Raw genomic sequence first — 144,179 nt, forward strand, 5'->3', positions numbered from 1 at the left:
CAATAAAAACAGCCAAAGACAGGCACCCGGAAGAACCCAGAGATAAGGTGCCGGCTCTGGTGAGGGATCTCACAGGCTTTGGACCTTTAATATAGGGAAGTATTTGCACCTTTAACTTCTCTGTAAGACACTAGGGGCAACCACTCATGCAGTCAAGATCTGCTTGTCACAAATATAGATCAGGTGAATGGAGGAGGGGGGAAGGGGTGGCAAGCGCCTTTTAGACATCCCTTGCACCTTCAGAAAAAAAAAAAACTTGGACCTGAAATGTCTAGAAAGGCTTTGAAAAGCAGACAACGCAGTCATTGTTTTCCAGAGCAGCAGAAGTGGTTTTCTTTCAGACTCTTTCCCTGAATAAACCTAAATGAGCTATACAAAGCATAGACCAAGGCATATTTTACTCATAGTTGTGCATGCAACCCAGGGGCGGACTGACAACTCATGGGGCCCCCAGGCCAGGCGGTCAGCGGGCCCCTGTGTCCTTGCCCAAACTCAAAGCACACCCGAAAAAGCCTATAAAAAGGTACCAGGGGCATTTCATGGGGCCCCCTACTGACCGCGGGCCATTGGGCAGTGCCCGAGTGTTCGAATGGTCAGTCCGCCCCTGATGCAATCTGAGCTTCAGCTATTGAGCTCTGTGTGTTTTTTCAACAAAGCAGCTAGGTTTAGCTGGGAAAATGTGGACAACTGGCTACAGCTCCACGGGGAGGAGAATTCTAAATATGAAATATTGATACACGATGTTTCATATTTACCTTTATAATTATTGTATTGTATTATTCCTGGACATAAATAAGAAACAGAACTATATTGTATACAAAAACACAACATATTCCCTTTAAAGCTAACGTCAGCACTCCGATAAGGATCTCCATTCAGGATCTTCCTGTCAGTGGATTAAGGAGGATTTAAACTGTGAGAGCTATGCCCAAGCAGAGGACAAAGGAAAGGAGATCAGCATTGCCTCCTCCTTGTGGTTGATATTTTTCCCAGGACTGAATTATCATTTCAGTATTGCTGTGTAGTGTCAACCATCTTCGTAGAGGCAGGACTTTGCTAATTTATGTCAAAGCTGCCCCCCTGATGACTGGTGATCTGATCACTGATGGAAGAAAAAGCAGCAGCACTGGGAGAGGTTCACAAAGCCCAGATCCAGAAGCAGGGAGATCCTTCCACTGCAGCTTTCTCTCCACCAAGGAGAACAGTGAGCAGCACAGTAGTGACTTCACCAAATCTCATTTCAAATATCCTAAGACATCTGTAGAATCTCACACTGCAGATATACAGCTAAAGGCACATGAGTGACTAGCACCCTCACATACCAGTAAGCTCACTTCTATTTTTAGGAGGAATTCAAGCCAAAGGGACATTTTTTTCTGGGTAATGCTTAAGCACAAATAACATTTCTAGTTTTTCCAAAGAAACGTCCATTTTTTAATTCACGTCCACTTTTAAGGGCTTTATAAAAACTGCCTGATGCTTGCCAACTACCTTGTAAGTACTTACTGAAACAGGTACTTTTGAGAATAGTGTTCAAGTATATGAAAATCTCAATGTTGAAGTTTTCTCCCCCTTCTGTTGGCAGAAGGGTGACAAAGCTAACCACAGGCTCCTTGTGCTGTATTAACATCATGACCATCCATTGGGACCACAGGACGCCATGTGAATGCCCAGATTGCCTATGACAGGACTGTCAAACTGGCGGCCCTCCAGTTATTGCGAAACTACAAGTCGCATCATGCCTCTGCCTTTGGGAGTCATGCTTATAACTGTCAATCTTGCAATGCCTCATGGGACTTGTAGTTTGGCAACAGCTGGAGGGCCACCAGTTTGACACCTGTGGTCTATGAGGTCTCATTTCAGTCTCTTTTATAATAGCCATGTAGGCAGCTGGATGTTCCCCAGATTGCCTATGACAGGACTGTCAAACTGGCGGCCCTCCAGCTGTTGCGAAACTACAAGTCCCATCATGCCTCTGCCTTTGGGAGTCATGCCTTTAACTGTCAATCTTGCAATGCCTCATGGGACTTGTAGTTTGGCAACAGCTGGAGGGCCACCAGTTTGACACCTGTGGTCTATGAGGTCTCATTTCAGTCTCTTTTATAATAGCCATGTAGGCAGGTGGAAGGTTCCCCTTTAATGGTTGCTCCTCTTGTGGTAGATAGGTGATGTGGGGTGTCCCTTTATAAGGTGGGAGAAGTCTTAGCCTGGAGAGACTGTTCTGGAGCTACGGAAAGAGGAGAAGACACCTGATTGAGTTCTGTGTTCTCTCCCCTTCTGGGCAACGCGTTTCTGTCAGGAATCCCCCACCTGGCAGGGAGAGAAAGTCCCTCATGTAACACGTGTCAGGTGGCTCAGGCACCCATATCTCATGGGCCTGGGGCGTCATTTGGACTGCTGAAGCTTCTAACTGAACCATGGTGGGTAAAGGTGGAGCCCAGATGTTGGCCACATGGAAATAAGCTGGGCTGCCCTTTGCAGGCAACCACCCATCCCAAAGTCTGAGTTGATCCTGTGGCTGCCAGCCATGTTACTTGAAGTGCTGCTTCCACCCTGCCACATGGAAATAAGCTGGGCTGCCCATTGCAGGCAACCACCTATCCCAAAGTCTGAGTTGATCCTGTGGCTGCCAGCCATGTTACTTGAAGTGCTGCTTCCACTCTGCCACATGGAAATAAGCTGGGCTGCCCATTGCAGCAACCACCCATCCCAAAGTCTGAGTTGATCCTGTGGCTGCCAGCCATGTTACTTGAAGTGCTGCTTCCGCCCTGCCTACTTCCCAAGCCATATGCATCAGATGCTGGCAGTATAGCCATCATATGATCACTAAAAAAATTTATACTAAATATTTAACCTATCCAGAAATTTTTAGTACTGAAAACAGCAGTGTTTTTCTATGAAACACCTGTCCTACTGTGAAGCACTACTTTTTGAGAACACACTGCACCACACTGCATGGTACTGCAGTGCTATGTAGTTTGGTGCTTGCAAACGCACTGTATTTGTGAGATGCGTTTGGGGTGCCATCAACAATTCACTGGCACCTGCATGCCTACACGTTCTTGCATACATGCAATGCATGTTCACCTGTGGTGCAGGAAACACTCTCAGAATGTGCCTTTCCATCACCACGTTTTGGTGCAAACCAGCCCTCTAACCTGTGTAGCACTAGCCCTTTAGGAGTTGCTGAGTTTTGGATCCCCCTATAGCCCTCCACAGCCAGGCAACACACATTTTGTTTAGACCTTGCACACTGGAGACAGTAACCAGTCCATGAGCTTGTTTTTTTTTTTTTTTAAGGGGTATTGAACTTGGATAGGGTTTAGGGGTGTATGGGATGCCCAAGGAACTGTGAATGTGAGGACAAACTCCATAGCAACTATGTAGAAGTCCAAAGACACAAAGGTTTCTTCTTGGAAAGCTTTCCAGCCCTCCTGGTGTACCACCTCAGACACCAGATGAATTCTCCTCTTCACTCAGCTATCTGAGGGAATCCCTGAGCAAGGGGACCCAGAAACTGCCACTTTAGCAGAGCAACTCTAGATGAGGAGCTAGTTGGATTGGCCACCTGACTGCCCTCTCCTGGTGCCATCATTGAGTTTGAAATTTGACCAACTAAGCCTTTAATTTCACCTCATGTTGCTACAGAAAAGAATGGGAATCCCTGAGCAAGGGGACCCAAAAACTGCCACTTTAGCAGAGCAACTCTAGATGAGGAGCTAGTTGGGTTGGCCACCTGACTGCCCTCTCCTGGTGCCCTCACTGATTTTGAAATTGGACCAACCAAGCCTTTAATTTCACCTCATGTTGCTACAGAAAAGAATGGGAATCCCTGAGCAAGGGGACCCAGAAACTGCCACTTTAGCAGAGCAGCTCTAGATGAGGAGCTAGTTGGGTTGGCCACCTGACTGCCCTCTCCTGGTGCCATCAGTGATTTTGAAATTGAACCAACCAAGCCTTTGATTTCACCTCATGTTGCTACAGAAAAGAATGGGAATCCCTGAGCAAGGGGACCCAAAAACTGCCACTTTAGCAGAGCAGCTCTAGATGAGGAGCTAGTTGGGTTGGCCACCTGACTGCCCTCTCCTGGTGCCATCACTGATTTCGAAATTGGATCAACCAAGCCTTTAATTTCACCTAATGTTGCTACAGAAAAGAATAGGAATCCCTGAGCAAGGGGACCCAAAAACTTCCACTTTAGCAGAGCAGCTCTAGATGAGGAGATAGTTGGGTTGGCCACCTGATTGCCCTCTCCTGGTGCCATCATTGATTTTGAAATTGGACCAACCAAAATTTAAATTCACCCGATGTTGCTACAGAAAAGAATTTTCGTGGCCAAAAATGTTCTGTTCTTTCCAGGTCACAGCTCATGCTCATTTCTTTTTCAATTACATTTCTCGCACAATTCTCCCATCATTGTTCAGAAATTCTTTCATTTTTCAAAAAATTTCCAACATGCCCAATCACTCAAATTCGATGGTTGCTCGAAAATCGGCCATTGCTGTGGTCCGCTCATAGTGTGAAATTCAAATGAAAATTTTTAGAAGAGATTTTCAAAAGAAAATTCTTTCGGAATTCAGCCCATGTATGGCTGGCTTTAGGAATCCGCTACAAAGGTTGTTAAAGGGTAACTCCACCTTTGTAGGAAAAAATAACACATGAAAAAATAATAATAGTGAATTCAAATGCGACACAAGTCATATTGTAATTGAATGTTATTAAAAATGGCCTTTCCTTTTCAATCTACGGAGCTGTAATGTAATTAAAATACCATACAAGGCAACCTGGAGGTGTTCTGTACATCATTGGGGTATGGAATGCCCCTAGAATTTTCATTCTTGCTGGCTGATTGGCCCACTGATATTCCCAGAGGTCTGCACTAATATACAAATCAGATTTCAGGCACCCCTAAAAGAGAAATGTCATTTTTGGCGAGATACTTCCCAAGGGTTTAATACTTTCAAAGAGATGCTGACACTGCAGCTTTTCCCATCAGAACACTGAGAGTGCACCAGGGGATTACAGTAAGCCAGACCCTCCCATTCAGAATCAGCCTGCACCAGGGGCGGACTGATCATTTGGAAACTTGGGCTCTGCCCGAGGGCCCGGGGTCAGTAGGGGGCCCCATGAGATGCCCCTGGTACCTTTTTCATAGGCTTTTTTGAGTTTGGGCAAGGACACAGGGGCCCCATGATCCCCTATTGCCCGGGGGCCCAATGAGTTGTCAGTCCGCCCCTGGCCTGCACAGGACATGGTGAAACAAACAGCTTCCTTCAGAGCAGAAAAAGGACAGAATCTTCTACAAAGTTTCTTAAAATCCCTGAAATATACATTAACCAACCAGCGAGGATTGTTTATCCCTTTGAGGACCATAAGATTACGGACGCCAAAAGAATCAATTTTTTGTTTTTAAAGTTCGTACACTTCAGTTGCTGTAACTAAGCCATTTCATGAAATAATTGGCAAAAAGCTAGATCCATTTGTTGATAAGAACTAATATTTTGACTCAAACCAAAAAAAAAAAAGTATTTTAAGTTCTTAATCAGATGATACAGGCAATTAAAAACATGGGATAAATACGTCCCTTGGTCCTCAAAGGGATATTATTCCATTAAAAGTGTTTTTTTTATTTCAATAATAGTAGCATTACTCTTTAACCGCTTATGTGCCGCCCTATAGCAGAAATACTGCTACAGGGCGGCACGGGCGTGCAAAATCACGTATTCACGGCCTCGGCTGTCAATCATTGGGTCCCGGCCGGTGATTCCCCGCCAGCACCAGCGATCTCCGAGTATTACTGAGAGACCTGTATGTAAACAATACAGACCTCTCCCATGCCAGCTCCTGCACACTGATTTGGATGGCTCTGCACAACACAGCCATACAAAGCAGTGTGCTTACAGTGAAACACACACACAGCCCACATAGTATAGCAGAAATACAGATACAGGGCAGCACGGGTGTGCAAAATCATGTATATATACGTGATTTTGCATTCCCTACCTGCGCCGTTATTCGCGGCTCCGGCAGTCAGTCACCAGGTCCCGACTGGTGATTACCCGCTGATGCCCCGGTGATTACTGAGCATCTCCGATGGTGAGGAAGACTGTTTTGTTTACAGTCTTCCTCCTTGTTAGCACGGGCACACTGCTCGGGATGGCTGTGCACAGCACAGCCATCCCGATCAGTGTGCTTACAGTGAAGCACACACCCCAAGCCCCCTAGTAAAACACTCCCTACATATAGTTAACCCTTTGATCGCCCCACATGTTAACCCCTTCCTACCCAGTGCCATTAGTACAGTGTCAGTGCTTTTTATTACCACTGATCACTGTATTGGTGTCACTGGGGATGTCAGCGACACCAAGTCTGTTCCCCCCAGTGTCAGAATGCCCGCCGCAGTCCTGCTATAAGTTGCTGATCACCGCCATGACTAGTAAAAAAAAATTCCAGTAAATATACCGCCATTTGTAAACTATAACTTTCATGTAAATTACAAGTTATTTACACGTATTGGGATTTTTTTCAGCAGACATTTAGCATGAATACATTTTGGCCTAAATTTATAAAGAAATTATATTTTTTTTATTTTTTTAGCTGATCATGTTTAATAGCAAAAAGTCAACAATATAGTTTTTTTTTTCAAACTTGTCAGACTTTTTTGTTTATAAAAACCACACAGGCAATCAAATACCACCGAAAGAAAGTTCCATTCGCATGACCGCGCAATTGTCAGTTAAAGTAACGCAGCAAAAAATGGCCTGGTCAGGAGGGGGGGATCCTCTGGAGGGCAAGTTTCGATGTGATTATTGATGCAGTGTGACATTCTGCTCATTCTGTGTACAGGTGGAGGATGGAGGAGGCCAGGCTTGTACGGGAAATGGTGTGAGTGAATATCTGGGCAGCCAGTCAACAGATTAGAGAAACCGCCCTTGTGCCAGTGAATCTACATTCACCCAGAGACCGATCAGCCCGCTCTGTGTAAGTACCGTGTGTCTCTCTCTCTCTCTCTCTCTCTCTCTCTCTCTCTCTCTCTCTCTCTCTCTCTCTCTCTCTCTCTCTCTCTCTCTCTCTCTCTCTCTCTCTCTCTCTCTCTCTCTCTCTCTCTCTCTCTCTCTCTCTCTCTCTCTCCTGTAATGGATTTCAGATCATTTCTGTTGTTTCTGTAAAGTTTCTGTATTGTTACCGATCCCATTTCCTATTATCGACTTTCTGAAAATAAGAAGAAAAAAAAACAACTCCTGGTTCATCCCAACTTAGACCACAAAATTTGTGATTTAGAAGTCTTATTTAACCAAATGAACTATGTGTTACTTTTTTGGAATATTTTATACTCAGCATCTCCCCTCTCTCATCCATTAAAATACAAATAAAGGCAGGGCTTTTTTTCTCAGGGAATAGGTGCAGGTACCCTCCAACCCCGCTCCTTCGAGTCACACCTTGTCTGCACCTCTTACTCACCTGTCCCTTGGTTCCACCCCCTACCCACCTCCCAGCACTGTCCCTTGGTTCCACCCCCTACCCACCTCCCAGCACTGTCCCTTGGTTCCACCCCCTACCCACCTCCCAGCACTGTCCCTTGGTTCCATCCCCTACCCACCTCCCAGCACTGTCCCTTGGTTCCACCCCCTACCCACCTCCCAGCACTGTCCCTTGGTTCCACCCCCTACCCACCTGCCAGCACTGTCCCTTGGCTCCACCCCCTACCCACCTCCCAGCACTGTTCCTTGGTTCCACCCCCTACCCACCTCCCAGCACTGTTCCTTGGTTCCACCCCCTACCCACCTCCCAGCACTGTTCCTTGGCTCCACCCCCTACCCACCTCCCAGCACTGTTCCTTGGCTCCACCCCCTACCCACCTCCCAGTACTGCCACTTTTAGAGAATACAGAACTATTCATTTGGAAGTGCTAGTATGTATAGTAATTTGTATCCCCTCTAATAGACCCCCCAGGAACAGTAGATCCCCCAGCTACAATAGACCCCCTAGTAACAACAGACTTTCAGCAGCAACAAAAGATTTCCCAGGAACCAGCATTAGTAGACCTTCCAGCAGCCAGCAACAATAGACCTCTCCCTCAACAGTAGGTCCCTCTCAGCAACAATAGATCCCCCAGCAACAGTAGATCCTCTTATAACAACAGACTTTCAGCAGCAACAAAAGATGTCCCAGCAGCCAACATCAGTAGACCTTCCAGCAGCCAGCAACAAGAGACCTCCCCCTCAACAGTAGGTCCCTCCCAGCAACATGAGACCCCCCAGCAACAATAGATCCCCCCGGCAACAATAGACCCCCTAATAACAACAGACTTTAAGCAGCAACAAAAGATCTCCCAGCAGCCAGCATCAATAGACCTTCCAGCAGCCAGCAACAATAGACCTCTTCCTCAACAGTAGGTCCCTCCCAGCAACATAAGACCCCCAGCAACAATAGATCCCCTGGCAACAATAGACCCCCTAATAACAACAGACTTTCAGCAGCAACAAAAGATCTCCCAGCAGCCAGCATCAATAGACCTTCCAGTAGCCAAGAACAATAGATCTCTCTCTCAACAGTAGGTCCCTCCTAGCAACATAAGACCCTGTCCAGCAACAATAGATCCCCAGCAACAATAGATCCTCTAGTAACAACAGACTTTCAGCAGCAACAAAATATCTCCCAGCACCCAGCATCAGCAGACCTTCCAGCAGCCAGCAACAATAGATCTCTCCCTCAACAGTAGGTCAATCCTAGCAACATGAGACCCCCCAGAAACAATAGACCCTCTTATAACAACAGACTTTCAGCAGCAACAAAAGATCTACCAACAGCCAGCATCAGTAGACCTTCCAACAGCCAGCAACAATAGACCTCTTCCTCAACAGTAGGTCCCTCCCAGCAACATAAGACCACACCAGCAACAATACACGTCCCCAGGAACAATAGACCCTGCTGCAACAATAGATCCCCCAGCAGAAATCAACAATAGACCCTCAGCACATAGCAGCACCCCGTGCCATCACATGCATTCAGTACTGGAGGCACTGGAACTGCGTCCCCCCACGTTTTCACTGTAAAAAGGCCCTGACCCAAAACTTTTTTCTAGATAGAGGGTGGAAGGATTAGAAAACGTCAGGTTTTTTTTTTTTGCTGTCTGTGTCCCCGTTAGGGAGATTCACCCTCTCTATTTGTCCTTACCGTTATCACCAAAAGCAAAGGAAAATCCCAAAGTTTTGCTTGTCTCTAGTGTAGCACTACCCCCTTGGGAGATGCTGAGCTTTGGGTCCCCCTATAGTCCTGCACAGCCAGGCAATATGCATTTCCTTCCAGTCTTGCACTCCAGAGACAGTAAACAGTCCTTGAACTTGTTTTTTTGGATTTTATTAGGGGGTTTAAACTCGGATGGGGATGAGGGCTACATGGGATGCCCAAGGAACTGTTAAACTGAGGACAACTTCCTGCAACTATATACAAATGCTCAAAAGGGTTTCCCTTCTCTGGGGAGCTCTCTAGCCTCTTCTGATGTACCACCTCAGACCCCAGATGAAATCTCCTCTTCGCCCAGCTGCTTGAGGGAATCCTTGGGCAAGGGGACCCAGAATCTGCCACTTTAAGATCAGCAGTTCCTGATGGGGGCTAGTCAGGTCTCCCACCCGAATGCCCTCTCCCTTTATCCACCCCAGGTGGTGTGGAGTTGCTCACTCAGTCCTCTCCTGCAAGCTTGTCGGTTGGTGGCCGCCTTCAGGCCTTACGCTGGGCTGGCTCCATCCCTGCTTCCCAGGCTGTCCTCTCTCAGGGGATGATGAGACTGAGAGATCCTCCTTTCCAGCACCTCTGCCTGTAGGTATGTCCCTTTCCTGGACACCCTCCAAGGCTCCACACTCCATTCTGCTCACTCCATCTTCCATCCGAACTCTTCCGCTGCTGAGCAGGCTCAATCACTCTTAAAGGCTGTCTTGACCCCATGTCAAGCCTCCTGCTTGGGGATTGGTCAAGATCCCTTAAGAGTGCAGACCAGCTCCTCCTCAAGATCCCTTAAGAGTGCAGACCAGCTCCTCCTCAACCGCCCCCCCCCCCCCCTGCCCACTGAGTTCTAGAGACTTTTCCAAGTCTCTAGGTCAGGAGGAGGTATCAGGGAACTGATCTTCAGAGCCTCTCAGCCCTGATCCAAATTTGACCCCTCTGACTATCCTTCCGGCTCCTACTCAGCCTCCTACTGAAAAGATAATTGGCTAGCTCCCCCTGGCTAACTAGAGGGGTGCTACGCTAGAACAGGAGTAGAGGGGATATCTTCCCTTTGGGGACTACAAGGAATTCCCTAACTTTGGAAGGAATTCCTCTGACCTCGTGTTTGGCCATGGGACAGGAAGTGAAAGGAAATCTTCCCAATGGGATACAGATTGCAAATAAAAATTGACAGAGGTTATAATCCTCCATTATTCTATCCAAAAATGAAAAGAAAAAAAAGGTTTTGCCTTCAGTTCTATTTTAACATATGTAACACCCTCCCAGCCTGCGAGTGAGGTACAGAAGTCACCTCAGGACAGCCTTGGAGGCTCTAACAGGTCAAGGCTTCTGGACCCCTTCCACCTTTCCAGAAACTTAGAGAACATTCTGGAATAGGAGTGGAGGAAGTCTAGATCTGCATGTTTGAGGGACCTTGGCCAATCCCCTGGCAGGAAGCTAGGCATGGAGTCCAGGGCAACCCTCAAAAGTGTCTGAGTCTGAGCAGAGTCAGGTCAGTGTCGGGTGGTAGATGGAGTGATAGGTTGGAGTGTGGAGTCTGAAAGAGGCCCAGGGAAGGGTTGGAATAGAGGATCTCCACTGTACCACCATCTCAAAGGGAGGACACCCTGGCAGCAGGGAAGGAGCCAGCCCAGCGCAAGGCTGAAGAAAGAAAGCATTGTTTTTGGTTCCAGTTCATCTCATAGGAGGTGACAAGGGCATTTCTAGCAGGCAGGATCATTGGATATTTTCTGCACTGTAATCTAAGGATTGGTAAACTGCAATATATGGATGGATGTGGATGGTTTAGGAAAGAGACACTTGACCATCACCTGTATCTCTGGGGGTCACCTCCATCATCATCACCTCCTAGGGGTACCTTAAAGACTAACTTCAGCCTTCCCTACCCCATGTATAGTTCCCCAACCCTATCAGTGCCATTGTCTGCATCATGATATTGTGACTGCAGAGCACTGTGCTGTCATTCCACTAGGGGGCAGACTCTTGACGCCCTGAATTCATAGTAAGTGGGTTGATCATGCTGGGAGTCATTCAACCCGGAAGACTGCTGACATCTTGTGGTGGAAATGAGCTACTGCGGGGGGACAGCTCTAGGGAGGAGAAAAGTATTGCAGACTAATGCAGATATCACTGTCAGCTATCAGACCCGGCAGTTTATGGCCAGTGTTATGATCTGACATCCCACATTCCGTTTTAATAATTACAAAACGTTTTATCTTTCGAATGAATAAAAGAAAAAAGCAGTAAGTGTGTTCATGATATCAACTAAAAATGAATGCATGACAGATGCAACTAATATAACATGAGCTACAACAGTAATATTAATTAAAATAATACATGAAAAGGTCAGTAGTCCATTGAATACATGAAAAGGTCAGTAGTCCATTGAATACATGAAAAGGTCAGTAGTCCATTGAATGGCTTTGCTTTAGGCTGCTGTGTAGTCAGGCGCCTTCCCGATCCCCATCAGTCATCACAACAATCACATTCGTTCCAGCTAACTGCAAACCCAGCACTAGGCCTACCTCCACTCTGCATAATTCAATGCCGGGTTGGGGCACCGCTGAGGAACCTGGACTCACTAGACTGCAATTGGTAATAGCAAATCCAATTTCTAATTAGGGTGCCAGGATATTTGCAAGCAGGTGAGTTATTTTCTTGCTTCATAAAAGGAACAGTGAAACCCCAGGTGCAAAACAAAATTTGTAAAGTTTGTTTTTCCTTATGACATATATGCAATCCTCTTGTGAACCTCAGTTACACGGAACTCCAGAAATATACATTGATCAAAATAATTAAAGGAAGACTTTTTAATCAGTAAAGCATCAAGACAATGAAACTCCTGGGATATTGATCTGGTCAGGTAAGTAGCAGAGGGGGTTGTTCATCAGTTTCAGCTGCTTTGGTGTTAATGAAATTAACAACAGGTGCACTATATGGGCAACAATGAGACGACCCCCAAAACAGGAATGATTTTACAGGTGGAGGTCACTGATTTTCTTTTCCCTACTCATCTTTTCTGACTTTTTTTGACTTGTTTTGCATTTGGCTAGGGTCAGTGTCACTATTGGTAGCATGAGGCGATACCTGGACCCTACAGAGGTTGCACAGGCAGCCCAACTCCTCCAGGATGGCACATCAATAGGTACCATTGCCAGAAGGTTTGCTGTGTCTCCCAGCACAGTCTCAAGAGTATGGAGGAGATTCCAGGAGACAGGCAGTTACTCTAGGAGAGCTGGACAGGGCCATAGAAGGTACTTAACCCATCAGCAGGACTGGTAACTGCTCCTTTGTGCAAGGAGGAACAGGAGGAGCCCTGCCAGAGCCCTACAAAATGAGCTCCAGCAGGCCACTGGTGTGAATGTCTCTGATCAAACAATCAGAAACAGACTTCATGACGGTGGCCTGAGGGCCCGATGTCCTCTAGTGGGCCCTGTGCTCACTGCCTGGCACCATAGAGCTGGATTGGCATTTGCCATTGAACACCAGAATTGGCAGGTCCACCACTGGCACCCTGTGCTTTTCACAGATGAGAGCAGGTTCACCCTGAGCACATGTGACAGACATGAAAGGGTCTGGAGAAGCCGTGGAGAACGTTCTGCTGCCTGTAACATGGTTCAGCATGACCGTTTTGGTGGTGGGTCAGTGATGGTCTGGGGAGGCATATCCATGGAGGGACGCACAGACCTCTACAGGCTAGACAATGGCACCCTGACTGCCATTAGGTATCAGGATGAAATCCTTGGACCCATTGTCAGACCCTACACTGGTGCAGTGGGTCCTGGGCTCCTCCTGGTGCAGGACAATGCCTAGCCCCATGTGGCGAGAGTATGAAGGCAGTTCCTGGAGGATGAAGGAATTGATACCACCTCACCTGACCTAAATCCAATAGAACCCCTTTGGGATGTCATATTTAGGTCCAACCGACGCCACCAGGTTGCACCTCAGACTGTCCAGGAGCTCAGTGATGCCCTGGTCCAGATCTGGGAGGAAATGCCCCAGGACACCATCCGTGGTCTCATTAGGAGCCTCCCCCGACGTTGTCAGGCATGCATAAAAGCACGTGGGGGCCACACAAACTACTGAGGACCATTTTGAGTTGCTGCAATTACATTTCAGACAAATGGACTTGCCTGCTGCATCATTTTTTCAGTTTTATTTTCGGGGTGTCTTTGAATTCAGTCCTCTGTATATTGATAATTTTCATTTCCATCAAACGATGGGACATCCTTACATTCCTAACACATTACCCAGTTCATATCAGTACAGATATCCAGCATATTTTTCCCCATTGAGATCTGATGTGTTTTCAAAGTGTTCCTTTCATTTTTTTGAGCCGTGTATAAAGGCACAAATTAATGAAGCTTAGTAACAGGGGCGGACTGACAACTCATGGGGCTCCCGGGCAATAGGGGATCATGGGGCCCCTGTGTCCTTGCCCAAACTCAAAAAAGCCTATGAAAAAGGTGCCAGGGCCATCTCATGGGGCCCCCTACTGACCCAGGGCCCTCGGCCAGTGCCCAAGTTTCCAAATGGTCAGTCCGCCCCTGCTTTGTAAGCATTAATACGTTAAAAAAAACCCTTCTGCTGCCAGAGCCGTTTTTGTTAAAATGCTAATTTTAGGCCTGAAAATTAGTTAAAACCCCCAAAACATTCTATATGTTCTAAGAAGAGACCCTGGAGAATAAAATAGTGGCAGCCGCAATTTTAAGTGACACCATATTGGCACAAACATTTAGCAAACCCAAATTTTCAGTATAAAATATACCAAAGTTAATTTTAGCGCACACAAATATGATATATTACCCATTTTTGGTAACCTATATTATACTGTATATGAGGTTGTGTCAAGTAAATAGATATCCAACATGTCAAGCCTTGAAATTGTACGTGCCTCAAAGTATTAAAGGACGATGGTGAGCATGACAGCCAGGAAACTAGCATTTCCAGACTAATAATTGTGACCTTAAAGGTCAAATGCAGATAGAAAAGCGTGCATCAACTGCATGTAAAATGCATGTCAACTTCATGTAAAATATGTATCAAATGCATGCATAGGTACATGGAAAAAACATGCAGTTAGGTGCAGGGAATGGGCCTTTAGACCAGGGGTCTCCAAACTTTACAACAAATAGCCAGTTTACTGTCCTTCAGACATTAGATTAGATTGTGGCCAGTGGGGGTAGAAACTGTCCCGGGCCCAACATCCGTGAGAATAAACATTGCCACAGGGTTGGTAGTCAGTTACATAACACCTGTAGTCAGTAGCAGGAGGAATTGTGGCCCACCATTGGTATTACTGGGAGGAACAGTACCCCATCATTGGTATCCGTGGAAGAAATAGCACCTTGTTGTTTGTGTCAGTGGGAAGAATAGTGCCCCACCATTGATATCAGTGGGAGGAATAGTGCCCCATCATTGGTGTCAGTTGGAGGAATGGTTCCCCATTGTTGGTATCAGTGGGAGGAATAGTACCTCATCATTGGTATCAGTGGGAGGAATAGTGCCCCATCATTGGTATCAGTAGAAGGAATAGTGCCCCATCATTGGTATCAGTGGGAGGAATAGTGTCCCATCATTGGTATCAGTGGGAGGAATAGTGCCCCATCATTGATATCAGTGGGAGGAATAGTGCCCCATCATTGATGTCAGTAGAAGGAATAGTGCCCCATCATTGATATCAGTGGGAGGCATAATGCCCCATCATTGGTATCAGTGGGAGGAATAGTGCCCCATCATTGGTATTAGTGGGAGGAATAGTGCCCCATCATTGATATCAGTGGGAGGAATAGTGCCCCATCATTGATATCAGTGGGAGGAATAATGCCCCATCATTGGTATTAGTGGGAGGAATAGTGCCCCATCATTGATATCAGTGGGAGGAATAGTGCCCCATCATTGGTATTAGTGGGAGGAATAGTGCCCCATCATTGATATCAGTGGGAGGAATAATGCCCCATCATTGATATCAGTGGGAGGAATAATGCCCCATCATTAGTATTAGTGGGAGGAATAGTGTCCCATCATTGATATCAGTGGGAGGAATAGTGCCCCATCATTGATTACAGTGGGAGGAATAGTGCCCCATCATTGGTGTCAGTGGGAGGAATAGTGCCCCATCATTAGTATCAGTGGGAGGAATAGTGCCCCATCATTGGTATTAGTGGGAGGAATAGTGCCCCATCATTGGTGTCAGTGGGAGGAATAGTGCCCCATCATTGATATCAGTGGGAGGAATAGTGCCCCATCATTGGTATCAGTAGGAGGAATAGTGCCCCATCATTGGTGTCAGTGGGAGGAATAGTGCCCCATCATTGATATCAGTGGGAGGAATAGCGCCCCATCATTGATAGTATTGGAAGGAATAGTGCCCCATCATTGGTGTCAGTGGGAAGAATAGTGCCCCATCATTGATATCAGTGGGAGGAATAGCCCCCCATCATTGATAGTATTGGAAGGAATAGTGCCCCATGATTGGTGTCAGTGGGAGGAATAGTGTCCCATCATTGATATCAGTGGGAGGAATAGTGCCCCATCATTGATATCAGTGGGAGGAATAGTGCCCCGTCATTGATATCAGTGGGAGGAATAGTGCCCCACTATTAGTATCAGTGGCAGGAATTATGCCCCACTGTTGGTGTTGGAAGGAATAGTGTCTCATATTGGTGGGAGAACTATTACCCCAAGAGCCGGTTAAAGGCTAGCAAAGGGCCACATCCGGCCCTCAGGCCGCAGTTTGGAGACCACTGCTTTAGACTACCAATTGCCTCTCCTCTATTCAACAATAGCGCCCTCTCTGGCCACTGAGGGAATCTCATTGAACAGTGGCATTGTCAAAATATTTTAATTGTCAGTGATTCTTAGTCCCCTTTCACATGGGCGTTCCATATGTCTGTGTGTTCTGTATTTCTGTAGACTAGCGGATGTAAACGGATGATTGTTAACATCAGTTTTTTTGAACAGAAGAAAACCCTATTTTTCTTCCGTTAAAAAAACCCAGAATGGACGAAAAACAGATGTAAAGGGACAAAAAACGGATGTAAAGGGATGAAAAACAGATGTAAAGGGATGAAAACGGATGCAAAACTGATGAAAAATGGATGTAAACTGATCCGTTTTTTCTTGGAAAAAAAGTGACTGAACTGCTGAAAAAAAACGGAACGCCCGTCTGAAAGGGGCCCTACAGGCAGCAATTTGTCAGTAGAGCTTTATCATTGAACCTCTCTAAGGCTGCTGGCATCAGCCCACTGATACGTGTCACAACACATTGAAACTGCATTAAAAACTCAACTTTTATTAAAACTGCATCTCCACTCCTCTGAAACACAAACGCTAATGAGCACATTCTTTTTTCTGTCCATGACCCCTGAATAGTAGGTTTCCCTGTTGGACTGGTCTGGCCCGTCATCTGCTCTAGCATACCTTGGTGATCATTATAGACATTCCTTGTATGCTTACTACATGCCAAGTTCTATTGTAGCTCAACCACGGTGAACAACTGGGGGCTGCCAAGACTTGTTCTCACGGTCTGACAAACATTTCAGCCCATGCATTAGTCACACCCCTGACGGTTTTCCAGGATCCCATTTGGCTTGTGTTCAGCCATTGAAAAAATACACAAATCAGCCATAATATTATGACCACCCATCACACCCATCAAGGCATGGACTCCACTAGACCTCTGAAGGTATGCTGTGGTGTCTGGCATTAAGCTGTCAAAAGCAGATCCTTTACGTCTTGTACATTATGAGGTGGGACCTCCATAGATTGGACTTGTTTCTCCAGCACGTTCCGCAGATGCTTGATCGGATTGAGATCTGGAGGCCAAGTCAACACCTTGAACTCATTGTTGTGTTCCTCAAACCATTCTTGAATTCTTCAGACCAGGCCACCTTCCTCCATTGCTCTGCGGTCCAGTTTTGATGGTCACATGCCCATTCAGGTGCTTTTGGCTGTGGACATGGATGATCATGGGCACCCTGACCAGTCTGCAGCTACACAGCCCCATACACAACAAACTGTGATGCTCTGTGTGATCTGCAACCTTTCTATCAGAACCGTCATTAATATTTTCAGCAATTTGAGCTCCAGTATTTCTTCTGTTGGATAGGACTACACAAGCTAGCCTTCGATGTGCATCAATGAGCTCTGGCTACCAATGAGTCTGTCCCCGGTTCGCCAGTTCTCCTGCCTTGGACCACTTTTGTTCGGTCCTGACTACTGCAGACCGGGAACATCCCACAAGAGCTGCAGTTTTGGAGTTGCTCTCACCCAGTTGTCAAGCCATTACAATTTGGCCCTTCTCAATTGCAGAGTTTTTGGGGGGGATTTTCTTTTCTATTTTTTTTTATTTTTAGCCCCGTTCTCCACCGCCATTCCTGCTTAGGCCAGAGTGACTTGTATCTGGTTCTGCAGCCTCCTGGGATACTTACATGACATCTCCCAGGAGGCTGCAGGATTGGCAGCCAGAGTGTGGGTGGGGGGACAGTTCAGGGGGAGGGTCCAACGCATCATCCAAGCTGGCAGTCTACACCCGGAAGAGGCAACCAACTGAAGAGGACCAAGATGGCAGTGCGGAACCCACTACGTGGCACCCAAACCATGCAATGCTCGATACACTGTGCAGGCGAGTATGTGCATTCAAGAGAACTATAGCACTGCAGGTAAGTAGGCGACAACATGGGGGAGAGGGGCTAATCCCGCATGGTAGAAAAATATATTTGAAATATATTTAAAAAAAATTCTTCCCAAATATATTCACACATATTTGAAATGCTACAAATTTGTCCATATTCAATATATTTACAAATATATTTCAATAAATAAATATATATATATATATATATATATACATATATTAAAAAAAAAAAAAAATATATATATATATATATATATATATACTGCATGTTGAAATGGGTTTTTATTGCAAAATATATGAAAACTATTTTTAAAAATACATTTAAAATATACTGTATGTCTTTAAAAATACAAATCTACATTTTGTAATGCATTTACAAATATATGTGAAAATATACAGTCAGGTCCATAAATATTGGGACATCGACACAATTCTAACATTTCTGGCTCTATACACCACCACAATAGATTTGAAATGAAATGAACAAGATGTGCTTTAACTGCAGACTGTCAGCTTTAATTTGAGGGTATTTACATCCAAATCAGGTGAACGGTGTAGGAATTACAACAGTTTGCATATGTGCCTCCCACTTGTTAAGGGACCAAAAGTAATGGGACAGAATAATAATCATAAATCAAACTTTCACTTTTTAATACTTGGTTGCAAATTCTTTGCAGTCAATTACAGCCTGAAGTCTGGAACGTATAGACATCACCAGACGCTGGGTTTCATCCCTGGTGATGCTCTGCCAGGCCTCTACTGCAACTGTCTTCAGTTCCTGCTTGTTCTTGGGGCATTTTCCCTTCAGTTTTGTCTTCAGCAAGTGAAATGCATGCTCAATCGGATTCAGGTCAGGTGATTGACTTGGCCATTGCATAACATTCCACTTCTTTCCCTTTAAAAAAACTCTTTGGTTGCTTTTGCAGTATGCTTTGGGTCATTGTCCATCTGCACTGTGAAGCGGCGTCCAATGAGTTCTGAAGCATTTGGCTGAATATGAGCAGATAATATTCCCGAAACACTTCAGAATTCATCCTGCTGCTTTTGTCAGCAGTCACATCATCAATAAATACAAGAGAAGCAGTTCCATTGGCAGCCATACATGCCCACGCCATGACACTACCACCACCATGCTTCACTGATGAGCTGGTATGCTTAGGATCATGAGCAGTTCCTTTCCTTCTCCATACTCTTCTCTTCCCATCACTCTGGTACAAGTTGATCTTGGTCTCATCTGTCCATAGGATGTTGTTCCAGAACTGTGAAGGCTTTTTTAGATGTCATTTGGCAAACTCTAATCTGGCCTTCCTGTTTTTGAGGCTCACCATTGGTTTACATCTTGTGGTGAACCCTCTGTATTCACTCTGGTGAAGTCTTCTCTTGATTGGTGACTTTGACACACATACACCTACCTCCTGGAGAGTGTTCTTGATCTGGCCAACTGTTGTGAAGGGTGTTTTCTTCACCAGGGAAAGAATTCTTCGGTCATCCACCACAGTTGTATTCTGTGGTCTTCCGGGTCTTTTGGTGTTGCTGAGCTCACCGGTGCGTTCCTTCTTTTTAAGAATGTTCCAAACAGTTGTTTTGGCCACGCCTAATGTTTTTGCTATCTCTCTGATAGTTTGTTTTGTTTTTTCAGCCTAATGATGGCTTGCTTCACTGATAGTGACAGCTCTTTGGATCTCATCTTGAGAGTTGACAGAAACAGATTCCAAATGCAAATAGCACACTTGAATGAACTCTGGACCTGTTATCTGCTCATTGTAATTGGGATAATGAGGGAATAACACACACCTGGCCGTGGAACAGCTGAGAAGCCAATTGTCCCATTACTTTTGGTCCCTTAACAAGTGGGAGGCACATATGCAAACTGTTGTAATTCCTATACCATTCACCTGATTTGGATGTAAATACCCTCAAATTAAAGCTGACAGTCTGCAGTTAAAGCACATCTTGTTCGTTTCATTTCAAATCCATTGTGGTGGTGTATAGAGCCAAAAATGTTAGAATTGTGTCGATGTCCCAATATTTATGGACCTGACTGTATGTTAAAATGACTTTTTTATATGTTAAAAAAATCTGAAAAATATATTTAAAAAATATATTTTTTAAAATATTTTTCATATATTTTGTAATATATAAAAAACGCTCCGTGTACATGAACCCTAACTTTATATATTAGAATCCTACAGAAATAAACTTTTTAAAGCTTTATTAAATTGAAGCTTTATCATTCCGATGCAAGATTGCATAGGAAATAGGGCCACGGACCAATTAGCATGCAAGAAAAGTTACAAAATAGCAGAATGAGCTTGGGTACTGATTAAAAAAAAACAAAAAGAGGTCCACTTTGGTAGGGCAGCCCAATGAAATAAATGGCCTGCCTCACCTGCATAAAACGTGTGACACAAGCGTGAAGCAAGCCTAAGGGTTCTTTCAGGCATGCAGTAAGCTACAGCCTTCTGAAAATTGATCCGATAACAAGTGAAGCCTGTTTTTTTGGTCCCCCCCCCTTTTTTTTTTTTACATTTTGGAACAGCCACACACATCTGTGAGCCAAGCATAAATAGATTGTTTAGGCCAGTTCTTCTCAAGGTTCCTCCAGAGATTTGCTAGGGATTCCTTGAGCTGTGGCTGACTGATCTCCCATTTGATGGTCCCTGAATAATCCTGGGGCCACTTGGAAGAGCCAACTGCATGAAAACAATGAACTTTTTAGCCTCTGTAGAGGGTGCATTCTGACCACTACTGTAAGGGAGCATTCTTCCCACTGACCACCAATGTAAGAAGGCATTCTTCCTACTGCTCACCAATGTAAGGGGAATTTTTCTCAATAATCACCAAAGTAAGGGGAATTCTTCTGGGGTCAACGCCACTTGGAAGAGCCAACTGCATGAAATCAATGAACTTTTTAGCCTCTGTAGAGGGTGCATTCTAACCACTACTGTAGGGGGGCATTATTCCCACTGACCACCAATGTAAGAAGGCATTCTTCCTACTGCTCACCAATGTAAGGGGAATTATTCTCAATAATCACCAAAGTAAGGGGAATTCTTCTGGGGTCAACGCCGCTCGAAAGAGCCAACTTCATGAAGCCAATTAACTTTTTAGCTGTCTGTAGAGGTTGCGGTGTGGCCCCATTGATTCCAATGAGTGATCTTGACAGACCGTGCTAGCTATCAAACTCTGCAGCTGGAGCTAACATTGACAGGGCCATAAAGCAAAGCATTATGGGTTGCATGTGTACAGCCTTGTAATGTCAGGTGGGCAACCTGTTTTTACTGCCCCCTGACTAAACGTGTAAAAAAAGCATTTAGAGCCCGGTGCATCCCAGTTCAATGGTCTCAGAGCAGATCTGGGATGTTCCTCCTGCTTCTGTTCTCCATCCCGACACCATGGTTTCGGGCTCTTCGGAGGAATGGAACAGCCCTGGGACCATAGCAGGCAGGGGGGGAGGGTGGCAGGTTTGCATTTATAGACTCTAGCTGGCTGAAGATAAATGATACCAAGCTCACAGCTACTGCTCCAACCACGAGTTTGTTTTAACCACCATAACTGCCCTATAGATGGTAATTGGATAAAGAAAGACTATGTGAATTAGTAACCAATTTTTCAGGGTCAACATACACTTGAAAATAAAGAATGCAAGGGCATGCGAAGGTGTTGTCCATAACAGCCAACCAACCAGATATCGTGCTTCACTTTCTAAACTACAGTAGCAAGGTGAGATCTGAATTTGATTGGTTACTAAGGGCAACACCTACTTCCCCTTCACTGGTTTTATAGGAGAACTTTGTCGCCTGACCGTGGAAGGTCGTAACATTCCATTGTGTTTGTATTGGGTTGTGGGGCTTGCGTACTGTAGAATGTTTCTGTGTCATTGCAGAGCTGCTCAGTTACTTCCACATTCCTTGACACCATTCCATCTGAGAGCAAAGTATTGTCCACTCCCCCCTCCCTGCCATAGGACAGGCGCGTTGCTTGTTTTAGAACAGCCAAAACCAGTTATTCACTTTCAATAAACTCTCCATCCAGAGCTTCTGCAACCTTTGTGGCTAATTCCCCCACCCCCCCCAAGTCTACATTAACTGCAAACATATACCTTCTATCTTCTAGAGTGACCAGTGAGGAAACATGACTTTGACCGATGAGATTTTGGGTTTCCTACACCTGTCAGATAAGGTGAGTTCGTCTTATCTCTCTTTTTTTGTAATAACGTTTGTCATAGAACTGTGAACACGACGTGTCTTCTCAAATGTTAAGTGCTGAGCAGGAGAAGTCAATGACTGCCTGCTGATCGTATACAGTAGTTCTTAATTTGCCTTTATCTTGTAAAAAAAAATCATTGTATGGTTTACCTTTTCATTTGATGAGGTCCTCATTGGGCAGAGATGAAGATACAAAGTCACCAGCATTCCAAATAAATGTGTTTATTGTAAAGACAGCATCACATAAGGCTTAAGACAAACATTTCATGGCCTTGCAGGGTCCCATTGACCTATCACTACATTGCCTTGAGAAAGGGACCTTGTGAGGACCCGAAATGTTGGTTTCTTATGCATTATGTGACGCTGTCTTCACAATAAACTTGTGGAACACATTCCTTTGAAGTGCTGGTGGCTTTGCATCTTCATGCCTGGTTTTGACACTGCACCATCCATGGCATCCACTTTAAGAACCCAACAGTAAAAGCTTCAGTACTGTGAGGAGTGCTGCTTCTAACCTGACTTTACCATCTGGCAGGGGATACTTCTTTTGACCTACACTTTACCCTAGACTTTCTCAGCCTTTTCGACACAGAGGAACCCTTGAAATAGCTTTCCAGTCTCAGGGAACCCCTGGTAAAGAGGACAATATCTACAATTCATGATATATTAGGGTGATGGTCATTAGGAAAAGTGTTCCTTACACTTGTGGTCATTGGGAGGAATTACACCTTACAGAAAGCTAAAAAGATTAATGGTGTTAGTAGGAACTTATCTGAGAGGCAGAAATTGCTCAAGGAAGCCTTAGCAACCTCTGGAGGAACCCTGTTTGAGAAACCCCGCCCTAGTGACGTAAGAGTGAGTCTGCAAACTACAACCCCATGTGTGCAATCTGCAGGAAACTGCATGGTATGGTCTATGGGACCCTTTTTTTGACAGTTTCTTTTACAGTGTCAGCATAAGGGTAAATGTTAGACTGTTCAGTCATTGCCTTAGCAAACTGTGGAGTTGCTGAGTGCCAATGACAGAAGCCAACACTGCCAGAAGACCGATGTTCTTTAAAGCTGAACTCTGAGAAGATACATGACCAGACAGAAGCCTTCACTGCCAGAAGACTGATGTTCTTTAAAGCTAAACTCTGAGAAGATCATGATCAGACAGAAGCAACAACTGCCAGAAGAACAATGTTCTTTAAAGCTGAACTCTGGGAAGATACATGACCAGACAGAAGCCTTCACTGCCAGAAGACTGATGTTCTTTAAAGCTCAACTCTGAGAAGATACATGATCAGACAGAAGCAACAACTGCCAGAAGAACAATGTTCTTTAAAGCTGAACTCTGGGAAGATACATGACCAGACAGAAGCCTTCACTGCCAGAGGACTGATGTTCTTTAAAGCTGAACTCTGAGAAGATACATGACCAGGCAGAAGCCACAACTGGCAGAAGAACAATGTTCTTTAAAGCTGAACTCTGAGAAGATACATGACTTGGCAGAAGACAAGTTTACCAACAATCAGGGCTGTCTAATTGAAAACTAAGTAAATAGACTGTTTAAGCCAGTTCTTCTCAACAAAGGTTCCTCCAGAGGTTTGCTAGGGATTCCTTGAGTTGTGGCTGGTTAACCTCCCATTGGATGGTCACTGCATAATTCTGGGGTCAACGCCACTTGGAAGAGCCAACTGCATGAAGCCAATTAACTTTTTAGCTGTCTGTAGAGGTTGAATTCTAACTACTACTGTAAAGGGCATTCTTCCCATTGACCACCAATGTAAGAAGGCATTCTTCCCACCCACTGATGTAAGGGACATTCTTCTCAATGAGCACCAAAGTAAGGGGCATTCTTCCTACTGATCACCAATGTAAGGGGAATTCTTCTCAATGATCACCAAAGTAAGGGGAATTCTTCACACTGACCACCAATGTAAGGAACATTCTTCCCACTGACCACCAATGTAAGGAACATTCTTCCCACTGACCACCAATGTGAGAAGGTATTCTTTCCACTGATCACCAATGTAAAGGGAATTTTTCTCAATGATCAACAAAGTAAGGGGCATTCTTCTCACTGACCACCAATGTAAGGAACATTCTTCCCACTGACCATCAATGTAAGGGGACGTTCTTCCCACTGACCACCAATGCAAGGAACATTCTTCCCACTGACCACCAATGTACGGAACATTCTTCCCACTGACCACCAATGCAAGGAACATTCTTCCCACTGACCATCAATGTAAGGGGGCATTCTTCCCACTGACCACCAATGTAAGATACACTCATTCCACTAAACACCAATGTAAGGGGGGCATTCGTCTCCCTGACCACCAATGTACTGTATGGGGCATGCTTCTCAATGACCACCAATGTAAGGGGCATTTTGCCCACTGACCACCAATAAATTGGTTTTAGCAGGGGTCCCCCAACCTGCACGTTCAATTTTAAGAATGTGATGAATGGAGGAAGATTCATTATAGGTCACATTTTACTATGCTCTCTTCCTCATGTTTCTTTCTCTTTGAACTCCCTTAAGCAATTACGCACAAAATGTTGAGGCTGCAAAATACATTCATACTAGAAAATACACCTGGAATAGTAAAGTAAAACAACACCTCGCCCCATCAGAGTCCTATTCACATTTCCTGGCTTTGGTAAAAACCTGCAATGTTATTGCCCATCAATTCATGGCTCTATGTGTGCTGCCTCATGATATCATTGGTTATCAATGGCACCCAGGGGCAGACTGACCATTTGGAAACTCAGGCACTGCCCGAGGGCCCGGGGTCAGTAGGGGGCCCCATGAGGTGCCCCTGGTACCTTTTTCATAGGCTTTTTTGAGTTTGGGCAAGGACACAGGGGCCCCATGATCCCCTATTGCCCGGGGGCCCCATGAATTGTCAGTCCGCCCCTGATGGCACCCCATCAATGGCAGCATCTGCCAACGCACCACGCCTGGCATTGCACCATTCAGGGCCACGTCCATGAATTGCTCCATTGAGCCGCCCTGTACTTTTTCTACTTTACAGCTTCTCTCTCTCTCCAAGCCTGTCCATCAGTTCTAGACTTCCAATGGTATTTATAGGGAAATCTCCCAAATTGTTTTGTAGCAACATTGACTTATTGCCACTATGGATACCCAACACCCAACTACAACAATATTTAAAATAAGGGAACAGTAAAAAAAGCAACAATTTAACCATTAAAATGAAAATTATTGTCAGATCAATGTTGAGTATTAGAACTATATAGGTTACGGTGAGAAGGAACTAAATCAGTCAAAATGCTGTAGAACCGAATCAGTGTGTAGCCTTCTAAAAGTGGTTGTAAACCTCAGACAGGAACAAAGCATATCCCTCTATAGTGTGTACTTGTCTCAATCCAGAGCACTAGGTGTCATTTCTGTCTGCTGCTTCATTCCTCTGCTATCAGCATAAGTCTCTTCGGACAAGTTGTCCTGACACCAAAAGAAAAATGGTGACAAGGAAGGGAGCTCCACACACTGCCTGTGATTGACAGCCTCTGCTATGTTATTGTTCGTGCTGTGTGAAGGGGGAGGGTGTCCATTCCCTTCAATCAGCTCTCAGGCCCCATTCATACCTGTGCGTTTTGTAGCATTTTGTTTGACGTTCGAAGCTCCAAAATGCTTAAGGAGAAAAAAAATCAAGAGAAAGTTCTGTAGCTCCAATCGGGCAGACTGATGCGCTTTTGTCGCGTTTTCATTCCCATAGAAATACATGGAAATGCACAAATCGCACGTTTTCATGTGCTTTAGCACGTTTTGTCGTGTTACCAAGAGCATTTTTCTGGCATGGCAAAACAATGACATTTCAACAATTGATGTCACAGATGAAATGTTTCTCTATTCTCTAATACAAAAACACCAGAAGTCCGAAAACGTCTGAACAAATTGCGCATAAATGTTCACAAACGCGCATAAAACATGCAAAAAAACGCTATGCTGAACCCATTGATTGGGCTGCTGTGCTCAAGTTTTTTTGGCGCGGGGATGACTGTAACTCAGGGCTTCACCCATGCTGATAGAGGAAATTTCCACCCAGGAGCTCCACCAAGGAGCTTGTGGGAGTTCACAGAGCTTGGCAAGTCCTGGTCTTGGTCCTAGATCCCAGAGGAGGGTGAATGGGGCCTCAGAGCTCTCCTCCCTGACCTCTGTAGTGTGTAATTTCAGCTCCCTGTCCCCTATTTTCTGACAGCTCAGCAAAGCTGTATAAATTCTGCACTTTGAATGTCTGTAGAGAAGAGATCGCTTCAGGTAAACAGGTACAACTTATGCAGGAAGATTTGTTTAATTTCTGGGTATCACCAGGGGCCAGTCACTTCAATGGACATGTGTAAGGATTTACCAGCACTTTAAGACCCCGTTCACATAAGGCAATTTGAAAGTGCGCGCAGAATTGCTGCAATTCTGCCTGCGATTCTAAATCACAGCAGAACACGAAACATGCCCTTGGGTGCCATTGTTCTTTAATTGCTCCCTAAACGTGGTGCATTTCTGTGACGACTGTCATGTGACGGAATTGCACACCGCGCGTTTAAAAATCATGCTAAGCTGGTCTCCCATAAAGGAGCAGGAGCTTCTTCCACACAGCAGCCTATCGGAGTGATTTCTGCACGCAAATCGCACTTTAACCACTTCCCGACTGTGGTACAGCCAAAAGATGGCTACAGCGCGGTCGGCTAGTTCTGGAAGGGCGTCCATGGGCATCCTCCCAGAACCACACAACCCTCGTGCGCGATCATCACATGTCACAGCTGGTCATGTGTCCAAGTAAAGGGCCAATCAGAGCCGCCTTTTACCATGTGACCGGCTGTGTCCAATCACAGCTGATCGGAAATGCCAGTTATCGGCAGTCTTCAACTCACTCTTACAGCCGGTAAGTGGACATCAGTGCCCATCAGTGCTGCCAATAGTGCTCATTAGTGCCTATCTGTGTTGGCTTTCAGTGCCGCCTATCAGTGCCCATCAGTGCCACCTATCAGTGCCACCTATCAGTGGAGCCACATCAGTGCTCATCTGTGCTGGCTTTTGGTGCCCATTAGTGCTGCCTATCAGTGTCCATCAGTGCCACCTATCAGTGATGCCCATCAGTGCTGCCTATCAGTGCCCATCAGTGCTGGCTATCAGTGCCCATCAGTGCTGGCTATCAGTGCCACATATCAGTGAAGCCTCATCAGTGCCCATCAGTGCAGCCTATCAATGCCCATCTATGCTGGCTTTCAGTGCCCATCTGTGCTGGCTGTCAATGCCCATCAGTGCTGCCTATCAGTGCCCATCAGTGTTGCATATCATTGCAGTGTCATCAGTGCCTCTTCATCAATGCCCACCAGTGCAGCGTCATCAGTGCTGCCTCATCAATGAAGCCTATCATTGCTGCCTATCAGTGCCCCCTCATCAGTACTGCCTATCAATGCCCATGAGTGTTGCCTATCAGTGCCCATCAGTGCTGCCTATCAGTGTCCATCAGTGTCGCAAATCAGTGTAACATCATCAGTGCCTCTTCATCAGTGCTGCTTCATCAATGCAGCCTATCAGTGCCCATCAGGGCTGCCTATCAGTGCCCATCAGTGTTGCATATCAGTGCAGCATCATCAGTGCCTCCTCATCAGTGCTGCCTCATCAATGCAGCCTATCAGTGCCCAGCAGTGCTGCCTATCAGTGCCCCCTCATCAGTGTCCATCAGTGCTGCCTATCAGTGCCCATCAGTGTCGCATATCAGTGCAGCATCATCAGTGCCTCCTCATCAGTGCTGCCTCAGCAGTGCAGCCTATCAGTGTCCATCAGTGCTGCCTATTGCTGCTGTTAGAAACCACGGGGGCCCTATACAGCCAACCTGACAGCCCCTCCCTCTCCCCAAAAAAACCACAATTTACTATGCTTCTTTTGTGAATGAACACAGTGAATGATCGGTACTGATCACTCGTGTTCATTCAGGTAAGGAAAGGGCTGGTAAATGTGACATATTTACTACACCCTTCTCCCACTGTCCATACTGAAGGACCCGGGGGGGGGGGGGGGGGGGGTCTGAGCAACAGGGAGAAAAGTATTGTGCATGGGGAGAGTGATGGGTGCGGAGGGGAAATTACTGGAACCAATCCCCTGTATGGCTCCCTGCAGCAGCTGAAAGCCAGCAGGAGGAAGAGGACAGCTGCTGCAGAGAGAGCCATGCAGGGGATTGGTTCCAGTAATTCCCCCCCACCCAGGGGCGTCCCTAGGGATGGTGTCACCCGGTGTGATAACACTTGGTGACACCCCCTCCGACGATCCCCGCAGAATGGATCGGATCTGCGGATTGAGCATAATGGATCGGAGTCCGATCCATTATGCTCCCCAATCCGCATATCCGATCCATCCCACGGGGATCATCGGCTTTCTTTACAACTTACCTTTTCTTGGGAGCGGGTCCGGTGTCACCCCATATAGGTTGCATGCCGACGATCCCCGCAGGATGGTTCGGATCTGCGGACTGAGCGCAATGGATCCGAGTGCGATCCATTATGCTCCCCAATCCGCAGATCCGATCCATCCTGCGGGGATTATCAGCTTGCTTTACAACTTACCTTTTCGTGGAGCGGGTCCAGTGTCACACTGTATAGGTTGCATGCCGACGATCCCCGCAGGATGGTTCGGATCTGCGGACTGAGCGCAATGGATCCGAGTCCGATCCATTATGCTCTTCAATCCGCAGATCCAATCCATCCTGCGGGGATCGTCGGCTTTCTTTCCAACTTACCTTTTCGTGGAGCGGGTCCGGTGTCACCCTGTGCGGTAGGTGTCACCCAGTACGGAACCCACTCTCCGCACCTGCCACTGCCCCCACTGTTATGCTGATTACCTTCCCTGCCACCACCCGCTTCACCCACTGTCTGGGCCCCCCAGTTTAAAAAAAAAAGGTGTTAACGGATGCGGACATTAACGGATGTTAAAAGATGTTCATCCGTTTACATCCGCAAGTCCATAGAAATACATGGGGGTCCGTTTTTCATCCGTTTATCATCCGTTTACATCCATTTTTTCATCCGTTTTTCATCCGTTTACATCCGTTTTCACTGGTTTACATCTCTTTTTCATCCATTTTCATCTGTATACATCCATTTTTTTTTCCGTTTACATTCATTGACATCCATTGTTAGTCTGTTCTAGGTTTTTTTGCAGAAGAAAAATAGGGGTTTCTTCTGTTAAAAAAAATGGATGTTAACGGATGCGGACATTAACGGATGTAAAAAGATGTTCATCCGTTTACGTCCGCAAGCCCATAGAAATACACGGGGGTCCGTTTTTCATCTGTTTACATCCATTTTTTCATCCGTTTACATCTGTTTTTTTCATCCATTATTTTCATCCGTTTACATCTGTTTCTCATCCATTTTCATCGGTTTACATCCGTTTTTAATCCGTTTAGATCTGTTTTCATCTGTCTACATCCGTTTTTTGTCTGTTTACATCCGTTGACATCTATTTTTCATCCGTTCCGTGTTTTTTTTTGTGGAAAAATAGGGAGTTCTTCCGGTCAAAAAATGTTAACGGATGCGGACATTAACAGATGTAAAAAGATGTCCATCCATTTACGGACAGATGAAAAACAGACATACGGAAAGTATATAAATACACACACACAAACACTTTTTTTTATATATATATATATATATATATACTTTTAAAGTATTACATAAAAAATATATAAAATATAGATATAAATATAATTTTAAAGTATCACATAAAAAAATATCTAAAACATATATGCAAATTTTATATTTTTGAACAATTTTTATTTTTCATATAATATTTTCAAATTCTCATGTCTTTTCAGTGACATTTGATGTCTCCAATTTCCAAAATATTTTTGATTTTTTACATTTTAATTTAAATATATATATATATATATTTAATATTAATAAATCAACAGTATTGGAAACATTAAATGTAAAAGTTAATGAAACCTTCTAATCACTGAAATGATATTAGAATTTGCTTCTTAACAACACCTGTTCCAGTGCTGGTGTCTCATCCACTATAAATTCTCATTGTCCTGGACAAAGCTGTCCTTCTGACTCTGGCATTTCACCAGAACATAAAGCCATTATTCCACGGATGTATGGACACAGATATCATTGTACAGACGTGGTGGGATGGTGGGCCCCGCACCATATATGTACAGTTACAGTAGGTGGAGTCATGTACAATACTCATCTGTGTACTGGTCATTGTCTGTTATATGGAGAAATGGAAATCAGACAGCGCTGTGTCCTTCAAAGAGAACCTGTTATACAAAAAGAAACAATATGTAGTTCACTTGAAGGACAAAGTAACTTCTTTTGGCCAGTTATTTGAGTGTTCACAATAAAGTGTATCTCTAGGTTAGTCTTTCTCAGCCTTTTTACTGCAGGGGACCCCCTAAAATCATTTTCCTGTCTTGGGGAACTCTTACTAAAACCAATTCATTTGGGGTCGGTGGGAAAAATGCCCCTTACAATGGTGGTCAGTAGGAAGAATGCCCCCCCCCCCCCTTATAGTGGTGGTCAGAATGCCAACCTTAGAGACAGCCAAAAAGATCACTGATGGCTTTGCCAAGTGGCACCCAGAACTCTGCAGGCGCCATCAGATGGGAGGTCAATCAGCCACAGCTCAAGGAACCCTTCCCAACCTCTGGAGGGACCCTTGTTGAGAAAGGCTCCTCTAGGCAAACCCATTTTTTGGATAGAGTAGGATGGCGGGAGAGACCAGCAGGAAGCTGTATATAGCTGAAAACATCGTAGCACCCTACTACAGAACTCCTCTTAAAAGCTATGGCTCTTGGAGGAGTTCTGAAAATGTCCAAAAATGCCTTCATAGATGGGTGAAAGTCTGGAGTAGTGGCCATTCCTAGGCACCCTGCATTTTCATAGACTACCCACGTGTGATACTGAACCTCCATGATTGAAAGACTAAAATCCGATGAATGAAAGGTGGGGGCTTGGTCTGAAGAGTAAAAAATGATACAATTGGTATTGGCAGAATGTAATGGGCCTTGTAGTTCAAGTAAACCTTCCATTACAAAAATATGTAGTGTTCCATCGCTGGCCACCTCCTGAAAGTGCCCGGTACCTCAATCCGTACTTGGATGTGTGCGGAGGAGCGCCTGGTACAAAAGTTTATCCCACTTGAAGGACCGTTGGATAGATCTGATGCTTTTATCCATTAAATGTTTCAAACATGTTTCAGGGGAAGCAAGCCCCTTCCCCACATGGAAGAAAATTATATTTGAAATATATTTTGAAAATATTCTTCTCAAATATATTATATACATATATACACATATTTGAAAATACTACTATTTTGGCCCTATTCAATATATTTCAAAATATATTTCAATATATACAGTGGGGATCGAAAGTTTGGGCACCCCAGCTAAAAATTTGTATTAATGTGCATAAAGAACCAAGGAAAGATGGAAAAATCTCCAAAAGGCATCAAATTACAGATTAGACATTCTTATAATATGTCAACAAAAGTTAGATTTTATTTCCATCATTTACACTTTCAAAATAACAGAAAACAAAAAAATGGCATCTGCAAAAGTTTGGGCACCCTGCAGAATTTATAGCATGCACTGCCCCCTTTGCAAAGCTGAGACCTGCCAGTGTCATGGATTGTTCTCAATCATCGTCTGGGAAGACCAGGTGATGTCAATCTCAAAGGTTTTAAATGCCCAGACTCATCTGACCTTGCCCCAACAATCAGCACCATGGGTTCTTCTAAGCAGTTGTCTAGAAAACTGAAACTGAAAATAGTTGACGCTCACAAAGCTGGAGAAGGCTATAAGAAGATAGCAAAGCGTTTTCAGATGTCAATATCCTCTGTTCGGAATGTAATTAAGAAATGGCAGTCATCAGGAACAGTGGAAGTTAAAGCAAGATCTGGAAGACCAAGAAAAATATCAGACAGAACAGCTCGCAGGATTGTGAGAAAAACAATTCAAAACCCACGTTTGACTGCACGATCCCTCCAGAAAGATCTGGCAGACACTGGAGTTGTGGTACACTATTCCACTATAAAGAGATACTTGTACAAATATGGTCTTCATGGAAGAGTCATGAGAAGAAAACCTCTTCTACGTCCTCACCACAAAAATCATCGTTTGAACTTTGCAAATGAACATATAGACAAGCCTGATGCATTTTGGAAACAAGTTCTGTGGACCAATGAGGTTAAAATTGAACTTTTTGTCCGGAATGAGCAAAGGTACGTTTGGAGAAGAAGGGGCACAGAATTTAATGAAAAGAACCTCTGTCCAACTGTTAAGCATGGGGTTGGATCAATCATGCTTTGGGGTTGTGTTGCAGCCAGTGGCACAGGGAACATCTCACGAGTAGAAGGAAAAATGGATTCAATAAAATTTCAGCAAATTTTGGATGGTAACTTGATGCCATCTGTGAAAAAGCTGAAGTTAAAGAGAGGATGGCTTCTACAAATGGATAATGATCCTAAACACACCTCGAAATCCACGGGGGATTACATCAAGAGGCGTAAACTAAAGGTTTTGCCATGGCCTTCACAATCTCCTGACCTCAACATAATTGAAAATCTATGGATAGACCGTAAAAGAGCCGTGCGTGACAGACAGCCCAGAAATCTCAAAGAACTGGAAGACTTTTGTAAGGAAGAATGGGCAAAGATACCTCAAACAAGAATTGAAAGACTCTTGGCTGGCTACAAAAAGTGTTTACAAGCTGTGATACTTGCCAAAGGGGGCAGTACAAGATATTAACTCTGCAGGGTGCCCAAACTTTTGCAGACGCCATTTTTTTGTTTTCTGTTATTTTGAAAGTGTAAATGATGGAAATAAAATCTAACTTTTGTTGACATATTATAAGAATGTCTAATCTGTAATTTGATGCCTTTTGGAGATTTTTCCATCTTTCCTTGGCTTCTTTATGCACATTAATACAAATTTTTAGCTGGGGTGCCCAAACTTTCGATCCCCACTGTATATATGCTGTATGTTGAAATGCGTTTTTTATTATAAAATATATGAAAAATATTTTTAAAAGTACATTTTTAAATACACTGTATGTCTTTGTACATATTTCAACTCCCTTATGGCTCCCCATATGGAAGGAAATATACTGAAATATATTTTAAAAATATTCTTACCAAATATATTGACATATATTTGAAAATACTACAATTTTAGCCATATTCAATATATTCAATATATTTCCAAATATATATATATATATATACCGTATTTGCCGGCGTATAAGACGACTGGGCGAATAAGACGACCCCCTACTTTTCCTGTTAAAATATAGGGTTTGAGCTATACTCGCCGTATAAGACTACCCCTCTTCCAACGCACACCAAATAAAAATGAAAAAACATCAGATTTGATTTCAATATGGTATGGTATTTCAGTATGGTATTCCAATGATGGGGTGCTATTCCTCCCACTGACACCAATGATGGGGCACTACTCCTCCCACTGACACTAATGGTGCCCCATCAGTAGTGTCAGTGTGTGAGGAATAGTGTCCCATCATTAGTGTCAGTGGGAGGAATAGTACCCCATCATTGGTGTCAGTGGATGAAATAGTGCCCCATCATTAGTGTCAGTGGGAGGAGTAGTGCCTCATCATTGGTATCAGTGGGAGGAATAGTGCCCCATCATTGGTGTCAGTGGGAGGAATAGCACCCCATCATTGGTATCAGTGGGAGGAATAGTGCCCCATCATTAGTCAGTGGGAGGAATAGTGCCCCATCGTTGGTGTCAGTGGGGAGGAGGAATAGTGCCCCATCGTTGGTGTCAGTGGGGAGGAGGAATAGTGCCCCATGGTTGGTGTCAGTGGGGGAGGAATAGTGCCCCATCATTGGTGTCAGTGGGGAGAATAGTGCCCCATCATTGGTATCAGTGGGGAGAAAAGTGCCCTATCATTGGAGTCAGTGGGGGAGGAATGGTGCCCCATCATTGGTGTCAGTGGGGGAGGAATAGTGCCCCATCATTGGTGTCAGTGGGGGAGGAATAGTGCCCCATCATTGGTGTCAGTGGGGGAGGAATAGTGCCCCATCATTGGTGTCAGTGGGGAGGAGGAATAGTGCCCCATCGTTAGTGTCAGTGGGGGAGAGGAGTGGCTGCTCCTTCTTTCAGTTCGGCAGCTTGATTTTCGCGGGGCCGTTCGGCTCCGCCTCCTCGCCGGTGATTGGTCGCCTGTGTGCGCTGGTGCCCAATCACCGGTGAGGAGGCGGAGCCGAGCGGCCGCGCGACCATCGAGCGGCCGAACTGAAAGAAGGAGCAGCCGCGCTTCCTGGACCGGATCATCGTGGGACCGGGACCGGGACCGGAGCCAGGTAAGGTACAGCAGCCCCTCTGCCCACCCCTGTACTTAGGACACCGCCCCTGGAAAAAGTGCCGCCCTGACACCGGCTCGCCGTATACCGGCGTATAAGACGACCCCCGACTTTTCAGAAGATTTTCAGGGGTTGAAAAGTCGTCTTATACGCCGGCAAATACGGTATATATATATATATACTGTATGTTGAAATGCGTTTTTGTTACAAGATATATGAAAAAATATTCTTAAAAATAAGTTTTTAAATATACTGTATATCTGCATTTACAAATATATGTTAAAATGACTTTTTTATATGTTAAAAAAAAATCTGAAGAATATATTTAAAAAATATATATTTTTAAAAATATTTTTCATATATTTTATGATATATAAAAAAACGCATTTCAACATACAGTGTGTATATATATATATATATATATATATATATATATATATATATATATATATATCTTTTTTTTTTATTTTATTTTTTTTAATTTATTGAATATGTCTAAAATTGTAGTATTTTCAAATATATGTCAATATATTTGGGAAGAATATTTTTAAAATATATTTCAATATATTTTTCTTCCATATGGGGAGCCATGAGAAAGTTGAAATGCGTTTTTTTATATATTACAAAATATTTGAAAAATATTTTTCATATATTTTGTAATAAAAATGCATTTCAACATACAATACATATATATATATATATATATATATATATACTGTATGTTGAAATGCGTTTTTATTACAAAATATATGAAAAATATTTTTAAAAATAAATGTTTAAATATACTGTATGTCTTTAAAAATACAAATCTACATTTTTGGATTGCATTTACAAATATATGTAAAAATATATGTTAACATGACCTGTTTATATGTTAAAAAAAATCTGAAGAATATATTTAAAAAATACATATTTTTTAAAATATTTTTCATATATTTTGTACTATACAAAAATGCTTTTCAACATGCAGTGTATATATATTTATAGTTATTGATAATAGCTTTTGAAATATATTGAATATGGCCAAAATTGTAGTATTTCAAATATATGGCAATATATTTGGGAAGAATATTTTTAAAATATATTTCAAATATATTTTTCTTCCATGTGGGGGACGTGAGCAGCCAATGTTATTAAAATACTTTGTGAGCCATTGAATTGGAAAAAATATGATGAAAGGCAACTAAAATTATTTGAAAGTCACCAGTGACTTCTTACATACTGTATTCCTTCAATGACGGGTTTTCTTTTTTTAAAGTGTAAGAAAATATTTATTATATTAAATAGATGAATGTATAGCGTTCCCGTGAACACTGGCCTCATACATGACCACTCTGCTAGACATGCATGTCATGCATTGAATATTTAAAGGGATTTTAAATGTTTGTTGTAGAATGTATGCACCAAGACAGTTGTAATTTATTATTATTATTATTTATTACAGGTACTTATATATCGCCATCAATTTACACAGCACTTTACATATATATTGTACATTCACATCAGTCCCTAACCCTCAAGGGGCGTACAATCTAAGGTCACTAATTCACATTCATACATACACATACTAGGGCCAATTTAGACAGGATCCAATTAACCTACCAGCATGTCTTTGGAGTGTGGGAGGAAACACACGCAGGCACAGGGAGAACATGCAAACTCCAGGCAGGAGGTGCCGTGGCTGGGATTTGAACCAACGACCCTAGTACTGCCAGGCGGAAGTGCTAACAATTTAGCCACTGTTAAAATTTGGAATATATTTTGGTATATAGAGGTCTTTGTCTTACAAATTGACAAAGTCAATATTGTCTATACATATTTATTGTATATTATAGTATTGTATTTATTGTATAGTTTCATCTCTTAGATTGTAAGCTCCCAGGATCAGGCCCTCCTAACCCTCTTGTATTGAACTGTATTGTTGCTGTATCGTCTCCCGTTGTAAAACACTGAGCAAACTGTTGGTGCTATATAAATCCTGTATAATAATAATATAATAATAATTTTTGGATGTTTTTGATATAGGACTTCAATTAGATCTAGGCAAAATAAATATACAAACATAAGGAAAGGGTTCTTTGTCCTGTCCATTGGGGCTTTAATCAAAGGTCCAATGTTATCAGCTGTAAGCTAACTTCCATTGTTTCTGATTTCCTTTAGACAAGTGCTTGGGGAACTTTGGGCACAGTTAAGCCGTTGAAGAATTTTGAACCCGAGCTCAATGTAGACCGACTCAATGACACACTTACAAACAAAGGTAACTTTATTTATCTGTAAGCTACTAGTGAATATTGGAACAGAATATACATTTTGCACCACTGTTTTCTAACCTGTGAGCTCACCTTTCCTGGTCCAGTTGGCCAAATGTTCTTGGGGTAGACTCAAAATTACTTCCAATGATCAATGGGATCCCCAAAACCCAACAGGCCTGGCCTGCCCCCTCCCACCACTCCTGCCTTCCTATTCGTCCCCAGATTTGAAGAGAGGCCTCGCTTCATTGTTTTTCTCTAAACAAGTTGGGTATCATAACTCATGGGAAAGTTGCCGAATCAATAAATCCATCCCACATGGAAGAAAAATATATTTTAAAAATACATTCTTAAAATATTCTTCCCAAATATATTGACATATATTTCAAATACTACAATCTTGGCCATATTCAATATATTTAAAAAATATATTTCAATATATTTGGGAATATATAATGAAAAATATATTCAGAACACATGCTGCAATGTATATCAAAGTTTAAAAATACATTCTTAATATATTCTTCCCAAATATATTGACATATATTTCAAATACTACAATCTTGGCCATATTCAATATATTTAAAAAATATATTTCAATATATTTGGGAATATATAATGAAAAATATATTCAGAACACATGCTGCAATGTATATCAAAGTTTAAAAATACATTCTTAATATATTCTTTCCAAATATATTGACATATATTTAAAAAAAATACTACAATTTTGGCCATATTCAATATATTTAAAAAATATATTTCAATATATTTGGGAATATATTATGAAAAATATATTCAGAACACATGCTGCAATGTATATCAAAGTTTAAAAATACATTCTAAATATATTCTTTCCAAATATATTGACATATATTTCAAAAAATACTACAATTTTGGCCATATTCAATATATTTCAAAAATATATTTCAATATATTTGTGAAGATATTATTAAAAATATATTCAGAACACATGCTGCAATGTATATCAAAGTTTAAAAATACATTCTTAATATATTCTTCCCAAATATATTGACATATATTTCAACTACTACAATTTTGGCCATATTCAATATATTTCAAAAATATATTTCAGTATATTTGTGAATATATTATTAAAAATATATTCAGAACACATGCTGCAATATATATCAATTTGGAATGCATTTACAAGTATATTTAAAAATCTATGTTTGAATGCATTTTTTTACATGTTCAAAAATATCTGGAAAATATATTTTGAAAAATATATATTTAAATATATGCCTTTTGGAAAATATATTTTAATTTACATTTTTGGAATACATGTTAAATATATTCGCGTAGGCCAATATATTGTAAATATATGTCGCATGTATAATTTTTTTTTCTAAATATATTGAAAATATATTTCTCTTCCATATGGGATGACTGATATGTAAAAACGACTAGGAGGGGTAAAGAGGTACAAGAGCTTAAGTGGTTAATTGATAAGATAAAGTAAAAAAATTAAATACAATTTAAAGTGTAATCTTGGGTTGACCAAAAAAGAAGAAAAACTACCTGCTTACCCCCCCCCCCCCCCATATACAGTATACATGATAAAATGCATGTTTAGTCTCAGGGGGCTATAGTAGACAGTTATACTCAGGGCTATGGATAAGGCGGTACCACCAGTCTTCTTATACGGGGTCCAGTCCACCAGAGGGGCCCAGGCAGCTGGGTGAATCAGAAGTGGGCAGAGGGGGTGATTGGCATGGTGGTGGCTTGAAGGGCAATTTCTAGAACTGATCCCCTGTATGGTTCTCCCTGAAGCACCTGAAAGGTGGCTTCTTCTCCTCTCCCTCACGCTATGTTCAGCTGCTGCAGAGACAGACATACAAGGGATTGGCTCCAGTAATTCCCCCCCCCCACCCCCCGTGCACCCAACACCCTTCATGTGCACCATGCGTTTCCCCCTGCTGCCCAGGCACCCCTGTGTGCTCCCACCCCCGCAGTGTTCCGTTTTCCATTCTCTCCTTCCCACCAGCAGCTGCTAGCACACAATAGGATTCTTCAGGATGGAGAGTGGGGGAAGGGTTGGTAAATATATCACAATTACCAGCCCCTTCCTTTCCGGAATGAACACAATGAGTGATCGGTACCAATCATTCATTGTGTTCATTCATAACTGAAGCATAGTATACTGTGTTTTTTTTTTGGAGGGTGGGGACTGTCAGGTTGCGTGGTTTCTAACAGAAGCCCTGGTTATACTTATGTCACCCCCATGGTCCCACATGTTTTCTGCCTTGCCTGTTCCTACAGTGTTTCCCAAAGCCACCCAAGTTCACTGATGTGTCACCTACCCTTTCTCCAGTTACATCACATATACTGCATAGACAGTGATCACTATTGGTCTTGCATTGTGTGTGAGGACATTGGCTAAGATCAAGTGTAGTATCTGTTCCTCTTATCGGTGTCCAGTAGGGTGCTCCACCGTCACTCTGTATAGTATGTATAGTATGTATAGTATCCCTGCTGTATGATGGGGGCCCTGAGGGACCTTCATCGTTCAAAAGAAACTCAATTAAGTGCTCTCTGGGTAAGGAGGGGATTGGTAGTTCTTCAGCAGTGTGGAGGGACCCGAAGGAATTTGAGAGGTGCTACCTTGTCTGGCTGAGGCCTGAAAAGGCAGAGAGCCCACGGGGTCAAATGCACCCCTAGACTGGCAACCTACGAGTGCTCCTAATATCACTATGGGTTTGTGACCCCACTGAGAGAATAAGTACTAGGCCAAAACACCACCCACTTTTCTCTGCACCTCATCTAATGGGCTAGGTCTTTTGGCTAAGACCTGGGCATTTTTTGGTACCAGGCCACAAGGCCTAGGCATTGTACTGCACATTGGTCCCTTTATTTATTTTTTCGCCACCTGTTTGTCAAGAAACTTTTCTGTGTGTTTTTTTCAGTCATAAGGAATGGTAGAGTGTGGGTCTTCTGGCCTTTCCTGAAGTCTAGAAGGTGGTTGGGTGGCTCTTAGGTTCCTTCCTCCACTGTCTGGGAGTTTCTCTTTTGGAGAGCTTCTTGCCTAGTGCTTGGTGGTTGGCTTTGGCAAGCTACGAGAAGAAGGGCCCACCAGACCTTTTGACTAGGTGGACCAAAGTGCCTTGACCCCATCAGGAGTCTTCTGTCCTGGGGGCCAGGGAGGTCCTTCTTCTTCAGGATTCTCTATAAATTGAGTCGGTGCATTCACAGTTCTGAAGCAAGAGTCCACATGGTGAACTCCTTTTATGATGTTTTATCCCCACGCGTTTATCTTTTTTATCTGTCTAACTTTCATGTTGACAATGAGATGTAAATTTGCACTAATTCTGTCTGTACATTGACAGGTAGTCAGCAAACAATCATTGACATTGTCACAGGGCTTGACAATGAACAAAGGCAAGAGGTCATTCGCGTGTACAAGGAAGAACTACAGCAGGTATGGCTAGTAATAAATCTAGAATACATATATTACTTCAGTGGTGGCCTACAAACCAATTGGGTGGCCATAGATTTGTGGATATCTCCATGAAGTGAGAGATCTGACTGGCCTGGGTAAATGTGGTGGCTCTGATCCTCCCCTGAGGAATATTTTTTTTTTATTGGATATGGTCTATAGCAGAAAGTAAAAAATTATTTAAAAAAGAAATTCTGTCTTTACATATATTACTGCAGTGGTGGCCTACAAACCGATTGAGTGGCCATAGATTTGTGGATATCTCCATGTAGTGAGAGATCTGACTGGCCTGGTTGAATATGGTGGCTCTGATCCTCCCCTGAGGAATATTTTTTTTATTGGATATGTTTTACAGTAGTAAAAAATAATTAAAAACAAAATTCTGTCTTTTCTTTCTTTACATATATTACTTCAATGGTGGCCTACAAACCGATTGAGTGGCCATAGATTTGTGGATATCTCCATCTAGTGAGAGATCTGACTGGCCTGGTTAAATATGGTGGCTCTGATCCTCCCCTGAGGAATACTTTGATCCTTTCCCTCGGCTTCATCTTCTAGTATGATGGGCACCTTTAACTATCTGAGCTGCCTGTTGCCCCATCCCTCATGATCAGGCTGAGCATTGTAACTTTGCATTTGACCCCCCCATAGCAGATATACTGCTACATGGCAGCCACACTGTGCAGAATCACGTATATAAATGTGGTTCTGCACTTCCTGGTCATGGGTGCGAAAGCGTGCCGCCGGCGCACCACTTCTGCTGCGATTGCTCACAGAAGAAGCTGATCAGCGGGTGCCGGCCAATAGATCACCGCTGACACCCACCATCTAGAAGACTGACAGAACACAGCCTTGCCTTTGAAAACAAGCAAGCAGGGAATATAATCCAGCACAGGGGCAGACTGACAACTCATGGGGCCCACGGGCAATAGGGGATCATGGGGCCCCTGTGTCCTTGCCCAAACTCAAAAAAGCTTATGAAAAAGATACCAGGGGCATCTCATGGGGCCCGCTACTGACCCCGGGCCCTTGGGCAGTGCCCGAGTTTCCAAATGGTCAGTCCGCCCCTGATCCAGCACGTTATCTAGTGAAAACAGCACACACAGTACACATTACAGATAGCTAGGAACAATTAACCCCTTGATCACCCTAGATGTTTAACCCCTCCCCAGCCAGTGTCATTAGTAAAGTGTCTGTGCATATTTTTAGCACTGTTCACTGTATTAGTGTCACAGGTTCCCACAAAGTGTCAGTTAGTGTCAGATTGTCCATTGCAATATCGCAGTCCCACTATAAGTCACTGATCTCCGCCATTACTAGTATAAAAATAAAATAAAATAAAAATTCCAGTATATATACCATAGTTTGCAGACGCTATAACTTTTTTACAAACCAATTAATATACGGTTATTGGGATTTTTTTCACCAAAAATATGTAGCAGAATGCATATTGGCCTAAATGTTTTAACCAATCTGACTTTTTAATTTTTTTTTATTGGATAGGTTTTAAAGCAGAAAGTAAAAAATCATTTAAAAAAAAATTCGGTCTTTTTTGTTTATAGCGCAAAAAACTAAAAAACCCAAAGATGATCAAATACCACCATGAGAAAGCTCTATTTGTGGGGAAACAAACAATTTATGTATAGCGTTGCATGATCGTGTAATTGTCAGTTAAAATAAAGCAGTGTCGTATCGCAAAAAATGGCCTGGTCAGGAAGGGGGGGGGGGGGGTAAATCTTCCAGGAGGTCAAGTGGTTAAGTTACAAATTGAGGAGATGCCGATCTGTGTCAGACATTTGTGAACACAGCCAAGAACTGCACAGGTACCAGTCTTTTACATGATTGTGTTATAGAATTATTGGTAATAAGCCTTCCATCCCATATGGAAGAAAAATATATTTGAAATACATTTAAAAAATATTCTTCCCAAATATATTGACATATATTTGAAATGCTACAATTTGGCCGTATTCAATATTATTATTAATATTATTATTATACAGGATTTATATAACAGTTTGCTCAGCGCTTTACAATATATATATTAAAAAAAATAAAATAAAAAAAAAATATATATATATATATATATATACACACATATACTGCATGTTGAAATGCATTTTTTTTACAAATATATATTTTTTTAATATATTCTTCAGATTTTGTTTTTGACATATAAAAGTCATTTTAACATATTTTTTTACATATTTTTGTAAATGCATTCCAAAAATGTACATTTGTATTTTTAAAGACATACAGTATATTTAAAAGGTATTTTTAAAAATATTTTTCATATATTTTGTAATAAAAATGCATTTCAACATGCAGTATATATATATATTTATATTGAAATATATTGAATATGTAATATATTTAAATATATTTTTAAATATATTGAATATGAATAAAATTGTAACATTTCAAATATATGTCAATATATTTGGGAGGAATATTTTTAAAATATATTTCAAATATATTTTTCTTCCATGTGGGATCTTTGGTAATATACTGGTCATGTATCCTGCATATCTAAAGGCATGCCAGGGTGTAGGCAGGTGTGGTCCATTTCCCCCAATGTAGGTGTCGCTAAGCTAAAGCTGCAACACAGAAGGGAAAGGAGGTCATGGGGAATTTAATTCCTCTATGATTTCCTACGGGCACTTGGAAGCAGCTGTCTGATTGGACGCTCGTGACCCCCTGGCCATCTTGGGTGAGGGCAGAGCCAGGCTGTACTTCCAATCCTCAATTCAGAAGCTGTCAGCATCGTTTTATCCACCGGATAGCTGTTTGGCATTTTGTAAGTGGTTTCCGGACGGCTGTGTGCTCCCACCAGGCCTAGTTGCACCTTGTTGGAACGTGTTCCCTTGGCCTCTTAACACTCTTTTTTAGCGAGGAATGCCCCATCTCAACTTTTACAGAACAGAAACTGGTAAGGATCTCCAATAAATTGGCTACAATTCTTGCAACATATAGAGCTGACCCAGAAGGGAATACTAAATGAGAGTTTTCCTAAATGTATATTGAAATAACAGTATATATTTCTGTATTGGCAGGACTTGGTGGAGAACATTAAGAAAGCTCTCTCGGGAGATCTAGAGAGGGTAATTGTTGGTTTGCTGAAAACCCCAGCTGCATATGATGCTCAGGAACTGAAATCAGCAATGAAGGTAAGATGTTCTTCAGAATCAAAAAGGTCTTCTAAGGAAATGATAAAAACCTCAGTTGAGTCAACTTTTCCATTTTAGATAGATTTAGACGCCCTCATTAGGCGTCTACTGCTCCCCGTTGGGAGATTTTCCTTCACATCCTGTGTTGTTACCAGGGATGGGCAGGGAGAAAAACATTCCAACCAGCCATATAGAAAGAAATTAAAGAACTCTTCAATAAGAGTGAGGAAGATCTCTGACCTCTTGTGAGCTTTGTGTTGCCATCAGTGTGTCCATTACTGAGATTGGGACAGGAAGTGAAGACAAATCAACTCTATACTTTTAACCCTTTCTCCCCTCTTTACATTTTTGAATGGAACTGGGTTTTTTATTTGATACTAATTGTTCTAATACCAACCTATCCGATGGGGTCAGATAGTATCCACGCTATTTTCATGTATATGTGTAAAGTTACTATGTACTAATCAGGGCTTAAAATTTCAAGCCTAGACCTACTAGCCAGGCAAAAACCTTACTCTCCACCAGTTGCCCCACCCAACCTTGCCCAGGACCGCTTCCAACCCCACCCCAGGTCCGTCCCCCAGCCCCGCCCCCAACCATGCCACTTTAAAGCTTATGAAATTACATTTTTCTTTAGAATATAGAGTCCAAAATATAAAAAAACAGCAATTATAACATAGCTTTATTATGTCAATTTAAACATAACAGCAATAGCTTAATAGAGTCTAGAGGCCAAGAAGTGGTTAACATAAAACAATGTAAACATAAAATGAAAATAAGTGTCCCCATCAGAGTCCCCCTTTACATCAGGAGTCCCCATCAGAGTCCCCCTTTACATCAAGTGTCCCCATCAGAGTCCCCCTTTACATCAAGTGTCCCCATCAGAGTCCCCCTTTACATCAGGTGTCCCCATCAGAATCCCCCTTTACATCAGGTGTCCCCATCAGAATCCCCCTTTACATCAGGTGTCCCCATCAGAGTCCCCCTTTACATCAGGTGTCCCCATCAGAGTCCCCCTTTATATAAGGTGTCCCTATCAGAGTCCCCCTTTACATCAGGTGTCTCCATAAGTGTAACCTCGCCCTTCCCCCTTGTACTCACAGATCTTCTCGTGAATGCAGCTTCTTCTTCTTTTCCTCCTTCGCTCATGTGATAAGTCGCATGACAAGCGGAGAGAGGAAGGACACTCTGCCTTCACTCCTTAGTGCCGGCTGTCAATTGCCCCCTGCAGGCAGGAGGGAGGAGAAAGCCTATTCCTCCCTCCAGCAAGTGTCAGCAGCTGCTCTGTGACAGGAGTGAAACTATGATCACTCCAGTCACTGAGGAGCGGCACCCGCAGTGCGCCCCCCCTCAACACAGTGCTCGGTGCAGGTTTGTGCTGCTGGTAGCACCTGCCCCCCACCCTCCTATGCGACGCTGGGACACACTCGCCCGCATGTAATTTTCACTAGCCAAATGCGAGCAGGCGAGTGGAAATTTCAAGCCCTGTACTAAATTATGAACCAGGAACTGGCTATATCATTGTTCACAACCAATATGGAGTCGATGGTGCATGCTGGAAGATTTGAGCACCCCCAAGAAGATCTGAAAAGGGGTCAGAATAGTGGTAACCAGTATTTATTATTACTGTTACAGGGATTGGGGACAGATGAAGCTACAGTGAATGAAATCCTCACCACCAGATCAAATGAACAGTTGCGAGCCATCCAGGCCTGCTACAAGCAAGGTAAGAGGGGAAGTCAAGTCTAAAATATCCAACTTCCTATTATATTTGTGTTAGGCCAGGCAGTATCTAAAGCTGGGTATACATGTATCGAAATTCCGATGGTTCAGCAGGAACCGGACGAATTTCAGTCTGTGTCTACCGCTCTCTGTTCAACAGAATCCAGTAAACCAGCAATCCGGAAAACCAGCGATCTGGAAAACCAGCTGCAGTGCTGATCTGTGTATTCTAACTGGGGTAGGAGTTCACTTTGTCAGAATACAATAGAACAGTATGGAGAACCCTGCATCCACATTAGTTGCATGGATGAAGAGATCTGTGAGTTATTTTTTCGTACAACCTGCTGGTTGAACGAAAACAAAAAACCTTTACGTGTATACCTGGCTTAACACTAGAGGGATCACCAGTAAAAGGAAAAAGGTCCTGATTACTCTATAGAGATCTTTAGTTATGACTAGATGGATCACCTGCTGGAAGGAGGTCTTGGTTCTTCTGGGCTTGGTATGGATGGAGGGGGGGACTCCATGTCGTTTTTAAAAAATGTTTTTAATTGTCGGGCAATGCCGACAATTCATTTTACATTCAGCTGTCAGCTGGGAACCCCACTGACAGCTGAAACATGAATGAATGTTTCACTAGTAAAATACTGTATGACTTCATAATAGAACTCATGCTGTATTTTAGTAACTCAGTGGTATCTTATCACATACTCAGATGCATTAAGATATCGCCCAGTAAATTGTTCGTGTTCGAAGTTCGAGGTCAAACATTCTGTAGGTTTGGATGTCCGACCGCCAACTGAACAGAGGGGTGTACGGCATATCACTATAAACAAATGTATTAAATCCACCAAGACAAATGGATACTCACAAACGAATAAGAACTGCAAGCATATAATTGAAATGCTTCAGCAGAATGTGATGTGATCTGTCCTTGGACCAAGAAATTGGAAAGACACATTTCAGGGGACTAATCCCCTTCCTCAGAGCTCATTGTCTTGGTGGTTAATACATTTTTTTTATGGTAATGCACGAGGAGTTTGCACCTTCCTGTGTGTTTCTTGTGTTAGTCTATGCATATGTTAGTCTGGCTGAAAAAAAGACAAAAGTCCATCCAGTTCATCCAGTCCATCTCCTAGATTGTAAGCTCGACAGAGCAGGGCCCTTGACCCCCTCGTGTTTTGTTTTGTTACAGTATTGTCTCATGTACTGTCCCCCACTATAATCTACAGCACTGAGCATACCTTTTAGCGCTATATAAATACTGTATAATATTAATAATCCAGTTCAACCATAGAAAAAAAAAGTTATAATCCTATACCCACAGTTGATCCCGAGGAAGGCAAAAAACCCAGCAAATCATGATCCAATTTGTTCCTGCTGGGGAAAAAATTCCTTCCTGATCCCCTGAGAGGCAATCGGATATTCCCTGGATCAACTTTACCTATAAATGTTATATCCAGTTATATTCTGTGTATCCAAGAAAGAATCCAGGACTTTTTTAAAGCATGTTTGGAGATTAAATTTCTTTTCCTCCAGACGTAGAGTGCCCCCTTGTCCTCTGTGATGACTTCAGGGTGAATAGCTCTACACTGAGTTCACTATATGAACCACTGATGTATTTATACATGGAGATCATACCCCCCCTTATGTATTATACATGGAGATCATATCCCCCCTTATGTATTATACATGGAGATCATATCCCCCCTTATGTATTATACATGGAGATCATATCCCCCCTTATGTATTATACATGGTGATCATATCCCCCCCTTATGTATTATACATGGATATCATATCCCCCCTTATGTATTATACATGGAGATCATATCCCCCCCTTATGTATTATATATGGAGATCATATCCCCCCTTATGTATTATACATGGAGATCACATCCCCCCTTATGTATTATACATGGAGATCATATCCCCCTTATGTATTATACATGGAGATCGTATCCCCCTTATGCATTATACATGGAGATCATATCCCTCCTTATGTATTATACATGGAGATCATATCCCCCTTATGTATTATACATGGAGATCATATCCCCCCCTTATGTATTATACATGGTGATCATACCCCCCCTTATGTATTATACATGGAGATCATATCCCCCCTTATGTATTATACATGGTGATCATATCCCCCCTTATGTATTATACATGGAGATCATATCCCCCCTTATGTATTATACATGGAGATCATATCCCCCCTTATGTATTAAACATGGAGATCATATCCCCCCTTATGTATTATACATGGAGATCATATCCCCCCCTTATGTATTATACATGGTGATCATATCCCCCTTATGTATTATACATGGAGATCATATCCCCCCTTATGTATTATACATGGTGATCATACCCCCCCTTATATATTATACATGGTGATCATATTTCCCCTTAATTTTCTCTTCTCAGTAGAGAATAAATTCAGTTCCTCTAATCTTTCCTCATAGCTGAGCTCCTCCATGCCTCTTATCAGTTTGGTTGCCCTTCTCTGTACTTTCTCCAGTTCCCCAATGTTCTTTTTGTGAATTGGTGCTGAAAATTGAACTGCATATTTCAGATGAGGTCTTGTACCGGGGAAATTATATCTGGAGTCTACACCTCTTTTAATACAAGAGAGGATTTTGCTCGCTTTAGAACCCGCAGCTTGGCATTGCATGTCATTATTAAGCTTGTGATCTACCAGAACCCCCAGATCCTTCTCCACCATTATTTCCCCAGTTGTACCCCCCCCCAGTATGTATGATGCATGCATATTCTTAGCCGCTAAGTGCAGAACCTTACATTTATCAACTTTAAACCTCATTTGCCACATAGTTACTCAATTACACATTGGATTGAGGTCGGATTGTAAATTGGAGACATCCTAGAAGGATGTTATTCCACGGCAAAGCTTGGTGCAGGGGCGGACTGACAACTCATGGGGCCCCCGGGCAATAGGGGATCATGGGGCCCCTGTGTCCTTGCCCAAACTCAAAAAAGCCTATGAAAAAGGTACCAGGAGCATCTCATGGGGCCCCTTACTGACCCCGGGCCCTCGGGCAGTGCCCGAGCTTCCAAATGGTCAGTCCGCCCCTGACTTGGTGTCATCTGCAAAGACTGCAGATCAGTGTAGCTCATCCACCACGGGGTAAATGAGCCCTTAAATGTAGATGACCCTGGATCAAATGGCTTGTTCATGTAATAATCCAAAAACACATTAAAAGGTAAACTCTGGTCATAGCCCATCTTGTCAACTTTCCATGTTGTCATTTTAATAGAGTTTAAAACGGAGCTGGAGAAGGACATTTCATCGGAAACAAGTGGACCATACAATGCGCTTCTCCTGGCCATTCTTAAGGTAACACATTGAATATTCTGGAAATGCTGTGCCTTCTCCACCTACTCTGAACTAACTCATACCTTTCCTTCCAGGGAAAGAGAGAAAGGGAATCTGGGATTATTGATTATGGACTAATCGAACAGGATTCTAAGGTATTGTGTCTTATTGTTTCCTCCAATAGTGTCTACTGGTGTTATCAGTAGGGGGCCCCATGAGATGCCCCTGGTACCTTTTTCATAGGCTTTTTTGAATTTGGGCAAGGACACAGGGGCTCCATGATCCCCTATTGCTCGGGGGCCCCATGAGTTGTCAGTCCGCCCCTGGGACCAACCAAAGTCCTTCCACATATATGTGTATCAGAAATGTGATAGGTGACCACAAAAGAATAAATAATAAATAAATATGAATATAAATTACGTGCTCGAGTCCCTAAATTGGGACTAAAAGTGCTATTAAATGAACATCAAAGTGCGACAACACAAATTAATTTTTTTAGCGGCACACTGTGCTACATAAATAAAAAAGCACTACTAGGTAGAAAATGCCAAAGATATGTGCTACCAATAATGATAATAAAGAACAAATGTCCATGTGTGTAATCCTCAAACAGCTGGATATAGTGGAAATTCTAGCAAAGAACATAAGTGATGCAGGTTTACCCCCAAAACAAGTTGGCTATTATCTAATAATACAAAATGATTATTTGTGTGTAACGGCATAATTAATTTCTCCTTTTTTCTACAATTCGTTTACCAACTATTATGCAATTTAATGTTACCTAACCACTTCAATGCTAAAAATGTTTTAAAATATATATTTTTTAAATATATTCTTCAGATTTGTTTAACATATAAAAAAAGTCATTTTAACATATATTTTTACATATATTTGTAAATGCATTCCAAAAATGTAGATTTGTATTTTTAAAGTCATACAGTATATTTGAAATGTATTTTTAAAAATATCTATTTTGTAATAAAAATGCATTTCAACATACAGTATCTATCTATCTATCTATATATATATAATATATATTTATATAGAATAATAAATTGAATATGGCCCAAATTTTTGTATTTCAAAAGAGCAGGGCCCTCGAACCCCTCGTGTATTGTATTGTTACTGTCTTCTCTCATGTTCTGTCCCCCTTGCTACTGTACAGTGCTGAGCATACCATTTGGCGCTATATAAATACTGTATAATAATAATAATATTTCAAATATATGGCAATATATTTGTGAAGAATATTTTTAAAATATATTTTTCTTCCATGTGGGAAGGTACAGAGCCACTCATGCTGGCTCAGTACACTATAGGCTTGATTTACTAAAACTGGAGAGTGCAAAATCTGGTGAAGTTTTGCGTGGAAACCAGCTTCCAGGATATATTGTCAAAGCTTAACTGAACCAGCTGAAGTTAGAAGCTGATTGGCTACCATGCACAGCTGCATTAAATATTGAGTGCACCGGTTTTAGTAAATCTACCCCTATGTCTGTAAACCAAGCTGTCCAATAATGACCAGTTCACAGCCATTACAGGTGCAGTGAGTGGTTCCTTTAGTGGCATTTATAACCTGGCTTACATATGATGCGATTTTCTACTTCTGCAGACACAGCAAATGCATTCATATATTGACATGCATCCAGATTCACCTGCTTTTTATGAATGTGTCCCTAGATAGTGAGGCAGATAAATGACATTACGAACATTTCTGTACATCTATCCTGACATTTCTGGATTACATTTTTTTTAAGATGCTGAGTGATGTGGGACCTAAGAATAACCCCAAAGATGCTCAGTGGATTACAGTCTTCACGGAACGACCCAAAGGACACCTCAGACGAGGTACATGCTAAAACATAATTGTAATATAAGGTGTTATAGTGAGCGCAACTGCAAAAAACGTATAAATGCGTATACACAGAAAATGTTACTGAGCAGCTGATACACCGAAAAGGTAACCAAATAAAACCTCCAATCAAACATATATGTTAAGTAAAATGGTGCAGCGCTAAATACTAGAGTACAGTTAATATATACAATACATATACATGCGTGATATCACTCTAAAGGTGATCAAATGAATATAAAAGTTCGATGCAATAGTGCGGATCATATAAAGATCCTAATTCAAGGTGAGTGGACGTCCTGATCCAAGGTGTGATAATAGGTGTGATCACACAAATAGGTGAAAAACGCACTCACCAGATGTGCGTTTAATACACGCAATATGTAATCCTGCGTCACCAGGCAAAGAAACGATCATCAGATCCCAGATCAGATTGTACCCAGATCACCATCCCGGCTCCACGGACGTAAGATCATCCGAAACCGCTACCAGGTATCACCACCAGGGTCCTGAGTCCTCCAGATGGGCACTGCGAATGATAGCACTCACACAGAGTGCCCAATAAGAGACCTCATAGCGTGATACTGCTTTAGATGCCTTTATTCAGGGTTGGTTGGTGTGGGGTACATAAAAGGATATAACAAAGAGTTTACTGACCATATGCATTCATAAGGTGGTTAGGTGTCCTGCTGCTGCTGCCGCCCTATTAGGTGAGTGCGTTTTTCACCTATTTGTGTGATCACACATATTATCACACCTTGGATCAGGACGTCCACTCACCTTGAATTAGGATCTTTATATGATCCGCACTATTGCATCGAACTTTTATATTCATTTGATCACCTTTAGAGTGATATCACGCATGTATATGTATTGTATATATTAACTGTACTCTAGTATTTAGCGCTGCACCATTTTACTTAACATGCTAAAACATAAACACGTGTTGTATCAGGCCCCTGTGCACATGTAAAAGAGCTTTTAGAGTAAAAAAATGTCAATCCCATACAGCGGAGTTTGTTTTACCTTGCCTTACTAACTACTGCACCTAATTGGTCCTAGTGTTTGACCACTACAAGAAATCCACCTCTGTGGACATAGAAGATGCCATAAAGAAGCACTTTAAGGGGGATTTCCAGAAATCACTCTTGACCCTAGGTAAGTGACTGTATACAGTATGTAGCTAGAAAATGAAAACATTTTAAAAAAAAAAGTCCAACGCACATACTGAATCCATACTCATAGGCTTTCCTGACTGCACCTGTGGCCGATCAGTGATCGGTATGTAGATACATCCTCCAGAGCAGCTTTTCTCAACCATGGAGGATAGATCTACAGCTCCCTTGATATTAGCCACACCATGATCCTTACATTGGTGGTCAGTGGGCAGAATTTTTCTTACATTGATGGTCAGTGGGAAGAATATCCCTTAACTTGCTGGTCAGTGGGAAGAAAGCTCCTTACATTGATGGTCAGTGGGAAGAATGTCCCGTTATATAGGTGATCAGTGAGAAGAATTTCCTTACATTGGTGATCAGTGGGAAGAATGGTCCTTAAATTGGTGATCAGTGGGAAGCATGTTCCTTATATTGGTGGTCATTGGGAAGAATGCTTCTTACACTGAAGGTCAGTGGGAAGAATGTCCCTAAAATTGTTGATCAGGTGGAAGAATGTCCCTTAAATTGGTGGTCAGTGTGAAGAATGCCTCTTACATTGGTGGTCATTGAGAATAATGTTCCTTACATTGATGGTCAGTGGGAAGAATGTCCCTTTATATAGGTGATCAGTTGGAAGAATTGCCTTACATTGGTGATCAGAGGGAAGAGTGGTCCTTACATTGGTGGTCAGTGGGAAGAATGTCCCCTTATATTGGTGATCAGTGAGAAGAATTTCTTTATATTGGTGATCAGTGGGAAGAATTTTCCTTACATTAGTGGTCATTGAGAAGAATACCCCTTACATTGATGGTCAGTGAAAAGAATGCCCTTTACACACTGTTGATCAGTGGGAAGAATGCCCCTTACATTGGTGGTCAGTGAAAAGAATGCCCTTTATACATTGTTGATCAGTGGGAAGAATGCCCCTTACATTGGTGGCCACTAGAAGAATGCTCCTTACATTGGTGGTAAGTGGGAAGAATGTCCCTTAGATTGGTGGTCTATGGGAAGAATGTCCCTTACATCTGTGGTCAGTGGGAAGAATGTTCCTTACATTGGTTGCCACTAGAAGAATGCTTCTTACATTGGTGGTAAGTGGGAAGAATGTCCCTTAGATTGGTGGTCTATGGGAAGAATGTCCCTTACATTGGTGGCCACTTTAAGAATGCTCCTTACGTTGGTGGTAAGTGGGAAGAATGTCCCTTACATTGGTGGTCTATGGGAAGAATGTCCCTTATATTGGTTGTCAGTGTGAAGAATGTCCTTTACATTGGTGGTCAGTGTGAAGAATACTCCTTACATTGGTGTCAGTGGGAAGAATGTCCCTTACATTGGTGGTCAGTGTGAAGAATACCCCTTACATTGGTGGTCAGTGGGAAGAATACTCCTTACATTGGTGGTCAGTAGGAAACTTTCTCCTTACATTGGTGGTCAGTGGGAAGAAGGTCACCCTTACAGACAACTAACATCATAAGTGGTGTCAGTGGTTACTTACATGAGAAACATGTAGAAGGTCTACTGGTGTCAGTGGTTATTTACATGAGAAACACATAGACGTTCTACTGCTCCCTTGCTGCTGTCTTGCAGTGGTTTTGGTACCAGAACTATACACGCATAACAAAGTAAAAGAACAAGCTTCTAGTGCTCAAGGAACCTCAGGAGGAACTCCAGGGTTCCCTGGAACCATGTTTAAGGAAGGCTACTGCTTCCCACTAAGCCATGTACATGTGGGCTTCAGCTTGTATGAGAGCAATGATCTATTGCTACATATAACATATAGCAGAGTCTGTATTACATAGAATTTACCCTGAACTCCTTGGCCCTGGATGTATTTATTCTGTTTAATAATGTACTGACCACAGTTGTAGATGTAATTATTTCTTTTGCACTGAAAAAACTTGATAAAAATGTGTTATCTATTGAAATTCAAAATTCACTTCATATGTTTATTTATAATTTTTTTTTATCTCACAGTGGCTGTCATTAAGGATACTCCTCTTTATTTTGCCGAAAAACTGTACAGCACTATGAAGGTGATTACTATCTTTTTTCCCACTATAAAATCTTTATATATATTCCAAAAGTCTAACATACTACCCATATGCACCCAAAAAGAGATATTATTTTAGATATAGGTGGAGTCTAGTGGAATGAAATGCCCACTCTGTTCATATCTGTTGAGCATTGGCTTGGTTCCCACCTATTCTTGGTTACCAGATGTTCCCTTCTTGTTGGGACGTTTCCCCTAAAAAGAAGAGGAAACGTTCTTGATGACCATGGTGGACCTGGGAACTCAAGCATGATGAGATGTTACCACCAGAGATACATATGAGAAAACTCTTCAGTATCTGCTAAGAAGCTGAAATACAGTATGTATTTCTGGTCAACTGATCCTTTAAAGTTTTTTTTTTATTTCTTTTTACATGTGTTGCTTTATATCAATCACATTTTTATTAATTGAGACACTCAGTTTGCAGGGTAGATTTACTTTCTAATGCCTGTATGCTTGTTGGAAGCCTGCGAATAACTGACTAACCCAGATTCACCCAGAGGAAGGGGGTATGTTTCTTCTCAGAGTTATTCAACAGTCTCCTGCTTTTCAGGTCTATCACATCATAGCTGTAAATCAGCCTCCAGAAAGCCGAAACATGGAGACTGCCATTGCTGCCCTCTCCTTCTAAAAACACTAGAAGCCTGGCTGTCATGGTGACTCCCTGGACAGGGGCAGACTGGCCCGGGGTCAGTAGGGGGCCCCATGAGATGCCCCTGGTACCTTTTTCATAGGCTTTTTTGAGTTTGGGCAAAGACACAGGGGCCCCATGATCCCCTATTGCCCGGGGGCCCCATGAGTTGTCAGTCCGCCCCTGCCCCTGGATTTATGACTTTAAAGGGAAACTCCGGCTTTGTGGAGTAAATATGACTATCTCCCACCCCTAAAGCCTCTCTAGGTTTTTAAGGATAAAAAATAAAATACTTTTTTCCTGCAGTCTCCTAGCAGGTCTGATGACGTCGCTAGTACTTCCTCTTAGTTCTCTGTGGTGATGGGAGGTGGGCATTCTTCCTGAACTTAGCAGCCCCCATATAATGATGTACATGTATCGCTCAGTCTTGGAGTGCTGTGATCCCAACATGCGTGATGACACACTTTTGGGGGAAGGGGTAACCAACAGTACTTCCTCTTAGTACTTCCTCTTAGTTCTCTGTGGTGATGGGAGGTGGGCATTCTTCCTGAACTTAGCAGCCCCCATATAATGATGTACGTGTATCGCTCAGTCTTGGAGTGCTGTGATCCCAACATGCGTGATGACACACTTTTGGGGGAAGGGGTAACCAACATGGAAGAACAATATATTTTAAATATATTTTAAAAATATTCTTCCCAAATATATTGACATATATTTGAAATGTACAATTTTGGCAATATTCAATATATTTCAAAATATATTTCCATAATATATACTGTATGTTGACATGTATTTTTATTACAAAATATAGGAAAAATATTTTTACAACTACATTTTCAAATATACTGTATGTATGTAATCTACATTTTGTAATGCATTTACAAATATATGTAAAAATATATGTTAAAATGACTTTTATATGTTAAAAAAAATCTGAAAAAATCTGAAGAATATATTTTTTAAAAATATATATTTAAAAAATATATTTTTCATATATTTTATAATATATAAAAAATGCATTTCAACATGCAGTATATATATATATATATATATATATATATATATATACAGTTGCAAGAAAAAGTATGTGAACCCTTTGGGATTACGTGGAGTTTTGCATGAATTGGGCATAAAATGTGCTCTGAACGTCATCTAAGTCACAACAATAGAAGAACACAGTCTGCTGAACATAATACTACACAAACATTAGATGTTGCCATGGTTTAATTGCACATAACATGTAAACATTCACAGTGCAGGGAGGAAAAAGTATGTGAACCTTTGGACTTAATAACTGGTTGACCCTCCTTTGGCAGCAATAACCTCAACCAAACGTTTCCTGTAGTTGCAGATCAGACCTGCACAACGATCTGGAGTCATTTTGGAGCACTCCTCTTCACAAAACTGTTTCAGTGTAGCAATATTCTTGGGATGTCTGGTGTGAATCGCTCTCTTAAGCTCATGCCACAGCATTTCAATCGGGTTGAGGTCAGGACTCTGACTGGGCCACTCCAGAAGGCGTATTCTGTGCTGTTGCAGCCATTGTTTTGTTGAATTACTTGTATGCTTTGGGTCATTGTCCTGTTGCATCACCCATCCTCTGCGGAGCTTCAGTTGGCGGACAGATGGTTGTACGTTTTCCTGCAAAATGTCTTGATAAACTCTGGAATTCATTTTCCCATCAATAACAACAATCCGTCCAGGCCCTGAGGCAGCAAAGCAGCCCCAAACCATGATGCTCCCTCCGCCATGTTTCACAGTGGGGATGAGGTTTGATGTTGGTGTGCTGTGCCTTTTTTTCTCCACACATAGTGTTGTGTGTTCTTCCCAAACAACTCAATCTTGGTTTCATCTGTCCACAGTATATTTTGCCAGTAGTGCTGTGGAACATCCAGGTGCTCTTTTGCAAACTTCAAACGTGCTGCAATATTCTTTTTGGACAGCAATGGCTTCCTCCGTGGTGTCCTCCCATGTACTCCATTCTTGTTTAATGTTTTCCTTATTGTAGATGTGTCAACAAAAATGTTAGCATGTGCCAGAGATTTCTGTAGGTCTTCAGCTGACACTCTGGGATTCTTCTTTACCTCATGCAGCATTCTGCGCTGTGCTCTTGCAGTCATTTTTACAGGACGACCGCGCCTAGGGAGAGTAGCAACAGTGCTAAACGTTCTCGATTTGTAGACAGTCTGTCTTACCGTGGACACATGAACATCAAGGCTTTTGGAGATACTTTTGTAACCCTTTCCAGCTTCATGCAAGTCAACAATTCTTGATCGTAGGTCTTCTGAGAGCTCTTTTCTGCAAGGCATGGTTCACATCACACAGTGCTTCTTGAAACCAGTAAACCCAAAACAGGTGTGTGTTTTTTTAAGGGCAGGACAGCTGTCAGCAACACATCCAATATCATCAAACTGATTGCAGTCAAGGTTGGCTCATTCCTGGCTCCAATTAGCTCTGGGAGAAGTCATTAAGCTAGGGCCTCACATACTTTTTCCTCCCTGCACTGTGAATGTTTACATGTTATGTGCAATTAAACCATGGCAACATCTAATTTTTGTGTAGTATTATGTTCAGCAGACTGTGTTCTTCTATTGTTGTGACTTAGATGACATTCAGAGCACATTTTATGCCCAATTCATGGAAAACTCCACGTAATCCCAAGGGGTTCACATACTTTTTCTTGCAACTGTATATATATATATATATATATATATATCAATTGAAATATATTTAGAAATATATTGAATATGGCCAAAATTGTAGTATTTCAAATATATGTCAATATATTTGGGAAGAATATTTTTATTATATATTCCAAATATATTTTTCTTCCATGTGGGAAGCAAAGGGCTGGGCTCACAGAGGGCACAATGATGCAAATGACATTTTGCCCAAAGAGGCCCATCCGTGCTGAATAAGGTGGAATGCATGAACAGCGCTGTGGCACGAAGGGGGCATGTAGAGGAAAATACATATACACTAAATATAGGATGGGGGGGGTGCAAAAAATAAAATAAAATTGGATTTGGAGTTTACTTTAAGGCTGCATTCACACTGTTGGGGTGCATAATTGGGTGGGAGTTAATGCAGGTTATGCCACCCATTAATGTGTGCTCCATTAAGGCAGTCTATTCATTTGAACACACCAAAAAATACACCTGCATTATATTTAGTAACGTAGCACTTTGTGTTCTGCAACGTACTCAGGATGAATGGCACCGCAGCACGCCAATGAGCACTGTAGTAACATGCACTTTGCTGCAACACAACAGCGTGAACCCAGCCTTAGTCACTCACCAGGAACATGCGTGCATTTAACCACTTGACCTCCAAAGGATTTACCCCCCTTAATGACCACGCCTCTTTTTGCTACTCGGCGCTGCACTAATTCAACTGATAATTGCGCGGTCATGCAGTGCTGCACCCAAACGAAATTTACGTCCTTTTTTTCACACAAATAGAGCTTTCTTTCGGTGGTATTTGATCACCTGTGTGCTTTTTATTTTTCACGCTATAAATAAAAAAAGACCAAATATTTTGAAGAAAAACGATATTTTTTACTTTCAGCTATAAAAAATATATAGTAAACTCAAAGTTAGTTATAAATTTAGGCCAAAATGTATTCTGCTCCATGTTTTTGGTAAAAAAAAATCCCAATAAGTGTTTATTGATTGCTTTGTGTGAAAGTTATAGCGTCTACAAACTATGGTATAGATACTGCAATTTACGCCATTTTTTTGCTATACAGCGCTGCGCTAGTTTAACGGACAATTGCGCGGTCATGCAATACGGTACATAAATGAAATTTACATCCTTTTTTTTCCACACAAATTGAGCTTTCTTTCGGTGGTATTTGATCGCCTGTGCGTTTTTTATTTTTTGCGCTATAAAAAAAAAGGCTAACAATTTTGAGGAAAAAAAACAATATTTTGGACTTTTTGCTATAAAACATGTCCAGTAAAAAAAAATTTAAAAATCAAATTTAGTCATAAATTTCTGCCAAAATGCATTCTGTGACATGTCTTTGCTACAAAAAACCCAATATGTGTAAATTAATTGGTTTACGTAAAAGTTATAGCGTTTACAAATGGCGGGAAAGATACTGGGATTTTTAATTTTTTTTTATACTAATAATGGCGGAGATCAGCGACTTATGGCGGCGATCAGCGACTTATGGCGGGACTGCGGCGGAGATACTGACACTGAGGGGGAACTGACTTGGGGTCACTGACATCCCCAGCAACACCAATACAGTGATCAGTGCAAAAAAAAAACACTGACACTGTACTAATGGCACTGGGCAGGAAGGGGTTAACTTTATTATTCAGTGAAAGGGTTAACTGTGTGAGGGGAGTGTTTTACTAGGGGGCGGGGTGTGTACTGCAGGGAACGCCGCTGATCGGGACAGATAAACTCTTCTGTCCCGATCAACGTGTCAGGAGCTGTCAGGGAACTGACAGAAAGCACAGCTACTGCAGCCCTGCTCTCTGTCACTGATTGCCGCTAATCGCCAGAACATAGCCGGTCACGACCGGTTGTGACCCAGCGACTGACATCCGCGGCCATGATCGGCGGGACAGGTAGGGCGGCGCCTCGCGCGCGCGCCCTACCTGTTTTAAACACACATTTTAAAACGTGTTTTGCCCAGCCGTGCCGCCCTGCCGCCGTATTTCTACAGTGGCTGGGCGGCATGTGGTTAAAGACCTCTTTTCTCAAACCTTCCTCATCCGGATACTTGTTCTGGCTCAGTGACTCACAAAGAATTAAAGCCAGAGCCAGCCAGGCAACTAATATTTTCAGAAGGATGTCAGCAGCATTGGTCCCATATTTCTTCCAACTTCTTTTTTAAATCCTATGCACATTGGATTGATGCCTTTGTCCCCGATTACTTATTTTGAATGTATCTGCCGTGACTGGCCTAGGGGTAGGGGTCTTATCTCAGATTTATATCGCTCTTTCTCGAGTGCCATTTATCCCTCACTTCCCTCATATAGACTGAAATGGGAGGTTGATTGTAATATTACATTTTCAGATGAGGACTGAAACACCATGGTGAATAATATACGTAGGGGCTCTAAGTGTCTCTCGTTCCGTGAGACGGCCCTTAAGGTTTTAACCCGTTGGTATTATACCCCCTCTAGACTACATGTCATGTTTCTGGGAACGTTGAACCTCTGTTTTAGCAGTTGTGGCCTTGCTGGAACCCTTGTGCATATGTTTTGGGCTTGCCTTGGTCTTTCCTTGATCTGGTGTAATATTTCTGAGGTGGCCTCTGCCTTGGCGGGTTCTCCGGTGGACTTGTCTCTGCAAATTTGCTTACTGGATGCATCCATTTTGGGGATTGCAGCCAACCTAATGAGGCCAATTCACACTATTTGTGTTTCCACCCTATGGGCCATTTCCCTTCATTGGAAGTCACTGGTAGTCCCTTTGGCCTCTGTTTTGCAGAGAGTCGATATGGTCATGCTCATGGAACTTATTCAGTATACAGGTGAAACTCGAAAAATTAGAATATTGTGCAAAAATTCATTTACTTCAGTAATGGAACTTAAAAGGTGAAACTAATAAATGAGATAGACTCATTACATGCAAAGCAAGATAGTTCAAGCCATGATTTGTCATCATTGTGATGATTATGGCTTACAGCTCATGAAAACCCCAAATCCACAATCTCAGAAAATGAGAATATTGTGAAAAGGTGGAATATTCTCGGCTCAAAGTGTCCCACTCTAATCAACTAATTAAGCCATAACACCTGCAAAGGGTTCCTGAGCCTTTAAATGGTCTCTCAGTTTGGTTCAGTAGGAATCACAATCATGGGAAAGACTGCTGACCTGACAGTTGTGCAGAAAACCATCATTGACACCCTCCATAAGGAGGGAAAGCCTCAAAAGGTAATTGCAAAAGAAGTTGGATGTTCCCAAAGTGCTGTATCAAAGCACAATAATAGAAAGTTATGTGGAAGGGAAAAGTGTGGAAGAAGGTGCACAAGCAGCAGGGATGACCACAGCCTGGAGAGGATTGTCAGGAAAAGGCCATTCAAAAGTGTTGGGGACTTTCACAAGGAGTGGACTGAGGCTGGAGTCAGTGCATCAAGAGCCACCACACACAGGCGGATCATGGACATGGGCTTCAAATGTCGATTCCTCTTGTCAAGCCACTCCTGAACAACAAACAACGTCAGAAGCGTCTTACCTGGCTAAAGAAAAACAGACCTGGTGTATTGCTCAGTGGTCCAAAGTCCTCTTTTCTGATGAGAGCAACTTTTGCATCTCATTTGGAAACCAAGGACCCCGAGTATGGAGGAAGAATGGAGAGGCACAAGGACCCCGAGTGTGGAGGAAGAATGGAGAGGCACACACTGCAAGATGCTTGAAGTTCAGTGTGAAGTTTCCACGGTCTGTGTTGATTTGGGGAGCCATGTCATCTGCTGGTGTTGGTCCACTGTGCTTCATTAAGTCCAGGGTCAACGCAGCCGTCTACCAGGAGATTTTGGAGCACTTCATGCTTCCTTCCGCAGACGAGCTTTATAGGGATGCTGACTTCATTTTCCAGCAGGACTTGGCACCTGCCCACACTGCCAAAAACACCAAAACCTGGTTCAATGACCGTGGGATTACTGTGCTTGATTGGCCAGCAAACTCGCCTGACCTGAACCCCATAGAGAATCTATGGGGCATTGCCAAGAGAATGATGAGAGACATGAGACCGAACGATGCAGAAGAGCTGAAGGCCGCTATTGAAGCATCCTGGTCTTCCATAACACCTCAGCAGTGCCACAGGCTGATAGCTTCCATGCCACGCCGCATTGAGGCAGTAATTGCTGCAAAAGGGGCCCAAACCAAGTACTGAGTACATATGCATGCTTATACTTTTCAGAGGTCCAATATTGTTCTATGTACAGTGCTTGTTTTATTGATTGCATGGAATATTCTCATTTTCTGAGATTGTGGATTTGGGGTTTTCATCAGCTGTAAGCCATAATCATCACAATGATGACAAATCACGGCTTGAACTATCTTGCTTTGCATGTAATGAGTCTATCTCATATATTAGTTTCACCTTTTAAGTTGCATTACTGAAATAAATTAACTTTTGCATGATATTCTAATTTTTCGAGTTTCACCTGTACACTACTGGATAGGATGCATTTATTCAATGGAAAATGGAATGGCGGGAAAACATATTGACACTTAATGCTAGATTGAATGTCTGTCTTACTCTGATTTGTATTGATTCTTTGTTAGTCCTGCAGTTGTTCTGCCCATATTGCTGCCGACCTCTTTCATGTACTTGATCTTTATTTTTTTATGATTGTTTTTATATTACTGTAAATTGCCTATGTGCCTTTTTCTTACTGTGCATTCTACATTACATTCCTATGTATATTGGTGAATGGTAGTACAGGTTCAGCATCCTTCAAATACAGTATGTGATTTCTGAAGCATCTTGTGTCCTCCGGCAGGGTTTAGGAACAGACGACAAGGCTCTTGGCCGCATCCTTATTTCTCGGAGTGAAGAGGATTTGCTTAGCATCCGAGTGGCATATAGGAGGAAATATGGAAAATCACTCTACTCATCTATTCAGGTAGTTTATATTCTGCAACACTGGAATGACAGCCATGGCATATGCTTGATCCTTACTGATCAGCTCCAGGCATCTCCTTAAAGCCCAACTCTGGAAAACTGAAGCCAGAAATTAAACTTTACCTACCCAATCATCCACGCTGCTAGACCAGCCCCTGAATAATTTTCTCCCCCATGCTCCGGCAGTCTAATGTCCTGATGTCTACAAGACCAATGCAAGGTCCATGAGGGTCATTGAACATGATGACGCCAAAGAACAGTCCATCGCTGGGGTATAGGAAAGTGTCTCCTCCACTCCATCTGCCAGAGAGGTGAAGGATTGGGCAAGTAAAACTGCTTTTACCTTACCCAGGGGCGGACTGACCATTTGGAAACTCGGGCACTGCCCGAGGGCCCGGGGTCAGTAGGAGGCTCCATGAGATGCCCCTGGTACCTTTTTCATAGGCTTTTTTGAGTTTGGGCAAGGACACAGGGGCCCCATGATCCACTATTGCCTGGGGGCCCCATGAGTTGTCAGTCCACCCCTGACCTTACCTTAGCAAGCCATCGAGTTCGGGTACAGCCCCACTGCAAGGAGGAATATTCAGGTTTCCTGGAGTTGGGCTATAAGTGTAATGACTGCAATGTCATTCATTTATTCAGCCTTGAAATATATAATGACTGCAATTTTTATTTTCCAGCTTTAGAAAGGTGGCAGCAGAGATTACTGCTATGGGCAATGCAGACAATTGTCCTTCACATAGTACTTCATTTAGGAAAGAAATGTCATGATAAAAACATATAACCTCCTTTTCTGGTCCTTCTGATCATGGAGTGATAGATGAATGAGATTGCTACACCCAGAGCCTTGCTGCCTATGAGGCCAATTGAGGTGGCTGCCTCAGGTGGTATTCATGGAGGCACGGTGGTGGCTGCACTGAGGCTCATTGTTTGTGCTGGACATTTGTTCAGTCCTTGTTGTGTTCACCCCTGGGCCGCAGAGTGTCTTTGATTGATTGTTATGGTGCAGGTAGCCGTGTGCATCGTAACAATCAATGACGCTGTGCTGTCTGGCCACCTGCATGCTAGCAACCAAAAACGCTGTGTGCTGACAGTGTCTTAGCAACTAAAGATACTGTGAGCTGCTATCATTCTAGAAACCAAGGATGCTGCGTGCTGCCAGTGACCTAGCAACCAACAATTCCCTGTGCTGCCAGTGTCCTAGAAACCAATAATGCCATGCACTGCCAGTGTTCCAACCACCAATGATGCTATGTGCTGTCAGCATCCTAGCAACTAATGATCCTATGTTCTGCCAGTGTTCTAGCAACCAATGATGCTATGTGCTGCCAGCATCCTAGCAACTAATGATCCTATGTACTGCCAGTGTTCTAGCAACCAGTGATGCCATGCACTGCCAGTGTCCTAGCAACCAACAATTCCCTGTGCTGCCAGTGTCCTAGAAACCAATAATGCCATGCACTGCCAGTGTTCCAACCACCAATGATGCTATGTGCAGTCAGCATCCTAGCAGCTAATGATCCTATGTACTGCCAGTGTTCTAGCAACCAATGATGCTATGTGCTGCCAGCATCCTAGCAACTAATGATCCTATGTACTGCCAGTGTTCTAGCAACCAGTGATGCCATGCACTGCCAGTGACCTAGCAACCAACAATTCCCTGTGCTGCCAGTGTCCTAGAAACCAATAATGCCATGCACTGCCAGTGTTCCAACCACCAATGATGCTATGTGCTGTCAGCATCCTAGCAGCTAATGATCCTATGTACTGCCAGTGTTCTAGCAACCAATGATGCTATGTGCTGTCAGCATCCTAGCAACTAATGATCCTATGTACTGCCAGTGTTCTAGCAACCAATGATGCTATGTGCTGCCAGCATCCTAGCAACTAATGATCCTATGTACTGCCAGTGTTCTAGCAACCAGTGATGCCATGCACTGCCAGTGTCCTAGCAACCAACGATGCTGTGTGCTTCCAGAATCTTAGCAAGCAATGATGCTGTGCACTGCCAGTGTCCTAGCAACCAATGATGCTGTGCACTGCCAGTGTCCTAGCAACCAATGATGCTGTGCACTGCCAGTGTCCTAGCAAACAATGATGCCCTGCCAGTGTCCTAGAAGCTAATGATGCCATACACTGCCAATTTCCTAGCAAATGATGATGCTGTGTGCTGCCAGTGTTCTAGCAACCAGTGATGCCATGCACTGCCAGTGTCCTAGCAACCAACGATGCTGTGTGCTGCCAGAATCTTAGCAACCAATGATGCTGTGCACTGCCAGTGTCCTAGCAACCAATGATGCTGTGCACTTCCGGAGTCCTATCAGCCAGTGATGCTGTGCACTACCAGTGTCCTAGCAAGCAATGATGCACTGCCAGTGTCCTAGAAGCTAATGATGCCATACACTGCCAATGTCCTAGCAAATGATGATGCTGTGTGCTGCCAGCATCCTAGCAACCAAAGCAACCAGCCACTGATCCCAATTTGACAGGTGCATGGGTGCGGGGGGGCAGCCTTGAATACAGACAATGCGCGTCCAGGGCTGCTCACCTGCACAGCTGTCAAATTGGAAAAAGTATCAGCCTCTGTATCCCCAATTTCTCACAATGGCCACCTGCATGCAACACCTATCAACTCAAGCCTCATAAACACACATAGCCTATTCACAGACTACAGGCCTCACACATGAATGACACCTAAAAACGAATACACTGACCATAAATCATTGTAGTTTTCCTTTACATAAAGTGTTTGCAAAAGGTGTGTGTGTGTATTGCCCATAGTAGTCAACCCAAGTTCCGTTGAGATAATTAATATCTAATTGTTTTCTTCTGCCGGCTTTAATAAATTGTTTTAAAGCAGAATTTTATAAATAAGGCCCAATGCATTAGCTTCACCAAGGAGGAGTTTTTTTCTTTGAATTCTTCCTTTAAAAATCACTTTTTTTGTATTTATCTTTCAGGGTGATGCCAAGGGAGACTACAGATCAGCATTGCTGCTGCTGTGCAGGGCTGAAGATATCTGAAGATACAGTTTACACAGGGATGTATCTATCTGGTTGGAAACTGTCCATACACAGTTGGATTTTCATGTGAACGCTCATAGAAAATTTGTTTCTTAGAATGTTCCATCTTGCCAATAAGTCAAATGATTTCATTTGGAAGACCTTAAAATTTCTCTTGGATCTGCTATCTCAGGGGTCTCCAAACTGCGGCCCATGGGCTGGATGTGGCCCTTTTCTTGCCTTTATCAGGCCCTTGGTGCACTATTCCTTCCACCAATACACATGCACCATTTTTCCCACTGACACCAATGATGGGACACTATTCCTCCCACTGATACCAATGATGGGACACTATTCCTCCCACTGACACCAATGATGGGGCAATATTCCTCCCACTGATACCAATGATGGGACACTATTCCTCCCACTGACACCAATGATGGGGCAATATTCCTCCCACTGATACCAATGATGGGGCACTATTCCTCCCACTGATACCAATGATGGGGCACTATTCCTCCCATTGATACCAATGATGGGGCACTATTCCTCCCACTGATACCAATGATGGAGCACTATTCCTCCCACTGATACCAATGATGGGACACTATTCCTCCCACTGACACCAATGATGGGGCAATATTCCTCCCACTGATACCAATGATGGGGCACTATTCCTCCCACTGATACCAATGATGGGGCACTATTCCTCCCACTGATACCAATGATGGGACACTATTCCTCCCATTGATACCAATGATGGGGCACTATTCCTCCCACTGATACCAATGATGGAGTATCATTCCTCCCATTGATACCAATGATGGGGCACTATTCCTCCCACTGACACCAATGATGGGGCAATATTCCTCCCACTGATACCAATGATGGGGCACTATTCCTCCCATTGATACCAATGATGGGACACTATTCCTCCCATTGATACCAATGATGGGGCACTATTCCTCCCATTGATACCAATGATGGGGCATCATTCCTCCCATTGATACCAATGATGGGGCACTATTCCTCCCATTAATACCAATGATGGGGCATTATTCCTCCCATTGATATCAATGATGGGGCACTATTCCTCCCACTGACACCAATGATGGGAGACTATTCCTCTCACTGGCACCAATGATGGGGCACTATTCCTCCTACTGGTGCCAATGATGGAGCACTATTCTTCCCAGTGGTGTCAATGGGACACTATACCTCCCACTTTACCAATGATAGAGCATTTTTCTTTCACTGACAACAATGATTTAATTTTGTTAATCCCATTGACCTCCAAGCCTATGGCATTTTTTACTCCCACCAATGCCAGTTCATTTTCTACTGGCCACAGTCCAGTCCCCCTAATATTAGAAGGGCAGTAAAGTGGCTCCTTATTTTGAAAGTTTGGAGACCCCTGTGCTATCTGAATGAAATCCCATAATCCCATACATATTAAATAGGTTTCAGGTTACAATATGTACAATATTTCAAAAACCACATTCACTGTTAGAATTTAATTCTTTTAAGAAAAATGTGTTTTTCATTTTCGATTTTGGAGAGAACAGACTTTCCCAAACGAAAACCACATTCACCATTAGAAATTCATTATTTCAAAAAACATTTTCCATCCTTAACCTTTGAATTTTATCATCACTATGGTTGAAAAACAAATGTTAGTTTGACCCCACTAACCAATACAAAATTGAAGGTTCTGAAAGTTTTTAGTACAAAATTCTACTGGTGTATGGCCAGCTTGGGAATCCATCAGCATTAGGATCTTACCTAAGATGTTCATCATTAGGGATGGGATCATGCATGTTCTGATGAGTCCAAACCCACCAGAGATATCCCACTGAAAAACCTTTTAAAGCTGTTGGGCAATCATAGGCAGTGGAGGCATTCCTCGCCTCTCAGCTGCACATATGCAATGGACCAGGAATTCTTCTGCCTCTTATGATTGGCTGTTGGCTTGGCATCTTCCTGGAGAGAAGCTCATCCCTACTTTTCAAAAATGCTTTTAAATCTGAGACTGCTGATTTTGACCTGACCAGCACAGATGATGTTATTCTGGTACATGTCAAACAATGGTGTATGCTACTCCACAACGCAATATTCAGTTATTTTTCCATTAAAATTATATTTCATAAGACTTTTTTTCTCGTAGTTCTTTCAGAAATGAGATCGTGGGAACCAGGGGGACATAATAGGAGTGGATTTACTGAAACTGGAGAGTGAAAAATCTGGTGCAGCTCTGCATAGAAACCAATCCCCTTCCAGTATCAGCCAATACAAGTGTATGGACACTGCTCAACAAACACCAGGTGTCCAATGTTGCGGAACATTTGACCAAGCCCCGATGGATTGGGCAAAACACGTCAGAGGGCTTGGCCAGAACGGCAGCTGAGGCCATTTCTCAATATTGGACTCCTGGGGTTCGTTGAGCAGCTTCCAACCTTTCACTTGTATTGGCTGACACTGGATTCGCTCGGACTCATGCTCCTCTCTTCTCACTTGCCGGTGAGGTGACCCTTTTCCTTCCATCCATAGCTTGGAGTGGTTCTTTCAGAAATGAGATCTTGGGAACCAGGGGGACATAATAGGAGTGGATTTACTGAAACTGTAAAGTGAAAAATCTGGTGCAGCTCTGCATAGAAACCAATCCCTTCCAGTATCAGCCAATACAAGTGGATGGACACTACTCAACCAACCCCAGGTGTCCAATGTTGAGGAACATTTGACCAAGCCCCAATGGATGAGGCGAAACACGTCAGAGGGCTTGGCCAGAACGGCAGCTGAGGCCATTGTTCAATATTGGACTCCTGGGGTTCGTTGAGCAGCTTCCAACCTTTCACTTGTATTGGCGACACTGGATTCGCTCGGACTCATGCTCCTCTCTTCTCACTTGCCGGTGGGGTAATCCTTTTTCTTCCATCCATAGCTTGGAGTGGCGACAAAAGTATACTTTTCACAATCCCCTTCCAGGTTTTGTTGTCAAAACTGCAAAGTTAGAAGCTGATTGGCTATCATGCACAGCTGCACCAGATTCTGAGTGCTCCAGCTTTAGTAAATCCCCCCAATGTGGCCTCATACTTCTTTATTACCATGTGTATGAATACTTCATGCCAGGGGCGGACTGACCATTTGGAAACTCAGGCACTGCCCGAGGGCCCGGGTTCAGTAGGGGGCCCCATGAGATGCCCCTGGTACCTTTTTCATAGGCTTTTTTGAGTTTGGGCAAGGACACAGGGGCCGATTGCCCAGTTGATCAAGGTTCCAGAGTAATGGAAGCCTTTTTATCAGGGATACCTAAAGATCATGGGGCCCCATGGCACTGGTGACCACTGGTGACCTACCCGCCATTACTAGTATAAAAACAAATAAATAAAAATTCCAGTTCATACCATCGTTTACAAATGCTATAACTTTCACGCAAACCAATGAATATACACTTATTGGGATTTGTTTTTACCAAAGACATGTAGCAGAATACACTTTAGTCTAAATATATGAAGAAATTCGATTTTTTACATTTTTTATTGGATATGTTTTACAACAGAAAGTGAAAAAAAATTTTCCAAACGTTTTGGTCTTTTTTCGTTTATATACGAGGTAATATCAAAAAGTTTCAACACGTTTCAACAGTTTGTAACACGCCAACAGAGGCGTCACACACAGTCACAGGGAGCACCAACCTTCACAAGAAAGTGTGCCACAAGGCATCGCCCTGTGTAGATCGGGAGCTGTGCAACTGGTGCTATTCTGACCACATGCGTTACCATGTCTGCTATTTCATCACGGACAGAAAGTTAGAAAAAAGATCAAACGTGAAATTCTGTGTGAATTTTGGCACACTGACTTATGAAGGTTGGTACTCCCTGTGACTGTGCGTGCAACCTTGTGCTACCAACTGTTGGCGTGTTACAAAACTAGTATCAAAACTTTTTGATAACACCTGCCGATTGCCCAATTGATCAAGGTTCCAGAATAATGGAAGCCTTTTTATCAAGGGATAACTACAGATCATGGGGTCCCATGACACCGGTGACCACTGGTGACCTACCCGCTATTACTTGTATAAAAAAAAAAATAAATATAAATTCCAGTATATACTGTATGCCATCATTTGTAGATGCTATAACTTTCACGCAAACCAATTAATATACACTTATTGGAATTTTTTTTTTCACCAAATCCATAGCAGAATAAATTTTAGCCTAAATTTATAATTTTTTATTGGATATGTTTTATAGCAGAAAGTAAAATATATTTTTTTTTCAAGATTTTAATTTTTTTCCGTTTATATAATAAAAAATAAAAAACCCAGTGGTGATTAAATACCACCAAAAAAAGCTCTATTTGTGTGTAATCATTTGGATACGGTGTTGCATGACTGCGCAACTACTAGGTAAAGTTGCACAGTGCCGAATAGCAAGAAATGGCCTGGTCATGAAGGGGGTGAAATTTTCCATTGCTCAAGTGGTTAACTGCACAAGCTGAAGTTAGAAGCTGATTGGCTACCACACAGAGGTGCGCCGGATTCTGAGTGCACCAGTTTAGTAAATCCCCCCCATTGCATATCATTATAAATTGCTGGACTGTCACCTAGGGGAATGCACTGTTAATTCAGTCAACTGTAAGCTCCGCCTGCTGCGTATGGTCAGCTTTTTTGTATGGCACAGGACACACCACGCCCAAGCCGCCATCTTTACTAAGCCAATTCTTCCTTATGTGCACAGAAGAGCTGGGTTGGTCTGGAACATACCAGTGCACCAATATGGCAGCATATACCGTATACACTATATTGCCAAAAGTATTGGGACCCCCCTCCAAATCATGTGATTCAGGTGTTCCAATGACCTCCATGGACACAGGTGTATACAATCAAGCCCCTAGGCATGCAGACTGCTTCTACAAACATTGGTGAAAGAATGAGTCGCTCTCAGGAGCTCAGTGACTCCAAGCGTGGTCCCGTGATAGGTGGTCACCTGTGCAATAAGTCCATCCGTGACATTTCCTGGGTACTAAATATTCCACGCTCAACTGTTTGTGGGATTATAACAAAGTGGAAGCAACTGGGAACAACAGCAACTCAGCCACCAAGTGGTAGGCCACGTCACATGACAGAGCGGGGTCAGCGCATGCTGAAGCACACAGAAGTCGCCAACTGTCTGCAGAGTCAATAGCTAAAGACCTCCAAACTTGGTGTGGCCATCAGATTAGCACAACAACAGTGCGTAGAGAGCTTCATGGAATGGGTTTCCATGGCCATAGCTGCATCCAAGCCTTACATCACCAAGTGCAATGCAAAGTGTCGGATGCCGTGGTGTAAAGCACGCCACCACTGGACACTAGAGCAGTGGAGACGTGTTTTCTGGAGTGACCAATCAAGCTTCTCTATCTGGCAATATGATGGGCATGTCTGGGTTTGGCAGTTGCCAGGAGAATGGTACTTGCCTGACTGCATTGTGCCAAGTGTAAAGTTTGGTGGAGGGGGGATTTTGGTGTGGGGTTCTTTTTCAGGGGTTGGGCTTGGCCCCCTAGTTCTAGTGAAGGGAACTCTTAAGCTATCAGCACACCAAGACATTTTGGACAATTTCATGCTGCCAACCTTGTGGGAAGAGTTTGGGGATGGCCCCTTCCTGTTCCAACATGACTGCGCACCAGTGCACAAAGCAAAGTCCATAAAGACATTGAGGAGCCAGTTTGGGGTGGAGGAACTTGACTGGCCTGCACAGAGTCCTGACCTCAACCCCATAGAACACCCCCATTATGGATAGGAACGTTCAGTGATGTCCCCTTCAAAGCATCTGCATTAATGCATGTACGTTACGGCAAAAATAGATGTGAACCTAGCCAAAAAGTAGATGCAAACCCAACCACATTTTAGTTCAAAAGTTTTCAATCATTTGGGCACTTTTCCTACCACTGATACAAGGCACTGTTCCACCCACTGACACCAACGATGAGGCACTATTACGTCCACTGACACCAACACTGGAGCACTAATTTCTCCTACTGTTATAAAACAATGGAACACTATTCCTACCACTGACACCAACAAAAGTCCACTATTCCTCCCAATGTTACCAACAATTGGGCAGTATTCCTTCCACTGACACCAAAGATGGAGCACTATTCATTCCACTGACCCTAATGATGGGGCACTATTCCTCTCACTGACACCAATGATGGGACACTATTCCTCCCACTGATACCAATGATGGGGCACTATTCCTCTCACCGACACCAATGATGGGGCACTATTCCTCTCACCGACACCAATGATGGGGCACTATTCCTCTCACTGACACCAATGATAGGTCAGTATTTCTGCCATTGACACCAACACTTAAATACTATTCTTTCCAATGACAACAATGATAGGGCAATATTTCTACCACTGACACCAACAATTGGGCACTATTCCTCCCACAGACAGCAATGATGGGGAACTATTCCTCCCACTGGCAACAAAGATGGGGCACAATTAATTTTAATGACACCAACAATGGGAAACTATTCCTCCCACTGACAGCAATGATGGAGCACTATTCCTCCCACTGACACCAATGATGGGGCACTATTCCACCCACTGATACCAATGATGGGGCACTATTATTCCCACTAATACCAATGATGGGGCACTATTCCTCCCACTGACACCAATGATGGTGCACTATTCCTCCCACTGACACCATCGATGGGGCACTATTCCTCCCACTGACACCAATGATGGAGCACTATTCCTCCCACTGACAGCAATGATGGAGCACTATTCCTCCCACTGACACCAATGATGGGGCACTATTCCACCCACTGATACCAATGATGGGGCACTATTCCTCCCACTGACACCAATGATGGGGCACTATTCCTCCCACTGACACCAATGATGGAGCACTATTCCTCCCACTGACAGCAATGATGGAGCACTATTCCTCCCACTGACAGCAATGATGGAGCACTATTCCTCCCACTGACACCAATGATGGAGCACTATTCCTCCCACTGACAGCAATGATGGAGCACTATTCCTCCCACTGACAGCAATGATGGGGCACTATTCCTCCCACTGACACCAATGATGGGGCACTATTCCTCCCACTAATACCAATGATGGGGCACTATTCCTCCCACTGACACCAATGATGGTGCACTATTCCTCCCACTGATACCAATGATGGGGCACTATTCCTCCCACTAATACCAATGATGGGGCACTATTCCTCCCACTAATACCAATGATGGGGCACTATTCCTCCCACTGACACCATCGATGGGGCACTATTCCTCCCACTGACACCAATGATGGGGTACTATTCCTCCCACTGATACCAATGATGGAGCACTATTCCTCCCACTGACACCAATGATGGGGCACTATTCCTCCCACTGACACCAATGATGGAGCACTATTCCTCCCACTCATACCAAAGATTGGGCAGTATGTACAAGAAATGTACACAGCAATGGTTATAAAACTAGGATTAGACTAGAGATAAGACAGAGCAAAATAAAAGACTGGGGGGGGGGGAGGAGGTTGGGATGACAGTCACAGAGCGGATCTTAAAACTGTTGAATAATGAGTGAAAAATCCCATGTCTAAACCTTGAAGAAGGGGACGTACCCTGAAAACATGTCCTGAAAATTGTATGTTAGTGCAAATAAAAATGTTTCATGGACAGCACTCAATTGTTTCTGTCGCAAGTGCACTAATATGGCTACAATCACCTTAGGCATTATTTAAGAAATTGAATGAATGTAAATAGAATCGGGTAGCACAGTGGCTAAATGGATAAAGTGGCTAAATGTGCCTGTGTGGGTTTCCTCCAGTTTCCTCCCACACTCCAAAAACATGCTGGAAGGTGAATTGGCTCCTGTCTAAATTGTCCCTAGTATGTGTATGTATGAATGTGAGTTAGGGACCTTAGATTGTACACCCCTTGAGGGTTAGGGACCTTAGATTGTACGCCCCTTGAGGGTTAGGGACCTTAGATTGTACACCCCTTGAGGGTTAGGGACCTTAGATTGTAAACTCCTTGAGGTTAGGGAGCTTAGATTGTAAACTCCTTGAGGGTTAGGGACCTTAGATTGTACACCCCTTGAGGGTTAGGGACCTTAGATTGTAAACTCCTTGAGGTTAGGGACCTTAGATTGTAAACTCCTTGAGGGTTAGGGACCTTAGATTGTAAACTCCTTGAGGGTTAGGGACCTTAGATTGTAAACTCCTTGAGGTTAGGGACCTTAGATTGTAAACTCCTTGAGGGTTAGGGACCTTAGATTGTAAACTCCTTGAGGTTAGGGACCTTAGATTGTACGCCCTTTGAGGGTTAGGGACTGTAGAATGTATGCCCCTTGAGGGTTAGGGACCTTAGATTGTACGCCCCTTGAGGGTTAGGGACCTTAGATTCTACACTCCTTGAGGGTTAGGGACCTTAGATTGTACGCCCCTTGAGGGTTAGGGAATTTAGATTGTACGCCCCTTGAGGGTTAGGGAATTTAGATTGTACGCCCCTTGAGGGTTAGGGACCTTAGATTGTATGCCCCTTGAGGGTTAGGGACCTTAGATTGTACGCCCCTTGAGGGTTAGGGACCTTAGATTGTACGCCCCTTGAGGGTTAGGGACCTTAGATTGTACACCCCTTGAGGGTTAGGGACCTTAGATTGTACACTCCTTGAGGTTAGGGACCTTAGATTGTACGCCCCTTGAGGGTTAGGAACCTTAGATTGTACGCCCCTTGAGGGTTAGGGACCTTAGATTGTACACTCCTTGAGGTTAGGGACCTTAGATTGTATCTCTTGAGTGTTAGGGACTGATGTGAATGTACAATATATACGTAAAGCTGCGTAAACTGACAGCACTATATAAGTACCTTAAATAAATAATAAATAGAAAAGTTGATTTGAAATGAGGGTTTACTATTATGTTAAATAAGCAGCAAAAGCCAAAACAAGAGACATGAAGCACTGCTGGAGGTGAAGACCAGGGGGGCTGCCACATTTGATTCCCAAATGGTAGACGACACCATTAATGTCGAACGTCTGGTTTGCAAAATAACAGATGGATTCAGTAGCACAGCCGCGCAGTCTCGAGCCAACGCTGGGTCCCACTACAATACAAAACAGCAGTAAGTATGTTATAAATAATACAACCCAACAGATGGACATCCCTGCAGAGAGTATATCTGTATATCAATCAGGGGCGGACTGACAACTCATGGGGCCCCCGGGCAATAGGGGATCATGGGGCCTTGCCCAAACTCAAAAAAGCCTATGAAAAAGGTACCAGGGGCATCTCATGGGGCCCCCTACTGACCCCGGGCCCTCGGGCAGTGCCCGAGTTTCCAAATGGTCAGTCCGCCCCTGATATCAATATTATGGGGGGCTTGCATAGTCGTACAGGTGTCACTGGAAACCTTCTTCAGACAAGGACAAGCAGCTGGTAGCTTACTGAAGGCCACTACTGAGCAAAAGAAAAACGATCAGAATTTTGTATCATATCCTAGTTGTCTTACCTATAGCACCATTTTAAGAGAAAGGTACAGGGCCCCATTCACTCCTGCCAATGGGGCTAACTGCGATTACCTGCAGGAGCCTCAGCGGGGTTCCCTGTGAATAGCTGTAGGGCTGTAGGTATGAAACCCCATTCAAAGTAATAGGAGCCTGACAGTGCACGCAGCTATTTGTGGCGGTTTGCATGACATCGGTCATGCCGTGAATACCTGCACTTAGCATGAGATTACTTAGCATGGGAGTGGAAGCTTGGAAGTGACACTCTGGGGTCATATATCATGGATGTGTCCTGGCCCAATCATCCACAAGTAATCACTGCATGATTTATTACATGGGAATGGTTTCAAATAGCTGTGGGTGCTGTCAACTTCACATTGTTTTGAATGAGGCTTTCCACCTGTTGATATTCACAGGGAGTACCGCTGAGTTTCCTGCAGGTAATGGCAGTAGGCCCCATGCCCAGTGAACCATATCCCAGACCCATATTGAACGCCAAGCAAAGTGAGTCCCAGACCCCTACTGGACTCCAAGTGAACCGTTTCCCAGACCCCTACTGGACTCCAAGTGAACCGTGTCCCAGACCCATACTGGACTACAAGTGAACCGTGTCCCAGACCTGTACTGGACTCCAAGTGAACCGTGTCCCATACCCCTACTGGACTCCAAGTGAACCGTGTCCCAGACCCCTACTGGACTCCAAGTGAACTGTGTCCCAGACCCCTACTGGACTCCAAGTGAACCGTGTCCCAGACCCCTACTGGACTGGAGTCACTTGGAAGTGAACCATGTCCCAGACCCCTACTGGACTCCAAGTGAACCGTGTCCCAGACCCATACTGGACTCCAAGTGAACCGTGTCCCAGACTCCTACTGGACTTCAAGTGAACCACGTCCCAGACCCCTACTGGACTCCAAGTGAACCGTGTCCCAGACACCTACTGGACTCCAAGTGAACCACGTCCCAGACCCCTACTGGACTCCAAGTGAACCGTGTCCCAGACCCCTACTGGACTCCAAGTGAACCGTGTCCCAGACCCCTACTGGACTCCAAGTGAACCGTGTCCCAGACCCCTACTGGATTCCAAGTGAACTGTTTCCCAGACCCCTACTGGACTCCAAGAGGACCGTGTCCCAGACCCGTACTGGACTCCAAATGAAACTTATCCCAGACCTCTACTTGAACTGTGTCCCAGACCCGTATTTGACTCACTTGTTGTAAGTTCCACATTAGCGCAGTATTTTTCCTCGCCCGTGCACTCTAGTTTACAGGTTTCATCTGCAGTGGAAGTACAGGTCTGACAGACAACTCCATTTTTTATTGGATTTCTTGTTGGCACTAAAATAGATAACAATGAATAAGTTTGATAAAAATATATCTTCTACTGCAGTGATTCTCAAACTTATTGAGACCGGGGCTTGTAAATTCTCCTTCCATACTCCAACAGAAATAAAAAAGTTCTATAATCACACAATAAAAGTATGGGACTACAGAATATGTATTGAAATTCTGGAAGGCTCTGGATGGGGCTGGGTGCCACTGTGGGGGATGGGGGTTATAAAGGAGGTTAGAGGATTTTGCTGTAGACTTAGTGACCCTGTAGGCAACTGTGGCAGCTAGGGTCCTTGGATGGAGCTGGAGGTCTCTCCAGGGGGCTGAGGGCTTTTGAGGTGCACTGTGGAAAACTGGAGTGGACTTCAAGAATTGGGGGGCATAGTGGGACAGTGTTGGAGGCTGGGGTACTATAGGGGGCTGGAGGCTCCACAGAAAGCTAGATGGGCACTGCAAGGGGATGGGTAGCATTGTGGGAGGTTGAGTAGGACTATGGGTGCTGAGGACTCTGAAGGGACCTAAGGGCACTGTGGAAGGTTGAGGGGCACAACAGGCCAATATGGGAGGTTGGGTAACACAATGGAAGCTGGACGGTACTGTGGAAGGTTGAGGGGCATTACAAGCCAAAATTAGATGTTGGGTGGCACTATGGAAGCTGGGAGGCACTGTGGAAGATTAAGGGGCACTATATGCCAATCATAGATGTTGGGTGGCACTTTGCAAGCTGGAAGGCATTGCGGAAGGTTGAGGGGCACTATAGGCCAATATGAGATGCTGGGTGGCACTATAGAAGCTGGAAAGCACTGTGGAAGGCTGAGGGTCACTACAGGCCAATATGGGAGGTTGGGTGGCACTATAGAAGCTGGGAGACACTGTGGAAGGTTGAGGGGCACTACAGGACTATATGAGATGTTGGGTGGCACTATGAAAGCTGGAAGGCACTGTGGAAGGTTGAGGGGCACTACAGGCCAATATGGGAGGTTGGATGGCACTATAGAAGCTGGGAGGCACTGTGGAATGTCAGGGGTCCCTACAGGCCAATATAGGAGGTTGGGTGACACTATGGAAGCTGCGAGGTACTGTTGAAGGTTGGGTGGCACTTTGGAAGCTGTAAAAACAATACCAAAAATACATTCAAAAACTTCTAATAAGGAATTCATTTTTTAAACACTTTGCTTCATAATTTTTAAAGCTTAACTTAACTTTCAGTTTCATTCAGCTTATTGCATTTCAGATACATAAAAAAGGTGATCAAAGTCTTACAGATTGTTTTGTTTACAAGTCAGCCAACGCTTGAATAGAAAAGCCTATGCTCTGCCAGAATCCTGGATGGGGCCGTGTCAGACCTCTTTAGAAAGACTACTGTATCCATACAGAGAGCAAGAAACCCACCCTACAGTATGCTGACAGGAGATAGACTTTTGTGCTCTGGGCTGTGGCTGCATTCTGAAGTGTTAGGTATCAGAAGGATATGCTTTTTAGAAATGCCGACATTAAAAGGAGACTACTGATGGCCTAAGATTTGAGTTCAACTGGTACGGCCTGAAGCTGTCACATGATAGCAGGTCACCGACTCACTCAGCTGTGGCCAGGGAGTTCCCCACCCAGAACTGCACACAATGTAGGGGAGGGGATACATGCTGATGTTCTTGTGATGGGAGTCACTTTGGGTGGGGGGTCCATGGAACACAGCCCCCTTTGGAGAGGTGGGGAGCTCCCCATATCCCTCTTATGTGTAAGTCACCCTGTGCCTGTTAGGGGTACAGGGTGAAATGTCCTGCTATTGAGTAGACATGTATAGGTGGGGTGTGGGGGTTGTTCATTGTTTGATGCCAGGTGGTTGTCCCATTGTTCTATTGTGTCTTGCTTGCCAGCAAACTATTATGGGATGTATGTGTTTATGTGTATTGGCTTGGGGGGGGGTTGTCTGCTGTGCATCTCTTCTTACTAAATGTATTGCCCGCCCTGTGTATATATCTTGTGTCTGTGTTAAAATAAAGCAGTTCATTTCCTGTTTTAATACAAGTCTGGTGCTGTCTCGTCTTGTACGGTCAGCGGTGGTGTCCGTGGATCTGTGTTCGGACAGGGAAGCGGGAGTCTAGCGGAAATACCCTAGTGCAGTCGGGGTCCGTGGATCTGTGTTCGGACAGGGAAGCGGGAGTCTAGCGGAAATACCCTAGTGGCGGTGGTGTCCGTGGATCTGTGTTCGGACAGGGAAGTGGGAGTCTAGCAGAAATACCCTAGTGCAGTCGGGGTCCGGTTCCGTTACAGTTCTTATCTAAATATGGCCACAAGGCCATACTTAGCCAATATCATTGGCCAAACATGGCTACGTGACCATATTAAGTCAATGATGTCACCAGCCCTTTCATTACATGCAGCTGCCACGTGGGGATCTCCCAGACCACAGCTCATGGGCACAGCGGCCTACTAACATGTGACAGCTTCCCAATGATTTGGCCCAAACCTTAGCTCATCCTATTTTTTTCATTTCAGAAAGGCTGTGAGCATACTCTGTAAAGTGGAACTTACGTACAATTCAGGGGTTCCGGAGTGCAGTTGTCAGCATTACAGCAAGATGTAGATAACCGCAGATTTCCAGTTGATGAGGTCATGGTCCCAGATGTGCCACAAGAGGATATGTTTGGTGCACAGCCTCTGCCAAACAGGCTGTATTCATCTGTGTTGGCCAATATAAAAATTGCAGCTTCAGTGCATAAGTATAAAAAAACATCATTAAATAACTCAACCTAATTACAAAAAAGGGTATGGAGTTATAGTTTGCAGATTTCCAGGTAGACATTAGAGAGCTAATGCCGAATTCCAAAGAAAATCTATTTTCTAAAATCTATTAGCTAAATACACGTTATACAGGTTCATCTATTTGCCACAAACAGTATATATAGGTTATATATATAGTCATTTTACAATTCAAAGTTATATAATAAAATGATATATATATTTCTATAATAGATGTGTTGTGCAAAAAAATAATAATAATATAATGATATTAATAATAATATGTTAACTTAAAATAAAGTGAGCTCATAATCATTATAATTTCCCTGGATAAAAACTTTTAATGGAAAATTTGAGTCACACATTAGCACAAGTGGTTGTAAACCTCAGACAAGAAATACGAAGAAAATATATCCCTGTACAACAGGGGGTCTCCAAACTTTCTAAACAAAAGACCGGTTTACTGTCCTTTAGACTTTAGTCTGGACTGTGGCCAGTGGGAGAAGAAAAGGTCCCGACGTCAGTGGGAAAAAATATTGCCCCTTTGTTTGGTGTCAGTCAGAGGAATTTTGCCCCATCATTTGTGTTATTGGGAGGAATTGTGCCCCATCACTGGTGTCATTGGAAGGCGTTGTGCCCCCTTCATTGGTGTAAAAGGAGGGGGGAATTATGCCCGATTGTTGGTATCAGTGGATGAAATAGTGCCTCAAGGGCCAGATAAAGGCAAGCAAAGGGCCACATCTGCGGTTTGGAAACCACTGCTCTATAGTGTGTAAATGTCTCTAATAGGAGCATTAAGTGTGATTTCTGTATACTGCTTCAGTCCCCTGCTATCAGCATGAGTCACTTCTGACAAGTTTTCCTGACACCAACAGAAGAATGGAACTCCAGCAGATTGACAGCCTCAGCTCTATTCCTGTCTACTGTGTGGAGGGGGTGTGTCTATTCCCTCCAATCAGCTTTCAGAGCTCTTCTCATTGAGCTCTGCAGTGTGTCTTTTCAGCTCTCCACCTCCCCATTTTCTGAACTCTCAGACAAGCTTTATAAATTCAGCACTAGAAGAGAAGACTGCAATTAAACAGGTACAATGTACGTAGAAGGATTTGTTTCATCTCTGTGTATCACCTGAGGACAGTCACTTCACTGGGTTTATGGAAGGGTTTACAACCACCTTGAATGCCTCCTGACAGGCCATAAATGTTCTTGCATTGGTTGATGCCAGCTCATACCTTTTTGTCTGCTCTCAGTGTTAACATAAAAGCAAAATCACAACATTTACAAGCACTTGTTAAACTTGTTATCAAATGACCTTTTGCAAAAGTTTTTTTTTTGTGCTTTAGAAGTTAACTTTTACGTCTTCAGTCTCCAAATCTCTTCCCTTTAGCTTTGCAGACAAGGTTTTTCCCCTAAAAGTATCATTATTTTAAAATCATAGCTCCCAACTGTCCCTCATTTGACGGGACCGTCCCAGGGGCAGACTGACAACTCATGGGGCCCCTGTGTCCTTGCCCAAAATCAAAAAGCCTATGAAAAAGGTACCAGGGGCATCTCATTGGGCCCCCTACTGACCCCGGGCCCTCGGGCAGTGCCCGAGTTTCCAAATGGTCAGTCCGCCCCTGGAACGTCCCTCTTTTGAGACCAAATCCTTCAGTCTCTTATGCAGCTTTAGTTGTCCCTCCTTTTGGTCTGATGTGTATAGCTGTATACAAAATGTATTATTTTTCTACCAAAAGTGGTATGCTGCCTTTTATTTAACCTCTATGATACTGCAATTGTTATTTTGAAAAGGCAATATAAAGGAAAAACAGAGGTCAAAAAAATCAATGGTGTGGTTAGGCCAATTATTTTCTGCATATTAGATCTTTGTGGTCTGTGCAACTGGGGCCGTGGCAGGGACGTGTCCTTTGCCTACATACTGGGGAAGATTTACGAAAACTGGAAGGTGCAAAATCTGGTGCAGCTGTGCACAGAAACCATTCAGCTTCCAGGTTTTATTGTCAAAGCTTCATCGAACAATCTGAAGATAGCAGCCGAATGGCTACCATGCACAGCTGTACCAGATTCTGAGCGCTCCAGTTTTAGTAAATCCCCTCTGCTGTGTGCTATAAGGTGTCCCTCTTTATCATTTCAGAAAGTTGAAAGGTATAATAAACTGCATATACTTTGGCAAACCTTTACTTAAGCAGATAGGATCAAGCCAAACTAAGCATGTCCTACCTGCTTTTGAAGTTTTGTGGAAGACTTACAAAATCTAACGTGCTCACTCCAATTACCATATGAGTTCAGTTTTGCAAAGATTGGAAAAAGTGGGGTGATATCAGTTTTGATAGATAGTAAGTAAATTAGTAATGCATGAGGGGACAAATGGGGTGAGTAGAGGAGTAGAGGCCGAGGTTTGGGTGTCATCAGCATAGAGATGGAATTGGAAGCAGTGAGAGGTTACCAACGACCCAGGGAGGAGGGGTAGATAAAGAATATAAGGGTCCTTGGGGGACCTCTATGGAAAAATAGAAGGAAATAGATTCGTAGGTGATACTGAAGGTGTGCTTAGTTGGTAAGTATGAGGAGAACCAGTAAAGTCATGGAGGCCAAGAGAGTAGAGTTCTACAAGGAGGAGAACCAACGAACAGTAAAGTTGTAGAGGCCAAGAGAGTAGAGTTCTTCGAGGAGGAGAACCAAGAAACAGTAAAGTTGTAGAGGCAAAGAGAGTAGAGTTTTTGGAGGAGTGTGTGGCAAACTGTATCAAATGTTTCAGCAGTTAATTTTAAAGTTTATTGAGTTTTAGGAGGACAGTTTTAATGGACTGTCGTGGACAAAAACCGTCTTGAAAGAGGTTGAGAAGGTTGTTAACAGTGAGTTGGTGGCTCAGACAGTTGTAGACTACTCATTCTAGAAGGTTGGAGGTAAACAGGATCAAGGAGATAGGTCTTAAGTTCTACAAATAAGTGGTGATGCTGGGGAATGAACTCAAGGCCTAAGCAATTGGCACCCACACTTTCAACCTAAAATAAATTTTTGACCAAGGCACCAAATGAGGTAGCTTATAACAACTTCCCACCTGTAGGACATCATATGACATCCTGGACTTGAAATGGAGGTGTCATGATGATGCCTGCAGTTACATGCATCACCCCGGTATCTTTTTTTTTTTAATGCCAACAATCCTCTGTAAAGTACAAGCAATCCTAGCGGCTAAGACCTCCTGTTTCACCCTGGATTGTTTTTACAGGCGGTGGGAGGGGAGCACCCCCCTTTCCCCCTGCTGCTCTCCGGTGCCTTAACAGGCTTTCCCATGTGATTAGGGAGCCCAAGACTGAAACCAGCACTATCCCTGATCATCTCTATGGTATTAGAAAGGGGAAGCCACAAGTGTTTTGTCATTTCCGGTTTCCCAAGATGCCAACAAAGCCATTTGTGGCTTGGGAAAGCAACTGGTCACACTGATCTTGGTGTGATCAGCTGTAAGTAAAGAGTACCTGTCACTGCTTATTGTTACCACAAAGGATGTTTATATTGCTTGTGATAGCAATAAAAGTGATCAAAAACATTTTTAAAGAGACAGTGTAAAAATAAAAAAAAATTCATAAAATAAATAATAATTTAAACAAATTTTTAAAGCTCCCCTGTCCCCCCCTAGGTTTGCGAGCAAAGGTGAACGCATACGTAGGTCATGCACACATATGTAAACAGTGTTTGCATCACATATGTGAGGTATCACTGTGAACATTATAGTGAGAGGCCTCCTGTGTAACTCTAAACTGATAACCTGTAAAGTTTTTTAAAGTGTCGCCTATGGAAATGTTTAGGTACCACAATTTGGCACCGTTCTACGGGCGTATGCAATTTTAAAGCATGACATGTTTGGTATCTATTTACCTATTTACTCGGCATAACATCATCTTTAAAATTTTACCAGAACAATTGGGTATTATATTGTGTTTGTATGCACTAAAATTCAATAAATTGTATTTTTTTCAAAACATTTGCATTTGAAAAACCCACCATTTTATTCTTTGGGGCCTCTGCTAAAATATGTTTAATGTTTGAGGGTTATAAGTAATTTTCTAACCAAAAAAATTAGATTTTTACATGAAGGAGAGAAATGTCAGAATTGAACAGTAGGACAGTATGTAGTTAAAGTATATGTCTACCCAAAGCCTTATTTTTACATTTAGGATGACATAGGGAAAGGTTAAAATAGTTTTTTTTATTGCTGTCTGAACTCCACTGAACAAAAACACTCTCTTTGTTTTTCCTCTTGACCACTTACAAGAAGACACGAAGTGGTGAGAATTACAAACCAATTACCATTACCAAAACTGGAAAAGTGGAGATTTCTCCTAACTTTGGATAGATTTATACTCACTTTACCTTCACTTACAGTTAGTGAAGGTAAAGTTCAAATATATATATATATATATATATATATATATATAAAGTGCTAATATACTAAATAACACTAATAAATAAATAAATAAATACTACTGTCCACATATTATATTGTCCACAATAAAAAATAAAATATAATCAAATAAAATAAACAGAATAGACAAAAATCCTCCAGAAAGACAGTCCACAAAAAATCTTATTTTATTTGATTATATTTTATTTTTTATTGTGGACAATATAATTTTTGGACAGTAGTATTTATTTATTTATTAGTGTTATTTAGTATATTAGCACTTTATATATATATATATATATATATATATATTTGGATGATACACTTTTTGGGGTGAAAAGTGTTTAGGTGCAATTGGGGAATTATTTAAAGGGTACACCGTTCATTTTTTGTTATTTAGTGAAGGTAAAGTTGCCTTAAAATAAAAAAAAAAAGTAAAAAGATATTTTGGCTTTAGATGTCCTTTAAGTGAAATGGAACAATTACATGAGATGCACATTTGATGAAAGGTTAAGGCATGTAGTCAATCTGATATTGCAATTACAATGTGGCACCAAGAACCTACCTAGTGAAATGAGTCCAGACATGCAGATTCCTGAACCACATTCCTTGGTTGGACCAGTACAAGAGGAATCAGTTATGTTATAGCATTCAAAACACGTCACCGAATAACCTAAAAGTATTAAACCAAGATGCATTTATTTGTTTTGGGTTCAATTTATAAAAGTCTATCAATCTATATTTTACATATTATATTTGGGTATAGGTCTATATAGTCTTCTAGAATGTCATTGACCATATAATAATCAGAAGAAACCCAGAGACTACAGTAGGTGAAACTAAACACAATGGGACTGATTTACTAAAGGAATACAGGCTGTTCACTCGGCAAACATAATGTTGTAGCCAAATTAGTTAAGGCATGTAAGGCAAAGGGTTTCCCGATGTATTCAGTGTTAGCAACGTTATATAGTCCAAAAGCAAATTTGAATGTTGAAAACTGATGGAATGGAACTAAATGACATAAGAAGCAGAGGTGGTTCACCTTGCAAGGTAAATTGCAAAGTAAACAATAGTAAATGATATGCAATGGAAATAAAAAAAAATAGAATTTATGCTAGTACATGCATGGCTGATTAACGTGGACACAATTGCATAACATTTACTAAACTTAGTGAACATTTATTTTGCAAAGTGAAAAGTTGTAATCTCTAAAGCAACCCCAGCAGATTGGTTTTATAACATCTAAAACAAGGGGAACCTCTTGTCACCAGCAACAAGTCAAAGGTTAGCCTTTAATATTACTACCCTGCTTTGGATGTATGGCTTGTTTTATGGGTGTAGGCAACTACTCCTGCTTCTTTCGGTAGAATCGTTTGTAATAATAGGTCTATATTAAGGGAGCAACAGAACCCAAACATGGCTTCTTAAGAAGGTGATATCATGATTGAGTTTCAACCACTCGAATCCAACATAACTATAAAAAATGGTTCTGGGGTAGTGGCTTCCCAAGAAGATAATGTCACGGTTGACTTTGTTCAACCACTTGAATCCAACATAACTATAAAAAATGGTTCTGGGGTAGTGGCTTCCCAAGAAGATAACGTCACGGTAGACTTTGTTCAACCACTTGAATCCAACATAACTATAAAAAATGGTTTTGGGGTAGTGGCTTCCCAAGAAGATAATGTCACGGCTGACTTTGTTTAACCACTTGAATCCAACATAACTATAAAAATTGGTTTTGGGGTAGTGGCTTCCCAAGAAGAAAATGTCACGGCTGACTTTGTTCAACCACTTAAATCCAAAATAACTATAAAAAATGGTTCTGGGGTACTGGCTTCCCAAGAAGATAATGTCACGGTTGACTTTGTTCAACCTCTTGAATCCAACGTAACTATAAAAAATGGTTCTGGGGTAGTGGCTTCACAAGAAGATAATGTCACGGTTGACTTTGTTCAACCACTTGAATCCAACGTAACTATAAAAAATGGTTCTGGGGTACTGGCTTCCCAAGAAGATAACATCACGGTTGACTTTGTTCAACCACTTGAATCCAACATAACTATAAAAAATGGTTCTGGGGTACTGGCTTCCCAAGAAGATAACGTCACAGTTGACTTTGTTCAACCACTTGAATCCAACATAACTATAAAAAATGGTTCTGATTTAGTGGCTTCCCAAGAAGTTAATGTCACGGTTGACTTTGTTCAACCACATGAATCCAACATAACCATAAAAAAATGGTTCTGGGGTAGTGGCTATTTGGCGTTTTAAGATAAAGCTGGAGCTAAATGGTTTCTGCAGGTCCCAGTTGGCATGTGGGCAGAAACCACCAGTTGTCATTGACAACAGGGGTCTAACATTATTTTTAGTAGCTAAAACAATCGGATCTGTGGTTTGGATCCTTCTACAGAATGATCCATAGCATAAAACTACATAGCTAGCATATGGGAATAGATTGCTTTATCATTGTGTTTACAAAAGGGATGTGTTGTCACGGCATGTTCTTCATTAGGTAGGTTGTGTCCTACTTCTTCCTGCAGCAGTAGATCTAAATCCAAGTAGCAATAGATCACTATTAAAAGTGATCTGTTGTGCAAAGCTTAATGGAGGGGCTGGATCAGGTCTCCACTGTCCAGATTTAGCCAGACAGAAAGAGAAAAAAAAAGTAAAAATAAATATGTATTATTATCAATAATAATAATTATTATTATTACTTTACAGTTGGATGATCTGAATACCCTTTTTTAAATGCTCCATAAATGTTTTTTAGAATTGTAGTGATTTCAAACCTCTTAAAACAGTGCAATTATACAAATTTCTATCCCAGGGGCGGACTGACCATTTGGAAACCCGGGCACTGCCCGAGGGCCCGGGGTCAGTAGGGGGCCCCATGAGATGCCCCTGGTACCTTTTTCATAGGCTTTTTTGAGTTTGGGCAAAGACACAGGGGCCCCATATTCCCCTATTGCCCGGGGGCCCCATGAGTTGTCAGTCCACCCCTGTTCTATCCTTGCCACCCTGACTTAATCCTATCTTAATGTTTTACTCAGAATTTAGGCAAACTGATTTTGTTGTCCTGCATGAGCCAAAATGCAGCTCCAAAAGGGGAATACAGCTCTCCTAAAGTAAAGTGCAAGCATTTCATTTAAGATATACTATTCCACTTCATTATATAAAGATCACACTTAGGTTTCAATCGGCAGACTCTGATATTTATTTATTTATTTCAGGTACTTATATAGTGCTGTCAATTTTATGCAGCGCTTTACACATATATATTGTACATTCACATCAGTCCCTAACCCTCAAGGGGTGTAAAATCTAAAGTCCCTAACTCACATTCATACATACACATACTAGGGACAATTTAGACAGGAGCCAATTAACCTACCAGCATGTCTTTGGAGTGTGGTTGGAAACCGGAGGAAACCCAGGCAGGCACAGGGAGAACATGCAAGCTCCAGGCAGGTGGTGTCGTGGCTGGGATTCGAACCAACGACCCTAGTACTGCCAGACGGAAGTGCTAACCATTTAGCCACTGTGCTGCCCATGACATAGATGAATATTGGGAAAATTTGAAAATTATGTAAAAGTTGTATTGGGATTTATTTTTATTTATTCATTCTTCCTGATTTAAAAATAGGAAATAAAAATATACAGTATGTATCCAAATCTACTGCCAAATGAAAACCCTAAAAAAACAATGTATAAGGTGTGAGGGTAGACTGCAAAAGTTAGGATATAAGGTGCTTGACTGAGACATCTTGAACATTATGGGATTCAAGCAGATATATGGAGAAAAATCTCATATTAAAAAAAAAAACATTTTAAGGGCTTGTTCATACTAATATATTGTTGTTTATATCTATAGAGAGTTAAAAGTGCAAAAATCTATGTAGAAGGACTGAGGAACCCACCTGGAGTCACCTGAGCTAGAAGCAGACCGAGGAATAGCAGGTTGAAGTGCATGGTGCATCTGTCAGGGTTTCAATTCATGAAACAAGAATGATCAGAGAAGTTTTAAGCAATAACCTGGTGAATGGGGTGGGTCTTATATCTACGTGCCATACTGTCCTCCTTGTTGTTTTTCAAAAACACAACAATAAAATGAACTTTCACAAGAATTACGACTTCTGACCCTACTAACTGCAGGGGTCAGGAATGCTGAAACAGAGATGCTCTAAGGGTAGGACAGTCTTGACTGCCCAGTTTAGACACACAAAGCATCTGCAATTGACGAGAGAGAGAGAGAGAGAGAGAGAGAGAGAGAGAGAGAGAGAGAGAGAGAAAACATATTGAAATAACATATATATAGAAAAGGTGCAGCGCTAAAATTTCAACAATAAAATATGCCAAGAATCATATTTCATCATAAATCAATCATAGAATTAAAGTGACATGTGACAAGGTGCCAAGATTCACAAAGATAAATAAAGTGACTTCTGTGATGATGTGAAGTCTGTCACTATTGAGTGACCAGTATTGATAATAAAATGGTATAGTATTGTCCAAATGTGAATGTGGAAGATCAAATTATCTCCAAGAGTAGATGTTCCATCCAATACTGTGGTGAAATAACTGGTATGATAAAGACTGCGCACTCACCAGATGCGTAATCAGTCAGCGCATTTAGAGACAATATTCTCTGCAGATGAACCCAAGGCTCCTATGTGGATGGATTTGGTCTGGTCAGAAATTCCCCTCACTGCTCACTCCTGCTGTCAATATGGCTCTGAATCTACTTTCATATAGCTCTGTGGGTTATTAGCAGCTCACAGGGAGCCCAGAAAAGAGGAGGCCAATAGTGTAATACCGTTTTGGGATAAGGTATATGCGTTATTCCAGCGTAGCAGTTTAGAAAGGGAAAAGACAAAATCACTGACCATGAGCTGAAATCCAAAATGGCCCCGGGACCCACGTGGTGACGGCGTGACGTCACGACGCTGTAGCTCCTCACTGACACGTTTCGTGCCACTGCACATAATCATAGGGGGTGTCTGATGTCCAGCAGCATGTATATATATTGAAAATGGCGCCATTTTGTCGATGAAAATTTCAAGTTAGTGCCATTATATAACCAGGGAAGATGGTTTAAATCACCGGTCAGGGTTAAGAAAGACAACAAAGCATAATGAGCAACATTGGTTGTAATCTCTTATTCAGTGGGACTATCCATAATGGAATTTCATATGGGGACCCGCCCCAAACCAACCACAGCGCATGTGCGCCTAAAGCTTATTCCTATATTATTATTATTATTATACAGTATTTATAAAGCGCCAATAGTTCGCTCAGCGCTGAGCACCTGTCATGCACATATTGATATATTAACAGTGTTTCTCATCAAATAGTGGATGTGTATCAGTATCCACATTCCCCATATAATAGTAATCTGGTGACAATCGATGGTACATATTATATTGCAGGTTTAAACAACAGTATATTGCACATTACTCCATATCCATATCCAAATAAATAGACATATTTATGAATAATTAAAACATGTCATGATCCTGTCATACACCTTATACTGTATAAATTATATATCAAAAATAACTTTATTAAATGTAGACTAATTAAAAATAAAAATATGGAAAATTCTAAAAATATATTAAAAATATATTAAAAAATATATAAAATATATAAAAAATATGTAAAAGACTAAAAATTCGCAATGACCTAAAATGTGAGTTGCTTAAAATTTTGGTAAGAAAATAGTAGCACTCAATAAATATACATTTAATGAGAAGTTGATAATATCTATACACCTAAAATCAATAAAATTCTAAAAAGTTAATAGAAGTTATTAGTAAAGGGGGGCCGTTCAACTGTTGCCAATAAAACAATTTATATCCATATCCACATTCAATCCTCTGGAATAAATGGTTTCAATCTCGAAAATTCATTTTGTCTCTAACTGAGACACAGCCCTCCTCTTATTGGTGCCCCTCCAATGCTGGTGTACGATATCTATCCCCATAAACTTCAAGGATGATGGGTCCCTGTTGTGGCAAAGCCTATAATGCTTCAAAAGAGAATGTTCCTTATAGCCATGCTTAACCTCCCTGGCGGTATGATTATTTCAGATTTTTGGTGCTGAAAGCGGTACCATTATTTTGCATGGAAATATGTAGTTTTTTTATTGTAGGCTGTAATATTTAGGAATAACGCACTGAAATCTGTCCGAACAAGAGTCTAGTAAACATCCCGGGTAGGATAAAATTTGAAACACAAAATCATAAATTATAATTTAATAAATAATCATAAAAAATAATAATATAATAATAATACATTTATTTCAATAATATAATCAAACCAAAAACACTGAAATTTGAAATATAGCGCCATAATAAGTTCGCACATTGCTGAGCAAAGTCGCAAAATCGTTTTTAGTGTCTGATGACGAATTTCCCCACAAATCATTATCACTCAATTCTGCAAGTGGTTCTGATTTACTATCGCTGTTCTCTAGCCGGTCTAAACCGCTTTTGACCTAAAGGGACACTTTTTGGGCGCCATGGACGTTTCTCAGTTTCCAGGCAGAAAGATCAGTAAAAATGCAGGCAGGGCGCAGGACAAAGCACTCGGGACAAAATGTATGTGAAATTGGTTGAGACAGCAATGTTTTACTATGTAAAATGTAAAAAAAAAAAAAGACATTATTATAAATTTTTAAATTTCCCGCCGCCGGCGGCGCCCGTACGTCCCGACGTCACAGGGACAGGACACAGAAGCCGGATGCCGGCATCGGCCGAAGGAGATGGCCGGGGACGCCGCAGGGGACACATCGTGGGAGCGCAGGGTAAGGTAAGTGAAGAACAAATGCCGGAGCAGTGCCGCATGGTATTCCCGAGTGTAGCTCGGGGTTACCGCTCTTGGTACTGAAATATTACCCCGAGCTACACTCAGGAATACCGCCAAGGAGGTTAATATTGTACACATGTTCACGTAGGCGATCCCTTAGTCTTCTCGTGGTACGGCCTACATATTGCTTCATGCACGGGCATTGTAGCAGATAAACCACATACCTGCTGTTGCATGATATGAAACTGTTAATATCGTACGACTTCTTAGTAATAGTGGAGGTAAAATTATCTACCTTCCTTTTCCTATTATTACTGCATGTACACATCACACATTTGTTGCATGGAAAGAAGCCTACCATGTTATTAAAAAAGGATGTCTCAGATGGAGGGTTAATCACATTAGGGGCTATTCTGTTTCTCAAAGGTATAGCCTTCCTAAAAGTGATTTCCGGTCTTTCCGGTAATATTTTAGTTAATGTTGGATCAGTCATAAGGATTTTCCAGTTATTCTTAACCACTTGCCCTCCTGAGGATTTACCCCCCTTAATGACCAGGCCTCTTTTTGCTACTCGGCTCTGCACTAATTCAACCGATAATTGCGCGGTCATGCAATGCTGCACCCAAACAAAATTTACGTCCTTTTTTTCACACAAATAGAGCTTTCTTTCGGTGATCACCTGTGCACTTTTTATTTTTCACGCTATAAACAAACAAAAAATTTTGTAGAAAAACAATATTTTTTACTTTCAGCTATAAAAAATATATAGTAAACTCAAAGTTGGTTATAAATTTAGGCCAAAATGTATTCTGCTACATGTTTTTGGTAAAAAAAATCCCAATAAGTGTATATTGATTGCTTTGTGTGGAAGTTATAGCGTCTACAAACTATGGTATAAATACTGCAATTTACGCCATTTTTCTGCTATACAGCGCTGCGCTAGTTTAACTGACAATTGCGCGGTCATGCAATACGGTACATAAATGAAATTTACATCCTTTTTTTCCCCACAAATTGAGCTTTCTTTTGGTGGTATTTGATCGCCTGTGCGGTTTTTATTTTTTGCGCTTTAAAAAAAAAATGCTGACAATTTTGAGGAAAAAAAAACAATATTTTGGACTTTTTGCTATAAAACATGTCCAGTAAAAAAAAAATGCAAAAATCAAATTTAGTCATAAATTTCTGCCAAAATGCATTCTGCGACATGTCTTTGCTAAAAAAAATCCCAATACGTGTAAATTAATTGGTTTACGTGAAAGTTATAGCGTTTACAAATGGCGGGAAAGATGCTGGAATTTTTAATTTTTATTTATACTAATAATGGCGTCGATCAGCAACTTTTGGCGGCAATCAGCGACATATGGCGGCGACCAGCGACTTATGGCAGGATTGCGGGACAGCGGCGGACATTTTGACACTGGGGGGAACTGACTTGGGGTCACTGACATCCCCAGTGACACCAATACAGTGATCAGTGAAAAAAACCACTGAAACTGTACTAATGTCACTGGGGAGGAAGGGGTTAACATTTTTATAATTTGCAGTGTAAGGGGAGTGTTTTACTAGGGGGTGGGGGTGTGTAATGGACAGGGGGGGGAGCTGATCGAGGGAGAGAAACTCTGCAGCTTCTCACAAGCTGTCAGAGAACTGACACAGAACAGGGCTGTGTGTAAACAATGCAGCCCTGCTCTGTGTTAGCGGCTATGACCCGTCGGCTGACACCCGCAGGACAGGTAGGGTGGGCGCGCGCCTCGCGCGCGCCCCCTACCTGTTTTGAAGACAGACGTTTTAAAACATGCTTTTGCCTACGAGCGCCGCCCTGCCACCGTTTATATGCGTTGGCTGGGCGGCAAGTGGTTAATAATCCTTGTAATGGTTTTGTATTGAGAGGAAAAATTTGTGACAAAAGGACATACCTTAGGTTGCCTTTGTTCTGCAGTATTGTTCAACATTAAGTCCCTGTTCATGTTGGCCACTGATTTTAAAGTGTATGTAAGTGTGGATTTGTTATAACCCTTCTCCACAAATCTATCTTTAAGAATAGAAGCTTGAGAATAATACGTGTCAAGCTCAGTACAGTTTCTTCAAATCCTTAAAAATTGGTCCTTTGGGATGTTCAAAAGCCATGCTGGGTGATGACAACTATTCACCAGAATGTAACTATTACGGTCCGTTTCTTTGAAATATGACTTCGTGATAATAGTCCCTCCTTGATTCAATAACGTTAAGTCTAGGAAATTAATACTTTGTGTATTGCACTCATAAGTTAGCTTTATATTCAGAGAATTATTGTTTAAAGTGCTGAAAAATTTAATGAGTGCTTGTTCTTCCCCTTTCCAAATTAATAGGATATCATCAATGTATCTTTTGTAGAAACAAAGTTCTGGCCAATCTCTGGCGTAGATGATATCCTCCTCCCACCTGGCCAAAAATACTGTATTTCTACTTTCAAGCTGAATTCAATCTACTTTCAAGTTAGTGTATATTTCTACTTTCAAGCTGAATTCCAGCCTTCCCTTCAGTCTTGTGCTGAATCTCAGGCAACCAAAAAACTGATGTTGGCGAGTATTCAGTTCCCCAGCCAGGAGAGCTCCATCTTTGCATCCACTTAATTTATCAACTTTTCGCACTCGACACCTATTAATACCCTTGTCATCAGAAGTCAAGAATATGTTACTCGAGAGTAACTGTTAGGGATCCGGGTATGACCAGAAATGTGTGGACTGACACAGGGAAGTAGCAGGCTTCAGGAACACAGGCGTAGTCAGGCTGGAGAGGTGGAATGGTCAGGCAGGCCGTAAGGTACAGTCAGGCACCGCCCGGCGGGATCTCTAGTGACCCACAGAACAGGATTCCCCAGGGCGCGGAGTCTAAGCCCCAGTCTGCCTTTTCACCAGAGCCCCTGATGGTGGGGATGGACTTGGCGCAGGACTGAGACCAGGTCGCGGCCCCTGAGTGCACCCAACTGTGGTAGAGGGGTCCGCCGAGGGTATGTACCGGGGGAAAGCCTGATGTGAAGGGGCTGGCAGGTTTGGACAGTAGTGACTGGATCCGTGCGGGATGGATGGATCGTCTGGGTAGCGTCAGGCGTAGTCAGGCAGGCCAGGTCAGCAACGTGCAGGCAGTGAGGTACCGGAGGAGCAGGCAGAGAATAGTCAGGGTCACAAGCTGGGTTCAGTAACTCACGGGCAGCACGGTACAGAGGATCAGGGAGAAGGATGGTCAGGCAAGCCAGGGGTTCAACAGGAGACGGTCAGCAGAGGTCAGGATCAAAGCAGGGTCAGCAACTAGGCAGGAACACAGGATACCAGGTACAGGGGCTCATGGGAAACATACACCAAGGCCCTGACTGCAGGTCTGGCCATTGCTTAAATACACCTCCTGCAATCAGCCGCAGGTGTTGGCTGATTGCAGGAGTGAGCTTCTGGCTGCTGAGAGCACCCGCTGGTCAGCCCTGGTACTGCAGCCCACACGGCAGGTGAGTCCCACCACCAGTGCTGAGTCCATTCCTGACAGTAACACAGACCATGCCACTTCATTAGCTTACTGTATATAATTCATATGTGGTAACAGATGTCAACTGCTATATCATGGGGGATTGAATCCTATTTGTTTTGCCTGTGATCCTTCAAGGGTGACCCTTTAGTGTTTTAAAGAAGAAAAATTGGCCATCTACTACTTGTTCAGGTGATCCAGGTTCTACCTTCATATCAGGGCTGTAGACAATTTTTTTTTTCTGGGGGGGGTCCAGCTCGCAGCTGAGCTGCATTTTTATCACTCCCCTCAACTTCTCCCCTTTGAAGGAATGAAGGAAGGGAGGGGTGGAAGGAAGGGGTGGGTGGAAGGAGGGAAGGAAAGGGTGGGTGGAAGGAAGAAAGGGTGGGTGGAAGGAAGGAAGGGAGGAAGGGTCCAAGGAAAGGAGGGGTGGGTGTAAGGAAGGAAGAGTGGAAGGAAGTAAGGGGTGGATGGAAGGAAGGAAAGAAGAGGTGGATGGAAGGGAGGGGTGGGTGGGTGTAAGGAAAGAAGGGTGGGTGAAAGGAAGGGATGGTTGGAAGGGAGGGAGGGGCTGGGAGATGGGAGAGGGAGGGGTGGGTGGAAGGAAGGAATGGGTGGGTGGAAGGAAGGGAGGAGTGGATGGAAGGGGTGGTTGGAAGGAAGGAAGAGAGGAATAGAGGGGTGGAAGGAAGGAAGAGGTGGGTGGAAGGAAAGAAGGGTGGGTGGAAGGAAGGGGTGGGTGGAAGGAAGGATGGGTGGAAGGGAGGGGTGGGTGGAAGGAAGGAAGAAAGGAAGGAAGGGAGAGGTAGCAAACGTGAGAGTCATGTGGATTGATCTCTTTGCTTACCATCCTAAAAATGATCTTGTAAAAGGCAGAGATGAGGGCCAACCTTACTGAAAGGGGAGTCCAGGGTCACCTTTAAGTGTATATATAGGTAAAATTTTTTTTTTTTAGATTTGGATAGTAGGAGAAATTTTCATACTGGTCGGAAGGATTTCCTTGGCATTGCACCTGGCACTTTTTCATTTTGCTATATTTATTCAAGGGCACTTACACTTCACATGGTTTTTTTTGCAACCTGGGTAAAATGGTTGCAGCTCCACTTGAAGCTGAAGAGGAACCCCTTTCCTGGATCCACAAGGAAACGGGGTGCTGGTATGTCCATATACCAGTTTCAGAAAGTGACACATACATGAGTAAAGGGACTGTCGGTCTCTTGGCCAGCCAGTGCTACATAGGAGTAAGGAGCGGCCTCAACCTACATGTCTCCACCAAACCACACCCACTGACTCATTTCATCCCGCCCACCAGGGCTTAGTTATAGGGTCCCTATGACTAAGCCTACGGAGGGTGGGGCAAAATGCATTGGGGGCGTGGTTCTGTGCAGAACAAGCTGAGGCTGCTCCTTACTCCTATGTAGCTCAGACTGGTCGGGGGAGCGGTGGTCCTTCTATTTATATTTTTACTTTGTGTTTTACACAGAGACAGAGGGTGCAGGTTATCAAAGGCCTGCCTTGATGTCAAGCGGAGATTCTGTGGCCTCCAGGTCTTTTGCTGTTCTCCCCAACCAGGGAAGAGCCCCTCACCAAGTACCTGGTGGACTGTCTTTGGCTTGTCTCTAAGGAGTGGGGTCCACCTGGCTTTAGCCTAGGTAGACCATGGCATACCTTCCCCCTGTTAGAAGCCTTCCACCCCTGGGGGTTCAGGTTTAGAGGCCCTTCTTTGGAGGTTTGGACATTTCTGCATGCTCTGTGTATTTTTTTTTCCTGTGATGTGATTTCATGGTTCACTTTTTTGTTCACAGGGGTTCAACAAAGCTCTGCATAGTGGCGCTCCATACAAAAAAAAATGGTTAAAATCCTTTTCAAGTAAATTTTTGCTCTTTGTGTCCCGCTGGGGAGATTTCCCTTCACTTCCAGTCTTTGAGATGCAACTGAAATTAAGAAGAATTCTCCCCAAAATGATGAAAATGGAAACTCAACCCTTGTTATTAGCACTTTTGTCCCCATTGGAAAATTTCCCCTCATCTTTTGCTCTCATGACAACTTGATCATTTTGGATTTTCTCCAAAATCCAAATCTTGGCAGAATATCTAACCTTCCCTACACTTTATACAAAAAAAAAAAAAGTTTTGCTTTAAGCTTGAAGAAGTGATGAGGGATTTTGTATGCACTGGAATCACTTGTACATTCAGCTGAGAGGACACAGATGTCCAAAAAAAGAAGCAGGTCATGGAAATGTTAAAGCCATGTGGTTTAGAACCTTTATACCCTTGGCCAGGGGCAGACTGACCATTTGGAAACTTAGGCACTGCCCGAGGGCTCGGGTCAGTAGGGGGCCCCAAGAGATGCCCCTGGTACCCTTTTCATAGGCTTTTTTGAGTTTGGGCAAGAACACAGGGGCCCCATGATCCTCTATTGTCTGGGGACCCCATGAGTTGTCAGTCCGCCCCTGCCCTTGGCTATCATTTTTGATTGAATTAAATTTCAAAATGGTTTATATGGCAGTTATATATGTTTTTTGAAACACTAAACAGGTATGCATGGAGCTTCCCTGATTGTGACATTACCATGCACTTCATATCTTAAAGCCTTCCAGTTGATCACATTTCCTCCAATATCATTACCATTAAGATAATCCGTAATATTTTCTCAGGTCAGAACTTTATCCCATATGTTAACATCTGCAATGTCACCTACAAAGGACTGCTTTGCTTCAAATGAACCTCCCTATGTGTCCTGATCCTGACCAATAATAATTTGCCTATCACCCGCAATGACATGTCCTTTCTCCAGATTGCTTGAATAGAAAGTCTTCTCATTGATCCCCACGATCACTTCTCCTTTGGAAGAACTCCAACTCACACAAATGCTTGTCCATTCTTGGAAATGGGTGCTATTTAGTTGGAACGCTCTGTAGCGGCTGTTAGTTGCAAAAGTGAAAATACTATTTCTTATTGTAAAAAATAATGTAAATTCATTATCACGTTTTCTGGTGGCCAAAGAAAATAGGCAATATTCATCAACCAGATCTAGTGAAGGGTTGACTCTAATACAGACTGTGGCTTCTGTGAATGACTCATTTCTGTCAGGAGTCAGTTGGACATAGGAAGTATCTGACTTTACACGGAATGAAAACATGTTGTCACCCATGTCTAAAAAGAAAATAAATAAATAAATAAATAATGCACATTATTTTTTTTTCATATGGAAATTAAAATACAGTCTTGTGTTCTTCTTCAATGGAAACATACAACAGTGTCAGTAGCAATAACACTTGTAGTTGAATAAAATATACTCACCGACCACTTAATTAGATACACCTTGCTAGTGCCAAGAAAATCTCCCCCACACCATGACACCACCACCACCACCAGCCTGTACTGTTGACACAAGGCAGGATGGATCCATGCTTTCATGTTGTTTAGGCCGAATTCTGACCCTACCATCTAAATGTTGCAGTATCCAGTCTGTCCATTGTCCTCTAACCTCTGACATCAACAAGGCATTTTCCTTCACACAACTGCTGCTCACTGGATATTTTATCTTTTTCAGGCCATTCTCTGTAAACCCTAGAGATGGTTGTGCGTGAAAATCCCAGCAGATCAGCAGTTTTTGAAATACTCAAACCAGCCCGTCTGGCACAACAACCATGCCATGTTCAAAGTCACTTAAATTCCCTTTCTTCCCCATTATGATGCTCGGTTTTAACTTCAGCAAGTCATCTTCACCACGTCTAGATGCCTAAATGCATTGAGTTGCTGCCATGTGATTGGCTGATTAGCAATTTGTGTTACCAAAAAATTGAAGAGGTGTACCTAATAAAGTGACCGGAGAATGTATACGTGGTAATGTACAAGCCATATTGAATCAGCTGAATGATAATACAGCCTCCTGGTTCTAACCGTTAGGGTTTGGGTCTCCAATGTCCAGGGCCAGTTTACTCTAATTTAGAGGGCCTGACTGTGGCTATTGGGAGTAGAAAATGCCCCAGCATCAGAGGGGGCCATACAAGGCAAGGAGGGATAGTGCCCCATCATTGGTATCAGTGGGAGGAATAGTGCCCCATCATTGGTATCAGTGGGAGGAATAGTGCACCATCATTGGTATTAGTGGGAGGAATAGTGTCCAATCATTGGTATTAGTGGGAGGAATAGTGTCCCATCATTGGTATCAGTGGAAGGAATAGTGCCCCATCATTGGTATCAGTGGGAGGAATAGTGCCCCATCATTGGTATCAGTGGGAGGAATAGTGCACCATCATTGGTATTAGTGGGAGGAATAGTGTCCAATCATTGGTATTAGTGGGAGGAATAGTGTCCCATCATTGGTATTAGTGGGAGGAATAGTGCACCATCATTGGTATTAGTGGGAGGAATAGTGCCCATCATTGGTATCAGTGGAAGGAATAGTGTCCCATCATTGGTATCAGTGGGAGGAATAGTGCCCCGTCATTGGTGTCAGTGGGAAGAATAGTGCCCCATCATTGGTATCAGTGGGAGGAATAGTGCCCCTTCATTGGTGTCAGTGGAAAGAATAGTGCCCCATCATTGGTATCAGTGGGAGGAATAGTGCACCATCATTGGTATCAAAGACAAGCCAAAGGCATCACTAGAGTTGGTTGCAGGACACAGATGGATGTGGACCACAGACAAGGACCAGAGGCCAGAACTCGGAAACACTCGATAAGAAGACAGGAGCGAAGTCAGGTAAAAATTACCTGTTTGCAAAATTTTATAACAGAAACAAAGAAAACCTTTTTTTTTTTGCTTATTGTGCAAAAATAATACCCCCCAGCGGTGATTAAATACCACCAAAAGAAAGCTCTATTTGTGTGAAAAAAATTATATAAATCCTCATGCACACTGGGCTGGAAAAAACTAAAATTTTTTAGCGTTTTTGCATTAGCAGTTAGCCGCGTTTAGCCGCGTTTTTCATCATTTGTGATTTTAAGCGTTTTTGTTCCATTTTTACACAACAAAATTAAATTTTTGCTAAAAAAAAAGCTCAAAAACGCCAATTTGCTACGTTTACCAGCGTTAGAGTGTTTTTACAGCTGAAAAACAGTGGACAGTGCAGTCTGGAGCCAGTCTATTAGTTTGGAGAAAGGAGAGGGAGGACAGGAGAGGAGCAGGGGAATGTTATGTCATCCTAGACTATGGGGCTAGGTGTTTCTATTGATGTACAAAGTGTATGGGCACACAACTTTAGTCCCAGCATGCAAGGGTGGCTCCATAGGACGAAAAAAGAAAAAGAGGCCACCCTTTAACAGGAAACCAGGTCCAGGGGTCATGACAGCAGCTTACTCTAGAACACGTGGCCTTTTGCTTGCCTTTATCTGGCCCTTAGGGAACTATTCCTTTCAGTGAAGTGAGGCATTATTCCTGCCACCAACACTAGAAATGGGGAGCTAATATTTCCACTGACACCAATTATGGGACACTATTCCTCCCACTGATACCAACAGTGGGGTACTATACGTCACGTGGACACCAACAATGGGCACTATACCTCCCACTAACACCAACAATGGGGCACTATACCTTCCATCGACACCAACAATGGGGCACTATACCTTCCATCGACACCAGCGATGGGACACTATGCCTACCACTGACACCAGCGATGGGGCACTATACCACCCAATGACACCAGTGATGGAGCACTATACCTCCCATGGACACCAACGATGGGGCACTATACCACCCAATGACACCAATGATGAGGCACTATACCTTCCATGGACACCAATGATGGAGCACTATAGCTTCCATCGACAGCAGGGATGGGGCACTATGCCTACCACCGACAGCAGTGATAGGGCACTATACCACCCAATGACACCAATGATGGAGCACTATACCTCCCATGAACACCAACGATGGGGCACTATACCACCCAATGACACCAATGATGGGGCACTATACCTTCCATGGACACCAATGATGGAGCACTATAGCTTCCACCGACAGCAGCGATGGGGCACTATACCACCCAATGACACCAATGATGGGGCACTATACCTCCCACCGACACCAGCGATGGGGCACTATGCCTACCACCGACACCAGCGATGGGGCACTATTCCTCCCACCGATACAAGAGATAGGGTAATTTTTTTTACTCCCACTGACCACCAGGCCAGTTTACACCCACCAATGCCAGGGCATTTTCTACTCCTACTGGCCACATTCCGGCCCCCCTAAAATTTGATGGCCAGTAAACTGGCCCTTTATTTTGAAAGTTTTCAGACCCTGCTCTAGAACATAGGCAAGGATTAAAAGTTAAACAAGCAGCATACTCAGTAAGTATCAGTATTTAGATCAGCTGAAAGTGCATTCAAAAACTCAGAGTTTATTATCACTGAAACTGTTAGTGCACGGGAAAAGTACTTTTATATACCCGATCCTTTGCTCCCCGGCAAACTGTGCTCCCCTATGTTCTGGCAGTGGACTGTCCCATGGCATCTTCACATGTGTGGCATGGCTATGGGCCCTACGTCGGTATTGATGATGTCAGTAGCATCTGACTGCCAAAGCGCAGGATAGAAGAGACTGCAGGGTCAGGCTTGTAGCACATGGAAGCAGAGGATTCGGTATGTAAAAATTCATGGCCCCTTATGCAGGCCATAGACGGGTCAAAAATCAGCCGAAAAAAATAATCATCTGATTTTCACACTGTTAGTGGGTTAATTGGTTGGCTGTTTTTCAGGGTTTTGGCACATTTTTTTTTATCTGTAAAAAATCGTCCGATTTTGCTGATCGGCCGATTTTCCCGGCAATGATGGGCAAATCGGCCAATCGTTTTACCGATAAAAAATCTGCGCATGAGCTGTGACCTGCAAGAAGAAAAAGGAGAATAAGTTAAAGAAGAAGCAGAAAAAGAAGAAGAAAAAGAAGCAGAAGAAAAAGAAGAAGAAAAGGAAGAAGCAGAAGAGAAAGAGGAATAAGAAGAAGAAAAGAAGAAGAAAAAAAGAAGAAGAGGAAGAAAAAGAAGAAGAAGAAGAAGAAGAAAAAGAAGAAGAAAAAGAGGAAAAAGAAAAAGACTAAGAAATAGAAGAATAAGAGAAGAAAAGAGGAATAAAAAAAGAATAAGAAAAGGAAGAAAAATAAGAAGAAGAAAAAGAAGAAAAAAAGAAGAAAAAGAAGAAAAAAAAGAAGAAGAAGAAAAAGAAGAAAAATTAGAAAAAGAAGAATAAGAAAAAGAAGAAAAAAAGAATAAGAGGAAGAAAAAGAAGAGGTAGAAAAAAAAGAAGAATTAGAAAAAAAAAGAAGAAGAAGAAGAAGAAAAAGAAGCAAAATAAGAATAATAAAAAGAGGAAAAAAAGAAGAAAAAGAAGAAGAAGAAGAAAAAGAAGAATTCCAGTCCGCTATTATATTTGACATGAAACATATTCCGGTTGCAACAATGTATCTATTTGTATCCGAATAAAGACATCTGTATCTGAAATGGATACAAATAGATACAATGTTGCAACCGGAATATTTTTCATGTCAAATATAATAGCAGAGCTCTCTGCAGGGGCAGAAGTAATTAAATGCCGGCCATAGACGGGACGAAAATCGGCCGATTTTTTTTTACCATTGGTGCTAATGTCGGCCTATTGAACAACCGATTTTTCGTGTTTTTTTTTTTAAAAACGGCCTTTTTTCTTACCCATCTATGGCCTGCATTAGGCTGCTCATACACTATACAATTTTCTTACAATTCTCTGTACAATTTCCTTAAGATTCACCTTCAAGTATGTAGTGCAAGGGCTTGCCCAATTGGATACAATTGAAAGTGTTGTTTAGGTTTGACCTCATATTATATGGCTTTTGGTATATTTAAAAAAAATCGTACAAGAAAATTGTATAATGTATGGCCAGCATTAGGCTAACCATAAATTATACAATTTTCTTCAGAAATTTGCTTTGGATTCACCAAAAACCATATAATAGGAGGTCAAACCTAAACAACACTTTCAATTGCATCCAATTGGGCAAGCCCTTGTACTACATACTTGAAGGTGAATCGAAAGGAAATTGGGCAGAAATTGGACAGAAAATTGTAAGAAAATTGTATAGTGTATAGTGTATGGCCAGCATTAGGCACTTTTCTTGAGAATTTTGGTTTAGATTTAGCATTAGGCTGACCATAAATTATACAATTGTGTTTAGAAATTTGCTTTGAATTCACCAAAAACCATATAATATGAGGTCAAACCTAAACACTTTCAATTGTATCCAATTAGGCAGGTCCTTGCACTACAAAGTTGATGGTAAATCTAAAGGAAATTGGGCAGAAATTGGTTGGAAAATTGTAAGAAAATTGTATAGTGTATGGCCAGCCTTAGACTGGCCATATATTATACAATTTTCTTACATATTTCTGTACAATTTGTGTAAAATTTCCTTTAGATACAATTGAAAATGTTGTTTAGGTTTGACCTCATATTACATGTTTTTTGGAAAATCTAAACCAGGGGTGTCCAAACTATGGCCCTCCAGGTGTTGAAGTACTACAAGTCCCATCATACCTCTGCCTGTGGATGTCAGAGTCTTGCAAGGCCTCATGGGACTTGCAGTTCCTCAACACCTGGAGGGCCGTAGTTTGGACACCCCTGATCTAAAGGAACATTGTACAAGAAAATTGTATAACGCATGCCCAGCCTAATACTGGCCCAGGGACGGACTGACCATTTGGAAACTCTGGCACTGCCCAAGGGCCCGGGGTCAGTAGGGGGCCCCATGAGATGCCCCTGGTACCTTTTTCATAGGCTTTTTTGAGTTTGGGCAAGGACACAGGGGCCCCACAATCCCCTATTCCCCGGGGGGGCCCCATGAGTTGTCAGTCCGCCCCTGTACAGGCCATACATGGGTTGAATTCCAAACAAATTTTCTTTAAAAAATCTGAAATTTCATGCATTTTGTAATCCGAGGGCGCCACCATTGATTTTGAAATTCGACCAACCAAACCTTCAATTTTACATGTTGCTACAGAAAAGAATTTTCGTGGCCAAGAATTCTCTTTTCTTTCCAGGTCACAGCTCACGTTTGCTTCTTTTTCAATTATATTTCTCACACGATTCTCCCATTTTTGATTAGAAATTTGTTCATTTTTCAAAAAATTTCCAACATGGCCGATCACTCAGATTCAATGGTTGCATGAAAATTGTCCGTTTCTGTGGCCCACTAATGGTGCGAAATTCAAATGAAAATTCTTAGAAAAGATTTTCTAAATAAAATTCTTTCAGAATTTGAACCGTGTATGGGTGGTTTAATTTTAAAGGAGAACTTTTATTTTCCCAGGAATTCAGGTTTATACTGCGGTCATGCAGCAAACATGCTCTACCCATACATGGACAGCAGATGGCATCCTAGCGTAGAGAATCTCAGAGCCAGCATACATGGAACAGATTGAGGACGGGGCTTTCCTGCATTGATAATGGGACGCCTTTGATGTCAGCGCCAACATTTTGCAGAATGTGCAGGACATACGTGTCTTGCCACATTACATTTTCGATAAAATAACAGTATTACTGCTGGATGCACCGTATTTACCAATTTGGAGTTTGTTCTCCCTGTGCCTGCGTTGGTTTTCTCCAGGTACTCCGGTTTCCTCCCACACTCCAAAGACATGCTGGTAGGTCATTGGCTCCTGTCTGAACTGGTCCTATTATGTGTATGTATCAGGTTTTAGGAGCAGGAGCAGGTAAGCAAATATTTTCTAACATACAAAATATATGGCGAGCACTGAATGCTGAAAGCCACTACCACAAAGGATAAAGGCAACAAATCCCATAAAACATATTTAACCAGTTCCCTACCACGCTATTGCCGAAGGACGGCTACAGCGCGTTTGTCTGTTTCTGGGACAACATCCATGGATGTCATTCCAGAATATGCCCCCAGCGGCTGTCGGTGATTGTTGTGTCCTATGGACACAGCTGATCACAGAATTCCGTAAACGGCCAATCACGGCGCCCTTTTACCACGTTATCAGCTGTGTCCAATGACACAGCCAGGGGCGGATTGACCATTTGGAAACTCGGGCACTGCCCGAGGGCCCGGGGTCAGTAGGGGGCCCCATGAGATGCCCCTGGTACCTTTTTCATAGGCTTTTTTGAGTTTGGGCAAGGACACAGGGGCCCCATGATCCCCTTTTGCCCGGGGGCCCCATGAGTTGTCAGTCCGCCCCTGGGCCCCATGGTATTTCGACAGCAGGTGGGGAGATTTGTCTATCTGCACTATGTTGCATGGATGGAGGAATCCATTGAGCTAAACAGCAAAAAAAAAATCAATGGCCAGCTCACAGTCTCCACTCTAATTCATCCCAAAGGTGTTCTTGGGGGGGTTGAGGTCAGGACTCTGTGCAGGCCAGTCAAGTTTCTCCACCCCAAACTGGCTCCTCCATGTCTTTATGGACCTTGCTTTGTGCACTGGTGGGCAGTCATGTTGGAACAGGAAGGGGTCATCCCCAAACTCTTCCCACAAAGTTGGGAGCATGAAATTGTCCAAAATGTCTTGGTATGCTGACACCTTAAGAGTTAAGAGTTCCCCTCACTGGAACTAGGGGGCCAAGCCCAACCCCTGAAAAACAACCCCACACCATAATCTCCCCTCCACCAAACTTCACACTTGGCACAATGCAGACAGGTAAATACCGTTCTCCTAGCAACTGACAAACCCAGACATCTCCATCAGATTGCCAGACAGAGAAGCGTGATTAGTCACTCCAGAGAACATGTTCCACAGCTCTAGAGTCCAGTGGCGGCGTGCTTTACACCACTGCATCCGATTTGTATTGCACTTGGTGATATAAGGCTTGGATGCAGCTGCTCGAAACCCATTCCATAAAGCTCTCTACATGCTGTTGTTGTGCTCATCTGAAGGCCACACCAAGTTTGGAGGTATTTAGCTATTGACTCTGCAGACAGTTGGCGACTTCTGCGCTCTGTGTGCTTCAGCATGCGCTGACCCCGCTCTGTCATTTTACGTGGCCTACCACTTGGTGGCTGAGTTGCTGTTGTTCCCAATTGCTTCCACTTTGTTATAATCCCACTAACAGTTGAGCGTGGAATATTTAGTAGCCAGTAAATGTCATGGATGGACTTATTGCCCAGGTGGCCACCTATCACTGTCCCACGCTTGGAGTCACTGAGCTCCTGAGAGCGACCCATTCTTTCACCAATGTCTGTAGAAGCAGTCTGCATGCCTAGGTGATGATTTTATACACCTGTGGCCATGGAGGGGATTGGAACACCTGAATCACATGATTTGGAGGGCGGGGCCAATACTTTTGGCAATATAGTGTATGTGCAGTGGAGGGTGGGCGGGATGCAGAGGATCATACTATAGGAATGATTTACTAAAGGCAAATAGACTGTGCACCTTCCAAAGTGCTGTTGCACTAATGCAGTGGCTCCAGTGCTTCACTCTGCAAAGAATACCCAATCACGTAGAAGGAAAACAATTGCATTTTTACTCGCACATGATTGGATGATGAAGTCAGCAGAGCTTCTGCTCATTTACTAAGCTCTGGAGCAACTGCCCTTGCAGAGTGCACAGTCCCTTTGTCTCTTGTCAAACCCTATGTGTCCAAAGTCGCAGGACAAGTCGCACAAGTGTGAACGGAGCCTTGTGAGCATATAATCTCCTGCTTGTATCAACTAAACTATTGTTTGTGATGACTTCATCCTGAATCATTTCACTTGAAAAAAATGTGTTTAATCTGAGCAGGTTGAATAATGGCCTCCATCCTCCCAACCTTTTGCCTACTAAAAAAACTAGGAAGTAGACACCGTGGCCTCTCTGAATTTTTTAGGCATAGTCCATATATAAAAGCAACTAAAACAACCACATGGAAGAAAAATGTATTTGAAATATATTTTAAAAATATTCTTCCCAAATACATTGCCATATATGTGAAATGCTACAATTTTGGCTGTATTCAATATATTTCAATAAATACATATATATATATATACTGCATGTTGATATGTGTTTTTATTACAAAGTATATGAAAAATATTTTTAAAATACATTTCAAATATACTGTATGTCTTTAAAAATACAAATCTACATTTTTGGAATGCATTTACAAATATATGTAAAAATATATATTAAAATGACTTTTTTATATGTTAAAAAAACTGAAGAATATATTTTTAAAAAAAAATATTTTTAAAAAGGGTAAACGCCACGGTGTTATGGTCCTGTCACCGCCATGTGTAACAACCAGATCTACTGACACTATTCCAGGTTCGAGCCGGAAAGATGGTGGAAACCCAGAAGTCGGCGTGATGACGTCACCGAGCATTGAAATGCAATGCGTTTCGTAAGAGATCTCATCACAGACATACTCCTTTGTCAAGCTTGACCAACTGGAGAGGGGGCAGGACCATAACACTGTGGCGTTTACCCTTGACGGACTAGATGTGCTACTCCTTACCCATACTTCAGTAAGTGGCTTTTTATCGGGTGCAATAAATATTTTTTTTAATCTACACTTAGAGAACAAAAAGCTAAGTCTGCTAAAACGTTCCAATCCACCGAAGTGGGAACACTGAGCTGAGAAAACAGAGAACAGGAGTGCCTCTATGTCTTTTGGATCAAAATTGATTCAAGGTGAGCACCGTAGGCTCCCCTTCTTGTGTGAACAGGATCACACCACAGTATTCAGGCTTTGCAAGAGCAATGCTCCTCATTAAAGATAACATTCCACAGTAACCTTCCAACAGAATATTCAGAGATAGTTGTAAACTAGGAGAGAAAAGATCTTCTCTGAGTGTAACCACTTGGTATAAAGGGATTACACACCCACAAGGAAAGGCTCATCTTAGGAGAAAAGTGGTTTGGTCCACAGCAATTAGCACAAAAATAACACTAAAACAAGGATGTTCTTGGAGAGACTTCCACAATCAACACAATCTAGATGAGATAATGTCACAACATCTTTATTCCAAACTCAATGCGTGGATGGAGGAATCTGTTGAGCTAAACAGAAAAACAATCAATGGCCAGCTTTACGGTGTTCTTGGAGAGCCACCATGGTATTTTGACAGCTGGCGAGGAGATTTGTCCATCTGCACTATGTAGCGTGAATGGAGGAATCCGTTCTTGGACAGGCCCCATGGTATTTCAACAGCTGGTGGGGAGATTTGTCCATCTGCACTATGTAGCGTGAATGGAGGAATCCATTCTTGGACAGGCCCCATGGTATTTCAACAGCTGGTGGGGAGATTTGTCCATCTGCACTATGTTGCGTGAATGGAGGAAGCCATTGAACTAAACAGAAAAAAAATCAATGGCCAGCTTTACGATGTTCTTGGAGAGGCCCCATGGTATTTTGACAGCTGGCAAGGAGATTTGTCCATCTGCACTATGTAGAGTGAATGGAGGAAGCCATTGAACTAAACAGAAAAAAAATCAATGGCCAGCTTTACGGTGTTCTTTTGAGAGGCCCCATGGTATTTTGACAGCTGACAGGGAGATTTATCCATCTGCACTATGTAGCGTGAATAGAGGAATCTGTTCTTGGAGAGGCCTCATGGTATTTCGACAGCTGGTGGGGAGATTTGTCCATCTGCACTATGTAGCGTGGATGGAGGAAGCCATTGAGCTAAACAGAAAACAAATCAATGGCCAGCTTTACGGTGTTCTTGGAGAGGCCCCATGGTATTTCGACAGCTGGCGGGGAGATTTATCCATCTGCACCATGTAGCGTGACTGGAGGAATCCGTTCTTGGAGTGGCTTCATGGTATTTCGACAGCTGGCGGGAAGATTTTTCCATCTGCACTATGTAGCATGAATGGAGGAATACGTTCTTGGAGAGGCCCCATGGTATTTCGACAGCTGGCAGGAAGATTTTTCCATCTGCACTATGTAGCGTGGATGGAGGAATCCATTCTTGGAGAGGCCCCATGGTATTTCGAAAGCTGGTGGGGAGATTTGTCCATCTGCACTATGTAGCATGAATGGAGTAATCCGTTCTTGGAGAGGCCCCATGGTATTTCGACAGCTGGTGGGGAGATTTGTCCATCTGCACTATGTAGCGTGGATGGAGGAATCCATTCTTGGAGAGACCCCATGGTATTTTGAAAGCTGGTGGGGAGATTTGTCCATCTGCACTATGTAGCATGTATGGAGGAATCCGTTCAGCCAAACAGGAAAACAATCAATGACCAGCTTTAAGGTGTTCTTGGTGAGGCAACATGGTATTTCAACAGCTGATGGGGAGATTTGTCCATCGGCACTATGTAGCATGAATGGAGGAATCTGTTCTTGGAGAGGCCCCATGGTATTTCGACAGCTGGCGGGAAGATTTTTCCATCTGCACTATTTAGCGTGAATGGAGGAATCCGTTCTTGGAGAGGCCCCATGGTATTTCAACAGCTGGTGGGGAGATTTGTTCATCTGCACTATTTAGTGTGAATGGAGGAATCCGTTCTTGGAGAGGCCCCATGGTATTTCGACAGCTGGCGGGGAGATTTGTCCATCTGCACTATGTAGCATGTATGGAGGAATCCATTGAGCCAAACAGTAAAACAATCAATGGCCAGCTTTAAGGTGTTCTTGGTGAGGCAACATGGTATTTCAACAGCTGATGGGGAGATTTGTCCATCGGCACTATGTAGCGTGAATGGGGGAATCTGTTCTTGGACAGGCCCCATGGTATTACGACAGTTGGTGGGGAGATTTATCCATCTGCACTATGTGGCATGAATGGAGGAATCCGTTCTTGGAAAGGCCCCATGGTATTTTGACAGCTGGCGGGAAGATTTTTCCATCTGCACTATGTAGCGTGGATGGAGGAATCCGTTCTTCGAGAGGCCCCATGGTATTTCGACATTTGGCGGGGATATTTGTCCATCTGCACTATTTAGCGTGAATGGAAGAATCCGTTCTTGGAGAGACCCCATGGTATTTTGAAAGCTGGCGGGGAGATTTTTTGCATCTGCACTATGTAGCATGAATGGAGGAATCCGTTCTTGGAAAAGCCCCATGGTATTTCGACAGCTGGCGGGAAGATTTTTCCATCTGCACTGTGTAGCGTGGATGAAGGAATCCGTTCTTGGAGAGGCCCCATGGTATTTCGAAAGCTGGTGGGGAGATTTGTCCATCTGCACTATGTAGCATGAATGGAGGAATCCGTTCTTGGAGAGGCCCCATGGTATTTCGACAGCTGGCGGGAAGATTTTTCCATCTGCACTATGTAGCGTGGATGGAGGAATCCATTCTTGGAGAGGCCCCATGGTATTTCGAAAGCTGGTGGGGAGATTTGTCCATGTGCACTATGTAGCGTGACTGGAGGAATCCGTTCAGCCAAACAGGAAAACAATCAATGGCCAGCTTTAAGGTGTTCTTGGTGAGGCAACATGGTATTTCAACAGCTGATGGGAATATTTGTCCATCGGCACTATGTAGCGTGAATGGGGAAATCTGTTCTTGGACAGGCCCCATGGTATTTTGACAGCTGGCGGGAAGATTTTTCCATCTGCACTATTTAGCGTGAATGGAGGAATCCGTTCTTGAAGAGGCCCCATGGTATTTCGACAGCTGGCGGGGAGATTTGTCCATCTGCACTATGTAGCATGTATGGAGGAATCCGTTGAGCCAAACAGGAAAACAATCAATGGCCAGCTTTAAGGAGTTCTTGGTGAGGCAACATGGTATTTCGACAGTTGGCGGGGATATTTGTCCATCTGCACTATTTAGCGTGAATGGAAGAATCCGTTCTTGGAGAGACCCCATGGTATTTCGACAGCTGGTGGGGAGATTTGATCATCTGCACTATTTAGCGTGAATGGAAGAATCCGTTCTTGGAGAGACCCCATGGTATTTTGAAAGCTGGTGGGGAGATTTGTCCATCTGCACTATGTAGCATGAATGGAGGAATCCGTTGAGCTAAAAAGGAAAACAATCAATGCCCAGCTTTACGGTGTTCTTGGAGAGGCCGCATGGCATTTCAACTGCTGGTGGGGAGATTTATTCATCTGCACTTTGTAGCATGGATGGAGGAATCCGTTGAGCTAAACAGAAAACAAATCAATGGCCAGTTTTACGGTGTTCTTGGAGAGGCCCCATGGTATTTTGACAGCTGGCGGGGAGATTTGTCCATCTGCACTATGTAGCGTGGATGGAGGAATCCGTTGAGCTAAACAGAAAAACAATCAATGGCCGGCTTTACAGTGTTCCCGTCCAAAAGAGATTGCAGTTGTGAGCTTGTTTTAACCCTTGGTGGGACACTTCATTGGCAGTCAAAAGGTTTGGCTTCAGAAAATCAGCAACAGCATGAACAGGATTATAGGGATGTTGTAAGAATGTTGAAGTTTTTGACCAGTGCGAAAAATCCTCATTTTCTGTCATTTGCCATTAGCGGGTATCATGTGACATGGGAATAAAGGCTCCGTAGCTGACGGTGGAATTCTTTCGGTTTTGCGGTTGGGTAGGTTGGTGGCTGTAAGGACAGAACATTCACTGTACACGGCTTCACTTTCATCAGGTGCTGGTGAGTAAGCGGCTTCGGTTGACTCAGGTATCTGGAGTGGAAGAAGCTGTGTGAGTAATCAGCTCGGTTAACCCTTCCCGCGTGTGGGAAAGAGGAACACTGCCTACCCAGAATGCACCAGTGAACAGAAAGTGTTTACTGGATGGACACCGCTGAATGTACACCATCGTGTTACTGCCGTTATGTGGAGGAATGAGTACGTTTGCCAGACGTGGGGCCAGTCTATTAGTTGCACTGAGAAGGAAAAGCAGGAATTCCACTTTTTTTCAGGGTGGTGCCTAGGCACAATTACCTTTCTAGATGTTCCCTATAAGAAAACTAATGTTCATTTTAGAGCTTTGGTCTACTTTAAATTGTTACTTAACGCAGGACCCTGCATTCACTATATCCGATCTCCCCAGGACCCTGTATTCACTATATCTGCTCTCCCCGGACCCTGCATTCACTTTATCCAGTCTCCCCGGACCCTGCATTCACTATATCCGGTCTCCCCAGGACCCTGCATTCACTATATCCAGTCTCCCCGGACCCCGCATTCACTATATCTGGTCTCCCCGGACCCTGCATTCACTATATCCAGTCTCCCCAGACCCTGCATTCACTATATCCGGTCTCCCCAGGACCCTGCATTCACTATATCCGGTCTCCCCGAACCCTGCATTCACTATATCTGGTCTCCCCGGACCCTGCATTCACTATATCCGGTCTCCCCGGACCCTGCATTCACTATATCTGGTCTCCCCGGACCCTGCATTCACTATATCTGGTCTCCCCGGACCCTGCATTCACTATATCCGCTCTCCCCGGACCCTGCATTCACTATATCCGATCTCCCCAGGACCCTGCATTCACTATATCCGGTCTCCACCGACCCTGCATTCACTATATCTGCTATCCCTGGACCCTACATTCACTTTATCCGGTCTCCCAGGACCCTGCATTCACTATATCCGGTCTCCCCACGACCCTGCATTCACTATATCCGGTCTCTCTGGACCCTGCATTCACTATATCCGGCCCCCCCGGACCCTGCATTCACTATATCTGGTCTCCTCGGACCCTGCATTATACTACCCACTGACACAACAATGGGGCACTATACCTCCCATCGACACCAGTGAAAGGGCACTATACCTCCCATCAACACCAATGATGGGGCACTATATCTCCCATAGACACCAGCAATAGGGCATTATACCTCCCATGGACACCAGTGATGGGGCACTATACCTTCCATGAACACCAATGATAGGGCACTATACCTTCCATCAACACCAATGATGGGGCACTATACCTTCCATGAATACCAGTGATGGGGCACTATACCTCCCAATGACACAAACAATGGGGCACTATTCCTCCAATTGACACCAGCGGTGGGCACTATACCTCCCACCAATACCAGCGACCACTGACCACCAGGCCAATTTACACCCACCAATGCCAGGGCATTTTCTACTCCCACTGGCCACATTCTGGCCCCACTAAATTTTAATGGCCAGTAAACTGGCCCTTTATTTTGAAAGTTTGGAGGTCCCAGCTCCAGAGCTTAGTAATTGAGGTAAAGCTTCACTTTGCAAAGAATACCCAATCACATGCAAGGATAATAAAAAAAACATTATGCTTGTACATGACTGGATGATGGAATTCAGCAGAGCTTCTGCTCATTTACTAAGCTCTGGAGCAACTGCCCTTGCAGAGTGCAACTGCCCTTTGCAAAGCGCACAGTCTATTTGCCTTTAGTAAATCAACCCCCATGTGCGAGGGAGGTGAATACTAATAAGGTGTACACTAGAGTCAGGAAAAACAGTTCCCTATGGACATTGGAAATTGGAATCGATCAGCAAGACCCAAGGTCTCAGATGTATTGGAATTCTTTCAATTAGGTCCGGCCAAGGCTCTATTCCCGGCATCAATAAAAGTAACGATTTTGACCTTGTCAGCCTTTACAGGCTTCCAGTGGGCATCACGTAGCCTTGTCTGTCAATTCGCCCAAGTAGTTCGATGTATGAGAGCTCCAAAGTAGCCGAGATTTCCAAAACAGACCTGTTAAATTGCCAAGGAACGACTAGTGTGGCAACGTAATGCTTAATGTATAACTAAAGGCAAACTTTTTTTTGTTGCCTACAATTCTACTTTAGCCACTTAAGGTTTTACCCCCTTCATGACCAGGGCTTTTTTTTTTTTCTTATTGACCACTGCGTTTTTTTAGCTGGCAATTGCACTGTCATGCAACACTGTACACAAATTAATTTTATCTAAAAAACAATTTTCACACAAATATAGCTTCCTTTTGGTGGTATTTGATCACCACTGGGGGTTTTTATCTTTTTTTTATTATTATTATTATGTCAACAAAAAAGACCAAACATTTTGAATAACAAACACAATATGTTTTTACTTTCTGTTATGAAAAACATATCTAATAAAAATATTAAAAAAATCAAATTTCTTCATAAATTGAGGTCAAAATGGATTCTGCTACATGTATTTGGTAAAAAAAAAATACAGGTAGGTGTATAGTGATTGGTTTGTGCGAAAGGTATGGCATCTACAAACGATGGAATATACTGTATTCTGGAATGCTTATTCACTTTTTATACTAGTAAAGGCAGTGATCAGCAACTTATAGCAGGACTGTGCGGTGGGTAATCTGACACTAACTGATACTGGGTGGGAACTGACTAACTGACTCTGACATCTCCATTGACACTAATACAGTGATCAGTGATAATACTATAAACCAGGGGTCTCCAAACTGTGGCCTGGGGGCTGGATGCAGCCCTTTGTTTCCTTTTATCTGGTCCTTGTGGCACTGTTTCATTCACTGACACCAATAATGGGGCACAGTTCCTCCCAATGAGACCAATGATGGGCCGTAGTTCCTCCCATCAACACCAACAATGGGGCACAGTTCCTGCCAATGACACCAACGATGGGGCACAGTTCTTCCCAATGGCACCAACAATGGGGCCTAGTGACACTAATGATGGGGCACAATTCCTACCAGTGACATCAATAATGGGGCACAATTCCTCCCAATGACACCAGTGATGGGGCACAATTCCTCTCAATGATACCAATGATGAGGCACAGTTCCTCCCAATAACACAAACAATGGGGCACAGTTCATCCCAATGATACCAACAATGGGGCCCAATGGCACTAATGATGGGACACAATTCCTACCAATGACACCAATAATGCGGCACAATTCCTACCAATGACACCAATAATGTGGCACAATTCCTCCCAATGACACCAATGATGGGGCACAATTCCTCCCAATAACACCAATGATGGGGCACAATTCCTCCCAGTGAAGCCAGTGATGGGACACAGTTCTTTCCAATTACAGCAGTGATGGGGCACAATTCCTTCCAATGACACCAGTGATGGGGCACAATTCCTTCCAATGACACCAGTGATGGGGCACAATTCCTCCCAAATATACCAATGATGAGGCACAGGTCCTCCCAATGACTCCAACAATTGGGTACAGTTCCTCCCAATGACACCAACAATGGGGTCCAATGACACCAATGATGGGGCACAATTCCTCCCAATAACACCAATGATGGGGCACAATTCCTCCCAGTGAAGCCAGTGATGGGGCACAGTTCTTTCCAATTACAGCAGTGATGGGGCACAATTCCTTCCAATGACACCAATGATGGGGCACAATTCCTCCCAGTGAAGCCAGTTATGGGGCACAGTTCTTCCCAATTACACCAGTGATGGGGCACAATTGCATGTGGGTTTAGTAACACTTTAAAATAAGGTGTGCATGGAGCCTAAAATGCTTATCTTTTATTTACTCATGTAAAACCTTTATCCCAAAAGAAAAAAAAATGGTGCTGAGTATAAAGTGTGAGCTGGACTTTGGCTTCAATTTGTTATTGTATTCAAATCTGCTAATACATTTAACACTCCCCTCCCCCCAGACCGACAATGCTGCTGTCTGCTGTGTCCTGGCTAATTCCTCCAAAGTGGTGTTTCAATAATACAGGAGGTGTGTTACTGGCCCGATCACCAGGTGAAAACAGGGGGGAAAAGCCAAAGAAAAGAAAACCAATACAGCCACCACATCTAATGATTGGTAAGCTGCAATATATTACATTTTTGGGTTTTGGGTTTAATACTGATTTAGGACAGCCTTACCTTACCACAGGAAGGAGGGTATGAGCAGGGGCGGACTGACCATTCAAGCACTCGGGCACTGCCCGAGGGCCTGGGGTCAGTAGGGGGCCCCATGAGATGCCCCTGGTACCTTTCATAGGCTTTTTTGGGTGTGGTTTGAGTGTGGGCGACGAAACAGGGGCCCCATGATCCCCTATTACCCGGGGTCCCATGTGTTGTGAGTCCACCCCTGGGTATGAGAAATCAGGGCATTAGGATGAAGACCTGACCAGATAAGTTCTTACACCAATGATGAACTTTTGGTCCAAGGGGTAATCAGAATTTCACCAAGTGAGTTAAGCGATCACTCCTTCATTTGACCATATCTGTTAGTAAGTCTTCAGTATGTGACAGCTTGCTGTAGCATTCCATGTAATAAATATTATATGTGGCCCTTTGGAGACATTAGGGGATTCCTTTGAGGCCCCCTTTCCCTTGCAAGTTGACAAGCCCTGGTCTAGTCCATCTATGTTCTATCCAAAACTAACTAAGTAAAGGTTGTGTCTAGAGATACACTTGAGATGGTGAGATGAGATACAACACTTGTTAATTAATACATTCCTTTGATACCATCAGGGATGCGACTTACATTCAAGGTGCCCCAGACTTTGCAAAGGCACACTCGATTTTTAAATGAGGAACCCTTAAAATTAATTCAAAAGAGTGGGGACGGGATTAAGGCCACTTTCTGGCTTTTGTTTGTGGTCCCCGTTGAAGAGATTTCCTGTCAAGAGAGGAATTGGTGGGAAATTTCTCCATTTAACTTCAACTCCATTTTCTTTTCCCGACTATTCTCCATGGCAGCATACAAATAGGTAGGCTCTGCCCCATTAAGGTCCCTTTCACACAGGTTGTCCGCAGGGGCGGACTGACCATTTGGAAACTCGGGCACTGCCCGAGGGCCCGGGGTCAGTAGGAGGCCCCATGAGATGCCCCTGGTACCTTTGTCATAGGCTTTTTTGAGTTTGGGAAAGGGCACAGGGGCCCCATGATCCCCTATTGCCCGGGGACCCCATGAGTTGTCAGTCTGCCACTGGTTGTCCGTTTTTCAGGTGGACCTGATGGGACCATGCAGTGTTCTTAATGGGGAGATGGATGTAAACAGACATGTGTCCGTCTATGCCTGCATGCATCCGATCCACTGAATATAAGCGAATGGGGATCCATCTATCCGTCTAGTGCAGGGGTCTCCAAACTTTCTAAACAAAGGGCCAGGTTACTGTCCTACAGACTTTACGAGGGCAAGACTGCGGTCAGTGGGAGAAGAAAAGGTTCCGACGTCAGTGGGGAAAAAATAATGCCCCGTTGTTTGGTGTCAGTGGGAGGAATTGTGACCCATCATTGATGTCATTGGACCTTATCATTTGTGTCACTGGAAGGAATTGTGCCCCATCATTATTGCCATTGGACCCTATGATTGGTCTCACTGGAAGGAATTGTGCCCCATCATTGATGCCATTGGACCTTATCATTTGTGTCACTGGAAGGAATTGTACCCCATCATTGATGCCATTGAACCCTATCATTTGTGACACTGGAAGGAATTGCGCCCCCAATATTGATGTCCTTGGACCTTATCATTTGTGTCACTGGAAGGAATTGTGACCCATCATTGATGCCATTGGACCAGGGGCGGACTGACCATTCGAGCACTCGGGCACTGCCCGAGGGTCAGGGGTGAGTAGGGTGCCCCATGAAATGCCCCTAGTACCTGTTATTAGCTTTTTCATAGGCTTTTTTGGGTTTGGGCTAGGGCACAGGGGCCCCATTATCCCCTATTGCCCCGGGGCCCCATGAGTTGTCAGTCCGCCCCTGCATTGGATCTTATCATTTGTGTCACTGGAAGGAATTGTGTCCCATATTTGATGTCATTGGACCTTATCATTTGTGTCACTGGAAGGAATTGTGCCCCATCAGTGATGTCATTGGACCCTATGATTGGTGTCACTGGAAGGAATTGTGCCCCATCATTGATGTCATTGGACCTTATCATTTGTGTCACTGGAAGGAATTGTGCCCCATCAGTGATGTCATTGGACCCTATGATTGGTGTCACTGGAAGGAATTGTGCCCCATCATTGAACCTTATCATTTGTGTCACTGGAAGGAATTGTGTCCCATCATTGATGTCATTGGACCTTATCATTTGTGTCACTGGAAGGAATTGTGCCCCATCACTGATGTCATTGGACCCTATGATTGGTGTCACTGGAAGGAATTGTGCTCCAATATTGATGTCATTGGACCAGGGGCGGACTGACCATTTGGAAACTCGGGCACTGCCCAAGGGCCCGGGGTCAGTAGGGGGCCCCATGAGATGCCCCTGGTACCTTTTTCATAGGCTTTTTTGAGTTTGGGCAAGGACACAGGGGCCCCATGATCCCCTACTGCCCGGGGGCCCCATGAGTTGTCAGTCCGCCCCTGCATTGGACCTTATCATTTGTGTCACTGGAAGGAATTGTGCCCCATAATTGATGTCATTGGACCTTATCATTGGTGTCACTGGAAGGAATTGTGCCCCATCATTGATGCCATTGGACCCTATCATATGTGTCAGTGTTGGACAGAAGGAAAATGATGGGAATTTTTTGAGTTGACCCCAGAACACGAGGTGAGGAGAAATGTTCCAATGGGGAATACATTTAACACCCCCCATCCAACCAGACTGATGGTGCTGCTGTCTGCTGTGTCCTGGCTAATTCCTCCAGAGTTGTGTCTCACTAATACAGGAAGTGTGATACTGGCCAGATCACCAGGTGGAAATTGAAGGGAAAAAAGCTTAAAGAAAGAAAACTAATGCAGTCACCACATCTAAGAACTGATAAACTGCAATATATTACATTTTAATGGTTTTGGGTTTAATAACACTTTAAACCCAAAAGCAAACATTTATTATATTGCAGCTTACCATTTCCTAAATGCGAAGGCTGCATTTGTTTTTTTAAATGCTTTCTTTCCTTTATGTTCACCTGGTGATCCAGTCAGTAAGTTTGTTGTTTTTTCAAAAGCTCCCCAGCAGAATGTATCAGTTACAGGAATGAGACAAACCAATTAACACTGATAGGGGTGCTTACAATGATCAGCTTTTATTTATTTATGTAAAGCCTTGATCCCAAAGGGGAAAAAAAACGTTTGCTGTAACAGATTATAAAGTATTAGCTGGAGTTTGGCTTCAATTTGTTAGTTTATCTAAATCTGCTAGTCCATCTAACCAGGGGCGGACTGACTACTCATGGGGCCCCTGGGCAATAGGGGATCATGGGGCCCCTGTGTCCTTGCCCAAACTCAAAAAAGCCTATGAAAAAGGTACCAGGGGCATCTCATGGGGCCCCCTACTGACTCCAGGCCCTCGGGCAGTGCCAGTTTCCAAATGGTCAGTCCGCCCCTGCATCTAACACTCCCCTCTACCCAGACTGACAATGCTGCTGTCCAGAGGTGCCCCCCTGTGCTCTTTCATCCAGAGTGGAGTCACTCCAACACAGGGGCGGACTGACTATTTGGAAACTCGGGCACAGCCCGAGGGCCCGGGGTCAGTAGGGGGCCCCATGAGATGCCCCTGGTACCTTTATCATAAGCTTTTTTGAATTTGGGCAAGGACACAGGGGCCCCATGATCCCCTATTGCCCGGGGGCCTCAGGAGTTGTCAGTCCGCCCCTGATCCAGTTATATTCTGTGTATCTGAGAAAGAATCCAGGACTTTTTTGAAGCAATCCACTGAGCTGGCCAATGGCTGATGGTACTTGTAGTCTATCCATTCACAGAAAAAAACATGTGGGCGGAGCCATGTGCCCTCACTCTGTTTTCAAATTGTGACAGCGGGCGCAGGGACAGGATCTCCCACCCACTGTCACAGGGAGGGGGGGATCAAGAAGAAAGGGTACAGATACTGACGGGCGGACTGACCATTTGGAAACTTGGGCACTGCCCGAAGGCCCGGGGTCAGTAGGGGGCCCCATGAGATGCCCCTGGTACCTTTTTCATAGGCTTTTTTGAGTTTTGGCAAGGGCACAGGGGCCCCATGATCCCCTATTGCCCGGGGGCCCCATGAGTTGTCAGTCCACACCTGTACAGGAGACGTGTTACTGGCCAGATCACCAGGTTAGAACAGAGGGGGAGGGAAAAAAGCCTAAAAAAAAGAAAACTAATGCAGCCATTGATTGGTAAGCTGCAATATATAAAATTTTTGGGTTTGGGTTTAATACCACTTTAACAAACAGAACTTGTGATTTTCTAATTTTATATTCTATGACTTTTGATAGTTGTTTTTTTAACCTTCTTTTGAATGAAATAAAAGTCTGAAATATAAAAAAAAAAATAAAATAAAAATGTAAAAATGTATTTTTGTCACAGTGTGGACCAGGATATGTAGTATATTGCTATTTTCTTCAGTGTTTCCAATTGTCAGCCACAAGAAGGATCACAGAGTTTGGAAAGCTTGTTGTTTATGTATACAGTATATTAGTCATGAAAGGATATCACGCCACGGTCATCCTCCTTCGTCTGTTTGTCTTCTTGTTGAGAACAACATATTTGTGAACAGCAATAAAAAATAAACATGCTAGGAAATAGTCTGAAGCTAAAGCACATGGGGAAGTTCTGCCCTGCTACAGACATGCAATGATGGCTCTCCAATCTGAAGTCGGGCTACGAGACATTTGTACCTCTATAGCAGGGGTCTCCAAACTGCACCCCATATCTGGCCCACTACAAGATTCTATCCAGCCCACAGCTAGTGTCATTGGTTTACCCTTCATGTGCCCAGATTAAGGTCAGTAGAGGCTGTGATCTCTGCTTAAACACCCCCCATGTAAGGAGGGGACTCTGATGGGGACCCTAATATAAGGGGGGGGCTGTGATGGAGACTTTGATGTAAGGGGGACTATAATGGTGACCCTGGTTTAGGGGGGATTCCAGGGACCCTGATGTAAGGAAAAACTCTGATGGGGACACCTAACATAAAGAGCAGGGGTGGATTGACCATTTGGAAATTCGGGCACTGCCCGAGGGCCCGGGGTCAGTAGGGGGCCCCATGAGATGCCCCTGGTACCTTTTTCATAGACTTTTTTGACACAGGGGCCCCATGATCCCCTATTACCCGGGGGCCCCATGAGTTGTCAGTCCGCTCCTGATAAAGAGGTATTCACACGGGGACCCTGATGTAAGGAGGGGTTCTGATGGGAACCCTAATAGAAGGGGCTCTCTGATGGGGGCCTTGATGTAATAGGGGACTGTGATGGGGACCTTTATGTTGAGGGGTGACTTTGATGGGGACCCTGATATAAGGGGAAACTCTGCTGGGGACCCTGATGTAAGGGGTACTCTGAATGAAATTCTGATGTAAGGGTGGACTCTGATGGGGACCCTGATATAAAGAGGGACTCTGATCGGGACTCTGATGTAGAAAGGGTTCTCTGATGGGGGCCTTAATGTAATAGGGGACTCTGATGGGGACCCTTATGTTGAGGGGTGACTTTGATAGGGACCCTGATGTAAGGAGAAAATCTGCTGGGGACCCTGATGTAAGGGGGGCTCTGATGGAAATTCTGATGTAAGGGGGGACTCTAATGGTGACCCTGGTCTAGGGGAGATTCCAGGGATCCTGATGTAAGGGGAAACTCTGATGGGGACACCTAATATAAAGGGGTACTCACATGGGGACCCTGATGTAAGGAGGGGCTGTGATGGGAACCCTAATAGAAAGGGTTCTCTGATGGGGGCCTTAATGTAATACAGGACTCTGATGGGGACTTTTATGTTGAGGGGTGACTTTGATGGGGACCTTGATGTAAGGGGAAACTCTGCTGGGGACACCTAATGTAAAGAGGTACTCACGTGGGAACCCTGATGTAAGGAGGGACTCTGATGGGAACCCTAATATTATTATACAGGATTTATATAGCGCCAACAGTTTGCTCAGCGCTTTACAATATAAAGGGAGACAATACAGCAACAATACAGTTCAATACAAGAGTAGAAGGGGTTCTCTGATGGGGGCCTTGATGTAATAGGGGACTCTGATGGGGACCCTTATGTTGAGGGGTGAATTTGATGGGGACCTTGATGTAAGGGGAAACTCTGCTGGTGACATCTAATGTAAAGAGGTACTCACATGGGAACCCCGATGTAAGGAGGGGCTGTGATGGTAACCCTAAAAGAAGGGGTTTTCTGATGGGGGCCTTGATGTAATAGGGGACTCTGATGGGGACTTTTATGTTGAGGGTTGACTTTGATGGGGACCTTGATATAAGGGGAAACTCTGCTGGGGACCCTGATGTAAGGGGTACTCTGATGGAAATTCTGATCTAAGGGGGGACTCTGATGGGGACCCTGATATAAAGAGGGACTCTGATCGGGACTCTGATGTAGAAAAGGTTCTCTGATGGGGTCCTTGATGTAATAGGGGACTCTAATGGGGACCCCTATGTTGAGGGGTGACTTTGATGGGGACCCTGATGTAAGGAGAAAATCTGCTGGGGACCCTGATGTAAGGGGTACTCTGATGGAAATTCTGATGTAAGGGGGACTCTATTGGTGACCCTGGTTTAGGGGGGATTCCAGGGATCCTGATGTAAGGGGAAACTCTGATGGGGGCACCTAATATAAAGAGGTACTCACATGGGGACCCTGATGTAAGGAGTGGCTCTGATGGGAACCCTAATAGAAGGGGCTCTCTGATGGGGGCCTTGATGTAATAGGGGACTCTGATGGGGACCCTTATATTGAAGGGGGGCTCTGATGGGGACCCTGATGTAAGGAGAAACTCTGATGGGGACCCTGATGTAAGGAGAAACTCTGATGGGGACCCTGATGTAAGGGGTACTCTGATGGAAATTCTGATGTGAGGGGGAACTCTGATGGGGACCCTGATATAAAGAGGGACTCTGATCGGGACTCTGATGTAAGGGGTTGACTCTGATGTGGACCCTGGTGTAAGGACAGCTCAGATGGAGATTTTGATGTAAGAGGGACATTAATGGTGAGCCTGATGTAAGGGGGGACTCTGATGGGGACTTTGATCAAAGAGGAGGTTCTGATGGAGACCCTGATGTAAAAGAGGATTCTGGTGGGAACTCTGATGTAAGGGGAGACTCTGATCGAGACTCTGATATAAAGAGGGACTCTAATGGGGACCCTGATGTAATGGGGGCTCTGAAGGAGACTTTGATGCACGGGGGACACTAATGGAGACCCTGATGGAAGGAGGGACTCTGATGGAAACTCTGATGTAAGGAGGGACTTTGATAGGACTCTGATGTAAGCGGGGACTCTCATGAGGACCCTGAAGTAAGGAGAGACACAGATGGGGACCCTGATATAAAGAGGGACTCTCATGGGGTCCCTGATATAATGGGGGCTCTGATGGAGACTTTGATGCAAGGAGGACACTAATGGAGACCCTGTTGGAAGGTGAGACTCTGATGGGTACCCCGATGTTCATGGGAACTCTGATCTACGGAGGAACTCTGATAGGACCCTGATGTAGGGGACCTCTCATGGGGACCCTGATGTAAGGGGTGACACTGATGGAGACCCTGATGTAGGGGGAACTCTGATCAGGATTTTTTTGGCACATGAAAATTTGTCAAATATTCCTTCTGAACCTAATTTTATTATTTTAAAAAAAAAATAGACTTTTGTTTTAACTTCTGCTTAAAGCTGAACTCCGGCCTTCCCATCAGTCTTGCCGAGTTGTACCGGCTCCTCTCCTGGACTGAAATGGCTTACTCTGATTTCACTGCACACTGTGAGCTTCTCCCAATGTGCATTAGAAACTGCAACAAGTCAGACAGTGCCCTCCTCATTCCCTGGCTGGAGGACATCCAGCATCATCTAGCACATTCCTCCCCAGCCTGACTACCTCTGCCTAGCCACTTCCATTCATTGACTTTCAGTTCTTTCCATCATGGAGGCTGCAAATCACAGAAGCTTGCCTAGGAATATTCACTCCTCCAGACTGGTAAAGGACCTGAGCACCTGCATATCTATTTCTACTGCACACTGCAGGCCAATGATTAACAGGCCAGGGATGACTGAAGCTGATGGATTATTCTGTAAATGGAGCGATTAATTATGCTCTCTGTGCTGTAACCCCCCCTTGTATTTTGTGTAGTGGGTTTATTTTGGTATTTTTGGGGAGACATACCAGGATACCTGCATAGATTAAAGAAAAAAAAAAAGAAAAAAAAAAATATATATATATTTTTTTTTAATTAATTATATATATATATATATATATATATATAGACATACAATATATATATATACATACACATATATATAAATACATATACACACATATATATATATGTATTGTGTGTATATATATATATATATATATATATATATATATATATATATATATACAGTATATATATATATTATTATACAGGATTTATATAACAGTTTGCTCAGCGCTTTACAATATAACGGGAGACAATACAGCAACAATACAAGAGGGATTATATATATACACACATATACACAGGGGCGGACTGACAACTCATGGGGCCCCCGGGCAATAGGGGATCATGGGGCCCCTGTGTCCTTGCCCACACTCAAAAAAGCCTATGAAAAAGGTACCAGGGGCATCTCATGGGGCCCCCTACTGACCCCGGGCCCTCGGGCAGTGCCCGAGTTTCCAAATGGTCAATCCGCCCCTGGGTATATATATATACTGTTCAAGTCAAACCGAGACTTTTCCTTCTTCAGGTATAAAAAGGGATGCCAGTGTGGTGGTACTACACGTAGTAGTAAGTGGCAAGTGTGTCCTATTCCTGAGAGGTGGCACACATGTCACGGACCAGTCCAGGGACCATTAACCAAGGTGGTTGACAACATTGTTAGTGCATACATGGGACAGTGTGTAATGATGAAGTTTCTTGTGAATGAAGGCAGAACACCCGCGGATATCTACGACTATCTAAGACTTCAAGCACAATACGGTGATGAGACGCTCAGCTGCAGTGAGACATTTGAATGGTGTAAACAGATGGCTTTCCGTCCATCAGTGACAATCCCGGCCGTGGTGGTTCCCAACCCACAGCAGTCATTCCTGTGAACATTCAGAGCGTGGAACGCCTGATTCCTGGTTAATCAACTCATAACCTCTTGTGAAATTGCACAAATCTTTCTGTGGGAACGGTGAACACAATGTTGAGGAACTGAAGCAGGCTGTCCTAGGATGGTTCAGGCGTACTGACAAATCTTTCTATGCCGAACATTTCCAGGCAGTAGTTCAACACTGGGATAAGTGTATAAATGTAGCAGGGGAGTATGTCAAAAAATAAATGCAGTTTCCACTCCTTGAGGTTTGCTCTTTTATTATATAAACTCCTTGGTGGACTTGAATGCCATATATATATATATATATACAGTTGTGTTCAAAATAATATCAGTGTGTTGAAAAAAGTGAATAAAGCTCAAAATCCTTCTAATAGCTTTTATTTCCATCCACACAAATGCATTGGGAACACGACACATTCTATTCCAAATCAAAACATGAAGAAAAATAGATCACATTTGTGTTGTTCCTCTAAAAAATTTAAGAAAAGTGAATATTAGACGGTTCAAATAAATCGCAGTGTTTGTATTCTTCTTTACAAACTCAAACATTCACTATATAAACTGAGAAATGTTTGAAGATTTTGCTTTCCTTTGAATGACTTAATGAATATTTGGTTGTAGTCGCACTGTTTCTGAGAACTGCTGTACATCTGTGTTGCATGGAGTCACCCAACTTCTGGCCCCTGTGATCAGGTATTCCAGCCCAGGATGATTGGACGACATTCCACAGTTCTTCTCTATTTCTTGGTTTTGCCTCAGAAACGGCATTTTTGATGTCACCCCACAAGTTTTCTATTGGATGAAGATCCGGGGATTGGGCTGGCCACTCCATAACGTCAATCTTGTTGTTCTGGAACCAAGATGTTGCACATTTACTGGTGTGTTTGGGGTCGTTGTCTTGTTGGAACACCCATTTCAAGGGCATTTCCTCTTCAGCATAAGGCAGCATGACCTCTTCAAGTATTCTGATGTATTCAAACTGATCCATGATCCCTGGTATGCGATAAATAGACCCAACACCGTAGTATGAGAAACATCCCCATATCATGATGCTTGCACCACCATGCTTCACTGTCTTCACAGTGTACTGTGGATTGAATTCAGTGTTTGGGGGTCGTCTGACAAACTGTCTCCGCCCACTAGACCCAAAAAGAACAATCTTACTTTCATCAGTCCACAAAATGTTGCGCCATTTCTCTTTAGGCCAGTCAATGTGCTCTTTGGCAGATTGTAACCCCTTCAGCACACGTCTTTTTTCCAACAGTGGGACTTTGCGGGGGCTTCTTGCAGATAGCTTGGCTTCACATAGGCGTCTAATTGTAACAGTCCTCACAGGGAACGTCACACCTTCTTTCATCTTCCTGGAGCTGATTGTTGGCTGAGTCTGCGCCATTTTGGCTATTCTTCTATCCATTCCAATGGTAGTTTTTCGCTTTCTTCCACGTCTTTCAGGTTTTGGTTGCCATTTTAAAGCATTTGCGATCATTTTAGCTGAGCAGCCGATCATTTTCTGCACTTCTTTATATGTTTTCCCCTCTCCAATCAACTTTTTAATCAAGGTACGCTGTTCTTCTGAACAATGTCTGGAACGACCCATTTTCCTCAGAATTTCAGAGAGAAATGCACTGTAACCAGCATGCACAACATTTGCTGCCTTCCTTCCTTAAATAAGGGCAATAATTGCCACCTGTTTTTCAAAGAATGAATGACCTCACTAATAGAACTCCACACTGCTATTATTTTGAACATGTCCCTTTCAATGAGTGATTCAATGACACAGAATCAGCAGCATGCATGTCATGACTGTGAGTTCTGTTGGATTTCTATTACTCTACTACACCTGCTAGGAAATTATTTGCCATGTAGAAACATCATTTCTACCAAAAACAGTGATTGATCCGGCTAGTGATGTCTGACTGCTATTATTTTGAACACAACTGTATATATATATATATTTACACTGTATATTATTGATTATTATTTATTTCAGGTACTTATATAGTGCCATCAATTTACACAGCGCTTTACATATATATTGTACATTCATATCAGTCCCTAACCCTCAATCTAAGGTCCCTAACTCACATTCACACATACAAGAGCCATTTTAGACAGGAGCCAATTAACCTACGAGCATGTCTTTGGAGTGTGGGAGGAAATCGGAATACCCGAAGGAAACCCACGCAGGCACAGGGAGAACATGCAAACTCCAGGCTGCACACGTTGGCACATGATCTTATGTCAATGGAAGAATGAGTAATAGTTGTACTGGGAGCTCTATAGTGAGCGGAGCCCGGCCGTGATGTCATGACATTGCCATTTATTGCATACAGCCATGCTGTTACATCACTTTTGTGGTTCCTAACCTGTGTGTACAAGGCAGTGAACTCCAGCTGAGTGGTTTCCTGAAAGCACACAGTGTACATAAAGGTAGAATGATGTAAGAGTGCTGTGTGTATTCTGTGTCCTGATGTTTTACTGCCAGGCTTGGATAACAATGGCGCCCAGCCAGCCAATAACAAAAGGCTGAAATTGTATCTTATGTGAAGCCAAGGCAGGCCATATGAAACAGCCAAGTGACTGTGTATACATCTACCGCCTGGTATGTAACAGGTACTTGGATAAAAAAATACTGGAGCCTCCTTTTGTACAATAAATTCGTATTTTACAGGTAATGCTTGCAGCTGTGACAACGTGGAAGGTCAGTAGCTCACTACAGCCAATCACCATACCTGGGAACTTGCTGGCTTTCTCTTGGGGGTACTGGATTTTTACTTTAGGCCACCGGCTCTCTGAGCATCAGGCTCTGTTTTCAGAAATTTGGAAAATTATTTTTGAAATGCCATTAACATTGGCCATGAAAATTCTTCCCACTGATCACCGATGTAAGGTGTATTTTTCCCACTGACCACCAATGTACAGGGACATTCTTCCCACTGATCATCAATGTAAGGGACATTCTACACACTAACCATCATAAGGGGTAAGCTTCCCACTGACCACCAACATAAGGGACATTTTTCCCGCTGATCATTAATGTAAAGTGTATTTTTCCCACTGACCACCAATGTAAGGAGCATTCTTCCCACTGACCACCAATGTAAAGAGCTTCTTCTCACTGACCACCAATTTAAGGAGCATTTTTCCCACTGATCATCAACATAAGAGGCATTCCTCCCACTGACCACCAATGTAAGGAGCATTCTTCCCACTGGCCACCAATGTAAGGGACATTCTACACACTAACCATCATAAGGGGCATGCTTACCACTGACCCCCAACCTAAGGGACATTCTTCCCACTGACCACCAACATAAGGGACATTTTTTCCCGCTGATCATTAATGTAAGGTGTATTTTTCCCACTGACCACCAATGTAAGGGGCATTCTTCCCACTGACCACCAATTTAAGGAGCATTTTTCCCACTGATCATCAACGTAAGAGGCATTCCTCCCACTGACCACCAATATAAGGAGCATTCTTCCCACTGGCCACCAATGTAAGGGACATTCTTCTCACGGACCACCAATGTAAGGGACATTCTTCTCATGGACCACCAATGTAAGGGGTATTCTTCCCACTGACCACCAATGTAAGGAGAATTCTTTCCACTGATCACCAATGTAAGGATCATTCTTCCCACTGACTACCAATGTAAGGGGCATACTTCACAATGATCACCAATATAAGGAGTATTTTTCCCACTGACCAGCAATGTAAGGGACATTCTTCCCACTGAACACCATTGTAAGGTGCATTCTTCCATTGACCACCAATGTAAGGCATTCTTCCCACTGACCAGCAATATAAGGAACATTCTTCCCACTGACCAGCAATGTAAGGGACATTCTTCCCACTGACCACCAATGTAAAGGGAATTCTTTCCACTGATCACGAATGTAAGGGACATTCTTCCCACTGACCACTAATGTAAAGATCACTTTTTCCACTGACCACCAATGTAAGGGACATTCTTCCCACTGATCACCATTGTAAGGTGCATTCTTCCATTGACCACCAATGTAAGGCATTTTTCCCACTGAGCACCAATATAAGGAACATTCTTCCCACTAACCACCATTGTAATAGATCAAAACTAGCAGTTGTCTGTCATTCCTGCAAATTTGCTGCAGCCAGGACATTTCCTGACCTTCAGCAGCACATGCACAAAGGGATAGGGATACTGATGATATCATTGCCCTAATGTGGCCAGATGGCCATGTTAGTTCAATGAGAATAGCCCTATATAGCAATCCCCTCCTCACAGCACATTGGCCTGCGCTGACCGCTTACTACCAGGTACACCAAACATGGGTTCGGACCAAACCCGGAGCCGAACCCAAGCTCACCCCCAATTCCTATGTAAGGTCAACTAGATCGGTTCAGTGATTGCTATGACTACTATGCATGTTAACGTCTGGACTTGAGATCCAGGATCATATAAATTACATGGACCTATTGACCTTATATGGGAATCTCCTGCCTATAGCTCATTGGCACTGACAGCTGACTTTTAGGTTCGGCCAAACCAAGTTCATCCCTGTGCACAATCAACTAGATAGGTTCAGTGTTTGCTATAACCGCTATGCAGTCGAAGGTCCAGGCCTGCAATCCATGGTCTTATTAGGTCAGTTACAATGACCTAATGACATCGACCAAATATGGGAATTCTCTGCCTGAGGCTCATTGACCTAACACTGACAGCTGACTTCTGGGTTCGTCTGAACCCAGCCAAACCCGAACTGATCGCTATGTATAGTCAGCTATAGGTTTAGTGATCACTTTGACTGCTATATAAGAATGTCTGGGCCCACTTTCCTTTGCCTTAATAGGTCAATGAAATTGACCTAATGACACTGACCTAATATGGGAATCTCACGCAAGCGGCTCATTGACCTGAAACTTACAGCTGACCTCTGGGTTTGGCTGAACATAGTGCTGAACCCTAGCTCATCACTGTGTACAATCATCAAGTAGTATCAGTGATCACTTTGACTGCTATGGATATGAACATCTGGATCCCCAGTCCATGGCCTTTCTAGGTCAATGACCTAATATAGAAATCCCCTGCTTGCAGCCCATTGGCCATGCACTGGCAACCGACTTCTGGGTTTGGCTGAACATGGTATACGACTGAACCTAGAACTGAAACGGAGCTAATCCCCATGTTCAGTCAGCTAGATCACTTCAGTAATCACTATGACTTCTATGCATGTTAACATCTGAGCCTGCGATCCATGGCCATATTAAGTCAATGGCATTGACCCAATGACATTGACCTAATATGCCTGTAGCTCAATTGCCTGGCACGACAGTTTACTTCTGGGTTTGGCTGAACATGGGTTCAGACGGAATTTGGGCTCATACCTAATCCCTATGTACAATCAACTATTGATCACCATGACTACTATGCATGTGAACATCTGGGCCCTCAATCGATGCCCATATTAGGTCAATGATGTTGACCTAAAGACATTGACCAAATATAGGAAAAACCTGCCTGCAGCTCATTACTCCAAAACTGACAGCTGACCTCTAGGTTTGGCTGAACATGGGTTTGGACTGAACTCGGAGTCAAACCCAAACCCATCCCATGACATACAGTCAGCTAGATAGGTTAATGATTGCTTTGCCTGCTATGCACGAGAACGTCTGAGCCTGCGATCCATAGCCATATCTGGGTAATGATGTTGACCTAATGACATTGACCAAATATAAGAATATCCAACCGGCAGCTCATTAGTCCAACACTGACAGCTGACCTCTGGGTTTGGCTGGACATGGGTTTGGACCGAACCCAGAGCCAAACCATGGCCGGATCTAGGGGTGTGCTAGGGTAGGCTATGCCCCCTCAGATTTTAGATGTGCCCACCCAAAGTCAACCACCCTCCCTCCACTCTGAACACTCTGCCTGCCCCCTGCCCGTTGAACCATACTGCAGACAGCTGCCTTCTCCTTGCAGCTTTGTAAATGTGCAAGTAAATGTACTACCCAGCTAAATTGATGATCTGGTCAGCAGGGGGCCCAGCAGGGTGGGGAAGGCTACCTGCACCACTACCCTGTCCTTCCCTGGTGGAGGAGCTCTGCTGCCTGTGCCCAGGCTGTGTGCAGTGTAGGGATGGGAGAAGGAGCTCTGCTGAGTGCCCTGCCAGCAGTGACCCCTGTCCTCTGTCCTGCCAGCAGTGACCCCTGTCCTCTGTCCTGCAAGCAATGACCCCTGTCTTCTGTCCTACCAGAAGTGACCCCTGTCCTCTGTCCTGCCAGCAGTGACCCCTTTCCTTTGTCCTGCCAGCAGTGACCCCTGTCCTCAGCTCTGTTGTCTCCTGTACACTGCCCTACAATCTAATGGTCTCTCTACACTGCCCTACATGATGTTGACCCTATCTTTTGCCCTGCTGACCCCTTGTACACTGCCCTGTTGATCTCCCATCATCTGCTCCCCCTGACATTTTTTACTGCACCCCCACATCGAACAGGCTAGATCTGGCCCTGAGCCAAATGCAAAATCATCCCTACATACAAGCAGATAGAGATCACTTTGACTGTTATGCACAAGAATGTCTGGGCCCGTGATCCATGGCCATAGTAGGTCAATGATATTGACCTAATATGGGAATCACATGCCTGCAGCTCATTTACCCGGCACTGACAGCTGACCTCTGGGTTCAGCTGAAAACAGGTTTGAACCGAACCTGGAGCCAAACCTGAGCTCAACCAGCTGTGATATTGACTTAATAGGGGAATCTCACGCCTGCAGCTCAATGACCCGACACTGACAGCTGACCTCTGGGTTCAGCTGAACATGAGTTTGGACCAAACCCAGTGCCAAACCCAAGCTCATCCAGCTATGATCGCTTTGACTGCTGTGCATGAGAAAGAGATGCCTGTAGCGAAAAGCAAGAAAAATAAAATAGCGCAGGACAGACATGATTAGGTTAAGAGGGGGGTAGGAAAGACAGGAAAGGAAGAGAAAAGTAGGTGGGGGTTAGAAAATGGGCAGGTTAACTGATTGTTGAAGAGTGTGCAGGGTTAGGTCTTTGGTATCTTTGGGTGTGGTTGTGGGGAGTCATCCTATTCAGTCCAGGAGACGGCAGCGGTGGAGCAAGCTTCCCTCCCACCCCCCCTGGGGTTTTTTTTTTGGGGGGGGGTTTCGATTCTCGGTTTGTTCTGGCTTCGGGGGCAGTTGTGGGTCTTTGGAGGCGGCACATACTTTTAAGCTAAAGATAATGGTTAGGACCCATCGGTGGTATAGTGTACCCGGGTGTATTCCGGGTAACCGAGGTTCAACTGGAAGGTGGGTTCTGCTCTGTGGATGGTGTGTTTTGTCTCCAAGCGGCTGGAGGTCTAGTTATAATATAGGTTCCACAGGGGGATATCGGTTTTGTTTGGTGCCTTTGAAGACGAACAACTTCTCCTGTATGTTTGTTTTAATGAATGTTTTTGTGTATTAAAGTTGACTTGTTAATAAAAGGCCAAGTTGGCCATTTTACTCCAACGGTGTTTTGGTTTTACTTTATAGGTATGTTAAGGGGGTATGTGAGAGAGAGAGAGAGAGAGAGAGACGGTGGTGTTGGGGGTCTTAACTAGCATATCTCTTATACATTAGTCATGTCTGGGCCTGCAATCCATGGCCATAGTAAGTCAATGACTGCTATGTACACGTATGTCCGGAGCCATGATCCAAGTGTACCATATTGGTTTATACCAGGGGTCTCCAAACTTTTCAAACAAAGAGCAGGTTTATGGTCCTTCAGACTTTAAGAGGGCCGGACTGTGGCCAGTGGTGGTAGAAAATGCCCAGCATTTTCTGCTGTCAGTGGGAGGTATACTTCTTAATATCATTGGGAGGAATAGTGCCCCATCGTTGCTGTCAGTGGAAGGTATACTTCTTAATATCATTGGGAGGAATAGTGCCCCATCGTTGGTGTCAGTGGGAGGTATAGTTCTTAATATCATTGGGAAGAATAGTGCCCCATCGTTGGTGTCAGCGGGAGGTATACTTCTTAGTATCATTGGGAGGAATAGTGCCCCATCGTTTTTGTCAGTGGGAGGTATACTTCTTAATATCATTGGGAGGAATAGTGCCCCATCGTTGGTGTCAGTGAGAGGTACAGTGAGGAAAAGAAGTATTTGAACACCCTGCGATTTTTCACGTTCTCCCACTTAGAAATCATGGAGGGGTCTGAAATTCACATTGTAGGTGCATTCCAACTCTGAGAGACAGAATTAAAAAAAAATCAGGAAATCACATTGTATGATTTTTAAAGAATTTATTTGTCTTGCACTGCTGAACATAAATATTTGAACACCTAAGAAACAGCAAGAATTCTGGCTCTCAAAGACCTGTTACTGTGCCTTTAAAAAGTCCATCTCTACTCCACTCATTAATCTAACTTAGTAGCACCTGTCTGAGCTCTTTAAAGATACCTGTCCGCCCCACAGTCAGTCAGACGCCAACTACTACCATGGGCAAGACCAAAGAGCTGTCAAAAGACACCAGAGACAAAACTGTGGACCTTCACAAGGCTGGAAAGGGCTACGGGGCAATTGCCAAGCAGCTTGGTGAAAATAGATCAACTGTTGGAGCAATTATTAAAAAATGGAAGAGTCTAAAGACGACTGTCACTCTCCCTCAGACTGGGGCTCCATGCAAGATCTCACCTTGTGGGGTATCACTGATGATAAGAAAGGTGAGGAATCAGCCCAGCACTACAAGGGAGGAGCTGGTCAATGACATGAAGAGAGCTGGGACCACAGTTTTAAGGGTCACTGTCGGTAGAACACTACGCCGTCATGGTTTCAAATCATGCATTGCACGGAAGGTTCCCCTGCTCAAGTCATCACATGTCCAGGCCCGTCTGAAGTTTGCCAATGACCATCTGGATGATCCAGAGGAGGCATGGGAGAAAGTCATGTGGTCAGATGAGACCAATGTAGAACTTTTTGGTCTAAACTTCACTCGTCGTGTTTGGAGGAAAAAGAAGGATGAGTTGCATCCCAAGAACACCATCCCTACTGTGAAACATGGGGGTGGTAACATCATGCTTTGGGGGTGCTTTTCTGTGAAGGGGACAGGACGACTGCACTGTATTAAGGAGAGGATGAATGGGGCCATTTATTGTGAGATTTTGAGCAACAACCTCCTTCCCTCAGTCAGAGCATTGAAGATGGGTCATGGCTGGGTCTTCCAACATGACAACGACCCGAAGCACACAACCAGGATAACCAAGGAGTGGCTCCGTTAGAAGCATATCCAGGTTCTGGAGTGGCCTAGCCAGTCTCCAGACCTAAATCCAATAGAACATCTTTGGAGGGAGCTGAAACTCCATGTTGCTCAGCGACAGCCCCAAAACCTGACAGATCTAGAGGAAATCTGTGTGGAGGAGTGGGCCAAAATCCCTGTTGCAGTGCAAACCTGGTCAAGAACTACAGGAAATGTTTGACCTCTGAAATTGCAAACAAAGGCTTCTGTACCAAATATTAACTCTGATTTTCTCAGGTGTTCAAATACTTATGTTCAGCAGTGCAAGACAAATACATTCTTTAAAAATCATACAATGTGATTTTCTGAATTTTTTTTAAAATTCTGTCTCTCAGAGTGGGAATGCACCTACAATGTGAATTTCAGATCTCTAAGTGGGAGAACTTGCAAAATCGCAGGGGGTTCAAATACATCTGTTCCTCACTGTATACGTCTTAATATCATTGGGAGGAATAGTGCTCCAAAGGCCGGATAAAGGCAAGCAAAGGCCCTCGGGCCGCAGTTTGGAGACCCCTGGTTTATACCTTCTGTTTAGTAAATGAGCCCCAATACATTGAAGAACATTGATCACATAGTATGCAACAGTACACCATGTACAGGAATGTTCGTGAAATACTTCACTCCGTGTTGTGCATGTGCCTGATGTCATGAGACTCGAATTACAGGTAACACACTTCACCCGTGAATCATATGCCACTCACAGGCTCCGGGTTCCCCGTAGGGCCTGTATATATCTATCAGACACTGTGCATTGCATTATGTAATGAGCTCTTTCATAAAACCAGCGAGCCCGACACTCAGTCATTCGACTCGAGAGCCCTAGAAGCAACCTGACCATTTGTGAGGATACTGTATTATTGATGGGAGCCTTATTTAATATTCTTCACGGCACTATAGCCCAGGGAAAGACGTGTAAGTAGCTCCTACTACTCTGAATTAGATGCATGATTCCTGCTTTCTCCTTCTGGTATGTTTCAGTTATCAGGTGGCTGCTTTCTGTACGATTTCTCAGTTTTTTTTGTGTGGCTCCTGGGGGCTTCTTTAAGGAAAACTCCACTTCGATTAAAGAAAAAATGGATATAACATAATTAGGGGCTCATGTGAATGGCCGTAATGAATTTTCAGATCTCTGCAGAGGATCTTGCTGGCGGAGGTCGGCATGAACTAGAATATTTTGTTTGAAAATTTTTCATTTTAAGAACGTTCGTTTGATTTTCTAATGGTCAGTGGGGTCAGATCGGTGTTCATTTTCTACCAATGTGACTGGAAAATTTGAAGGCGCAGAATGGAACTTTTTACCTGAAGGAATGAATTTCTAACAGTGAATGTGGTTTTCATGTAGGATGTTCCAGTCATTCCAAAATTGAATGTGAAACCATTAAAATTCTGAAGTGCTTTCAAATTTACAAAGAAATTTAACGTTTGTACAAAAATCTACTAGTGCAATGGTGGTCAACTTTGTAGATATAGGGGGCTGTGAGTGTGGCCCTCAACATCACCAAGGGGGCTGCTTACAAAACTCAGTGGGCAGCAGGCACACAACTGGTTATGATGAAAGACTATTGGCATGATACAGGAGATGGTCAGAGACTGCAGATATGATACAATAAATGGTCAGAGACTGCAGACATGATGCAAGAGATGGTCAGGGACTGCAGATATGATACAAGAGATGGTCAGAGACTGCAGACATAATACAGGAGATGGTCAGACACTGCGGATATAATACAAGCGATGCTCAGAAACTGCGAACATGATACAAGAGATGGTCAGAGACTGCAGACATGATACAATAGATGGTCAGAGACTGCAGACATATTACAGGAGATGGTCAGACGCTGCAGACATAATAAAAGAGATGCTCAGAGACTGCAAACATGATACAAGACAAAGTCAGAGACTGTGGACATGATGCAGGAGATGGTCAAAGACAGTGAACATGATACAAGAGGTGGTCAGAGGCGGTGGACATAATACAAGAGATAGTCAGAGACTGTGGACATGATAGAAGAGATGTTCAGAGGCTGTGGACATGATACAGGAGATGGTCAGAGACTGTGGACATGACACAGGAGATGGTCAGAGACTGTGGACATGATACAGGAGATGGTCAGAGACTGTGGACATGATACAGGAGATGGGCAGAACCTGCGTACAGGATACAGGAGATGGTCAGAGACTGTGGACATGATACAAGAGATACTCAGAGACTGAATACATGATACAGGAGATTGTCAGAGACTGCGGATATGATACAAGAGATGGTCAGAGACTGTGGACATGACACAGGAGATGGTCAGAGACTGTGGACATGATACAATGGAAGGTCAGAGACTGTGGACATGATACAGGAGATGGGCAGAACCTGCAGACAGGATACAAGAGATGGTCAGAGACTGTGGATATAATATAAGAGATGGTCAGAGACTGTGGACATAATACTAGAGATAGTGAGAGACTTCGAATGTGATACAAGCGATGGTCAGAGACTGCAGACATGAAGTTAGGAGCTCATTGGATTTCTGGTAGATCAACAGTTTCTTTTTGTACTTGCAGTGTTGTTAAAGCAACAGAACGTGGGTAATGTGCATGTATTGTAGAGATGTACTAAATCATTTTTTTTTACCTAGACATACACAGGGGCATTTTTTCACACATTCTGTTTTTTTTTTTTAAAGACCGTTAAATAACGGTAGAATCTGAATTTTGCTCAGAGACTTAGCATGTCCCTCCCTGGTTACAGACGAGGATATCAGACCCCCTCCACGGCAAGGCTGGAATGTTTTTCCTCCACCTTGCCAGTCATTAAAACAATTTTACCATTTTTTTTCATAGGGATGTGACAAACCATTTACCACTGACAGGGATGCTTACAATGATAAGCTTTTATTTATTTATGGAAAACCTTTATCTCAAAAAGAAAAAAACTGCTGTGACTGATTATAAAGTATGAGCTGGAGCTTGACTTCAATTTGTTAGTGTATCTAAATCTGCTAGAACATGTAGCACTCCCCCCCCCCCAGACTGACAATGCTGCTGTTCAAAGGTGCCCCCTGTGCTCCTTCATCCAGAGTTAAGGTACTCTGAGGTGTGTTACTGGCCAGATCACCAGGTGAAAACAGAGGGAAAAAAAGCCTAAAAAAACTAATGCAGCCACCACATCTAAGAATTGGTAAGCTGTACTATATCACATTTTTGGTTTTGAGTTTAATTCAACTTTATTTACTTTCAGCTTAAGTTTAGATGTGCCACTAAATTGACGCAGCACAGAAAAGCGATCCACATTTCGATCACTTTTCAGGGGCATATGACAGGCACTGAGGAGTTGATATAATGCCTCCTCACTGCCTATTTTAACCCTGTAAATGATGCACCAACACCCGTTGGGATGTATGGGAAAAGATGGCTGCGCACAGCCGTGCGCCGGGCAAATATGTGCGTACTGACCTATGCTCCGAATGCACAAAATCCAGGTCCCGGGAGAGGCATTACGCAGACTTTGTATGCTCTACAGCTCTGCGCAACTGTAGATGTTCTGGTATATTTTTTTACTGATATCTTACAGGTATACTCATCAATTGCTTGCAAATCACACCCCCCAATTCAGTTCTGGGAGGAAGAAGAAGCATTTTGGAATTTCTATAGGCATGCACTATATCAGGAGTCTCCAAATTGTGGCCCATAGGCTGAATGTGGCCCTTTGCTTGCCTTTATTCGGCCCTTGGGGCACTATTCCTTCCACTGATGCGAGGCATAATTCTGCCTCTAACTCCAGTGAAGGGACACTATTCCTTTCACTGACACTAGAGATGGGGAACTAATTTTTCCACTGACACCAATTATGGGACACTATTCCTCCCACTGACACCGATAATGGGGTACTATACCTCCCATTGACACCAGCGATGGGGCACTATACCTCCCACCAACACCAGCGATGGGGAACTATACCACCCAATGACACCAGTGATGGGGTACTATACCTCCCACCGACACCAGCGATGGGGCACTATACCTCCCAAAGACACCAACAATAGGGTACTATACCTCCCATTGACAACATTGACGGGGCATTATACCTCCCACCGACACCAGGGATGGGGCACTATACCTCCCACCGACACCAGCGATAGGGCACTATACCAGCCAATGACACCAGTGATGGGGCACTATACCTCCCATTGACACCAGCAATGGGGCACTATACCTCCCACCGACACCAACGATAGGGTACTGTACCTCCCAATGACACCAGCAATGGGGTGCTATACCTTCCGTTGACACCAGTGATGGGGCACTATACCTCCCAATGACACCAGCAATGGGGCACTATACCTCCCAATGACACCAACGATGGGGCACTATACCTCCCAATGACACCAACAATGGGGCACTATGCTTCCTATTGACAGCAGCGATGGGGCACTATACCTCCCACCGACACCAATGATGGGGCACTATACCTCCCACCAACACCAACGATGGGGCACTATACCTTCCATTGACACCAGCGATGGGGCACAATACCTCCCACCGATACTAGCTATAGGGTCATTTTTTTTCTCCCACTGACCACCAGGCCAGTTTACACCCACCAATGCCAGGGCATTTTCTACTCCTACTAACCACATTCCGGACCCCCTAAAGTTTGATGACCATTAAACTGGCCCTTTATTTTGAAAGATTGGAGACCCTGCATTATATGGACCACACTCATAGTTTTTGTTCAGGAAGATCCGGTGCAGGGGCGGACTGACAACTCATGGGGCCCCCGGGCAATTGGGGATCATGGGGCCCCTGTGTCCTTGCCCACACTCAAAACACCTCCAAAAAAACCTATAAAAGGTACCAGGGGCATTTTATGGGGCCTCCTACTGACCCCGGGCCCTCAGGCAGTGCCCGAGTGCTCGAATGGTCAGCCCGCCCCTGATCTGGTGTTCATATATCTGTGAGCAATTGGAGATCTATACATCAGACCAAAAAGAGGGACATCAGGGGAGGAAATAAGGACATAGGGATTTGAATCTAAAAGATGGACAGCATGGTCAGGGCTCGTTTACAAGAGGAGTGGTTTGCTTTTCAGAGGGTAGTAGTCCAGTAGCTGCCAGCTGAACTGCCACCTCCTGAATGCCCTTTTTTTTTTTTTTGCAGCTGAACAGGAATTTTGAATGAGAATACCATGCTGCAACCTGCGTCATGATTGTGGCGCAGCCCCATTCACTCGAATGGGTCACATATGATATGACCTATTGTATAAATTTTGCTGTAGGGCAGTAAATGTGTGGCTCAATTTTTACCACTTACACAGCCTTACAGGTCCTTTCTCCCCTACTCCAGTCATTTTATGCTGCACAGATCACTTTGCAGCGACTTCACAGCACGGGATAGGTTAGCCTCTATGTTTACTTTTAAATGGCCACATTCCCCGCATGCCTCCTCTTCACTGACTGCAAATGATTTACGACATGCATACAACTACCTGACCTGTCAGTCAATCTCGGAAACATCTTCAAGGAATAACAGATGATTAATAGCTTTACTGTTCTAGCAGCAAGACACACATACCTGGCAGTTCGCTATTACAAAAAAAAAAAAATATTATTGACAAGCGTGCGGGTAGCAATGTTATTACAATGGCAAATGTTGCCTCAACAGACAGGAAATATAATTTACACTGACAAAATGTTATATAACTTCCAGCTTCGCCATTCCTATACAATGCAATACAGGCGTACCTCGGTTTACCAATTTAATGCGTTCTGCGGGACTTTTTGTATTGCGAACAATTCGGAAACCAAAACGCGGTTTCCCATAGGAATGCATTGAAAACCAATTAATCCGTTCAGAGGTCAGAAAAAGTAAAAAAAAAAGTCCTTTATCTGTTCAAAACTCTTTATAAAGTGCATATTAAAGGCATAAATACTGTACAGGGACATGATTAATAATTAATTCGAAAATGCATTGAAAACCAATTAATCCATTCCAGAGGTTAGAAAAAAGTCAAAAAAGGTCTTATCTGTTCAAAACTCTTTATAAAGTGCACTTTAAAGGCATAAATACTGTACAGGGACATGACTGAAAAGAAAATTGTAAATGCATTGAAAACCAATTAATCCATTCCAGAGGTCAGGAAAATGTAAAAAAAAAGTCTTATCTGTTCAAAACTCTTTATAAAGGCATATTATTGTACAGGGACATGATTAAAATTAATTTGTAAATGCATTGAAAACCAATTATTCCGTTTCCGAGGTCAGAAAAGTAAAAAAGAAAGTCTTATCTGTTCAAAACTCTTTATAAAGTGCATATTAAAGGCATAAATACTGTACAGGGACATGATAAAAAAAAAAATTGTAAATGAAAACCAATTAATCCTTTCCGGAGGTCAGGAAAATGTACAAAAATGTCTTATCTGTTCAAAATTCGTTGTAAAGGCATAGTACTGTACAGGGACATGATTAAAAAACAATTTGTAAATGCATTGAAAACCAATTAATCCGTTTCGGTCAGAAAAAAGTAAAAAAAAAAAAAGTCTTATCTGTTCAAAACTCTTTGTAAAGTGCATTTTAAAGGCATAAATACTGTACAGGGACATGAAAAAAAAAAAATTGTAAATGCATTGAAAACCAATTAATCCGTTCCAGAGGTCAGGAAAATGTAAAAAAAAGTCTTATCTGTTCAAAACTCTTTGTAAAGTGCATTTTAAAGGCATAAATACTGTACAGGGACATGATAAAAAAAATTTGTAAATGCACTGAAAACCAATTAATCCGTTTCGGAGGTCAGAAAAAAGTAAAATAAAAAGTCTTATCTGTTCAAAACTCTTTATAAAGTGCATTTTAAAGGCTTAAATACTGTACAGGGACATGATAAAAAAAAATTGTAAATGGATTGAAAACCAAATAATCCGTTCCGGAGGTCAGAAAAAAGTAAAAAAAAGTCTTATCTGTTCAAAACTCTTTAGAAATGCATAGTAATGTATGGGGATATGATTAAAAAACAATTCGTAAATGCACTGAAAACCAATTAATCCGTTTTGGAGGTCAGAAAAAAGTAAAAAAAAAGTCTTATCTGTTCAAAACTCTTTATAAAGCGCATTTTAAAGGCTAAAATACTGTACAGGGACATAATAAAAAAAAATTTGTAAATGCATTGAAAACCAATTAGTCCGTTCCGGAGGTCAGGAAAATGTCAAAAAAGTATTTTCTGTTCAAAACTCTTTATAAAGTGCACTTAAAAGGCATAGTGCTGTACAGGGATATGATTGAAAAAAAAATTGTGGAAATGGCTGTCTCCTCCTCCTACATCTTGGGGGGGGGGGGGGATTGTATTGTATTATTGTATGTTTCATGGCGGGTCCCAAATCAATGGAAGTGCTAAGCATACCTGCAAACAGATATAAACAAATGCACCTGTACTTCCAGCTAGAACATATGAAAGGAGCCCAAATTTGTGCTCAAGTCTGCTTTTGTGAACCCAGATGGATGTAAATGGATATAAATGGATATAATAGAATGCACATACAGTACATTTACATTCAGCTGGAACAGAGGGCGCCCATGTGAAAGGAGCTCAAGTTTGCATTCAAGTTTTCTTTTTTAGACCCCAGTGGATGTAAATGGATATAAAGGAATGCACATACGTGTACATCCAGCTGGAACGGAGGTCACCTTTGTGAAAGGAGCCCACGTTTGCATCCAAGTCTGCTTTTCTGGACCTGAATGGATGTAAATGGATATAAACGAACACACATACGTGTACACCCAGCTGCAACAGAGGGCGCCCATATGAAAGAAGTCCAAGTTTGAGCCCAAGTCTGCTTTTGTGAACCCAAATGGATGTAAATGGATATAAAAGCGCACATATGCGTACATTCAACTGGAAAAGAGGGCACTCATGTGAAAGGAGCCCAGGTTTGTGCCCAATTCTGCTTTTGTGAACCTGAATGGAAGTAAATGAATATAAATGAACGCACATATGTGTATATTCAGCTGGAATAAATGTCACCTTTGTGAAGGGAGCCCACGTTGGCATCCAAGTCTGCTTTTCTGGACCTGAATGGATGTAAATGTATATAAACGAACGCACATACGTGTACACCCAGCTGCAACAGAGGGCGCCCATATGAAAGAAGCCCAAGTTTGAGCCCTGGTCTGCTTTTGTGAACCCAAATGGATATAAATGGATATAAAAGCGCACATATGCATACATCCAGCTGCAACAGAGGGCACCCACATGAAAGGAGCCCAGCTTTGTGCCCAAGTCTGCTTTTGTGAACCCAAATGTATGTAAATGGATATAAATGAATGCACATACATGTACATTCAGCTGGAATAGAGGGTGCCCTTTAGCAAGGAGCCAAAGTATGCATTCAGGTTTCCTTTTTTGGACCCAAATACATGTAAATGGATATAAACAAACACACAAACATTTGCATTCAGCTGGAATGGAGGGCGCCCATGTGAAAGGAGCTCAGGTTTGCATCAAAGTCTGCTTTTGTGGAACCCAATGGATGTAAATGGTTATAAACTAACACACATATGTGTACATCCAGCTGCAACAGAGAGCGCCCATGTGAAAGAAGCCCAAGTTTGAGCCCAAGTCTGCTTTTGTGAACCCAAATGGACGTAAATGGATATAAAAGTGCACATACGTGTACATTCAACATGTGAATGGATGTAAACAAACGCACATACATTTACATTCAGTTGGAATGGAGGGCGCCCATTTGAAAGGAACTCAAGTTTGCACCCAAGTCTTATTTTGTGGACCACAATGGATGTAAATGGATCTAAACGAATGCTCATATGTGTACATCCAGCTGGAAAAGAGGGCACCCATGTGAAAAGAGCCCAGGTCTGCTTTTGTGGACCCCAATGGATGTAAATGGATCTAAACAAACACACATATGTGTACATCCAGCTGGAAAGGAGGGCGCCCATGTGAAAGGAGCCCAGGTCTGCTCTTGTGGACCCCAATGGATGTAAATGGATCTAAACGAATGTACATCTGTGTACATCCAGCTGGAAAGCAGGGCGCCCCTGTGAAAGGAGCCCAGGTCTGCTTTTGTGGACCTGAATGGATGTAAATGGATGTAAACGAACGCACATATGTGTACATCCAGCTGGAAAGCAGGGAGTCCCTGTGAAAGGAGCCCAGGTCTGCTTTTGTGGACTCCAATGGATGTAAATGGATCTAAACTAACGTACATATGTGTACATGCAGCTGGAAAGGAGAGCGCCCATGTGAAAGGAACCCAAGTCTGCTTTTGTGGACCCCAATGGATGTAAATGGATCTAAACGAACGCACATATGTGTACATCCAGCTAAAAAGGAGGGCGCCCCTGTGAAAGGAGCCCAGGTCTGCTTTTGTGGACCCCAATGGATGTAAATGGATCTAAATGAACGTACATATGGGTCTATCCAGCTAGAAAAGAGGGCGCCCCTGTGAAAGGAGCCCAGGCCTGCTTTTGTGGATCCCAATGGATGTAAATGGATCTAAACGAACGCACATATGTGTACATCCAGCTGGAAAGGAGGGTGCCCATGTGAAAGAAGCCCAGGTCTGCTTTTGTGGACCCCAATGGATGTAAATGGTTCTAACGAACGTAAATATGGGTACATCCAGCTGGAAAGGAGAGCGCCCATGTGAAGGAGCCCAAGTCTGCTTTTGTGGACCCCAATGGATATAAATGGATCTAAACGAATGTACATATGTGTACATCCAGCTGGAAAGGAGAGCGCCCATGTAAAAGGAACCCAGGTCTGCTTTTGTGGACCCCAATGGATGTAAACGAATGTACATATGGGTACATCCAGCTGGAAAGGAGGGCGCCCCTGTGAAAGGAGCCCAGGTCTGCTTTTGTGGACCCCAATGGATGTAAATGGATCTAAATGAACGTACATATGGGTCTTTCCAGCTGGAAAGGAGGGCGCCCCTGTGAGAGGAGCCCAGGTCTTTTGTGGATCCCAATGGATGTAAACGAAGGCACATACATTTATGTCCAGCTGGAACAGAGGGCACCCCGGTGAAAAGAGTCTAAGGTCATATTGCTGCATTACAAATGGGCCCCTGGCAGTCCGGAGTCACTGTCTCTTTACTGTGTAAGTGACAGAACCCCTGAGGGTCCCCGCCATCCCCTGCCTCAGTTGTATATAATGAAAAGGTTGGGGGATATTGTTCTGGCCAATGGGTGTGCTTCATATTACAATGTGAATGATTTAAGCCCAGCCTGGTATAGAGGGAATCCTGGAAAGCTGAGTCAGGCTTCACCACGGGTACCAGGTACCTTGCCTTAAAGAACCAAGGTAGTCATGGCAACCCTAAACCGATGCTGTGAGGAGCTGATGTAAGAAAAATGCGCCAAAATGAAAACGTCTTATTGAAGTCGCACTTCCACACAGTTCAGCTGCCAGTTAAAGTAATTTTATTTTATTATAAGAACAGTTTAGAGTTGGTTGCCATTGACAACGCAGCATCCTTCTCAGCACGCTTCCCGCACAGGAGCCTCAGAACGTGCCTGCAGACCCCTCCCACTAGTCTCAGCGTGCCTTCAAAACCCTCCCACTACTCTTAGCGTACCTGCAAAACCCTCCCACTACTCTTAGCGTGACTGCAGACCCCTCCCACTACTCTTAGCGTGACGGCAGACTCCCCCCACTACTCTCAGAGTGGCTGCTGAAACCTCTCCACTCATCATACATGCAAAGCTCCTCCTACTCCTCCCACAGAGGTGCGGCAGATCCCACCTACAAGGCGGTCATGCCGACTCCACCCACTCCCTCTCGCAGAGCTCGCACGTAAGCTCCTCCTACTTCTGCCTTCACGGCGTCACGTGACGGCTCGGCGGACTACACGTCCCGTGGTGCCTTGCGCAGCACTGGGCTGAGCTCCTCCAGAGGGAGGTCAGAGTGAGGGGAGCTTGGCTGGGTGGTGAGCGCTGTGCCCCGGCCCGGCCTGGGGGAGAGGGAAGGACATGAGCGTGCGGCCTGAGAGTGGAGAGGAGCGCACTCTGACACCCCCGGGGACACCATGACCTCCAAGGGTGAGTGAGGGGGCCCTGTGGGGGGTGGGGGGCTCTGTCTGTGACTGGTATGAGAGGGTGGGGGAGGTCCTGGGGGCTGGTGCTGATGCTGAGTGGTCCTGGGGAACTTCTATAGAGGAGGGACACTCTGTGGGTTGTGGGGGTCTGTAGTTTGGTCAGAGGAGGGGGGTGGGGAGGGCTCTGTAGTTTGGTTGGGAGATGGGGTCCTACCTACAACTGTTTCTCCTCTGACACTGGGGGCTCTTTGACAGTCTGCTTTGTTATGATGTCTCTGTGGACTATCCAAGCTAGGGGGAAACTTTTCCAGGTTGCACTCACTTCCTGGGGACACTTTTTGTGGTTGCACAAGTGTAGAAGGGTCTCCAGGGTCAGGGGGTGACCAGAGGCTCTGTCTGGGGGTGTCCTGGTGGTCTTGGGAGATCTGGAGGAATGTTCTGGGAGGAACTAAGTTTTGGGGGATCACATTGTAAGTTACACGATTAAGTTTGGGGGTGTCGGTGGTTCGATCTGAGATTTGGGATCTGGTGTTCTGTCCCGGGTACTGAGGAGGATTGTTTATCGGGAACTCTTTGTGGTGTGCACATTGGGAGGGGGTCTGTAGTTTGATCGGAGGCTCGGTAGAAGCAGTAGAGGGCGTTTACTGGAGCCTGGCACTTGTCCCAGGGGACTTTTTATATGGGTGCACACTGTCCTAGGAGGACTCTTTTTAGATTGCTCTCTATTCTACGGGAACTATTTGTAGGTTGCGTTCTATTCTAGAGGTTGCATTCTGTTCTGGGACGACTTTCTGTAGTTTGAACTTTGTTCTAGCAGGTCTGTCTGGAGGTTGCACTCTATTCTAGGAGGGCTTGTCGTAGGTTGCACTCTATTCTAGGAGGACTTGTCGTAGGTCGCACTCTATTCTAGGAGGGCTTGTCGTAGGTTGCACTCTATTCTAGGAGGGCTTGTCGTAGGTTGCACTCTATTCTAGGAGGACTTGTCATAGGTTGCACTCTATTCTAGGAGGACGTGTCGTAGGTTGCACTCTATTCTAGGAGGACTTGTCGTAGGTCGCACTCTATTCTAGGAGGGCTTGTCGTAGGTTGCACTCGATCCTAGGAGGGCTTGTCGTAGGTTGCACTCTATTCTAGGAGGACTTGTTGTAGGTTGCACTCTATTCTAGGAGGACTTGTCGTAGGTTGCACTCTATTCTAGGAGGACTTGTCGTAGGTTGCACTCTATTCTAGGA

General features: G+C 43.4%; 3 protein-coding genes and 1 pseudogene across 3 annotated transcripts in view; 2 read left to right on the plus strand and 2 right to left on the minus strand.

Annotated features, from left to right (window-relative positions):
- Positions 1–21,873: 21,873 nt before the first annotated feature.
- Positions 21,874–66,773, plus strand: LOC149450913 (putative annexin A2-like protein). The gene is made up of 12 exons (XM_089691265.1): positions 21,874–22,045; positions 36,568–36,664; positions 40,004–40,095; positions 43,167–43,280; positions 44,916–45,006; positions 48,284–48,363; positions 48,438–48,497; positions 50,100–50,190; positions 51,257–51,352; positions 53,326–53,384; positions 61,501–61,623; positions 64,583–66,773. The coding sequence occupies exons 1-12, from the start codon at positions 21,998–22,000 to the stop codon at positions 64,643–64,645; spliced, it is 1,014 nt and encodes a 337-aa protein (XP_089547391.1). The 5' UTR covers positions 21,874–21,997; the 3' UTR covers positions 64,646–66,773.
- Positions 66,774–73,522: 6,749 nt separating this feature from the next.
- LOC149450914 (uncharacterized) lies at positions 73,523–86,591 on the minus strand. The gene is made up of 5 exons (XM_089691263.1): positions 86,531–86,591; positions 83,173–83,280; positions 78,003–78,146; positions 75,347–75,472; positions 73,523–73,734 (listed from the first exon to the last, which is right to left on the minus strand). Exons 1-5 carry the CDS (start codon positions 86,580–86,582, stop codon positions 73,547–73,549), a joined length of 618 nt encoding a protein of 205 aa, XP_089547389.1. The 5' UTR covers positions 86,583–86,591; the 3' UTR covers positions 73,523–73,546.
- Positions 86,592–95,441: 8,850 nt separating this feature from the next.
- On the minus strand, positions 95,442–96,065 carry LOC149450915 (C-reactive protein pseudogene; annotated as a pseudogene).
- Positions 96,066–142,791: 46,726 nt separating this feature from the next.
- Positions 142,792–144,179, plus strand: part of LOC149450916 (OTU domain-containing protein 7B-like) — a 138,741-nt gene continuing 137,353 nt past the window's right edge. The window contains exon 1 of the mRNA XM_089691266.1: positions 142,792–142,951. Coding sequence (XP_089547392.1) covers positions 142,939–142,951 — 13 coding nt within the window. The 5' untranslated portion in view covers positions 142,792–142,938. The remainder of the gene's footprint in view (positions 142,952–144,179) is intronic.

Source organism: Staurois parvus, unplaced genomic scaffold (assembly GCF_062004578.1).
Source record: "Staurois parvus isolate SC_StPar_1 unplaced genomic scaffold, SC_StPar_1.0 ptg000559l, whole genome shotgun sequence".
NCBI lineage: Eukaryota > Metazoa > Chordata > Amphibia > Anura > Ranidae > Staurois > Staurois parvus.

Bases quoted from the DNA above. Each gene is read 5' to 3' on its own strand.
- LOC149450914 (XM_089691263.1), bottom strand. From the start codon at position 86,582: ATGCACTTCAACCTGCTATTCCTCGGTCTGCTTCTAGCTCAGGTGACT. The intron at 78,147-83,172 runs GTAGGTTCTTGG...TGGCCAACACAG, and splicing joins GTCTGGACTCATTTCACTAG to ATGAATACAGCCTGTTTGGC. The intron at 73,735-75,346 runs GTGAGTCAAATA...TTTGTATTGTAG, and splicing joins TAATGTGGAACTTACAACAA to TGGGACCCAGCGTTGGCTCG.
- LOC149450913 (XM_089691265.1), top strand. From the start codon at position 21,998: ATGACTTTGACCGATGAGATTTTGGGTTTCCTACACCTGTCAGATAAG. The intron at 36,665-40,003 runs GTAACTTTATTT...GTACATTGACAG, and splicing joins TGACACACTTACAAACAAAG to GTAGTCAGCAAACAATCATT. The intron at 43,281-44,915 runs GTAAGATGTTCT...TTACTGTTACAG, and splicing joins AACTGAAATCAGCAATGAAG to GGATTGGGGACAGATGAAGC.